At 38.7% G+C, this 129,971-nt stretch overlaps 4 protein-coding genes across 8 annotated transcripts; 3 read left to right on the plus strand and 1 right to left on the minus strand.

Annotated features, from left to right (window-relative positions):
* The first annotated feature begins 7,820 nt into the window (after positions 1–7,820).
* On the plus strand, positions 7,821–23,754 carry SIEL (ARM repeat superfamily protein). Its single transcript, XM_089157182.1, is given in 11 exon segments — positions 7,821–8,311; positions 8,313–8,843; positions 9,721–9,801; positions 11,060–11,293; positions 12,010–12,201; positions 12,592–12,732; positions 13,326–13,415; positions 17,570–17,861; positions 17,964–18,117; positions 22,262–22,919; positions 22,921–23,754. Coding segments are annotated over 11 exon segments (2,796 nt in total). The 5' UTR covers positions 7,821–8,146; the 3' UTR covers positions 23,179–23,754.
* Positions 23,755–26,762: 3,008 nt separating this feature from the next.
* On the plus strand, positions 26,763–50,861 carry LOC149016064 (serine/threonine-protein kinase MPS1-like). The gene is given in 7 exon segments (XM_089157206.1): positions 26,763–27,167; positions 27,323–27,697; positions 27,805–28,856; positions 32,092–32,292; positions 49,781–49,942; positions 50,027–50,239; positions 50,241–50,861. Coding segments are annotated over 7 exon segments (2,529 nt in total). The 5' UTR covers positions 26,763–26,989; the 3' UTR covers positions 50,589–50,861.
* A 10,772-nt stretch (positions 50,862–61,633) lies between these two features.
* LOC149016065 (Pentatricopeptide repeat (PPR) superfamily protein) lies at positions 61,634–75,554 on the minus strand. Of its 5 annotated transcripts, XM_089157186.1 has the most exons (5): positions 72,566–75,554; positions 72,349–72,454; positions 68,874–69,037; positions 68,522–68,691; positions 66,712–68,412 (listed from the first exon to the last, which is right to left on the minus strand). In XM_089157186.1, exon 1 carries the CDS (start codon positions 75,424–75,426, stop codon positions 72,985–72,987), a length of 2,442 nt encoding a protein of 813 aa, XP_089013312.1. In that variant the 5' UTR covers positions 75,427–75,554; the 3' UTR covers positions 66,712–68,412; positions 68,522–68,691; positions 68,874–69,037; positions 72,349–72,454; positions 72,566–72,984. The 5 variants fall into 5 exon arrangements, with proteins under 5 accessions (XP_089013313.1, XP_089013311.1, XP_089013312.1 ...); XM_089157187.1 differs by lacking the exons at positions 66,712–68,412; positions 68,522–68,691; positions 68,874–69,037 and adding exons at positions 61,634–62,780; positions 62,894–63,091; XM_089157184.1 differs by having other exon boundaries at positions 66,712–68,691.
* A 7,204-nt stretch (positions 75,555–82,758) lies between these two features.
* Positions 82,759–109,109, plus strand: LOC149016066 (biotin--protein ligase 2-like). The gene is made up of 10 exons (XM_089157189.1): positions 82,759–82,889; positions 82,983–83,241; positions 83,336–83,397; positions 83,495–83,643; positions 98,179–98,299; positions 98,479–98,634; positions 105,756–105,801; positions 106,629–106,698; positions 106,772–106,848; positions 108,371–109,109. The coding sequence occupies exons 1-10, from the start codon at positions 82,802–82,804 to the stop codon at positions 108,411–108,413; spliced, it is 1,071 nt and encodes a 356-aa protein (XP_089013315.1). The 5' UTR covers positions 82,759–82,801; the 3' UTR covers positions 108,414–109,109.
* The last annotated feature ends 20,862 nt before the right edge of the window (positions 109,110–129,971 follow it).

Raw genomic sequence — 129,971 nt, forward strand, 5'->3', positions numbered from 1 at the left:
CAAGCATTTGTTAACACAATCGGCCAATACAAACCAAATAAATTGCCTAAGTTAACAAATGAAAAACAATAATGCAGTCTTGTATAAAATTCTAGCAAAAAATATAACCAGTGATCAATTAAACAATTAATTAATCAGAAGTAATCTCATAACTAAGTTATCAATTACAGAATCACATGTTTATAGAAGCATTAGAACCGAATACAAGAGGGACATTCTGTAATCAGCAATGACAATAGCATCATACTAAATCATGCACATATATATAAACAAATCTGTAAACGGTAATAGCAGCAGCTTCATACAGAATTATGCATATATATGATTATGTAAACAGCAATAGCAGAAGCAGAAGTATAAGTCTATAACCAAATCAACTCAATAATCTAACTTAATTACTATATGAGGTCATATGAATTTCTAGCAATAATTATAAACAATGATTAATTAAGCATTAACCATATCAGAATTGCTTCTCATACAAAGGTTAACCTATTACAATTAAAAAAAACAAGTCATTCATAAGAGCCGAATATACACAGACATGGTATAAGGCAGAAGCATATATACATGATCTAAAACCTAAATTGCAACAACCTACATACCATATGAGATCAAAGCAATCAAATTAGATGTAAAGCATTTAAAAAACCCTCTCAATTCCATCTAATCACCTCTCACAAGGCTCTGATGCCAATCTGTGATCGCTAACCGAGGCTTAGACTATGCATTTACCCTAATTAAGCAAGAAGAAGAACACAAGAGTTTGATTACGGAGTTTGGTTCTTTCAAACCTACGTCTCCGGGACTCTAGATAGAATCCGATCCACTATAATCAAAGATAATTACAGAAATCAGGGGATATATGAAAGGTACAGAAGTCACCGTATATGGCAACCATTTGGGCTCAAATCACCATCAAGTATCGCTCTTCATGTGAGGAATGAAAGCCCTCTAGAATCACATCAAAGAGCAGACCACAGAAGGAGATTCATACAACTAGCAACCTAGCCAGTCTTCACCGAATAGCCTCAAGAAAGCCATCGAGTGTTCCCCTTCCTTTGCTGAGCATCTTACCTTAAAAGTGATACATGGATCATCCAAGAACAAAGCTCAAAGATGAAGATCAAGGAAGAACATCGCCATAGCCAGAATCGCTAGAGCTCAAAACCCCAAACCCAGAAAACCTCCAAATTCGTGTTTGCATACGAATGAGAGTGAACCAGCCCAATGATATGATATACAAACAAGTGAACCAACCGGTTCAGCCAAAACCAAGTAATACAAGTGATATACTCAGATTACCCCTTACACTTATGCATATTTTGGGTAGTTTTTGCTTTTATTAGTCTTGCATTCAGAGGGTATTGGGGATTTTCTTTAGAGTTTTTGTCATTGAAAATGGTTGTTTACCAATCATTTGTCTCCTAACTCATGCCTAAAGTGATTATGGGTTGAGATTGTTCAGAAAAACTGTATCAACCTGATTTTATGAGAAACCCCAACAAAACAATATCAGGCACTCCATGCTATTTCTTTTCCCTTAATGGGTTTGCTTAATAAAACTGATGGTAGAAACCCCATATTACTCTTTCTACTATGTTTTTCCGCCTATGTTTTTCCGCCTTGTGCGTGAGTGTCGTTATTCCTCCTTGTGAGTGTAGTTTTTCCTCCCTGTGAGCTACGGTGGTCTCTTGCTCTCCGATTCCGACTGTTCCTGTTTTCTCCGGCAACCTCCTTGTTCTTCCCTCTCAGTAACATGGCATCAGAAAGAGGAAGAGGCATGGACAGGGGAAGGGGCTATTCTCACCAAAATACCCACAAGGATGGCAATCAAACACAATTTTCTGCTGATTTCCTCTCGGATGATGAAGGTTTCGATGTGGATGAACAAATTGAAGAAAACACAACTGTTAACGATATAGTTAATAGTGCATTAACGCTAGTCGGTCAGGTAATACCTGGTAAGCCTTACCATAAACAAGCAATATATGAGGCGTTACCTGCAGCTTGGAACACTGTTTTTCCGGTGGAGATCGTTCTGATGCATGACGATAGATTTGTGTTCCATTTTGGCCATGAGCAAGATCGATTCAACGTGATAGAGGAATTGCCTTGGTCGGTATCTGGGAACCTACTTATGCTGGAACATTGGTGTGACGATGAACTGTGGGAATTCACCAAAGTCGACTTCTGGTTTCAATTCCATGGAATCCCTCTCGACTTGATGTCGCTCGATTTTGGTTTCCAACTTGCAAAGCAATTGGGTTTTCCAGGGAAGGGTATGATAATACAAGGCTTTCAAATGGGAAAGTGTGTCCACTACTTCAAGTGCAGAATCACCATTGATAGAAGGAAGGCACTAAAACAATCGCTGCTGGCTCGCCGGAAAATTGGGGCAAAAGTGGAGATTATCATTAAAATGGAGAAACTACCTATTTACTTGCTACGATGCGGCTTGTTAGGGCATGATGACTCTTGTTGTCCAAGCATATTCAGTGCCTCAGGGAGCAGGGAAGGAAGATTTCGGCTAAACGCTCAATTCAGGGGTTTCACACCTGATAAACGGCTGCAGGAAGAAGCTCCATATCTCTATTTTGAAGCATCGGACTACTAGCGGTGAAAATACCCGATGCAGGAACAACGACCCACTCCCACAGCTGATAATCCGATCGACGGCAAGGGAGGACGTCCACATGGCGAGGTTCTGACAACTCTCTGATTCCTGTCTCCAGGGTTTTTGCACACTTCTCAGGCGTGTTGCAAACTGATACTCCAGGACCACCAAATCACAATTGTCGCTCTCCATCCCTGACCAGCATAGCAAAGATACTGCCACCCACAACTCAGGCCAGAGAGGACCACATACTGTCACCATCTACACAGCCGTTGGAATACCCTAATTTAACGATACCCCCCCTCGCAAGCCTTAACCTAACTCATCTCCTAACCCAAGTACATCATCAACACACCTTTCCCAATATACCCCTTAGTAACCTTGACATCCAGAATCTTCTATCATCCCTTTTACCCACAATAGCCTCGATCACTCTAACCCACTCACAAGACAATATTTCCCCAAGCCATCATGTAACCCCACCTGAAAGCCCATTAAGCCCTCCTACAAATCCAGCCCAACTAAGGATCTTTCAAAACCCAAACCCACTTACCTCTTCACCTATATGGAGCCCGACTTCCTCACCTCACCCCAACACCCCTTTGTACCCAAACCCAATACCACCTTCACTAACCCCCACTCAAACTCTTGAACCACCTCCTTCTTCAACCGAAGACTCAATGATGCACACTGCTTCTCAGATACAACAAGGGATGCCAACAACAAAAAAACGGAGAAATCGCGATGCAGATTTGGGTGCACAAGAGGAAGGTTTCAATATGGAAGATGAGCCTTTTTTACCTTTTACTCCCGTGGAGGCTGGAGAGAATCAGCCCCACGGGGAGCAATGATTCTTCTAAGCTGGAATTGTAGAGGTCTTGCAAGTCCCTCTACAATCCGCATGCTAAGTAATCTTGCAAAGAAAAGAAGGCCAGATATAATATTCCTCACGGAAACAATGGTCAAAAAGGAAAAAGCTGAAAGGGTGGCTAGGAAATTGAAAATGGAAAATTGCTTCGCACTGGATTCAGTTGGCAAAAGAGGAGGCCTGGCAGTATTGTGGAAGAACCCATTTACTCTGGAAATCAAATCAGCTTCACAAAGGATTATTGATGGTGTTCTCACTGTTAGCCAATCTCAAAAATTTGATCTATCTTTTGTATATGGCAACCCTGATCGGAGATATAGAAAAGAGGTCTGGGAGTCCTTAATTGAGCTTGGACAGCAAGAAAGAGAACATTGGCTATGTATGGGTGATTTCAATTCAATACTTGCACGGCATGAGAAGAGTGAAGGTGTATGTAAAGGCTCCAAAGATATTCAACTCTTTCAAGAGACAATCATGAGATGCAGCCTAAATGACCTGGGAGCATATGGATCTGGCTTTACTTGGAGTAATAAGCGCCTAGGTAAAGCGAATGTTTGGCTTAGACTGGACAGAGCCTTTGCTTCAACAGGATGGATGCTCAAATTTCCAGAAACAACAATTTTTGTTGAAGCTGCAATATCATCAGACCATGCTCCATTACTTCTAGATACTAATGGTCGGCCATCCCAAGGTCCTCATCCATTCAGATTTGAAGCAATGTGGCTAAGAGAAAGAAGCTGTGCAGAGATCATCAAGAAAGCTTGGAATAAGCAGCATGAGAGCTTGGCAGACCCACCACCTTCTTTATTGCTTCAAAAGCTGTCATGGTGTGAAGAGGATCTTAAGAAATGGAACAAGGAACATTTTGGGAATATCCAATCAACAATAACAAAGCTGATGAAGGAGATGACAACATTACAGGGGCAGCAGGTTAATGAATTTTCTCAAATAAGAAAGAATTTTTTACATAAGGAATTGGAACATCTCTTAAAATGTGAGGAAATCTTTTGGAGACAAAAGTCTAGAGTTCAATGGCTGAAAGAGGGTGACAGAATACAAGGTTTCTTTCATGCACATACCATATCCAGGAGAAGAAGAAACAGAGTTTTAAAAATAAAAGATGAAGCTGGTAGATGGCATGCATCGGAAGAAGACATTTATGACCAATTCTCTGCTTACTATCAGGCTCTCTTCACATCAGAGGAGATAGTAGATGAGGACTTACAGCTTGCTCTGGACAATACTCCTTCAATTGTCTCCCAGGCACAAAATCAAATGTTGCTAGCTCCACCTCTACTGGAAGAAGTCAAGAATGCTTTATTTGCCATGGCTCCACTAAAGAGTCCAGGTGTGGATGGCTTCCCTCCTTTGTTTTTTCAAAATTTTTGGGAACTAACCCATGTGGAATTATACAACTTTGTAGCATAATTTATTGACACAGGTTCACTACCAGAGAATGCTAATGATACCTTGATCTATCTAATCCCAAAGAAAGATAATCCGGAGATGGTGGAAGACTTCAGACCTATAAGCTTGTGTGGGGTAGTAGTCAAAGTAGCAACTAAGGTGATAGCCTCATGCCTTCACTCCATTCTCCCATACCTGGTTCCACTAAACCAATCGGCCTTTGTGCAAGAGAGGAGCATTTCAGATAATATATACAAGGCACATGAAGCTTTTCACTACATTAGAAGAAAGAAGAAGGGAAAGAAAGCATTATTAGCATTGAAGTTGGATATGAAAAGGGTGTACGATAGGTTAGAGTGGAGGTTTGTCTCAGCTACTCTTACAAAGTTGGGCTTTGGAACTAAATTTGTAGACTTGATTATGAACACCTTATCATCAGTCAAATATTCGGTGTTGGTGAACGGAGCTGAAAGATTTTCTTTCATACCTAAAAGGGGTATCAGGCAAGGCGACCCTCTGTCACCAGCCCTATTTGTCATATGTTCACAAAGTCTCTCAAACCTATTGGCTTCCAAGGAGGCGCAAGGTGACTTAAATGGGTTGAAGGTGAGGAGGCATTCCCAACCATTGACACATCTCATGTTTGCTGATGATTGTATCATGTTCTCGGAGGCCAGATTAGCAAGTGTATATGCTTTGAAGGAAGCTATAGAACTATATTGTCGAGCTTCAGGACAGGCGATAAATTACAAGAAGTCTACTCTTTGTTTCAGCCCGAATGTAGCCCCAATAATTAAGAGATGGTTTTCAAAGATCCTCAAAGTGAAGTATGGAGAAGGACCAACTAAGTACCTTGGCTTACCAACTGATTTTGGAGTCTCTAAGGTTGAAATGTTCCACTCTTTGAATGATAGAACCAGCTCTAAATACAAAGCATGGGCGGCACAGCTGCTCAATCATACAGGAAAAGAAATTCTATTAAAGTCGGTGGCCCTTCCATCTTCCAACTATGTGCAATCCCACTTTCTTCTCCCCAAAACGACTCACACAACAATGAAGTCAAAAGCAGCTACCTTCTTTTGGGGAGGGAATGAGGCAAAAAAGACAATACATTGGATGTCTTGGAAGAGGTTGACTAGACCAAAAACTCAAGGTGGTTTGAACTTTAGAGATCCCATCTTGCATAATAGGGCCCTCCTATGTAAGCAGGCTTGGAGATTATTTTCGCAGCCAAAGTTAGAGTGGTCAAGATTCATGAAGAACATATACTTTCCCCCACAAAACCTTTATGGAGGCAACTCTGGGAAAATCTCCATCATGGGCTTGGAGGAGCATCTTAGAAGGCAAGGAAGTGCTGCAACAAGGATTAGTTTGGAAGATCGGTAAAGGAGATAAAATTCAGGTTTGGGAAGATCCATGGATTCCTTCATTACCCGACTTCAAGCTGATCTCTCCCCCTCCTCAACAGTGTCAAATTAAGTGGGTGCAAGATTTGATTATTGTGGACGAAAGGAAATGGAACGAGGCCCTCATCAGAGCATGGTTCTCAGACAAAGAACAAGAAGCCATTTTCAAAATCAAACTTTCTCTATTCCCTACTGAAGATGAACTAGTATGGGGTGGCAGCAAATCAAGTAAATTTTCTGTGAAGGATGCTTATCGAATCCAAGTCCAAGCATTGGAAAGGAAAGAGAGGGATCTTCCTTCATCATCAACTCTACATAAATGGGAGGAAATACCTTCAGATGTTTGGACAGCAATATGGCAATGCAAAACATACCCTAAAATCAAAAGTTTTTTGTGGAGGGTGTGTAATGACGGTGTTGCTTCAACAATGGAGTTACAAAGAAGAGGGGCGAAAGTGGATCCAATTTGTGGTGGATGTAGTAAGGAGGAAGAAACTATTTCACATATTCTTCTCCATTGCCTGATAGCACACTGTGGTATGGTTTGGAGGACCCCTATCATGGCAAGGGGAGCAAAGCAACTGTTTATCCTTAGCTGATTGGATATCTTCTTGGAGGCAATTCGACAGCTTAGGACGGAACCAAGCCAAAGAAATGCGCAGCTTATGCTCATTTATGGTATGGAGTTTATGGAATGCTAGGAATGATAGGGTACATGGGAAGACATTATGGACACCACAAGAAATTATAAAGAAGGCATTGGAAGCTCACCGAGAATTTTGGCGTATAGATACCTATGTTGAATTAGAAAGTGATCTACAACAAGGAGAAGAACAAGATGAGGAAGATCATCGATGGATTCCCCCAAACCCACCTTTCCTCAAAGTGAATGTGGATGCCTCGCTGAAACATAAAGCAAAAAAAGGAGGTGCTGGGGTTATAATTCGAGATCCATCAGGTAATCCTATGCTTGTTGCCTCTATCCCCTTTGTACCTAATTCGGTATTGGAAGGAGAAGCATATGCCTTTCGAGCTGAGTTATTATATGCAATGGGCGAAGGGTATGAACATCTTGAGGTGGAAACTGACAATCAGCAACTTGTTAACATTCTCAAGGGGAAAGCTCATGCACACTGCGAGGTCCAACCCATTGTTGATGACATCAACTATCTAGCTTCTAAGTTGCTAAGCTTTGTTCCCTCTTATATTCCTAGAAATTCCAATACTATTGCGGATTTTCTAGCACGGAAGGCCCTCTTGGTTACTGAACCAACGGAATGGCTGTGTTCCACTGAGTGGTTATTAGAGCTTTGCTCGGCCACCCCTTATCAATGAAGTGCTTTATTACCCAAAAAAAAAAAAAAAAAAAAAAAAAAGGGTTTGCTTAATCATTAGATTGAGTTAGTGCAAGTATTTTGGGAGATGTAATAAGTTTAAAATTTTATTTTCATATTATTCAGTTTTGTCGTGTAAATAGGTTAAACAATAGTCATGCTGATTTTTTCGCAAAGGGCTAGAAAATTTATCTTCAGCCGAGTTTGGTAGTTGTCTTGTCCCTACCTCGTTTCCTTCTTCATGCAGGTTTTCCAACCTCCAGTTTGAGGTTGGAGACCCAAATTCTTTGCAGTGGGAAGAGCAGAAACCGAGTCACCAGAGGGGAATTTGGGGTTCACTTGAGGAGCTTGGACTTGAGATGAAAATTATGAAGAACTGCAACCCTTTCAGAGCTGCTGGAGCAACAATTTGACATATAATTTCTGGACTAACTTATCGACAGCGGCCAACCAAACCTCGGCAAACGTAGACATTTCAAGTTTGCTACGAAAACAAAAATCAATGGTCGCCTAGATGGGGATCGAAGAACAAGTCTGGCGCAGATGTGAACAACAACTTACTCTCACTACAACTGGGTCTACAAACGGACGATGCGTCTCTCTTCAATCACTAGCTTCTGCAAGGGCTCTCATCGTTAATCCCTCAACATCCGAGGCGACAATTTCTCATATGCTTGAGAAAATTAGTCCAATCTCTGCAACTCAACCGTGACCACTTCCTGCTTCCCCACATATCTAAACTCCTCTCAGATATTGCCCTTCATCACCAGCATCTCTCACATACCATTGCTGAAATCATCCATTCTTACACGGTGGTGGGAAAAAATGCTTCGAAACTTACTACCCGACTCCTCTCTGCGCTTTTTACAATTGCAGAACCAAACGGAAACTTGTCATTGTTATCCACTAAATTGGAGCTTGGAGAGGGCATTGCTCGGTCGTTCTTTTTCAGTCCTTCTGTTACTGTTAGGTTGTGGTTTCTCTTTAATGTCGACAGGTTTCGCATTCATCCACATCTCCTGGTTGCTTTGTTGCTTGGCTTTATGAAGGACCCCTACCCATTTGTGAGGGGAGCTGCATTGTGTGTATTAGCCAGTCTAAGCGAGTACACAGATGTTGAGGGACATGGCTTGATTGCAGAATGCTATGACATTGCAGTTGAGCTTTTACTAGACAAGGATGAGTGCGTTAAGTTGGCTGCCGTTCGTGCGGTGAGACCAATTTGCTTCTTTTCCTTTTATTTTGTTACCTTGTAATACTTATTACATGGTTTTTTCTTTTATGTTTATTTTTTGTCAATTCGCAAGTTGGCTTAAAGTTCTATACATGCTTGTGTCACTTTTTGCTCTCTGCTTGAATTTTAAATTTTTATGGAACTTGCTGATTTTTCTTAAAATTTGAGTTTTTGTGACCTTGTCGCTTTCTGCTCTCTGCTTTCTGTTGTAGTGTTGTGACTATTTAACCAACTCATCAATGAAATTCATAGAATTGTGAAGAATGTATTCAAGAGTACACTAACTTGATGCTTTGAATGAAAACAAGAAAAACAAAAGTTGCATTTTCCTGAGTCTGAAAGCAACAAATGGCAGAGGACAAATGAAACAGCTGACACCTTTGGAACTTATCAAACTTATTCCTGAACCATAGCTATCAGAGTACGTTTGTGATCATTCATTAATCATACATGCTAGGTTGGAAAATCAATCTTCCGCGTTCATATTATATCTTGGTATAATCTAGAGATTTCTGGAGATGAGTACCATCATGATCATGTTAATGGTAACATTGCTAATTTGCAAGTATGTTGGAAGAGCAGCCTTGTTTCCCAATATTGCAGGTGAACTATCATGATTTGTATGGTGTAGGAAGGCTCTAGTGCATTTAATTTTGCCTTACTAAATGTGTTATTTGGTTGATTTTGTTTACACCAGTTCCTTTTTACTGGTTATATGTGGAGCTTATCTTTGGGGTGGCATTTGTCAAATTTGGACTCCACCTCCTTTGTTGTTGCCTGAATGTCTTTGACAGTAATTGTTGTCTATGTTGTGTACCCTATAACTATCTCAAATTTCTTCACTGTGATTCCAGGTCAGTAAGTTGGGGGAAATTGTATTTGCAGCTGGCTGTGATGTGGATAGCACACATTGGTTTAATATCGTGTTTGTCCAGGTATTTATATGGATAAAACAACCTTTATGTAACACTTCAAGAGTTTCTTTTGATGTCTCTTTGTTCTTCTCTGTTAGCTTTTAGCCATGGTCTTCTTGAAATGTCACTTATTTTTCTGAATCAAGAATGCTCAAGTTTTGAAATTCTGGAAAAGTCACGATTTTCATTGTGGAATAATGGAATCTCTTGCTTTTATTGGACACCGGAACCAATAGTATTTTTTATGCAAGCAACTTTTCCATTACTGTTGGAATTCTTGGAGTTATACCCACGCGGCCACGCATAAAAGCAATTATGGAGACATACTAGGATACATGGGGCTAAAAGTTGTTACCTGAGCCATGTTGAGTAACTTCTTCCTTGATACTTAAAGAAGTTGCTGCATGCATGTGTGTCAAAATGGTTGAATCCAGATTGGTATGAGAAGGAAAATAGTACTTTATAAATGTTAACTGAGATGGGAGCATGTTTTCTGATGTAGAATTAGAAATGGATAGAGCATATCAGAGACATCTTATTAAAGCTCTTTTTTCTTTTCTTTCTTCTTCTTCTTCTTCTTCTTCTTCTTCTTCTTCTTCTTCTTCTTCTTCTTCTTCTTCTTCTTTTTTTTTTTTTTTTTTTTGGTAGTTTGACAAAGTAACTATTGTTGAGGACAAAATGTTTTCTTCATAATCAACCTAAAGTACGACAAGAATATTTGAATGCATAATATTGACTCTGCCTTTGTTTTTGAGTCCTTCCCTCTCTACTTGCTGATTAATTGCTTGATTAGCTTCTTCAGCAATTCCTTAGTATCCCTTGATTCTTGAATCCTAACGTAGCATGCTTGCTAAAGAATAAGGAAATTCTTGTTGCTAGCCTTCTTTTTTTTTTCTTTTGTTTTTAAACCATTGACCATGTTCTGAAACTTAGTGAATCTGGTACTTTGTAATCTCATGCAAAGTCTCTTTACTGTAGTCATGCCTATTGGAAACAAATAGATGTTGAATCATTGGCTTCAGATTCCAGAGGTAGTCTTTTTTTTTTTTTTTTGGGGGGGGGTGTTCTGGGAAGACAAAGGAAGCAGGAAAAAAAGTAATGAAGAAGACACTACAAGAAACATGTTCTGTCATTGCACTCTACTTACGTGTCATGCGTGTGGTGAAATATCCTCTATAATCCAGCTGCATTTTTCTTTGAAAGGAGTCCTTTCTTGGATAAACTATGAGTCTGTTGTATGTATTGCATTACTTATGTCCTTTGTAATGCTTGCTTGCAGCTTTGCACAATGGTAAGAGACATGAGTATGGAGGTTAGAAATGAAGCTTTCATTGCTCTTGGGAAAATGAGGTTTGCATCTGAAGATTTACTGCTACAGACGCTGTCAAAAAAAATTCTTGAAGCTGCAAAAGTTAAGAAAATTGTTGGTCGGCATAGCACAAAAGAATATGAACTACCAGTAGCAGGTGCTGCTGGTGCATTTGTACATGGGCTTGAGGATGAATTCTTGAAGGTGAGAAGATGAAATGTAACTTTTGTCAACTGCATTTTGTCATTTTACCCCATCCTTATTCTTCATTGCTATTGTAGTTGAGATAGGAATATCTGGTCTCAGATTATCTTACAGCACTGCTAGAAAAGTTTGTATTGGATGTGCTTGTGGTGGACACATTAGATGGGTAACTGATTTTTTATGGCTTATGATTTCTGTCAAAAAATTATGCAGTATTATGCAATATCTGGTTATATCTCAAGTTTACAAATCGCATAATGACCTCAATTTCATGCTCCTTTTTCCATTTTATATTTATAAGTTTTTCTCAGCTCAAATGAATAGCCATGAGATGCGACTATCAACACTAAATTTGGTGTGCTTTTATCAATTTCCCTGTAGAATTGCATAAATGAAGCTTTACTTGAATAAAAATCCAAACCTAGTACATGATCTTGTTCTTCTCAATTCAGTCTACCTTCTGAATTTTAGTTAGATTGTCTGGACTGTTGTGTGAGTACTTTTTTGGTCCAGCATATTGGTGTAGAAGGCTAGGAAATGTCCCAAGGATGTTGTGCACTTGGTGTATGGCATGTCACTGGTGGTTGTCTATTGTGGTAATTCAAGTGACTGGGTGCATTTGTTTTTCCTCTTTGGTATCAGTTTCATTTTTTTTAAGTTGGTACACAATTTCTTATATGTCATACAATAACTTTTTCGTTGTGCATATGTTGAAGGTGCGGAACTCAGCCTGCAAATCTTTGGGAATGCTTACTGTTTTCTCTGGTCAATTTGCCAGTAATGCCTTGACTTTGCTGATGGACATTCTCAATGATGATTCACCAGTTGTTCGGTTGCAAACTTTGGAAACAATTCACCATATGGCAAAGTCAGATAATCTGCGGGTGCAAGAAGCTCACATTCATATGGTATTCTCTTGTCATTGCCAACGTCCTGTTGTGCTAACCAAAACAGTCCATGAATTCTGAAACCTTTGTAGTTGTCACAGAATGTAGGCAATTCAAGGCTTTTTAGAGTTTATTTTATTTTTACTTTTATTTTTTCCTCCCTCCTCTTTTTTTTGGGGGGGTGGGTGGGGGTGGGTTGAAACCAAGGGGACAAGGCATCAGCAAAGTGCCTTGACACCTAGGTGATGTTTTGCAACTGTCAAACATCGACGGCAGCAAGCTGGATACTTCTGATTTGATCACATAATCTGATAGAAGTTTGTAGAACCATCTATATTTTCCTTTTACTTGAAAGAATTTTTTTTTCTCAGTATACTGACTCTGAATTTTGTACTTTTCTGGTATTTGCAGTTGATTGATTGTCTGATGGATACCAGTTCCTCAGTCAGATATCAAGTTAGAAAGATCTTTCAGTTAATAAAGTTGCCTAATCTGGAGATGTTTGCATCATTAATTCACGGCCTATTATCCAATTTGGAAAAATACCCCCAGGTGTGATGATCTGTTGCTTATTCTATGCCATCTCTTCTTGTAGCTTGCTACCATCTTGGCTAATGGTTTCATTCTTGGTTCTTTAGCTTGTCTCATTTTCATTTCGTGTCTTCATTGTGGCCATTGCAAATTTTGGTACAGAAAGTCACACCATTAGATACTCTCCTTTATGATTTGGTGTTTTCATTGAAAAGTATGGGGAAAATTTTGGCATATATTTAATATATAACTATATTTTCAAATTTGTTAGTTTTGAATTGAATTGTAGATCAGATATGGAAAAAATGGAAAATCAAATATAATGATATGGAAATTTTGAAAAAGCTAAGAATGGCACAACTGAGGTATAAAATATGTGAATCATCCTGAACTTTGAAAAATATGTGGTTTGCTATGTACTTTTAGAAATTGTAAAGAATATAGCATAAATTAGGAATTCTCTACCTATGGTCAGGACAAACTGTTCATCTGCTAGCTTTTTTATTTTTCTGATCAATTAAAGTTTTGCCTAATTATAAGTGAACAAATGTTACTTCTCCTACTAGTTCTGATAATACATGATCTCCTCCCGCCCCCTGATTTTTCTTTTCCAGGATGAAGATGATATCTGGTCTGTTTTATGTAATACCGGTGGAATTCATGGAAATTTTGCTGTCAGCTTTTTGAAGGATGTCGCTCATGAGGTTGTAATCTCCTCTCTTCAATCTTAATCTCCTGATCAATTGTGAAATGAAGCAGTTTTCTGTCCAGGAGTATGAGATTCCTGTTTGTGTATATATATTCTTCTTAATACAAGGGAGCATATATGTATTTTCTTATGGGAGAATATAGACAGACTCACAGGAGTGCTGGTGTAGCTACATTCCTGGGTAGGGTTCTTTTTGCCTTTGTTTATTATTAGGAGCAAAACTTCACTTGAGGATCTCATACAAGCACCAATCAGGAAATGGTATATATTCTGCTAAGGGTATTCTGGCATCTGCATGGCCATGGTTCTCAAGGCGCTGGATGTTGAAAAGTGTTTGAGTTCCTGCTTAAGAGCTTGATACTGGCTAAGCTGCATAAATCATGTTAGAGCATGGAGTAGAAGGAGGAAGAAGAATAAGAAGACAAAGAGAAACTGTTTAGAGCAGCAGTTTCGTGAGATTAAGACTACTTCCTCACGGTTTCAATATACATTAGAGGGGTTACAATATATCAAAAAGGAAGTATCATAATCTACTTAAATCATTACATATGAAATAGAAACTAAATAATAGCAATATCAGAAACAACCTACTGTAGATACTTTTAAGGACACGATAGTAAATACTTAATACCCATAATGTGTACATGACTATATGTACACCCTCTAACAGCTAAAAGTGGTAGACAAAACTATATTTATTAGTGATCTTCTAATATGTAAGGCTGTAGAATTTCATTAGAAAAACAAGTAATAATTAAGAAACAACTAAAATGAGAGCCAAGATGCTGAATTATAAACATACACTGGTACTAATCTAAAAAAAATTCAGTGAAAGAAGACCGTAACATTGTCATAATTCATAACATGAAGACGTGCAAAACAAAATTTTAAATATATAAGGGGAAAAAGGCTGTTAAGAATGTGTTTATTTATTTTACTAACATTCAAGATGTCAAATGAGGGAGGCTACAAATAACATTTAATGAAAGAAAATGTTAACTAAACCAAAATGCTAAATTTAAGTAAACATTAGAGCTTAAAGTCTTAAAACAGTCAATACTTAAATGCTAACACTGAAGGAAAGTTCAACTTCAACAACCAATGGTAAAACAAAAGACTTCCATGGAATCCAAAAACACATCCAATGTGCAACTTCAACAACCAGCAAGTTGTTGAAATCTTGGATGAATCCTGATTTATGCCAGTATGACATAACAGGCCTTTATTTATAATAGTAGAATGTAAGGATAAGTACAATGACATCCAATGTGGACTAAAAAACATAAATAATAAAGTCACTCTTAACAGACCAAACTACGCATCTTACTTAACTCTTGACTTACAACACTCCCCCTCAAGTTGGTGCATAGATATCTATCATGCCCAACTTGTTGACAATACTACTGAATAAACTTGAAAATTAAAACTCTTTGTGAACGCATTTGCACGCTGATTTTCAAATGTGACAAAAAAAAATGCCTATCAATTTCTACATGTTTGGTCTTGTCATGCTGTTCTGGATTATGGGCTATGCTGATGGCCAATTTGTTATCAGAATACATCCTTATAGGTTCTTCTAGGTCTGGCCCAAGTTCTTGAAGAGGGCCCTTTTAACCATAACACTTGACAAATGCCTTGAGCTAAAGCTCTAAACTCTGCTTCAGCACTTGACCAAGCCACTACAACCTGTTTTTTGCTCTTCCATGACGCAAAGTTACCCCCACATAAGCACAATAGCCAGAGGTAAATCTTCATCTGTGTATGCTTCAACTCTTAGTTGTCCTTGAGAAGAAATTGGGATACCTTTCCCTAGAGATGCCTTCATATACCTCAAGATGCGGTATACTGCATGTCTGCATCAAGATGTGAAGAGTGCGGATCACGTATATACTGACTGATAAGGCTGACTGCAAAAGTTATATTCGGCCTAGTTTGTGACAAATAAATCAACTTCCCAACTAGTTTTTGGTAGCTGGTTTTGTCAACTAGTTCTAGTGTCGATTAGGTCCAAGGTGTACTTTCTCTCATAGAGACACCATTAGCAGAGTAAGCCAACTCTAACCCGAGAAATTACCTAAGTTTGCCCATGTCTTCTATCTCAAACTCTATCCCCAAGAAGGTGTTCAAGGCTATAGTTTCCTCCTCACTACTTGCTGTGATGACAATATCGTCCACATACACGAGAAGTACTATGGTATGAGATCCATCCCGCTTGATAAATAGGGTATGGTCTGCATTACTTTGCATGTAGCCATAAGAAACCATTACCTTGTGAATCTTCCAAACCAAGCCCTAGGGGACTGCTTTAGATCATATAAGGCTCTTCTTAATCTGCACATTTCCCATGGGTCTCTGGACTAGAATAGTCAAGGGGCACATCCATATAGACTTCTTCTTGAAGTTCGTGTAGGAAAGCATTCTTCACATCTAAAATAATTGTTGAAGAGTCCATCCTTGATTTACAGCACATGAGAGAACAACCCAAACAATATTCATCTTTGCAGCAACAGCAAACGTCTCTTGGTAATCAATGCTATAAGTTTGAGTAAAGCCCTTGGCTACCAGTCTTGCTTTTATACCTCTCAATGGTTCTATCTGTTTTGTGTTTTATTACAAACATCCATTTGCACCCAACAGTTTTCTTCCCTGTAGGCAAAGATGCCAAATCCCATGCATTATTTTTTCCCAGGGCTTGCATTTCCTCACCCATAGCTTTCTTCTAGTCTAAGTGAGACACTACCTTCTATCATGAGTTAGGGATAGAGGTGGAAGACAAAGAGGAAATAAAGCTTTGAAATTTTGGGGATAGGGACTGATATGATTCACAGTTGGAAATAGGGTGCTTGGTGTAAGTTTGTGGATATTTTCTTAATGCAATAGGCAAATCAAGATCAAAAACAGACTCATCAGGAGGAGTGGTTGTTTCAGGACTAGGATCCGGTGCTTCCAATTGCCGTGGCTCATAGGGGCAAATTTTGGAATCTTGCTTGAATACTGGAAGTGATCTTTAATGCTCTAGTGTATTCCTCTTCTGATATGCAGTAGACAATCTGATGTTTTATCACTTACCTTTAAAACCATGCCAAGAACACTCTTACCACTCCAAAGTACAATTTATGGTGTGCTTTTGTGCCACTTCCTGAAAGCATTTGAATCCGTATTTAATGTTGAAAACTGAAGTTGTCTATTGATTTGAGGGCTGCAATTATTTTTAGATGGCTGAAACACTTATGAAAGGTGTTAGGTAGGGTCACTGATAAAGCTTGTGGACTTCATGCTTTCAGGCCTGGGATCAAAGCCATCCTATCCCCACACCCCCAACCTTACCTGTTGGAGAAAAAGTGGTGGGAAATTGGGATTAGGTGGAGCAACTATACAGAGAAACGTCTCTGTTGTCAAACAACTTTGAAATCATTTCCACCTTAGATTGGTCTGATTGTAGGAATGCCCTTTAAATTTTCCCTGTATGACATTCTATTCCCCTCCCTCCTGTTTTTATTATACTTTATTCCAATATTTGTTGTTCACAATTTTAAATTGACCCTCATCTTTGCTAAATTGGTTTGCCTACTCCACTCAGCTTGGCAGAATTTTTGAGTTTAAAATCACTGATTGAATGAGAGTTCATCTTGTGGTGGTGAATGCTCATTTAAATTTTTCTTTGGATGCATGTGAAAACTTTCATATTTTAATGGTTGATGACTCCTTTCTTTCTCAAATGCATCTCTATGAGTTTCTATGTTTCTATGTGGAGTGTTTTTTTTTTTTTTAATTTAATATAAGAAAACGGGAAGAATCACTCCCACAACTTTCACACCAGCAGTTAGTGAAGAGCAGCTCTTTTTATTTCTTAGACAAGTGATGCAAGCAATATAATTTATGTTGTCTGAATTCTAGACACTACAAAAATGGTACCTTGACTTGGAAGTATAAATGTGAAATACAACTGTTTTGCACAAGATTGATTTTCCCCAGTGAATTATCATGTTCTACTAGTTATGAATTACTGAATCTTGCAGGAACATGTCATCTGACACCACTTGAAAGTGGTATAGAATCACTGACATACTCAATTTCGTTTATATATACAGGGACCTTAGGCCAGATTGAGAATGACTGTCTTTATCTATTCTTTCTTATTTGCTTCAGATAGAACCTTCTTGTGAAGGGGATTTCAGATTCGACAGAGCAAGAGTGACTGCATTTCTGGTGTTAGCCGTCTCAGCACAACTTTCACACGAACAGTATAGTGGCACCATCCATCCAAGAATATTTCGTTATGCGATTCCCTTGATCGGGAGGATATCTCACATATTGGATGATGAATCAGATCAGGAAGCTCTTTTCAGTTACTTGTCACATTGCAGTGGATCGTTTAATTTTTCTGCTACGGAATCCAGACCTAGAGAGGACGAGCTCATAGAGCCTGGGGTCAAAGAAGGTATTCAAATGTTGGAGTAATCATAGGAATTAGTTTTCAAAGGATGCCTCTATGGCAAGTCCGCAATGGATGTGCTGAAATTTAGCTTTTTCTGAAACTCAGGGTGCGTGACAACTTTATTTGACAAACATCAACAGAAGCTGACCAATAAACGTGAGGAAGCAACAGAATACATTAAAGCGATTCTAAAAACAGTTGCAGAAAGCTGGCCATTGGTACATGCAGGATGCGCCAGTGAAGTATTAAAGACATTGAGGTATTACCGTACTGTGTTTCTCATTTATCTGTTACATTGTCTGTTGTTTGTTTTACTTGGAAGCATTCCGTCTGCAGAAAACCTTTAGAAATAAGTCAATCGCTCAAGTTATGGAGGTAAAAGATTTCGAGGAAATTCGGTAGCCTGGGTTCAGAATTTCACTTTTAGGTTTCACCAAAACCTTGCATATGTTGGCTTCTGGATACATGATCATATCTGTGGTCAAATGATCATATTTTGGCCCAAAACTTCAGGGAGATTATCTCAAAACATATTGGAACCTCTAGAACTATTTCTCTAGCTCTATGTTGGTACCACATACAATTCCTTGAAGTTAGGTATTGTACATTCATTCCAAAATTTTTAGAGTTCTTTACTTGGTGCCCCCTTAAATTGGGGTGAAACTCTTGACTGCCCCCTTATGTAGGGAATATTACTGACTGCCCCTATTTCATAATTTGAAAAATTACTCGTTACCCTCTGTTTGCCTTTCTGTTAAATTTAAATCCGAAATGACTATTTTGCCTTTCATCATGTATAATAGTGCTACTCTGAAATGATCATTTTGCCCTTGTTATGTAAAATGCCTTGAATGCCCCTCCCCATCACTCTCACTCAGACTCATCTCCAACCGATTCACCTCAGCAAATCCCTTTCCCCTTCTCTCTACCTCTGCATCCTCTATTTATCTTCCTGAAGATGTTGCTGCTCTTTTGCTCCACACCTCCAGACATTTTTCTATGGCCCTTCTCCTTTTCTTAATTAGTTTTTGTCAATGGTGAGGAAGTATGAGGAGCCAGTAGGTCAGGTTTGGCGTAGCAACAACAACTACTGGCAGCACTAGTTCTTGTTTGTCTCTTCCAATCGAAGAAAAGATGGTCTGATGCAGAATGGGCTTTCATCTGCGGACTCTGCGTTGTCCTCTTTTTCTGTTTGATATCATAAAGGGACTTAAGAATTGCCAATTACCTCCGATTGCCATGTCTGTGGTGCTCGAATGAATAAGGGGGGGGGGGGTTGTGCTTTCCCTGTTTTTCTCTTGCTCATTTACCCACTCGATCTGGGTAGAAGTTCTTCAGTTGAACTGCCGTTCCTGTTAGCCTAAAAATTCCTGGAAGGATGAGTCATGGAGCATTTTCACAGAAGTGGTGTTGCAGTCCTCGTGAGGTAGGTCCCCTTTTTGAGCATGTTTTATCACATCTGGACTCAGAGAAATAGGCGCATCTTTAAGGGATGCAGTTCTACCCCAGCTGCAGTTCTTGCTCGTGTAATTGCAGGTGTGAAACGGCATTTTTATGGGCTGAAAAAAACCCTTCCAGACGACGCCTTCAGGGTTAGGGTTCGTAGATTGCAAAATATACAAAAGGATCTTCCATCAAGAAGGTATGGCTTCTTTTCCTCATGGTGTGAGAAAATATGGTCTGAAGACTTGGAATCTTTTCTAAACATTGCAGAGCCAGGTCCTCTACTTCCTTATCACCAGAGCTGTGCTTAGCAAGAACCGTAGTTCCTTTGGAAACACAGGTGTATCAAATTTGGATTATAAGACATCGATTGATTGAGAAGGTAAAGGGTTAGGGAGCAGTTGTCATTGAAGGATACTGACGGTGGAGAAGTTGCAGAGGGAAAGAGAAGGGGAAGGATTTGCAGAGGTGGAATGGGTTGGAGATGAAGTCTGAGTGAGAGTGAAGGGAGGGGCATTCGAGGCATTTTACGTAACAAGGACAAAATGGTCATTTCAGGGTAGGGCCATTAAAGACATTTTATAATGATGAGGGCAAAAATAGTCATTTCAGGTTTACATTTAACTGAAAGGCTAAAAGAGGGTAACGGATAATTTCAAAATGTGAAATGGGGGCAGTCAGTAATATTCCCCACATAAGTGGGCAGTCAAGAGTTTCACCCCAATTTAAAAGGTGGGGGGGCGCCAAGTAAAAAACTTAATTTTTTATTTCTTGATGGTTGGTTGTTTTCAAATATAAATGTGTTTTGTTCAGGAGTTTGATCTATTGAATATGTGTTAATTTTTTTGGGAAGAGTGGTAGTATTTTTTAATTTTGGTTTTAAAAATTAGTTTCCATATTATGTATTTTGAAATAAGTAGTATTTATACATGATAGATGACATTGAGAGGGTTGGGATTGGTGAAGTTCAGGAGTTTGGTCTAAGAATATGTATTGTTAATTTGTTTTTTGGGAAGAGTGATAGTATTTTTTTAATTTTGGTTTTAAAAATTAGTTTCCATATTATGTATTTTGAAAAAGTAGTATTTATACATGATAGATGACATTGAGAGGGGTTGGGATTGGTGAATACCAAAATTAGAATCACCTTCCATAAAGTTCCAAAATCAAAAGGACTGATGATCACCAAACTTGATGAAATACCTTAACACAATGCTAATATGGACATACTAAAGATTGCCAAAAAAAAGAAGAAAAAAGAACGGCATGGGAGAAGACACTCAGACGTTAGGATCAATGACAAAAACAAATTACAAAGTTACCAATATTTGATTATCAACAATATAAACAAAATTGGGTATGAAAAAAAGATATAACAGTTGAAATCAGGAAGAAAACACAAGTCTGTTGCTGATACAATACAATATTATCTAAAATGCACTGTAGAAGATGATTTTTCATCCAAAACAGGATAGTCGCAACAAAAGGTTTAATTTGATTGGCAAGAGATCACCAGGTATGCACTCCAGAACAATTGCAACTCAACTGCTTTCTTCGAAGGATATTTGGTCTCCTAGCACAAATTAATGTTTCTGTTACCTTAATCAATTGAATTGTGTCAATTAGGCTTCAGAAAATATAGGATTGCAACCATGTTTCTCAGTGAACAAACTTCACATAGACCTGCCTATTAAAAGCTAATGAATGGAATACTTGGAAAACAAAAATTAAGAAAAACTTTAATTAAAAAATAGATTTTTAAAAACCAAAATACAAACAACACAAAGTGCTTTGGACCATGGGATACCAAGGCATTAGGATTAAATTTTCTGTTCTTAATTATTTATTTATATTAGTTGAAAATTATTAAATAATTCACTATAATTATAAAAAAAACTGAAAATTTCCAATTATTTTGTTTGATACCTAAAAGCAGTGGAATATTTGTACAAATATGTATGCAATTATTGGTGTGGTTTATTATGATGATGTTTATATTTTTAATTAAACTTGGTTAATAATTAAATAATTATCAAAATAGTTCAATTTGATTGTATGAAACATTTAAAGTACATTTATTTCAATTTGCAACTCTTAGTATGTGTCGGAGTGGACATAAGTGTCTCTCAAGTGGTAGGAATGAGTATTTTCATTGTTTTTTCCCCAATGCAAAATACCTCTTCCATTGTGTCATTTGTTGTGCTTTAAATAGGGTGTACGCCAAAACTCAAGTAGAAATCCGTCAAAATATGGCTGAATCTGGCCATCGAATTTTCCTGGAAAAAGTACCAGGTTTCAGGCGAGATGGCTGAATTTTTACCACCATCTTGGTTTTGTGGCTAGTTGAACCTTGCCTTTAATATTGAGACCTAAGGTGTGGATGTGAGATGTGGTCCTTAAACTTTGCAATCTTGGACTGGATGGTATGCTAGTGTAGCATACCAGTCATTCCTTGAACATGGTAGTTCTGGTGGGGTGACAATATATATCCAATTGTATGAGGTGCCTATTCACTATTACAAATATTTTGCCTCTCTTCTCTCCATCCCTCAGCCTCCCAAGTCCCCACCCAGCAGAAAGGAAAATAGAAAAATAAAAAACCAAACCTCCCCCCCCCCCCCCCCCCCAAACCTTTAAAAACACAGACGGAGAAGGGTACATTGGGCCATGGTGGTAGGAATGATGTCATTCCCCTGCTGAGGATAACGTTTTCCTGGGAGTTACTATAGTTATTCTTGAAATTCTGTAGTAGTCCTTTTTTTTTTTTTTAATTTTAATTTCATCCTTTTCCATTAATATGATGAATGCTGTTGGTTAGTAATGGTATACTAGAGGTTGGTCATGATTTATCATCAAATCCTCTGCTTGTACACGGTGTCCTGATTAGTTTGGTAACTGCATATGAGGCTTGCTTTGGTTAGTGACATGATGCACCATCTGATTCTCTTACTCACATGCAGGGCATGCAAGGAAGAGATAATAGCAATTTCCATAGATTCACCTGATTTTGTGGGAATGGTGGCCTTTTCGCTTCAACATATTCAGGTAATCAAACTGCTAGTGAAGTCATGTGAGCATTTCTTTCCATCAACAGATCTTCGATTTTGTAGAATGGAGATGTTGAATCTGTTATTGGGAAAGCTGGATGCTAGTCTTAGAGAGTTGAGGTACAGGTTCTTAGGATTGACTAAAAAAGAAGAGTTGCATGTGTTAGAACTGGTGCTATTTAGTTGTGCAATGAGATTGTCCAAGGCTGAAATATGCTGTCACCAAACTACTTTGAACAGAATGAGCGGTTTAATCGAGCATGTGGAACTTCTTTGTAGGGAAGGTTCTACCGAACCTTCTGAATTTGTTAAAGAAGTAAAGAAATCATTTTCTCAAGCAAGCACCCCTAGTGAGGAATCTTCATCTGATACATTTCTATTCAAGAGGTCACTACAGTTATTCTCCCTTGAGCAGTTTGAGATTCACAGAAGATTCAAGCACGTAAAGGCAGAAGTTCAAGCCCCTCATAATGACTCTGAAAACCCTCTTACTTTCATTCCAGGTCTTCCTGTGGGAGTAATATTCCAGATTTCTTTGTATAATATCACAATGGAAGACAGGTTGTGGTTGAAAAATGTCTGTTGGTGAGGACATTCAGTATGTATTCCTAGATGTTACACAGTTTGAAGGCTGTGATGAGGTCAGAACAAGCACATTAACCATACCCTTTTACAGAACTCCAAAAGTGATTTCTTTCGTATTGAGGGTATGTATTGGTAAGGAATGTTTATGTGATGTTGTTGACTTCATGATGGATCAGCCAGGGCCAAAACATGAGCTTACATTTCTTTGCAAGGAAAAAGAAGTATATCTGCTCAACGGTGGTTAAGGGGTATTTAGGTGGGAAATTTGAAATGTGGATTGCAAGGGGCTGGCCTTGGCCCAATGGTTGGTCGACCCAGTTGTAGCCTAAGGTAATGGTATCAAAACAACCTTGACAAAAGGGTAAGGCTGCATCGGAAAATTGCCCCCAAGACTCTGCTTGTGTGGAAGCCCTTGGCTCTGGGTTCGCATTTGAGATGTGGAGTGCACCTGCATTGGTAATGGAGCTCTTGCATCAATAGGAAGCTGAGACTACTGCTTGTTAATTGCAGCTGATATAGGATAAATTCTTGCTTCTTTACTTTGGGAATATTGGTGGACTATAAATATGGGGATTTTTGAAGAGCAAATCTCGAACCTGTAGTGCCACTGGTGATGAGAAAGCTATAAACTTAGCGATGTTGATATGCTATTGTGCATATTGTCATAATTTAGGGGGAGGCTTAACTATTGCAATGTGGATGCAACAAGATACATTCTAAAGAGAAATAGGTGTTTGTGTACATAAAAATTTAAGGATTTATTAGAAACAGGATGTCTGAGGAAACTGAGTGTTCTATGTTCCTGCTAGGATTTCCCAAAATGATGGCGGATTAGGGGTAATTTCAATCAAAATTTGTGGGTTTGAGTTCTCCACCACTGCAACAATTGGAGTCCCCTCAGCATCTCTTATAATTATCCCTAATCCGCCATCTCCAGCATCACAGTTCATCTTCATAACATTCCCTAACGGGGGCGTCCAGGTCCTTCGGAAACCGTTGGCCTCAACACTAGAAGAAGATGCCTGATTAGAATTTAAAAATCCCATCGCTTGGCGATGTGCTGATTTGAAGACTCTACTGGAGAAACCTATTTTTGATTGAAGATCCTCCCATTTCTTGCTAACCATAAGCTCCAACATAAAAATAGGCATTGCGTGAGAATTCCAGACTTGTCCCTCTTTGTGATTCCTGGTAGTGTAATCACAGACTGTAGAAGAGATTTTAGATCCATGCTTTGACTAGGATCAATACCAACTGAGGAGGTTGTTCTTGAACCATATTACTCTTGATCCACATTCACATTTCTTTCTTCAAATTCTCTCCAGTTGGTTAACCCTCTGCACGTACCTTCCAAGCAAAATGTTTGATCTTCGGTAGTGTTTTAGCATTCCAGATGGTCTTCCAAATGAATTGATTGCACTAGATCCCAAGAGTGGACTCTAGAAGAAGAAGAAGGCTGTCTACGACTTCTTTCCTCATCCTAGTTCATGATCAGGTGGTAGGCCGTTTTGACTGAGAACCTCCCGTTGCGTGCACCTCGCCACGAGTTTGGTTCACTACTGTCCTTTTGACGGAACAGCATACACTATTATGGGTTCGACTTCAATAAATGCGCAGCACTAAGCTGCTTATGGCCACGATCTCCACGAGTGGTCGGGTTCAAAACCACTCATTTTGCATATTTTTTCTGTTTGTTACAGGTAAGTATAGTTGAAAAAAAAAAATACAAGCGGGTGGCCAAGATTTCACCCTCGTTCATCCATTCCATCTTCAACGTACTTAGTTTAGTATTGCACATTAATTGTGTTGCACTGAAGCTCCATCCCACTATTATAACCTTTGATTCATTTATTATTTCTTAGAACTAGTCGGACTTCGATTTTGCGTTTTTTTTTTTTTTTTTTTTTTTTGAACCCAGGGCGAGAATTACATAATATAATAATAATAAAAAAGACTATATTTAGTTAATTTCTTAAAAAAGGACGGCCAAGCTATTTTGCATAGTTACTCATTCAAGAGTGGTTGCCTTTGCCAACAGTGGATTAGTAGAGCGGTTAAAAGCCGAACTTCCACGGGAGGTCTTGGGTTTGCACCGACAACTATATTAGTAATATTCTCCCCACCCTATATATAGACTCTTCAGATTCGAAAAAAAGAGTGGTTGCCTTTCCAGGTTTACAAAGGATGTGGACCTTGTATACCTATGGATCCAAAATAAACAATTTAAATTTATTCAAGCTCCATCAGGTTGCAATAAAATATAAAATTTAAATGTTCGTGTTTTTCAGTCACCTCGTGCTGCCCTATGCCAAACTATAACATAAAGGGCATATCTGATGTACGATTCTTAGGAGCCACCCCTTCCATTTTTTTTTAAAATTTTCTCCTTCAATCTTCAAATTTTTAAAAATTTTCCTTTGACCCCTTGCTGTGTGAAGTATTAGCACTGCCCTCTCATCCTCTAATTTTTTTTTATATTTCTCCCTTTCTTTTTCCGACATTTTGAAAATTTCCTTCTAGCCTTTTTTCTATTTATGAAATATTAGTCCCTACCTCCTCCTGATGTTGGCACAAACAAAATTGAACCCTCCACAAGGGATAGGCCTTGTCTTTCCTATATTTGGTGGTGTTTAAGTTTGTAATGAAAAGCTATTATAATACACTTTACTAAGAGCTTGTACGATAGTATCACACTTTGTTCCTCCAAGTTACAGTATGCAATACTATTCCAACAACAAGAAAAAAAAACTTTTTTCTTTTTAATTCTAGACTAAAAAATGTAAACACCATTAAGGGTTGTACTATCAACTAGCATTTCTTAGTGAAGAGATCACAAATTCGATGATTCCTATAATATATGTAAAAGTCTCACCCTTAATATAAAGCTGTCAATTCCCAAAAATCTTAATGTTTAAGGTTTCAAATAAACTAGAAGTGAAGAAAAATTGCATAGTATGACAACCTTAGAAGATTAAATAATTACAAGAAACGAACATAATAAACATAGGCCATTCGTGAAATAAGCTAGGAAAAATTGGGATTTTACATGCCCCCCACCCAATAAACGGAAATAGTATTATCTTTTGGCTTCTTAATTCTAAAAGAACAAAATGGATATCAAATAATCATAACAACAATATCTTTTTTTTTTTTTGACGGTACAAAGGTGTTATTATGTAACAATATCTTTTAACACAATAGAAATGAATGGGCAATAGTAATTTCATAAGAAGCACGATTTCTTTAGTAGTTAAACTAAAATACAAGGGGACAATAGTAATTATCCTTGTTTTTTTTTCATGTTAGGGCTTGCAAAGGAGAAGATGAAGAAGGTTTTCAAAGTTATTTTTTTCATGATGGGGTGCGATTTCGATTTCGTGAAATCAATCCCTTAAATATGTATGCTTTATTTTAGTAATTCTAAATGAAAACTACCTATTGTGGTGTTTTAAAATCACCTCATTTATACTAAAATATAGAATCAAATGATTCCATGAAATTGTATGGTTATAAATCATTTCTAAACCAAATGGCTTTTAAAAATTTGAATCATGATTCCCTAAAAGCTGATTCCACGTAATTGCGTAACCAAACACAACCTAATATAAGTTTCTATTTAATCAAAAATAATTTTGAATTTTGAGTTCCCTCGTGGCTTAGTGGCAAATCCTGCTTTATATATTTTTCTTATTTTTGAGTTATATGCAAAAGCTATGACGACGGTGTAGTCTAAGTCCTCATAAGCTGGCCTGGGATAACCTTAATTTAAAATAAATAAATAAATAATAATCCAAAATTAAATGACAAACGGCGCCAATGAGCTATTCAAACTTGTGTACTCTTTCTGTGCTGCCTGAGTATGTCAAAGCCCTTTCCGGCTTTCCGTCTCTGACGTCCTCTGTGTACTGATCCTGTTCACAGTCCATACCTCACTGAATCAATTCTATTTCTCATGAATCAGAAACCAAGACTTCCATATCTGAAACTCCAAATCTTTTCAGTCTTTCTTTGCTTCTCTTCCCACTCTCAGTTCCGAGATGCCATCTAGATACTGCCATGGATAGGGAGGCTAATCCTCCTGCGCCACCTACAACTTCGCATTCCCTTTCCCGTCTCTCTCACGCCTTCTCTTCGTCGTCAACATCAACATCTTCATCATCTACATCCTCATCATCTTCAACCCCAGATTTTGTTCAGCATGTACGAGCCGCTCTCAAGCGTCACAGGCCTTTTGGTAAATCTCCTGCTCTTGGATTTCAAAATTTTCATTTAAGTCTAAGCATATGTAGTTGTTGAACTTGGAATTTAGGGTTTCATTTCTTTTAGTTCGTAGCTCGTAAAAAGTTAAAAAGGTAATTTAGGGTTCTTCTTATTTATGTTGATTTTCAGGTACAATGCAGCCTGAAAGGCTACGACCGAGGCGTGTACTGGTATCCCAGAGAGAACCAGAAAAGGGGAATGAGATGTTTCAAGATGCGGTGTCATCTAAACAGACTAATGCAACGCAGGATTTGATTGCTGAGTGGGAAAATAAGGTAGCTGTTGCTGTACAAGTTCCTGATGATTCATCAACTACGCTTCCTTCCATTTCGGCAACTGTCACACAAGCCCATGACCCAGAAATGGAACCACATGGTGTTAAGGGACATCAAGAAAAACTTGATCTTGATGGCCTCAGTGATAATGGAGTATCTCAATGCCTCCCTGCGGTTGTTGGTCCAAAGAAAGTTCAAGTTCCCTTAGGCAGCAATATGGATCCCCAGAGTGAGTAACCTATACTTGGAAATAGGAATTAGTTACAGTTACAATAATTATTATCTTAAGCAGCTTTTGCTGCTACATGTCTTGTACCCATGGTTCTGTTTATGCAGGGGCCGATGAACTGATGGCCACTGAAGTAGACAACTTGTCATCTCATTTGAGTTCTCTTGCATTAACAGAAATGGAGTGGATTGGAAGCAGTCAGGTTGAGACATCTACTGCTAATGATCACCACTTGAAGCAGCAAAAAGTTTTAGATACCAGCTTGAGGTCTGATGGTGGAATTTCTTCATTGCTGGCAAAAAGAAGTGCATTGCACCAGGACCAGCAGCATCGATTAATGGCATTTACTGCAAAGGACATCGGCCAACCCATGATTCAATCCTCTCTTGTGTCAACATGTGCAACCACAACACCAGTCCATTCATCATCTGCGCCGATACCGAGTTCAACAACCCACACCTCTTGTCTTCGAGATAGCAGTTCTCATGTAGAAATGGAATCTTGTGAAGATCTTAAGGGAAATCCTCAACCGACAGCTCAGGGGGATGCTGTGAAGCCTTGTTCTACATTTCAGCAGAAAAGTGAGATATTAGTAGACCAGAAAGATGTTCCGAAACAAGCATCTGCATTTGCTTGTGATCCTGCATTTAGAGTAAATGATCGTGGCCTGTTGAATGTTCAACAAAGCAGTTTTGCTAAGGAATGTGAGCTGCCACATGATGCACAAGTTGACCATGGAAAGGATTCTCAGTATGATGATAATCCTAAGAAGGAAAAAGGGATTTTGGGTGATGATCGTCATGTAATTTATCAGGCTCCATCATTAGGAAACTCATGTTTAAATGAGAAATTGGAACCTTCCAAATCAGAAAAAACAGAAAAGGCTTCAAGTGGAAAAGGGACATCTGTTCGTAAAAGGAATGAGGCAGATTTGTTCTTTAGAGTTAATGGGAAACTCTACCAAAAGCTTGGCAAGATTGGAAGTGGAGGAAGTAGTGAGGTCTACAAAGTCATTTCAGCTGATTGTACAATCTATGCCCTTAAGAGGATCAAGCTTAAAGGTCGTGATTATTCTACTGCATTTGGGTTTTGCCAGGAGATTGAGTATCTAAACAAGCTGAAGGGAAAAAGCAACATCATTCAACTTATTGACTACGAGGTATCAAACTGTGTAATCACATACATTGTATTTCCATGATTTGAATATTTTTATTTATCTCATGCTAAAGATGCCCCTGGTCTAATGCTTTTCAATGCTGTTATGTCTTTACTTCTAATTTTGGCAAAGGTGACTTGACATTTTTCAATCCAAGTAGTATGGCAATGTCACTATTATCAGATTGTAAATGTCATAAAATACATGCATCAATAGTTTTCTATTCCATTAGTATTAGAATTAGGAATTAGATAGTAGAATTCAAATTGAATTCTAAATAAATTAAAAAAAAGAAGTTATGAAAAAAAGAAAAAAAACTTAACTTTCACTCTTAACTAGAGTTTAAATGACTTTTATCTGAATGAACATGGATGGTGGAACTTGATGCAATAATGAGGTTGCTTCATTGTGATCACGTGGTCACATTTTTATTTCACTAGAATTAGCCTCCCCACAAAGTGGGTTTAAGGCTGTGTACGGTATGATCCTCCCCAGTCCCACAAAGGCCGGAGCTTCCACAGTGAGTATACCTTGTATCTATATGATCATAGAATCACCTAAAAGTGAGCTCGGAGAGAGGGGAGAGATATTTTTTTATGAATTCAACACTAGTTGAAGGATAAAATGTGAAAGTCATTACTTAGATATTGAAACAAATGTAGGCCATAGCACAATTAGTTTGACGTAATTCGTAAATCATAATTATTACGTTGTAAAATTGGAGGACAAGGCACAATCCTTAAAAGATGGGCTTTTAGATGAATCACCAAGCATCATTGTTTGGTTTGCATTTTCCTAACTTTTTGTTTCATTTTGGTGAAACAACAAAAAATATTACAATTAATTACATCTTTTTGTAATTTCGACCAAAACTTGCCTATTTCGCCAGTTTTGTCTTGGAGAAGGGGAATTCACCTCCTTCGCTTGGATTTTTGCCACATCAGTTCCTCACACTGGTGGAAATTGGAATACACTGCTGGTTTGCCACATCTCCTCAGATTGAAGAATGCCTCTGTATGTCTTATCTGATGCTGCAATGTCTTCAAAGTTTTTTCCAAGTTGGCTGAATTGATGTAAACAATTTAAGGAAAATAGGCTTACTTTTGTGGAGTGGTCTGTCTGGAAACAATCCTTGGGTTGCTTGGTTAATGTAACCCTAGGTTGAACGGGATCAAATAACGGCCAGTTTTTGGATGATCTCAATTAGAATCAGCTCAGTTGGAAACTAGAGGTTCCTAGTAGGAATAGGACTGAATGGTAGAAGGCTAATTTCAAGAAGATGGTCTGCTCAGATTGCAACCCGATTCAAACGGTTTTGTTTGGATGATAAAGTCCAAAGGGGATAAAGATCCAATGGTCGGATTGGGCTGGGTAGTATAATGCACCTTGTGTATTTCCTTCAAGAAGTTGCATGTTTGCAAAACAGCAGCTTGTTTGAACCTGAAACTTAGGGTTTATGTTGGTTAGATGGGGCAGCAAGGTAGGTTATGATTTGGAGGTATTGTGGGATGAATTTGGGAGGGTTCCAATGGTGTACATGGATTGTAGGTACATCCTTATGAATGAGGATCTCCAAAAACAAAAGTAAAAGTTCAATGGTAAAGATGGATGGGGGTATGGGGATGTGATCTCCTTTCCAAGACATCAGCTTTTAGTGGCAGATCTCTAAGGACGGGTTCCATAGTCAATTTATGACATTAGGATTCCTGAACACCAATCTTGGGTTTTGATCCACTAGTACAACACAAGATTGACCTCTCCAGAAGAGAAAGCTGTCCACGAAAGGAATAACTGGGTTCAAAAACTATAATTCTAGGATTGTATCTTTGTTCTTCGCTTGAGGGGGTGAAAATAATGTTCTTACAAAGTTGACTTGAAAAAGGAAATGGTATAACAAACTATACTAAAACTTGAAATAGAAACTAACAAAAATCCGAACGTAGTTAGAATTCCTACTAGACTTGGGAAATGAACTAGGACTTGGTAACTAATTAAACAACAACAAGCCTTGTCCCAACTAAATGGGTTGGCTACATGGATTCTTTCCTTTAGCTTTGATTGAGGCCATGCTAGATACAAGCCTAAGCTATGCATATCCTTTCTTTTCAATTCTCTTGAGGTTATCTTAGGTCTACCCCTAGCTCTTCTAATTCCTTCAATCTGAATTATTTCACAACAGGGGCATTTATAGGCTTCCATTGAACATGACCGTGCCACCTCAAACGACTTTCTCATAGCTTATCACTTAGCGAAGCTACTCTTATATAATCATTCCTTATCTTATCCTTCCTAATTTTGCCACTCATCCATCTTGGCATCCTCATTTTTGCTACACTTCATCCACCCTTTTTTATTCTTTGGGAAATATCATCCTCTATATCACCTTTTTTATTTATGATTGAACCAAGGTACCTAAAACAATTGCTTTGAGGAATCTCCCTATCATCTTATCGTCTGCCCGATCACTACCGAAGTTACAAACTAGATATTATGTCTTCGTTCTACTTAGTTTAAAGCCTTTTGATTCCAAAGTTGCTCTCAATGATTCTAACATGGTATTAATCCCTACTTAAGTCTCACCTATCAGCACAATATCATCAGCAAAATGCATACACCAAGGAACCTCGTCTTGAATGTCTTTTGTTAATTAAAATCATATTTAAAATGTAGGAGACTTGTTTGACCTTCACATAAAGTGGAACAGCTAATTCTAGTTGTCATTGGAATTTTAAGTGGTCACATGACCTCTATAGAAATTAGTCAATTACCAAGTTATTAAACTTAAATTCACATATCACCTTGGTAACCTACCAAGTAAACCCTTGGAATAAAGGATCCAACTTCTATATGACCCAATCCCAGGCTTGTGCAACTAATTAGATGCCCATATAGGTGTTGGATCTGCATAATTGGGTGTACTGTACATATATATTGGGAGTATGGTCAAATGAGTTTCTTTTATTGTAAGCCTGTTTGATGTGCCTATATTATGGCAGGAGATAGGACTACATGGTTTATATTAATGGTTACCCTCATATCTATCTATCCTGTATATATTTGGATGCTTTCCTTTCATTTATGCAGATCTTTAGTCAGTTAGGGTTACTTTCATACTGAGCTATTGGTTGGAAGAATTTTTAGCTTAGCTTGAGTGTTTTATATCAGTTTGTAACAGATTTCCTTGGCCCCGCAGACAATCTTTGTCCAAATACATCTAAATCCTCATTTTCCTTTCTAGGTGACAGATAAAAGATTGCTTGAGGAAGTCATGAATGGTTCAATGAATATAAAAGATGGCAGAATCAAGGATGATGGGTACATTTACATGGTTCTTGAATATGGAGAAATTGATTTGGCTCATATGCTGTCACAGAAGTGGAAAGAGATGGATAGTTCCAATTGGTTCATGGATGAGAATTGGCTCCGTTTCTATTGGCAGGTAACCTGTCAGCACCATTTTTCAATTTGTGGTTATTACTGTGAGAGAAGTTGTGAGAATTCTCTCTTCTCTCTCTCTCTCTCTCTCTCTATATATATATATATATATATATATGTATGTATCTTCCTTCTACAAGAAGTTACTCAGAATGCTGGCAAGATATCTATGGGCTGGCTGCTTGCTTTTTTGAGACGAGCGTTCTGTGCCTTATTTGTTCCTAATCTGCCTGATAAATACTGAAAAATTCTCATGTTCCTTTCGGGGACTCCTGACAATGAATTACCTCATTTTCCCTGGTTGATTTATTTTTTCTGCCCTAGGTATCCATTTGAAAGAGCAATCCAAATTCCAAATTGGAAGCAAGGGAAGAGTCTGCCTTAGAATATGTGAAAATCTATAATATCCTTCCTCTTCAACTCATTTGCAAAATGCCCTTCAACTTGAAACTCAAGGTTGAATATTTCAGCTCTGAATGAATCTTTTCCCAATGGATGAAAAGAAAGCATTACCTCATTGTAATATGATGATTATAATCTGACCATACCCTGTGTTCCTGATGCTCCTGGTTAACATGTTGGCAACAATCATTTCAAGTTGAGAAACATTTTAGGGGAGGCCTTCAAATCTGATAAACTATTTTCTCATGTGAAAGTGATACAAAATAATATGGATCTCTGAACAACAGCAGAAGAACATCTGATGAGGCATCATAGTAGCTGCCTAACAAGCTACCTTAATGGTGATCTTGTCAATAACCACCTTAGCATCAGATGCATGTCCAGAATCAGGCTTTTATGCTGCTGCTGACCGACTACACCATATAATGGCAATAAGGACTGCCTTCAAAATGAATTCTATCTTCTTTCCTTAATGGTAAGATGCCAGAACAGAATTAGGTGATTTACATCCTTGGGAAAAGTCTCATTCTTTTTGAATTGCCTGCAGAAAATGGATCCAGATTCTGGAAGCCAAGGGGTAAAATTGGTTATGGATGCCCGTCCTTTGTACATGAAAGTCACTAGTGTAGCCTCAATTGAATGAGGGCTAGTTCTTTGGTTCTTCCATGATCTTTTAAGAGAACCAACTCAAATGGGGCCAAGAAACGGTTTCTTGAAATTTTGGTAATGGGCCATGGGGATTGTTTTTGGATATGGGTTGTAATGAGATGAAAAAATGGTAAAAGGATGTTCTGGGTCTATGTGAAAACTCCCATTTATCACATATGGGGTGGTTAGATTTGGTTTCAGGGGAAAAGAGTTAGGTTTGAACAAAGTCAAGAAAATAGGGTAATTGGGGGAGGGTGGGTGGGGGAATACTAGAGATTTTGATAGCATAGGGGTACCTAATGACGATGGAGTGGAATGAAACTTGAATCGAGTCTTGCTTTTGGAGGGAAAAGAAGGGAATGGAACTTGAGGTTGAGGATTTCAAACAGAATAAAAAGGTGATAGGTTAGGGAATGGATTGTTGGTTGCCAGATGTTTGGTGGGGGCCTTAAAGATGCTTGGATCAAGTGGAGATGGATATTTAAAAGTCAATCCTTCAGCCACAAGAAGGAACCAGGCTTGAGTTCATCATGGGCCTCAATGTTTCTTCAATCCTGGATCTACCAAATTTAATAAAACATTGTTGTTGCAGCAAAACACACAAAGGGACTTGAAACTGAGAATAACTTTATTGAAAAAAATTTCAAAGGGTAGCCTTCCATCGAACTGACTAGGCTATAACAAAAATCCTAGATTTCTAGTGGCAATAGGACTCTTAACAAACAAAGAAAGGAGTTATATTTGGACTAGAGTTCCTAACTAACTGAACATTATTAAACCAATTATACTAATTAACTAATCTATTTTCGTACTTGGTCTAGATTCTCAATTTCAGGCCCATGACCACATAAACATGTGGAATGAAGGCCTAACACCCATATCTTTCAAACCCCGGGTTGATTCCAGAGGAAAATAATCCAACCAGTGTTGGATATGTGTCAGACATGTCAGGAAGAAGGAACCATGCTACCCTATCTCCCCTACAGCAGATCACAAGTTTGTTCCTTCTTGTGGGTTATCTCCTGCCCTTGTATGCTGGGTTTTTATTTATTTATTTTGCTTTAAGATGTTAGGGTGGGGGTGTTGCTTGTTGGGCTTCTCTAATAGGATTTTAGGAGCCAACTCCTAGTAAGCAGACTCATTGGCACCTCTGGAACATGCACTTGATGGGGCCTGGGCATTTCAATAAGGCTTAAATTGAAAAGGGCATCTATGGTTGTTTCATCAAAATAGTCAACTTAAAAATAACCCTAAAGAAAGATCTGGAGTAGCATCTACAATCTGAATTTTGGGATCCTGATTCTTCTTTCCTGGCAGGCCTTATAGTGGTAAAACACCCTAATGTCTATCATCAAGACTCCCAAAATTCTGAATCTCTAAATTCTATTCTAGGACTTGTTTGAGGGTTTAAACTATTGGAGTGTTAGGGAATATTTCAGGGTGGTTTGATGCAAAATCATCACCAAATTGGGCTTCTTTCCTTGGAAATATGGTTCAGGATTGGGTCATACATGTCTTGGCCATTGGTTCTATGGGTTTACTTTGTAACTGGCCAATTCGATGGGCGTAAAATATGGTTGAAAGTAGGAAACTAGATTTATTTCATTAGTTTGGTTGGAGTCCTGTTTTGAGTCTGTTTTCTTTATTTTTTTCATTTTCCTAGTCAGTCTAGATTACCTAATAGCTCAAGTAATTAGCTAAGCCTTTCCATTTTAGTATATGAGCCTATTTTTGGAGTCAGTTTTTTTTATTTGTTCCTAGTTTGCGTTTAAAACTATGTCAGCTAGCTGGCTATAATAGATGTAATTGTTTAGTTGAGTCATGAATTGAATTTTGAGTTTTGTTTTCTTGGTGGCTTGTTGTCAATGAATATAACATCCTCCCCCCACCGGGCGGGCCCTTTTCTCTTGCTCTCTTATGCACTTTCTTCTCCTTAATGTTACTTGAATTTCTAACAAGATCAATTCTTCTTATCATCAATTTAACCTACTGTTCTGTTATGAAATTGTAAGTTGAACCATCCCTATACCCAATTCTTCTTTTGAACTTCTAAATTCGTTTTTCTTTCGCTTTTTATTTTCGTACTGTCCAGAAAACTCAAATTTCCTTCTTAGATCTACACATATCTAACCATTAGAATGATCCCAAACTTTAGGGTTGATCCCCACATATCATTAACTAAACTCTTTCCTATTGTGAGTCATAAGTTGAGTCTAGTTGGGAGTTTGGTCTATTAGAGAAGTCTTTATTGCATAGGTGAGCTGACTCTTACCAGTGTATCTTGGTGGTAAACCTCCTCGTCCCTCACTGTCACCTACTGCTGGTGGTGGTGGTCTCTCCCTAGGATCAGCTGAATCCTAATCACGAGGTCCAACATTCTCATTGTCATCATGCCCTCCGTCACCTCCAGCATCATTATCATCATCGTGTGGGGATGCCCGAGTTGATGCGTCATTCTCGGTCTCCGACCACACAATCAAATCTTCACTGGGGGTGGATACACTGGGGTATGGCAGGAAGGGACGAGTGGGTGCTGCATGTGCACTCCCCTCATAGGCCAAGAAGTCATCCACATCAACCCCCATCTGCTTTGCAATGTGTCTGTTGGGATGACCTCTCTCCTCATCCATCACCAATTGTCCTCTTTCCATATCCAATCAAATAGTGGGTCCTCATCATCCTCCTCCAGCTCAAAGATCCCGGCCAACTCGATCATGTTATTCTTTCTGTCCATCTCTTGTCTAATATGATCCTCCTTTATTCTCATATTATAGTGCACGCCAACATGGTCTTCTAGACATTTCACACCCAATCGGTTATGCCTCTTTGAGTGGATGAGGTTGAAGGCTCTCTAATTCCGCTCACACTTACAGGTATAACATGTTTGTTAGAGCACTCTACATGCAATCATCGTTAGGTGGGTTGAGTCATGACCATATTGCAACCAACATTCAGCTGCAAAAAACATAGGCTTGAAGTCAATACTTAAGCAAGTAACTAAAAGGTAGAATATAAATAATTAAATACATAATGGCTTAACTTACCCCCAAAGCTGGAATCCCGTCCTGATATGGCCACAAAGCGACCGAAACTCCTAGTAGCATCCCTGAATGCCTTAATTTAAAATGAAGTAAAAACAATATCTAAGTTAATACTTTAACTTATTATGAAACTACGAATTGTGAATTATCTCCATCTCACCTCCATAATGATGATTGCTTTTTTGGATGGATCCGGTTCCATCATCTCCACTACAGTTTAGATGACATCTATCGAGTTTTGCCTCATCCCAGGCATGTCTTTATAGTGGTACTTGGGATTTAGATAGTATGTTGTGCAACGAAAAACAAGAATAAGAGGGAATAGCTTGATAATAAAATGGAAGTTAAGTCCACCAATAGACTTAATAACTCACTATCCGTATGTAGTGGATGGTTCAACTACTTCTCCCATCTGTTGCGGATGATATTGAGGACTCTTTGGTTGCCGAATGGGTGGATCTGAGCAACCTACTTCTGCATCAAGTCCACTATAGCCCATATGTGTGGTAGAGTAGGTCTTCTCTACTAATCTAACATTCTCAACACATGCACCACAAGCTCAAGCATCACAACAATCTTCACATTATTCTAGAAGGTATCACTCAGTATGGTATTTTGGGCTCTCCACACTATTGTGGTTGAAGAAACCTCGCAATTAAACCACTCCTTCGATGCAAACATGGTCCTAAGGTCAACCTTCTTCCTCTTAAAGCTCTGTTCGCCTCTTTCATGATCTTTTCTATGGGGAACCACTACAAGCGGTTTAAACTTCGACCATTGTTTCTTTCTTTATACTGTGAAGGGGAGCAAAGCCCCTTTTTTGCTCCCTTTATTGATAGATCACTGGCAGTGCAATCCAATTGGTTGCAAATCCGGTAATTCCTAGCCTCACCAACTCACCTTGACAACGGTGCCTCATCATTTTTAGTGCAAAGGAATGGTTATAGATGAAAGTGCTCACATGTTTTGCTTCCTCCACCACTTTCTTCACAAGAGGCACTTGCATGTCTTTTAGCATGAGGTTAATGCAATAAGTAGCACATGGAGTCCAAAAAAGTTTATATTTGTCCAAGTAAGCATTTCCAAATTAGTAATGAACATCTAGTATGTATGCATATATTTAAAAATTAAAATTAGTACTAGAAGACTAGAAGTAAAAGCATGTTTTGATACCTTGGGTTCTCTTCCATCTTTATCGTAGCTCTCTTATATTTAGAGCCATTATCTGTCACAATCTAGACCATATTTTCCACTCCAACCTCCTTCACCACTTGCTTCAATAATTTGTAAATGTATTTTGCATCCTTCTTCTCACTGGATGCATCCACTAACTTGAGGAACACTATCCTCCCATCACAGTTCAATAAGAAATTGATGATAGATTGTCTAATGGGACCAGTCCAACCATCACACATAACTGTCACTCCCTAGTGAGCCCACATAGACTGCATTCCTTCAATATAATCATTCAAATCCTGTTTATGCCTAGGTAGGTTCACATTATAGATCTCATGTGCAGTGGGCCCTATATGCCCCTCCTAGCCCAACTTGTTTCCTTAATCATATCCTTGTAGTGGGGCCCCTGGGTTGCATGTGCTAGAATGCTATGGTACAATGCCCATTTAGAAAAAGCCATCCCCACTTTCTCCTTCACGCTTCCCCACAAATGCTTCAACTTTTTTTGCTAATACCCAGTCTTTCTAAATAGGGTCGAATCTGTACAAAGAATATCAACATCTGGATTTGTAGCATGTGTTGATGAAGCTCGCCCCGTTGGGGCTTGTGGCGTACGAATCTCCTCTCTCACACTCTTAAGTCCTCCTCATAGGGCCTCCCAAGCTACTTCCCATTTACCTCTTGGCTTCCTAGAGAAACCACAACTCATAGCCATCTGCTACCTCCGCATATGATCCATCTTCACCTACACCCTACTCATCATTATCCCCTTCTCATCTATGTAGACTCTTAAATCAGGCTCACATCCATACTCTCCTAGCTCCTCTAGATCAAGTCCTGTTCTTGTAGGTCTGGGAGGTCATCTAGGCATGCATCCTCGAACTTCTCCCTCTGTATTCTCTTCTCTTTCCTCTTTGCTTTCCAATAGCCAAGTATGAGGCAATTGCCTTCTTGATCTCTGCAGGCACCTTGGGGCATCTTGTTACATTCCTACTTTCCTTAGCTAGATGCACCTTCAATCTAGCAGCCTCACCTCCTCCTATCTGTTTCTTGCAATAATTGCACTCACTCTTCTTCCTATCAGCTGTCACTAGCCTTCTCTATTGCCAAGCTATGTCCGATATCCTTAAAGAGAGTGCCTAATACAAGAATTACTCACTAAGTATCTTAAAAAGCATTGCATAAAGCTCAAAAAATTACATTCATGCTTTCATAAATAATCTCCTATTTTTAAATATATAACAGAAATTAAATAGTATTCTTTTAATGTTTAAATAATTAATAAAAAGATTTTAATATATTTTAAATGATTACAATTAATAATTAACAACAAAAAAATCTGATTCAACATCACAACATAGATCAAGTGATGGTGTCTCTCATTCATCAATTTAAAGCTCATACATGAGTATATACATGTGTATTTTAGGAATATAACTGTTTTAGAAAATAATTTTAAAACACATAAAAATAAAAAAAGTAGCAACATCCAAAAATTAATTTTAAATCCACACAATCATAGATCAACTCTCTAGACTAAACATACATTAATTTGAATACAACTGAGTTGGTTTGAGGCATAAACAAAACAAAAACAAAAAATGGGAAAGTTAGTTAACTCACATTGTTAGATTCTCAAAAACTCAACAATGGAGGAGCAAGAGTGGAGTAGGAATGCAAAGGAGTTGCTAAAACGAGGTGAAATGAGGAGACAAACCAAAAAAAAAAAAAAAACTCAAGAAAAACCAAGAAATGGCTCGAAATGATTTCTGGTAAAACTTGTAGAAAGTGTCGGAATTTCGCATATTCCGTTGAAAACATGCATTTTATAAATCTGCATGTATCATTTTCAGCCGAAACAAGGATTTTGTGTCATTTTGCCCGAAATCCCCACATGTTTCGGTCAAAATATGGTACTAGGATGAAATTTTTTGCATTTCGTCTTCTTTTTTGGATTTTGCAGAGAATTATCGGTTGAAATTATGACGGAGTCCTAGTCTAGTTAAGAGTTCCAGTTGGAATCTAATTGAAAAAGATTCCTTTTGGATAATTACCTATGTATTTTGCAAGTTTATTTAGAAGACTCCTATGATTGGTATTTGTTGGTTGAGTTCTAATAGGAGTTCAACTCTATTAGAGTTTGTGTTCATGTAAATTTCTATTTCTTGTTATCAAAGTAAGGGTATTTATGTAATAGTGTTTTTTCCACTTTATTATAAATATAGGGCTTGAGATCACATTGATCAATAAGCCATTCTACCACAATAGGCTTTCTCAACATGGCATCAAAGCCTTGAGACAATTAGGGAAGAACAAGAACAGACGGAAAAAAGAGAGAAAGAAGAAGAGAAGAAGAACCACCGCCGCAACAGGCTATCGCAAACTTGTCGCTGCTGCATCGCAAACTTACAGCTGCTACACCACCATCGACCTGAGATTAACTGCAGCCACTATCGCCTTGACCTGCAACACCCATCACAGCCTTGAAACCTAACCTGCAGCCACCATCGACCTGAGATTAACTGCAGCCACTGTTGCCTTGACCTGCAACACCCATCACAGCAGTGAGTTACTTTTTGAACCATCGATCATAGTATCTTGTTCCTTCCTCTGATTTTTTTCCTCTTTGTCTAAAACTCTTTGTCTGAAATGAGAAGCTTCTTAAAAACTATTTCAATCCTTGAATTAACATCCCAACTTTATTCGAACCATATTTAGGTTTTTTCCCTCCTTACATGTGATTCTATTACCAAAAAACAAAAAAGAAAAAAATACTGATGTTTCAGGGGTTTTGTTGGTAAATTTGCATATTTTCAGGTTCTTATTTGTATATTTGCATAGTTTCAGAGATTTATTTGTAAATTTGCCTAGTTTCATGGGCTTGTTTGTAAATTTACATAGTTTTAGGGACTCATTTGTAAATTTGCATAGTTTTATGGACCTATGTGTAAATGTGCATTGTTTCAAGGACTTATTTGCAAATTCAGTTTTTCTAGGGGCTTATTTGTAATTTCCCATATTAAAAAAATAAAAAAATAAAAAAAGAAGAAGAAGAAGAAAGAAAGAAAGAAAGAAAGAAAAGAAAAGAAGAAAAAGAAAGAAACATGGGGTTCCTTATATGCACATTTTGAATCGTGGTTTGGCTATTGCATTCTGTGACGTTTCAACTATTTTTGAAAGGGTGAAAATTGAAGAACTGCAAGACAATTTTTTCAATATGACAACTACCAATGGTACTACTGCTTCCACTGGCTCCAAACCTTACCTCACTTTTCATCCTCTTTCGGTAAGATTTGATGGAACAAATTATTTGATATGGTATCGATCTGCTTACATGACTATTGCTGGAAGATGACTTGTTGGACACATTACGGGCTCCACTATCAAACGTACTACCACAGGTGTTTCACAGGATAAATGGATCATGAATGACTCTCTTATTATGTCATTCCTTTTGAATTCCATGAATCCAAATATTGCCCGTGGATACCTATTATTTTATACTGCATCCCAAATCTGGAAGGCTACTACTGAAACATATGGGCAGGTTGGGGAATGATGCACAGGTTTATGAATTACAAAAGAAGCTTCATGAAACTACCTAAAAGGATCTGACTATGGCCCAATATTATGCTAAGTTGCGATCTCTTTAGCAATAGTTGGATTATTATGGGCATTATCACCCCACTAATCCAGATGATGTGACTACTGACTACTTATAGGAAGCACGTTGATAAGATTCGGGTATATCACTTCTTGGCAAGCTTGAATGTGGAGTATGATTAGATCAAAGTGCAAGTATTAATTCATTCTTCCTTTCCTACACTAGAATGGTCTTATGCCCTTGTTCAATGAGAGGAAAGCCGTCGATTAGCCATGCTTCATGCTCCTATTATGGAGTCAGCCTTACAGTCTGTTAGCACTAAATCTGATTCGGCTTAAGAGATTGTCAAGTGTGAGCACTGTCACAAAACATATCATCTTAAGGCCAATTGTTGGAAGCTCCATGGGAATCCTGCTAATTTTGAGCAAAAAAGAGCACAAAGAAGGGGAAAACCGAAAGCTAATCTTTCTGAGACAGTTTCCACAACACCCTCTGTCGACATTGGTTTTTCACAGGAGTTAGCTACTCTGCGGCGCATTCTACAGTCTTCTACTGCTGGTACAACCTCTACTATTGCTTCCTCCACTACCCATACCAACTCATACCTTGCTACTTTAGGTAAACTTTTATAGACTATCGTGTCTCTTCAGTTTCTGCTCCTTGGATCATTGATACAGGAGCCACAAATCATATGACAGGTTAATCATTTTTTTGTTACATTATGCTCCAATTTTCGGAAAAGATAAACTTTGAATTGCTAATGGCTCCTATTCTTCTATTGTTGGAAAAGGGACCATTCAACATTCTCCATCACTTTCTTTGTCTATAGTTTTACGCGTTCCCTCTTTCTCTACTAACTTTCTCTCTACCAATAGTCTTACACATGACTTGAATTGTAAAGTGATTTTTTCCCCATCTTACTGTGTCTTCCAGGATCTAGTAACGGGGAAGGAGATTGGACGTGGTAAATAGACTATATACTTTATTTGTTGGAGCCAATTGGAGGATTTACTTCTGCTCTGACTGCATCTTTTAATCAGGTCCATTCGGTAATATCAGACCTTCAATAGTGGCACCGTAGGCTAGGTCACCCCCCTATAAGGACTCTTAAGAAAGTATTTCCCAATTTAGTTTCTTGTAAAAAGGATGAATTTTTTTGTGAAGCTTGGCATTTTTGTGAAGCAGATTCGTTTTACTTATTTACCTTCTCTTCATAATAGAAAATCTATTATTTTTGGACTAATTCATACTAATGTGTGGGGTCCTTGCCAACGTGTGTCTATTACTGGCCATAGGTATTTTGTTACTTTTATTGATTGTCACTCTTGTTCTACATGGATTTTTCTTTTAAAACATAAAAAAATGAGGTTTTTTTATGTTTTCGTGATTTTTATAATATGATTAAGATTCGTTTCAATGCCATTGTGAAGATCCTTCGCACTAACAATGGCATAGAGTATATTGATGGTGAATTTCAGAGATATCTCTCTAACTCTGGCATAATACACCAGACCAATTGTGTTGATACAACTGCCCAAAATGGGGTTGCTGAAAGGAAGAATCGGCATCTTTTAGAGATATTCCGTTCCCTTATGATTGCTATGAATGTCTCTGACTAATACTAGAGTGATGCTATATTCATTGCCTCTTACTTTATAAATAAGATGCCCAGTAGGATACTTGGTTTTAAATGTCCTAATAAGCTTCTCAAGGGAACCTCTTATTTTATTACCCCCTTAAAGGTTTTTGAATGTGTTTGTTATGCCAGAATCACAAACCATCAAAGTAAGCTGGCTCCCCACGGCCTACGGTGCATTTTTCTAAGGTATTTAGCTACTCAGAAAGGGTACAAATGTTATCATCCTTCTTCTAAGAAAACCATGTCTCTATGGATGTCATTTTTAATGAGTCTTGCCCTTACTATACACCTATCCAATGGGAGATTCCTATAGGAGAGGTGCTCTTTCCAACTTTAGACCTCTCTATCAATACCACCACAACACAACTTAGGAGTTCAAGAAGTGTTTCCTGTCCAGGGGGAGACTTCAACCAGTATACTTGAGGACTCGAATTCTCCCCCTCCGTTTCCCGAACCATGTGAAGAACCTGGTCAGAGGGAGACCACTCCTGTGAGGCACACTATTGAGGTCTTTCACAACAAGATTGACCAAAATAAGGGGGTGCAAACTTATTAGATGAAGAATTACAACTAGCTAAAGCAGGTGGAGAAATGTGACACATTACCACTTCAATCTCCTGCTCCAGAATCAGATTCTCCTGTTCCCCTTGAGGTATCTTCTTTCGATCTTCCTATTCCTGTTAGAAAAGGAGTCAGATCTTGTACTCAACATCACATAGCTAAATATGTCTCTTATGACTCTTTGTCTGACTCTTGTCGTGCTTTTATATCCTCTATCATCTATATCTGTTCCTAAAAGTTGGTAGGAAAAACAATCAGTGGGCTGCAAATGGGTGTTTGTGGTTAAGCAAAATATGGATGGATCAATCAACAAGTTGAAGGCTAGACTAGTTGCAAAGGGGTTTACCTAGACTTATGGGGTTGATTATCAAGAGACTTTTGCCCCTGTTGCGAAACTAAACACTGTTAGAGTTCTGTTGTCTGTAACTGTGAACAAATACTGAAACTTGTACCAACTAGATGTAAAGAATGCCTTCTTACATGGGAAGTTAGAGAAAGAAGTCTATATGAAAATCCCACATGGTTTCTCCGATGACAATACTATAGGGAAAGTTTGTCGGTTGAAGAGGTCAATTTATGGGTTAAAATAGTCTCCTAGATGCTGGTTTGGACGTCTCCTGAAGGCAATGACTTCTATTGGGTACAATCAAAGTAATGTTGATCATACATTATTTGTCAAAAAGTCAGGTACTAACATCACACGTCTTATTGTTTATGTGGACGATATTGTCATCGCGGGAATGATGGTGAAGAAATTCAAAGGTTGAAGGACTTTCTTGGCAGAGAGTTCAAAATTAAAGATCTAGGAAAGTTACAATACTTTTTTAGGGATTGAGGTGGCTCGATCAAAGAAGGGTATATTCCTATCTTGAAGAAAATATGTCCTAGATTTATTATTAAAAGTGGGAATGTTGGGGTGTAAAGCAGTTGATACCTCTATTGAAGCTGGAGCTAAACTTAAAGAAAAAGAGGGAGAACCAGTGGACAAAGGAAGATACCAAAGGCCGATAGGGAAGCTTATTTACTTATCCCACACCAGGCTAGACATCGCTTATGCCATGGGGATAGTGAGCCAATTCATGCATGATCCATATTTAGTTCATATGAATGCTGTTAGCAAAATACTACAATATTTGAAGGAAACTCCTGGAAAAGGAATACTTTTGTCACCCACTGATAATCTAATAGTTGAAGCATACACTGATGCAGACTAGGCGGGATCTCCAGACAGGAAGTCAATTTCAGGTTACTGTATCTTTATTGGAGGTAATCTAGTTATTTGGAGAAGTAAGAAACAGAATGTGGTAGCTTTATCCAGTACCGAAGCTGAATATAGAGCTATGGTTTGTGGAGTTTGTGAGCTACTATGGTTGAAAGACTTGCTATAAGATATTGAAGTCCAAGTTCCAAACCATATGATGCTATATTGTGACAACAAGGCTGCTATTAGTATTGCTAATAATCTTGTGCAACATGATCAAACTAAGCACATTGAAATTGATAGGTTTTTTGTCAAAGGAAAGCTAGAACAAGAGCTTATTTGCATGCCTTTTGTGAGGTCCAAAGATCAAGTGGCAGATGTTTTCACTAAGGGTTTTAAAAAAGGAGATTTCCTTCTTATTGTAGGCAAGTTGGGATGACTAATATCTATGCCTCAACTTGAGGGGGAGTGTTGGATTCTACTAGGAGTTCAATTAGAGTTTGTGTTCATGTAAATTTCTATTTTTTGTTACCCAAGTAAGGGTATTTATGTAATAGTGTTCTTTCCACTTATTATAAATAGGGGCTTGAGATCACATTGATCAATAAGCCATTCTACCGCAATCGGCTTTCTCAACAGTATTGAGTTGTAAAGGGAATTTTAATCCTAATTGGATTCTCTAGTTAGAGTCCATGTCTAATTAATTAGTTAGAGTCCAAGTTGAGCCCAAATAAATGTTAAGTTGTAAGGCTATAAATAGCCCCTCTAATAAGAGTTAAGTTGGAGTTATTGAATAAATCAGAGGCTTGGGCCATTGGGGAGGAACCCTTGTAGCCTGGGATGAAGAGTAATTCTTTGGGCAATTCAGCAAATTCCAGCAAATCTAGCATCCTTCTTAATCTCACAGCAGCAGCCCCTCTCTCCAAGTAAGTACAGCCCTTCCCCCTCAATCACAACCTATCCCAGCCCCCCCAAACCTCCGCAGCCCTCCCCCCCCCCGGCGACGGCCCCCCCCCCCCCTATTCATCTCCTCCTTGCGCCTTTTTCTTCCGGAAGAAACCAACCCCCCCTTCCTCCCCCCCCCCCCCCCCTCCCCCTTCTTTTTCTTCTTTTCTCGCGGGAAAAAGAAGAAGAAAAAAAAAAAAAAAAAAGAAAGAAGGAGAAGAAGAAAAAGAAAGGAAAGACCAAGAAGAAGAAGATTCAAGATTTCATCCAAGACTCAGTGACTCACCCAATTTTCCCAACCGCAAGCTTCCTCTTTCTTTTCCCTTAACTGTAGACTTCCCAATCCTTTCCCACCCTTTCTGTAATTGATAAATCCCTAATACATCTCACCTAGAAATTTTTCTCCGCTCGAATTATCCGTTACTTATCCAAATCATCCCAAAACCATACCCATATTAACCCTAATTCATCCTTCCCTTTTCATATCAATCCCAATGTACCCCATCCATTTTCTTACAAACCTTAGTTTATCCAATCCCTTGCCATTCCCTTCCTAGAACCATGATACACAATATATTATCCTTTTCTTCACCAAAACCATCCCATAGGGTATCCCATAGTTATAATTATCACAAACATACACAAACCCAAACCATTCAGCTTTGTTAAACCACCATTACTCAAGATTCTTCTCCAAACCATCCCATAAATAAACTTAACCGCATTGAGAGCTCAATTATTTGCTGGTTCTTATTAACCTAGAAGGTCTAACCTAGACCCCGGGTTACATTACTTTGATTCATCTTTTCTATTCCATCCTCAATGAGATGATTAGAAGTGTTCAAGTAGTGAAAGAGACGTACTTCAATAAGAACACAATTATAGTAGGAATCCTGGCAATCTGAAGCTAACTAAAACACATGCTAAATATCCTAATCAAATTCAAAATCTAATTTACATAATTATCCTAATAAATAAATGAGAAAATCTTACATTCTTTTTAAAACTCCGAAAAACAAACTCCTACTTTATCTAACTACAAGCTGGACTTGGGGCCTGCTGAATAGGAAGAATAATCTCCTAGGTTACTGTTCATGCTACTGTAGTGTGACGGGTAGCTGGTTGTGCTGCATTAGAAATCATCAACACTTCAAAGTCAGGGATGTACAACCAGTTTTTGCATCTTATTCAGATTTACCATAATGGACCTCTAAATTTATTTTTTAAACCTGTAACTGAAAATGGCAAAGAAAGAAGAGGGCTTTCTGACATCAGGTTTGTGTTCAATTTGTTTTTTTTTGGTAGTTATTGGTGCATTTAATTTTTTTAATACCATTCCTGTATGAAAAAGCTGATTTTATTACTGAACACTGACATAAGCCAAAACAATGTTGAGAATATGTATTCTAAATCGAGGATAGATATCAGAGTCAAAGAAACATTGAAACCTGATAAAGGAATCTTTTTGTCAATGGAATTTCTGAACAAAACTATATAAATAGTACATTGTAGTGACACATTGGAATCTGTAAGCACTTACCAGTTATTATATATAAAGTGTGTGACATAAATAGACGTGATAGTTTTCTCTCAGCAAGTATGATAGAACTCATAATTCATTGTGAGGTTAAAATTTGTGTACTGCATGTAGTTTCGGGAAAAAAAATACCGGAGACGGCACACTAGGATTCCATGGGGGTGTTGTACAGAATTTAGCTGCAGTTACATTTTGTTCATTTTGAAGTGACGTACTTTATGTAAGATTTTAGTGTAGTTGAGTGAAGAACTGTAGCCAAGTGTAAGACTATTTAATTGACCCGATCAGCCTAGTGACAGATCTTCATTGACTGTGGAAAGAATGTGTCATGTCAATAAAAAATTAATCAGTTATTGAGCAAGAGATCACTGTTTGGTTGTGTAGCCTCTGCACCAGTGGTGGGCCATTGGAGCATATGCAGGGGCATTTTTTTCAGAAGGGAGGGGCAGGAATTACGCATGCTCTTTGTGTTTGGGCAGAGGAGCCACATGGCCAAGAAGCATTCCTTTTTCCTACAGTTATGTTATCTGTTTTAGTTGCCAGTAGGTCTACATAGTATATCAACTAAGTTTTCTCTAGCATTTTACAGAGAAGGACTAGAAAGAGTATTATTTCTGTCTGTTTAGGTCCTTAGGGGAAAGCAAGTGACAGCAATCCATAAACTTTTAAAGTTAACAGTTATTAATTTTAATAGTTTTGGACATCCCAGGATACCAATGTCTTTGGTTCATTATCTTCAGAAACTAAAATCTTTTAATTCTCCTTTTTTCAGGTGGTGGTTGTTGTTGCTGCTGTTGTGTGTTTTTGTGTGCGTAAAGAATCTTAAAATTCTTACCTCCATTACTGGGAGACATGTGAAGGACACGTAGTTCTTCATCAATCCAGGCTTCTTGTGTCCCCCTCCCCCCTTTTTTGAAATATGGAATTGTGATAACAGGGGTTACTTCTAAAACATCTTATATACTTCATCAACTTCCTTATTGTAGGATGTGATTAGGGCATTTTAATTGAATTTTTATTTAGGCCTATTGATATATCTGAAGGAGGCCTCAGCATTTGCAGAATTGAAGATTTCAATATTGCGGGGCTTCTCAAGCTCATCTAGAGAATTTCCTCCAAGGAAAGCTCCATTTGGGTTGACTGGGTTTATTCGTACCTCTTAATGAATAACTCCTTCTGGTCTGCTTCTCCCCCTTCCAACTCCTCTTGCACTTTGAAGAAACTCCTTTCCCTTCACCCCCTTGCCCTCTCTACTATGTCTTTCTCAATCGCCAATGGATCCAACATTTCCTTCAGTTTGATCCCTGGCATCCTCTTGGGATTCTCTATCATGTCCTTGGTGCCAGAGCAGTCTAGTCCTTTGGCATCCCCAAACTCTGCCCTGTCTCTCACTTCCTTAGTGACGGATCTTGGACCCCCCCCCCTCCACCTTCCATCAGGAGCTTAACCTTGTTGGTTCCTTCTCCCCCCATCCCCACTTCTCCTCCCCCTTGTGACCAACTCCTCTGGCTCCCCTCAGAAAACTTCCTTTTCTCCACTGCTGCTTGGAACCATATCCGTAGCCCATCCCCTCAGTCCCTTGGTCCAAGCTTGCTTGGTTCAAGGGAAACATCTCCCATCAAGCCTTTACTGTTTGGAAAGCCCTCTTCCTCTGCCTTCGCACCCGATCCCTTCTTATCCACCGCTTTTTCTTGGTCAGCCCCTCATGTATCTTCTGTTATGAGGTTGAGACCACCCCGCACCTTTTTTTTTGTCTGTCCCTTCTCTTGTCCTATTTGGATATGTGCCCATTCCTCTATTTGTCCTAGATCTAGGTGCCCTCAGCCCCTGGACATTGATTGCTGATGGTTTGCTTCTCCATTTGGAGGCTCTTCATCGCCAACACCATAGAGAACTTCTAGGAGCCTGCCTCTCGCACATTTGGATGGAGTGTAACTTTCGTAGATGGACCACCAAACCCTGTTCCTCAGATCAGATTTGGAAAGCCATATGTAATGATGTCAGCTCTAGGATTTCCTTTTTGCCTCACAAATCTCTCGTGGACTCCCCAAGGAACAGGCTCATTGTTGTTACCCAGGGTCTAGATAGCTCTTTGTTAGTTTCTTTGAGGCCTTCTTAGCCTGGTTCCCTTTTTCTTCCCCCCTTGTACTTTCTTCTTCCCTTCGGGATGTTTATATTATATTCATTTATTCATCCAAAAAAAAAAAAAAAGAGTGATATTGTTGGGAAAATGAAAGATATTCTCTCAGGCTCTCAGCATCCCACTGGTATATGTGCAGTGATAAATTTCTTTTATCTTATTAGGGTTGGATCTTTGGGAAAGTGTTATCCAGCATCCTGCTTATTTCTAAGCTTGTGAAAAGAGATGGAGATCATATATGTTTCTTTTGATGGATGGATAATAAATGTGTTGACAGTTGTGTCTGTGTTCTTTAATTTCAGCGTGGTTCAGTGAGCCTTGGCAGTAGTGGTTGCTGTATGATCTACCTGTGGAAGACAACATTTTGAAGAATTGTGTTTCTGTACTGTTATGAATAATAGCTTGCTAAACTTTAGGAATTTGCATTCATGTGTGCAACAGACCAAGTATAACTTTTGTCAGTTTAAAGTATAACATCACATTAGCATATCTATCTGTACATGATGTTTGATTGACATATCTAATCTTTTGCAAGCCCTGCAAATGGGCAAAATGCGGTTCTCTTTCTGGAAAATATTGACATGTTCACATCCTTCAGCAAATACTTCAAGCAGTAAATACAATACATGAAGAACGCATTGTACACTCAGACTTGAAACCAGCTAACTTCCTTCTTGTTAAAGGTTCACTTAAATTGATTGACTTTGGAATTGCTAAAGCCATAATGAGTGATACGACCAACATCCAACGAGATTCACAGGTGATAATCTTTATATTTCCTGTCCCCATAAACACTTTTTTGAGACTTTTCTTGTCTGTCAATTAATTAGATTCGCAACTGTAGGTGGGTACACTGAGTTACATGTCTCCAGAAGCATTCATGTGTAATGAGGATGATGCAAATGGAAACACAATCAAGTGTGGTCGACCATCAGATATCTGGTCCCTTGGATGCATTCTTTATCAAATGGTATATGGGAAGACTCCATTTGCAGAATACAAGACATTCTGGGCTAAGTTCAAAGTCATAACTGATCCAAATCACGAGATTGTTTATTGGGCCAGTTTCAAATCCTTTGCTGCTTGACCTAATGAAGAAGTGTCTTGCATGGGATCGCAATGAAAGGTGGCGGATACCCCAACTACTTCAACACCCCTTCCTTGTGCCTCCTGTACCATCGCAGCTATCACCGTCATCGTCTCAAAACTGTAAACTGCTTCAGCTAATGGCTGAAGGGTATGGAAATGATCACAAAATGTCTACTCTATTTTCTCAGCTTCAACAAATCCTAACAGACCCAGGTTCTCTATTGACATCTCAAGATCAACATTGTGAGTTGCTCTCAAAAATTTCAAGGCTTTGCAATCAACTGCAGCAACACATAGCAAGCCTTGGAAAGGAGTAAGATTTAAAACTACAGTGATAATCTGCTAATGTGATGTAATCTCTTTGCAAAAGGGAAAAGGTTATTGTTTTGTGAAGACCATTCCCTATTTTACCCCTTGTAGTTATTGGTGCCATTTCATGTTGTGGTTTAACGAATAATGTAAAGAGTTTACACTGGGTTTGCCAAAGAATGAAAGAGTAACTAGTATCTGTATTGCATTTATTAAGTTCCATTTTGCTTGTGTAGTTTTTTGTTGAGGAGGAATGCTCTTGTTTGTGTCCACCTTAGTTTCATCCATGCTGTCATGTAATGCTTCAGTACTGCATCTTTCATTCTAATGGTCATTTTTTTTTTTTTTTATTTTTTTTTTTTATTTATTATTTTTTTTTTTTTTGAGAAAATGAGACTTTATATTAATAGAAATAAATAGAATACAAACAATAATACAGGATTAGGTTCTAAAGAACCTACGACCTTGTTGCTCTTCTACAACATATTGAGAGAACTGAGCAAGCAAAGAGAGAGGATCCAACAAAATTTCTTGGTCCGACGTTGCCAATCCGGCTAAAAAATCCGCGCACCTATTAGTCTCCCTAACACCATGCACCAAAATATACTCCTGAAACAAGGATTTCAAGTGAAGAATATCCTCAACAATGTGTAGTATCCCCCAATGTGGGCGGTAAGTACCCAGTAAAGTCCTAATTGCCACTTCGGAGTCTGAATGCACCAAAACCTTATTGCAGCCGTATTGCTGTGCAAATTGCAAGCCACACCGAATTGCAAGCATCTCAGCATGAAAATCACCCACATTAGCACAGCCACCAGAACAAGCAAAAATAACATCACCTTTGCAATTTCGAGCCATAGCATCATACCCTCCAATATGTCCCCGGAGAGAACCATCACAGTTGATTAGGACCCAACCCCATGGCGGTGGTAACCAATAATGAACAAAACTCTTAACCTGAGCAAAAGAAACCGAAATACCCCAACTAGAGAAGAATTGTCTATGTCTCGGGCAATCCTCCACCGCTAGCTTTGCAAATTGAAACCGTAATCGGGTCATCTTAGCCACTAAGTAAAAGATGTCAAGGTCACTCTGAGAGCCCTTCTGAAAGGTACGATTATTCCTTTCCTGCCACAAAAAGTAAATCATGGTTACAAAGCTGAATCGTCTCACATCATTCAAGCTATCGGATCCCCTGAAATGCTCAATGCACCATTGCAAGGCTTCTGCCCACAAGAGAGGACTTGGATCCTTGAGCCCATGAAGGATCATGAGACGGCTCCAAACACCAAACGAGAAAGGACAGGAGAAGAAGATATGAGCATGCGATTCTTCTACCGATTGGCATAATGAGCAAGTTGGGTCAATATTCTTACCCCATGAGATTAATCGGTCCTTGGTAGGAAGGCGCTCAAGGCAGGCTAGCCAAGCAACAAAAGCGAATCGTTTTGGATTTTTAGAAGACCAAATCACATTATACCAAGCCACTTCTTCACTTGCTTGACGAAGCATACTATAAGCCGAACTAATAGTGAAATCACCTGAAGAACTGGCTGTCCACACTAGCTTGTCCCCCTCCAAACGACGAAATATGGGCGTCTTAGAAATTTCAAGCCACTTGTCACGAATCACAGGATCATTTACCTCTCCATTCCACATTTCATGATCACCTATCAAGTCTTAAACGCGAGAATGAGGCTCCCTGCCAACCGCAGTAGACACCAACAACCCAGGGCTATATAGTGGACCCGATTCCAACCATGGATCAAACCAAGTTGATATGGTGGATCCGTCATGCACTAAGTATCGAATCTTATGAATAATCAGTGATCTAACCTTCAATATGGCCCGAAGAGAGAAAGAACATCGACTCGGCAGAGGAAGGGACCAAATAGTGTTCTTCTTCAACCATCTATGTCGAACAAAGGTTTGCCACAGAGATGGCAAATTCATGCATATGAGCCAAATTTGCTTCGCCAAGGCTGCCAAATTCCAATTGGAAATATCCTTGATGCCCAAGCCACCTTCCTTAAAAGGTCTGCAGATCTTTTGCCAAGAAACTTTTATTGACCCACTTTCTCTAGCACCCCACCATAAGAAGCGAGCCATGGATCATTCCAAGGAATGTACCACCGTCTGAGGTAACTTAAAACACTGCACCCAATACCCAATAATGCCGTAAAGGACAGATTTAATCAACGTCAACCGCCCCGCATAAGATAAAGATTTTGCCCTCCAAGCATTCGGCCTACCCTCCACCTTGGCAAGAAGAGATGCAAAGTCCACTGGAGTAGGATGCTTCGAAGTAAGAGGAATACCAAGATAACGAACAGGCAAGACACCAATTGGAAACCTAAGTGATTGTTGAAAGACTTTCTGAATTGGTTGGGGAGTATTGGAGAAAAAGATTGTTGATTTATCCCTGTTCACTGAAAGACCCGATCTTGCTGAGAAGTCGCTCAAGACCCTGTCAAGACATGTCATATTTGCAACAGAGGATCTACCAAATATAAATAAATCATCAGCAAAGCATATACTAGTAATTTTTGGCTTCTCACAAAACTGATGATACTTGAATTCACCCGAGCAAGCAGCCACAGATAGAGAGTCAGTAAACACTTGAAGCACCAAATTAAACAAAGTTGGGGAAAGAGGGCATCCTTGCTGAAGACCCCTGTTCACTGTAAAGCAGGGGGATTGAGCACCATTTAAAAACACCACATATTGAGGATTTGTTACCAACTGAACCACCCAATTTATGAAAATAGGAGGAAATTGCAACATAAATAGGAGGAATTGCAAACGAAGAAGCAATGTGAAAAGAAAACTCCACTGCACAGAGTCATAAGCCTTTCGGAGATCCACTTTTGCAGCGAAATTAGGCATGCCCGAATGAAGGTGATATCCCTGAAGGAGCTCTTGGCACACCAAAATATTGTCTGTGATATGCCTACCTTCTGTAAAAGCAGTCTGGTTTTCCCCAACCAACCTGGGAATCACTGACTTGAGTCTGTTAGATATGAGCTTGGCTATAAATTTGTATAGTAATGAACTCACCGCAATGGGTCGGTAATCACTGAAAGAATTTTGGATCTCCCCTTTGGGAATCAAGGTAAGTTTAGAAAGCCTTACTTGATTAGGGAGAAAAGGCCTATGAAAAAAATCAAGAATGGCATGATAGAGATCATCACCAATAATAGGCCATGCTTTCTTGAAAAAATAAGCGCCAAAACCATCTGGTGCCGGGGAACTATGATTGTCTGCATCGAAGACCACCTTTTGAACTTCTTCTCGAGTAAAAGGCCGAATAAGATTGCTTTGTTCTATAAAATCAAGGTGCCGGTCAATGGGTAAAGTTAAATCAGTAAAAACTACCTGAAGAGTCCCCATGCCTTGTTCTTCAAAGTAACCAGCAGCTTCATTCCTGATCTCCACCTCATCTGTCAACCAATCACCTCTTCGATTTTGAATTGAATTAATGCGGTTTCTGGCCCGGCGAGCTTTGACACAATTGTGAAAGAAAGCAGAGTTATCATCAGCCTCTTGTAACCACTTTGCCTTAGCCTGCTGCTTCAATTCAGACTCACGAACATGCATGAGATGTTGGAGGTGGGTCGAGGCTGTATGAGACCGGAGGGAAAGGCCATCATTATCCACAACACCATCTAACTGAATTTGCAAAGCTTCAACCTCCTTCTCCAAAACTGCAATTTGAGAATCAAGATTATGGTAGTGTCTCCGATGCCAAGACTTGAAAACTTCTTTGACAGCTTTTAACTTCTGAATGAGAACCCATATTGGCTTGCCTTGAATATTCTGCTTCCAAACGTTTTCAACTAACATGAGAAAATCCTCATGATCCGCCCAATGATTCCAAAATAGAACTGACGACCACGCCTATTGCCAGCTTCGCCCAAAGAAACTACGATGGAACAATGATCTGAAACCTCCCGGGGATGGAAGTGAGCAAAAGAAACCATAAATGATTAACATCTCTCTCTCAGAAGCTTCATTAGAGCCATAAATGATTGAGGCTTCAAAAGTACAATCCGACCCCTTCTTGGTGACTCTAACATGAATAACTTGACTAGAGGTGAATATAGGTAAAACATCAATAATAGAGTCATCCCAAAACACCCAAATAGGACAGCCTTCTTTATTTTGTAAATTATGTAAAACCCTCCACCTATCTCCAAAAGTACCTAAAGCAGCATCATGGTTAACCGCCTTGACTCGAGTTTCCAAAAGCCCAAAAAAAGTGAGCTGATGCTTTGTAGCCCACTCACATACAGAAACCCTCTTAGCCACATTGTTTAAGCCACGGGTATTCCAAGCACCAAGCTTCATCATCATAAAATTTAGAATAAGAGAAGAAAGAAAATTACTTAGTCCCTCCGAACTGGGCTTCTATCCCTGAACCGAGATGGAGCACCCACAGGTTGTCTATGCTCCACACCATCATCCACCACTGGGTCTTGCTTCTCTTGAAAATCATCATCAAAGTGCAAAAGTTGGAACCGGTTCGCATTTATCTTACCAGCCGAGCTCTTTTGTTTAATAGAAGACTTACCCCGAATCGCATTGACATCCAATTGAATGGGCTGTCTAGACCCGTCACTCACACCTGGGTTAGTAATTGGTAACTGCATGCATGATGTCATCATAGCCGTTGAAGGTGGAATGGACCCCAAATTGTCAATTGGTAAATTTTCAAAAATAGGATTCAAACCCATAAATACCCGATAATCTATAATTGCCTTTGCTGTAGAATCTATAATTCATTTGATTGCCTTTATAATGGGACCACAAATAACTTAATCAATGGATACCTAGGTCTCTGCAATTTGATATCTGTTGTCCACCAACAATTCTCCAACACACCATCTTCCAATAGATTTTTGAAATTTCTCTTACTGTTATTTTTCTCTCATGAAAATCTTATTTCACCACTTTTGATCGATTCAGAGAAACCAAACCTTGAAAGACCCTCGATTCTACTTGAGCACAAAATGTCTGTACTCAACATTTTCATTTTTGTTCAAGGATATACATGCCAAAAAGGAAAATTTATTGCTACATGCAGTTGTATCACTGGTTCATACGATGTATGTTTCTCATGAATCAAACACTTGAACATCAAATTAGTACTGCCGCAGGTTCTAGAATTTGTACCTCCACTTCAATACTAGGTTTTGTTCTGCATGGTATCACATTTTTAATCGTTCGTTGGACAATATTTTCTTCCCTAATCTTTTCCAGTCTCATCGATCAATTTATATAAATATGATAAATCCTTGATTGCCTGTAGGTAGGGGTGTAAACGGACCGGATTCGGATCGGATAGTGGTGATACCATATCTGCATTTTATTATATTCGGACGGATTCGGATAATATCCTATCAGTTTTCGGACGGATTCAGTCGGATTCGGATGATAATCGGATATTTATTTTCTTAAGTAGATTCTTCTAAATGGGCATGAATACAGATCGAATACAAGTTTTTGACTACCTGTTTACGTTTTTACCATTTTATTTATGAGGCTAAGTTTGAAATTTAAGAATTTAACAACTTTGGTAGCTATTTTAGTAGAAAATCTAGAAAAATAGTCACATAACATATCATAGGTAAAAAAATTATAAAAATAAGAAAAATAAGTCTAAATAAGTAACTTAATCGGATAATTTTATTGGACAGATAATAATCAGTAAGAAAGGCGCAAAATGGCTATATATTTAATGGTGCCTTCTTTCAATAAGTGAAATATTTCAAGTTATCCCCCTTAACGGTTAAGCATTTTGACCGTTAAGGTAGAGCTACAAAATGACTATTATACCCCCGTACTGTGTAAAGACCATACTACCCCTCATTTAAGTGACCCAACCCTAGAGTGAAGGGATTCAACCTTCACCCATCATCTTCTCATACCTTGCTGGAAACCCCACATCATGGGCAACCACCACCCCTCCCTTGCCAACAACAACCAACCCACCTTGCCCTACCAGGATCAAACCATTTTGTCTCTATCAGAACCAATCCTCCAAACCTCAACGTTGGTGGAATCAATGCTCCTCATTACCATCCCAGAGCCACAAAGGTTGCTATAGTTTTAAGGAAAGGTCTATTTTGGTTCGTCGATTCTGCCAATTGGATTTATGCTAAGGTGATTGAGAAAGGGGAGGTAATGGTGTTTCCAAGGGGTCTGTTGCATTTCCAGATGAACGTTGAAGATTCATCGGCGACAATTTTTGGCAGCTTCACAGCCATAACCCTGGGTTGCAGAGGATTCTGGCGGCGGTTTTTGGGTATGGGATACAAGAAGAGCTCTTGAAGAAGGCTTTTGGATTGAGTAGAGAGGTGATTGAAGAGATGAGGAGAATGTTAGATTTCTTTTATTTAAATACATAAAATTAAGATTTTAACTTCTCATAATTATGATATGGCCCAAACTATTATTAGTAATTACAACTTAGTTCAAGGTAACTTGCCTTGATAATTGTTTGACGATTACCTAGAGGTGTCTGATGGGAACACCATTTCTACAAGGCTCATTCGAACTTGTATTCAGGAGAAAAAAAAAACATAGTAGTTTTTTGGGAACTCTAGTCCCTATTTTTTAGCAAGAAAATTTTTGTCTCTCCATCATTCGGTTGCTAAAGAAAAATTGGAAGAATTGAATTTGTTCAACGTTGAAGACGAGGATCTTCTTGGAGAAGAACTTGCAAACAACTTCTAGAAACAAATCTCCATAGCTGGAAGTAAGTACATTATTTTTGTCTTCCGTATGATTGAACAAAGAACATGATTAGTTTGGTTTTGTAGTTCAATATTAAATAGATTGTATACTCTGTTATGTTGTAGTTCTTACAAAGAAAATTCAAACCAGCGGAGTAGAGTCATTATAGACAAAGCAATTTCATCAATATTATTTTAGAATTTGTTTTTAAAGTAAATAAATTGACCATTTTTGTCATATTTTATCCTAAATTACTAAATAAAGTTTCTAGCACATTAGATTTAATTACCTTTGTTTGATTTCTGATCTACAGGTTCATCAAAGCTGTCTTTCTCACTGAAATCAAAAACCTAGGAGATCGGAGAAGGTGTTGAAGTCGGACCATAGGTCTTGTGTCATGAACTTTCGGCCACATTTGCAACGATAAAATCAGAAATGATTGCTCCTCCAGACATCTGTTTTTGTTCTAACTCTTTCTTGATTTGGTTCTTTATATTCATGAACTGAGAGAGAGGGGAGAGGGCCCGAGGGGGAGTGGTCGCCGGTAGCGGAAGGGCAATGGTGAGGTTTCCGGCGAGATGAAGGAAGCTAGGGAGTATAATAGTCCTTTTAGCTGAGAGGTAATTTAGTCATTTTAACCAAGGGCATAAAAGACATTTGCACCCCCAACTTAACGGTCAATGGGGGAATAACTTGGAATATTTCCCCCGTTGCTGAGGTAGCACAAAGCATAACAGTGTACCAGGATTTTGGTAGATGGACAAGGAAGGCAAACGTTGTTGAGGTAGCAGAAGACTTATAAAACAATAACAGGGAGTTGTCTCTAAACTTATCACCTGTAATAATCTTGCCAATCAATTTGACTAATCATGAGGACTCTTGGTCTTCGTTAATTTCTCCAAATGGAGATTTTTCAGTCAAACTGGCCTTTAAGGAATTAGTTAAACAAAGATTAGGGATCCATCAGTACCAATTCACGATGTGGTGGAACCACATGTGGAAGCTTTTCATACACCCAAAATTCAAAGTCTTCTTTTGGCGTGTATTAAATGTAGGGGTACCAGTTAGTGCCAAACTTGCTCGGTGGTCAAACATTAACGCACAATGCGTAACATGTGGCAAATTAGAAGAAACAATATGGCACATTTTCATTTTATGCGATTGGGGAAAAAGAATTCATGCGGTAGGACCACTGGGGCTACGTACGGAAAATTGGCATAACTCATCCCTTCTATGCCAATGTCAAGAGTTGCTTATATGATTGAATAAAAATACGGCTCAGTGGTTCATGTCGGTGTTCATAATCACTTGCTATTTTATATGGAAAGAAAGGAATCTTAGGGTGTTTATGCAAAAAACACCCGATCCCCGGACAGTGCTATCTAGCACAAACTACTGGATCAAAGGATTGAACTTACAAATGAATGGAGATGACACATCTCTGAGCCCCCAATCAAATAACATTAATAATGTAATAAATGAACCAGATATAAATTGGTGTAATATGTTCGCACATTCTAATAAAAATATTTTGTTTTGTGCAGGGGTACATCACCAGCACCTAGGAGTAGTCGGTTGGAGCAGGGGGATGTGCAGCGACGGACACTTACAGTCGGTCAATTTTGGGAACAAGAAGTAAAAGGGAATCCTAGAGACAATGCTTGATGTCATTCGAATAGGAATGAACAAAGCGACGGCAGATGGGATAAGGATAAATGAAGTCTGAACACAAACGTTCATTTTGTCACACAAATTTTACCAAGCCCGACAGGGAAAAATGGCCTCTCAAGGAACTCCCCAAGTTAATGAACCTGGCTACTATATCAAAACAGGTGCTTTTTTTGGATTTCCACAACCCAATGCTTCAATTGTATTTTGAATATTATGCAAAAACAAGAATCTTACAGATGGATGACGAATGTAAACCCCCACCTTGACCACCTTGTTGTGTCCGGCCTCCTTCCCCCGCGTCTGCCGGTTTCTCCGCTGCTCTTTCTTGGTTTCTTCCCGTGCCTTGCTGTGCCCCTTGTTGGTTTGTCCCTCTTCCTTGGCCCCTCTTCGCCCCCTCCCCCTCCTTTGCTGTTTCTTGCTCTTTTGTCTCCTCTCCCTCTTTTCTGCCTCCCCCTCCCCCCTCCTCTCTCTCTCTCCTGGGTTTTCTTGCTCTTCCTCTTCTTTCGTTTCTCTCTCTCTTCTTCTCCTCTCTTTGTTTTCTTCCTTTTGGTTGGCTGGTCCTCCTCTTCCTCTCCTGTTCTCTGTCTCCTGGTTTGGCTGCTTCTTCCTGTCTTCGCTTTGGGTTCTGTCCCTGTTTTCTCTTTTTCCTTCTTTCTTCTCTTTGGTCTTCTTTCTTGTCTGTTGTGTTTTTGTTTTTCTTTCTTGTCCTTCCTGTTTTTTTCTCTTCTCCTTCTTGTGTTCTTCTGTCTGTGTCTTTGGTGTTTTTTTCCTTTTTGTTTTGCTTCTGCCTTTTCCTGGCCTTCTTTTTCTGTTTTCTTCCCTGTCCTCCTCCTTGTTCTTTCTTTGTTTTCTTTTCTTCTCGTCCTGTTTGTTTTTTTGGTCTTTTGTTTCCTTTTGGTCTTGTCCTTGTTTGTTGTTTTTGGGTCCTTTGTTGTCTCTGTGTCTCCCCTTGTTGTCCCTTTTGCCCCTTCGGTTTTTCTCCTCTTTTCTGCTTCTCTTGTTTGTCCCTCCCTCCCTCCCTGTCCTCCTGTCTTTTCGGTGTTTTGGTTCTTTTCGGTCTTTCCTTTGTTGTTTCTTGTTTGGCCTTCTTCTGTTTGCCGTCTTCTTGTTTCTTTGGTTCTTTGCGTTTGTGTGGTTTTTCCTTTTCTGTGCTGTCTGTTTCTTTTTGTTCTTTTGTTTCTTTGTTTTTCTGTTTCTCTGTTGCTCTTTGTTCGTCTTCTTTTCTTTGTTGTTCTGTTGTTTCTTCCTGTTTCGTGTTGTTTCTGTTTCTTTCCTTTGGGTTCCTTTGTGTGTTGTTGTGCTGTGTTGCTTGTTGGTTTGGGGGGTTCCTTTCGCCTTCTCCTTGGCTCTCGGGTTTTGGGTGTTTCCGGTGCCCTCCCCTTCCCTTTGGTGCTTTGGTTGTCTGTGTGTTTGGCTGGTGTCTTTTGTCGCCCTTCGGGGTTTGGCCCGCCCGTGTGCTGGGTTCTGGCCTCGCCGTCCCCCGTGGGGCGTCCTTGTGGGCCTTTGTTGGTGGGTTCTTGGTTGCTTGGCTCCGGCGCTTGCCGTCCCCCGTGGGGCGTGGGCTTCCCGTTTCCTTGTGTCCTGGGTTGTGGTCCGTGTCCGTTGGTCGGTCCTGGTCCCTCTGTGTGGGTCCGGGGTCTGCGGTGGTTCTGTCCTTGTGTCCGTGGCTTGCTTTGGCTGGTTTCCCCTGCCCTCTCCTGGTTGTGGGGTGTGTTGCTTCCCCCGCCGGTTTGTCGGGTGGGCCCTTCCTCCTGCTCGCCGGTGTGTCCGTGGGTCCGTTCTTTGGTTGGGTGTGGTGGCTTTCCTGGTCGGTGCTTGCTTGCTGTCGCCTGGCCCTCTTGGTTGTTCTTCTTCTTGTTTGTCTCTTCTTTGCTTTTGTTGTTCGTCCCCTTTTGTTTTTGGTTTTCGTTTCTTTGCTCTTCCTTTTTGTCTGTTGTTGCTTCCCGTCTCGTCTTGCGGTCCCTTGGCGCGGCGGGCTTCTCCGGGGTGTTCGGTTCCCTTCTCGGTCCCCGGTGGTTTGCTCCGCGTGCTTGTCCGCCTTGGTGGGCGTCCTTGTGCTTTTTGGTCTCCCTCGGTGTCGTCTCGTGGGTTTTGTTCCCTGCTCGGGTTGTTTTTCTGTTTTTCTTTCGGCTCTTTTCCCTGGTGTGTGGGTTTTGCTTCCTTTCTTTCCTTTGCCTCGTTTTCTTTTTCCGTTTCGTTTTGTTCTTCTTTCATTTTGGATCTTGTTTTCTTCCGCCTCTTGTTTGGTTGTTCTGTTTGTTTTGTTTTGTGGGGGTTGTCCTCGTCCGTCTTGGGTGTGGTCCCTCTCGGTTGCCGGTGGTCCGTGGGGGCGTGTTGTAATAGCACAATATGTAGTATTTGTAAGTGCTTTCAGCACTAACTTCGTTTAATCTAAGTTTATTCTCATAAAAATAAAAATAAAAACTTGGAATATTTTAACTTGACCAGTGGGAGTGGGAGATGCTATACGATAAAAATCACTTAAGAGGCACTCACTAATTTTGCCCCCATTTAAGGGACGCCATGCAAAAACAGTCAAATGTCTTTCATCATCATCTTTTAAGTACAGAAGTGTAGATTTTCTGCCTTTGTAAACGAGAATTAGAAAACCATGGGACCCTCTAGAGATTTGTCCAGTCTTCAACTGAATGCTCCATTTGTCTGTATCTGCCCACCGTAAGAAGCAAAGTCCATGCCACAGATGTCTCTTAAGTCTTTTTCTCTTAACGCTTCATCAATCCTAAAGAATCGAATAATATTCTGAATATGTTGGATGATCTGGGAGTCTCAATCAGCTCCTTTCCCTTTGTCTTCCCTATCTGTGGATGGGATAAAAACCACCAGGGCTTCGCTGAGATCCTCCCTCAATCTGTGGTCGATAAGATAGAGATCTTCTCAGCCCCTCTGTATTTCAATCTTGCATATTCACTTCATGTTGTGATGTATGAATCGCCAGGGCAATCTGCAACCTCACCTTGCACTTCCATTCTTGGTCATTAACATTAACATCCAGCATCAAGTGTAAGACTTCCATTTTTTTCAGAACTTCTGAAACTGAGGTTTATCCAAACCAGTTAGGCACACCTCGACTAATCCTTAGGGGATACATTTATGTAAGGAGAGAGTGGAAGAGAGGGATAATTATTCCATACATACAACATGGCTTCGCCCCAAGTTCCAAGTGTTGGGAATTGAACTATTACAAGATCTAATCTCCCATGTTTCTCAATAGCTCAATGGTAGAATGATCGGCAGTTAATCAACTATAGGCTCGAACCTACCTAGGGAGACATCTCTTGCAAGCTCCGTGTAACCAAGCTGTCTTCTCCCAAATAATATTTACTAGAGAAGATCCAAAAGAGTTACCCATCATTTGAACTGATTTACTAAACATTTTGTCATGAGTTCAAGCTTACAAATAACCTCTGAGAAATAAGGGTAGGACTGCATATGTCTAACAATCGTCTCGACGCAGGTACAAAGTATTCTTTCTTTTTCAACCTCAGAAAATCTTCATAACAGTACATATGAAAGAGACATAGTATACAGGTTAGAATCAGAGCCTTTTCCCAACCCCATTTTAGCCTTTTAGGTTTTTCTGCTTGTAGAATGCCAGGCTAGGTGATGAAGTGACTTTCCAGTTATCAGAAATTTTGACCAGCTTGCCATCATCACACATCTCTTGGGAAGAAAAGATCAATCATATCTCCCATCAATTATTGAATACCCACTCCTGTGAAGAGGGCTACCTGTTCTCTTCCAAGCTAGCACACCCTTTCCACTTCTTGTTTGGCCTTCAATAGTTGCGGATTATATCACATAAATTCACCAAAAGCAGAGTTGGGTCCGTGTAGAAGATCTAATGAGATAAATTTAGAACTTGAAAGTAGGAGAAGAAGATCGGCACCAGATCATTACAGTTCCTAGATTGCTGGAGCCTTCTTGTCTGCTGCTTCAGTGACATATTGATAAGAGAAGGGTTCCTTGAGTTTCTTCAAGAGTCCTCCACAAAAGGGAATAGAGACCTCCAACTCCATCTGGAAGAGTGTTTGCATAAGATCTCTTCTTGCTGCTTAGTGTCTAATAATTCACATCATGAGGTGCTCTGTATTCAATAAACATATTGTCAGCCACAACAAATTAGATATATGAACTATTAATATGCATAACAGTAAGAACTTCTCTTTTACCAGTAATGAAAACATAAGGGAAAGATACGAGTCAAAAGATGGCATGATCCACTCTTGCATACTCACAAACCTGCTAACAATCCCAACCTGCTTTGTACACAGATGCATTAGATCGGTACATCTGAATGCTCCCACAGCCTACCCCTATTTTCTTAAAAAGGAGAGGAGAAAGAAAAAAAGAATAGTGTATGTGTAACAGTAGTAGACATATCATCTTCCCCAACCATTAGGGAATGAAACCTGTCTTGACAAAATTATTTTTCCCTGAATACATACTTAGCCAAAATAAAAAATAGCCTATGTGCTGATTATTTACATGCGACAGTATAACTTCATCTGCACGTTTACAGACTTCAACCAGCCACTGGTATGCCTGAACTGCCTGAACTTTAACGGTAACCTCATCCTGCCTCAGCTTTCAGAACCACCATTCAGAATCTAAAAGCTTTAGCAAGCTCCAACCCAATATAGCATGCCTTAACATGCTACTTCTCAAGCCGATCAACACTGATGCAGTGTGCTCTGCAAACAAAAAGGCAAGGGCTATAAAAAAGGAGATCCACTATAGTGCAACTTTGCGGCTGTTCCATCCTTCACAGCGCCAACATCAAAACTTGACAAGGCTCTTGCTACATATTTCACAATTCTTTCCTTAATTTCGATGTATCAATCATACTATACATTTTTACACCTGCTCTGTTTATACACGATTCTGACTGCCTTCCTCAACTGCACAATTTCCACCCAAAACCACTTCTTCTCCCTCCCCTCCTGGTAAAAATAAAAAACCTTTATTTTAATCCTTGATCTACATTGGCAGCAGTTCTAAGTCAGTAAGATAGTAGTCATTTTCCCCTAGGTGTTATACTATATGTGTGCAATACAAGACATGCATTACACAACACCATTATTACACTAGGCCAATAGACTTTTAGTGTGAAATGGTCTTGGCAACAAGTACTAGAAGTTCATTGGCTAGTTAATCATGAGAATTTCTGCTCATTCAAATAGCAAATCATGAGCATTTACTATTTCAAAAATCCACTTCATGGATTTGAGAATTGAAAACTCATGTTACTATCACCAGAACTGAAAGAGCTTATGGACAACCTATACCTGGATTGTTGACCGTTGAAACATGGAGTTTCAATTTCAAAGCAGAGCAGAGTAAAAAGTAAAATCTAGTCTAGAGAGCCTCTTTGACCATAGAATACAAAACATTATATTGTTTGCTACAAGAAGGGAGAGCAAGAATTATTTAGTAAATGGACAAATCTGGCTGAGTAGATGGTGAGTGCAATGCTGCACTGCTATTTTTGGCAAGTCTGATCTCTTGAAGTGGAAGAATGACACCAATATTGACGTTTAGAAATAAGGGCAGAATGAGGAAGAATTTCCCATCGAGAATTAGCGCCTTTTTGAGATACGATAGGAAGAGTGACACCAATATTGATTGTTAGAAATAAGGGCAGAATAGGGAAAAATTCCGCATCGGGAATTAGTGCCTTTTTTCCTCTGTTTCATGTTTACAAATTTACATGATATCAGAGCAGGGTCACTAGACCCACAATCCAACGTCACTGACTCTCTTTCCATCCCTGCTTGTACTCGCATTGAAGGAAGCCTCTATTAACTGATTTTGTACAAGCGTCAAAGTATTCGGATGATGGGTACAGCACCCTCTTACTGTTTTTCTGATTTTCTGAAAACTAGTTCATGAACAAAAGTAAGAACTAGGTCTCTACGTTTGAAGACAGATTCTGTCCCAAAGGTATGAGCTCTTGATCTGTTTGATTCAATGTATGTTTGTAAGTTATTTTTACTGGACTACTGTTGCCACTGGATTACCTTTTTCTGCTGAAGAATTTTTCTGTTTTTTTGGGATGGAAGCTGTACGTGTTTTTTCAGACACTGTTGGGTCAAGTTTCTGAAGATAATTCTGCTTGACCTTTCTTTTGGGTTTGGGAAAATATTTTTCTGTTCTCTGTTTTCTGTTTTGGGGAATTCTCAGTTTTCTCTTCGAGGGAAGCAGCTGTGAGATTAATTCCGTCTGAAGATAATTGTGATGGTACTTCTTTTGGGGCTCAGGAAGATATTTGTTTTCTGTTTGAGGGCACAGCTGTGAAATTAATCCTGCTGCTTGGGTTTGATTCTCCTTTGTTAGTCGCAGATTATGCTGCTTTAAGGGTCAAGGTGATCTACTTTTGGGGCTACTTTGTCAATCTGGTTGATGACTAACTTTTGGGTTATTTTGCTGATTTCTTTGGAGAAACTTCAATAAGACTATAAGAGTACTATGACTGGGATTATCTCCTCATCCTCATATCATTTGACTGCAAAGAAGTTAAGAGGGTGCCTCTATGGAGGGCTATTGTTGAAGTAGTTCTCACTGGATGCAGGCAGCTAGCCCATTTGAATAAATCAGACCCTAAAAATGATGACAATTGGGGGCTTGCTGATGCACATATCCTAGGACAGAAGTTTAATTCCATAAATTACTATATTGTGAACCTTGTAGCTCACTTGCACACGGTAAAGGGTATATGAGAGAACCTGAAGATGTTATATTCTAGTCAAGATAACCTATCCAGAATTTATGAGTTTTCACAAGAGTTCTATTGGGTTGATAGAAAGGATAAATCTCTAGTCTAGTACTTTGATGACTTTAAAAGAATGTAAGAATAATTAAACTCTATTCTACATTTCCTCTAATGTGAGAATGATGCAACAACAAAGAGAACAACTTGCTGTAGTGAGCTTCTTGGGAGGCCTTGGAAAGGATTTGACTCCAATCAGCACAGATCCTTGGTGGTGATCAAGTTCCTACTCTAGCTGACACCTCTAAGAGTTCTCGTGTAGCAAGAGAGAACCTCACAATACCAAACCAGTATATAATTAGCCTTGCAACATTTACTCGTGGTACTTTAGGAGGACAGAGTACAAGACAAAGTCATGTAGGCAATTCTGGTAAAGCATGGTTCACAAGCCTCTTGAAACAAATCAAGGCAGTTCAAAACTTGCCACCATTGAGGACGTCTTGGACACGGCCAACGCTTTTTCCGGAAACTTCATGGCGACCTTCCACAAGTTGCTAACGCGACCACCACTTCAGGCTTTGCCACTAATACTAAATCACAACTTGAGGATACGACTATGAGAACATTTGACAAAGATTATGTTCCTTTCAAATTATTATCCATCCATAAAATCACTTCCATTTACAACTATTATGTCACTTTCTCCTCTAATTTTTGTCTTTTTCAGGATCTTGGGACGAAGAAGACGATTCGTCTAAGTCTAAGGGGGACTGTATTTTTGTTGTAATTTCAAGAGATTATTGCTCAAAAGGTATGTTTCATTCATAGGCCCCAATGGGTAATTATAGTTACAATTTGAGTAAATCCCACTCTAAGTAGGAAGAGAAAAACAAGTAAAAACTAATCCTACACTTATTAGGAATCCAATCTAACACCAAATAAGAAACCAAAAAAAAATATATATATATATATATATAACTAAAAGAAGAGTCTTATTCCAATTAGATAAACTCAATCATACTTCCAACAGTCCCCTTCAAGTTGAGGCATAGATATTTATAAACTTGCCAATAATACTACTGAACACCTTAGTGCTTAAGCCTTTTATGAGCACATCAAGCCGTTGCTCGTCTGAAGTAACAAAGGTGACATGGATCACCCTGGCCTCAACCTTCTTTTTCATTAAATGTTTGTCAATCTCTACATACTTAGTCCTATCATGCTGTATTGGGTTGTAAGCTATGTTGATTACTAACTTACTATCTTAGTAGAACTGTTTAGGAACCTCTCAATTTGTCCCAACCTCCTGAAGCAGTCCTTTCAGCCATATCACCTCACAAATGCCCTGAGCAATCGCCTTACATTCGGCCTCCGCACTGGACCTTGCAACCACAGCCTGTTTCTTGCTCTCCAAGTCATAAGATTACCTCTCTCATACACACAATACCAAGAGGTAGACCTCCTATCATCTAGACATCTAGCCCATTTTGCATCTGTATATGCCTCAATCTTTTTTTTTTTTTTTTTTTGGATGAATAAATAATATAAATTATGAAAAAGGAGAACAAAGTGGCCTCTAAGAGGAATACTGAAGAGAAGAGCTAAGGCGCCCCAGGAGTCAACAATAAGTCTGTTCCTTGGGGTATCATCAATCAGGGGGAGAGGAGAAGTTACAAGTCTAGAAGAAACATCAAAGAAGATGGCATTCTAAATCATATCTTTAGAGCGGGATTTGGAAGTCCATCTTCGAAGATTGCGCTCCCACCGAAGATGATGGACAATGGCACAAAAAACAAACTTACCAACCCGATCACATATGGTAGAACCTGAAAAGTTTCTCAGAATCCAAGACTAGTCACTAGCAAAACCAAAAGAGTATCTTGAGCGGGGCCAAATGAAAGATAGGGTTTTTTCCCAAATAGATTTGGAAAAGGGGCAAGAAAAGAAGAGGTGGTCAAAGTCCTCCAAACCATTCCAACAAAGGATACAACTTGTGTCTATAAGTTGAAATTAAAATCCCTTTTCCTGAAGTGGCCTTCAAGTACCTCAAAATCCAATACACTACATCCAAATGTGAGGATTAGGGATCATGCATATAGTGGCGAACAAAACTAACTGCAAATGTGATGTCAGACCTCATGTGAGATAAATAAATCAACTTTCCAACCAACTTTTTGATACATTGTCTTGTGACTCTTGCAACCGGTTTCCTTAGCCTTCAAGTGTAGGTTAGGTTCAATAGGAGTCTCAGCAGCCTTACATCCAAGCATCCCAATTTCCTCGAGAAGACCCAATATATCCTTCCTCTAAATAGAGATTCACCACTCGCAGAATATGCCAACTACAGCCCTAGGAAATATTTGAGCTTTTCCATAACTTCGATCTCAAATTTAGTTCCCAAAAAAGTTTTCAATGCTGAAATCTCATCTTTGCTATTGCCAGTGATCACAATATCGTCCACATATACTAAATGTACAGTAACGTAGGAACCATCTCTTTTGATGAACAAAGTGTGGTCTACATTGCCTTGTCGAACCTTCCCAACCACGCACTTGGAGATTGCTTCAGCCTATATAAAGCCTTCTTCAACTTGCACACTTTCCCATACGTCTCAACAGTAGAATACACCTCCTCTTGGAGTTCTCCATACAAAAAAGCATTCTTCACATCTAATTGTTGTAAACTCCACCCTTTATTAACTTCACATAAAAAAATAGTCCGAATTGTATTCATCTTGGCAACAAAGGCAAATATCTCCTGATAGTCAATGCCATAAGTTTGATTAAAGCCTTTGGCCACCAATCTTACCTTATACCTCTCAATAGTCCCATCTGCTTTATACTTGATCATGAACACCCATTGCACGCAACAATTTGCTTTCTTGTAGGCAAAGTCACCAATTCTCACTTTTCGTTTTTCTCCAAAGCTCGCATTTCCTCATTTATAGCTTCCTTCCAGTTTGAGTGAGATAATGCCTCCTGCCAAGTGTTAGGAATGGAAGTAGAGGACAAAGAGGAAATCAAACTTTGAAACTTTAAGGATAGGGACTGATATGAAATATAATTGAAAATAGGATGTTTGGTACAAGTTCACTGCTACTTTCTTAATGCAATTGGTAAGTCCAAAGTAAGATCAGAAGAAGGGTCACAAACAGACTCACCTAAAGGAACGGATTTTTTAGGACTAGGAACCAAAGCTTACAATTGGCTTGGTTCAGAATGGGTTGCTTCTTTCTTTGATTGGTCTTCAAAGGTCTAGGCTCCCCCTGCACATCATCCACCAGTTGTTCTTGTCCAGTCCTCCCATCTTCCAAAGGAGGATCCTCTGCAACAATCTCAGAGGAATCAACTTTAGAACCTCTTCACTAAGATTCTCCCCCTAAAGAAGTGTAGCAGAAAAATAAGGAACTTGTTCTTGGAACACAACATCCATAGAGACAAAAAAAAACAATGAGAACCAAGATGATAACACTTATACGTCTTCTATATAGGAGGATAATCCAAAAAAATGCACTTTAACCCACAAGGATCCAACTTTAAATGAAAATGATGATTTCGAACAAAAGGCAACTCAAACAAAAACATGGGTGGCACTATAAAGGTTGTTGTCCCTAACAGAATCTCATGGGGACAGAATTGGTCAAAGACCCAGGAAAACATTTGATTAATTAGATATGTTGCAGTAAGAACCACATCACCCCAAAATTAAGGAGGTACATGCATAATAAATATAAAGGAACGTGTTACCTTAAGTAGATGTCTATTATTTTATTTGGCAACCCCATTTTGAGGTAGAGCGTCGACGCAACTGGTCTGATGTATGATGCCATGATCAGCTAGGTAAAAAGGGAATGTTCCACCCGAGTACTCAATCCCTTTATCTATACGAAGGATTTTGACTATCACCCCAAACTGAGTCCTAACTATATTATGAAAATTCTAGAAACACGAGAAAACGTCACTTTTTTTGTGAAGTAAGTAAACCCGGGTGGTTCAAGTGCAACAGTCAATAAAGGTAACAAAACAATCTATAACCAGATAAAGATACAATTCCAAAAAGGAACTGTACTACAATGATCCGAAATAGGGTAAACATGCCTAGTTTGTGGCCACAATACAGGCCTTATAATAAAAATCGTTTAAATTACATCTTTTAATCAAATCAAGAAATAGTTTAAACAAAATACGTGAAGGGACATGGCCAAGATGCTAATGCCACTACAATAAAGTAAAAGGTGCAAAAGAGGTGGAACTAGAGGCCATAGAAAGAGCTGATGGAGACCCATCCAACAAGTAAAGCCCCCTTTTTTGACTACCACTGCCACTCCTACGCCTCGTTTTCAAGTCCTAAAACACACAATAAAAATGGGGGGAAAAGTTTATTTTGCAGTTCATATCAGAAGTAAAGCTACTAATATATAAAAGATTAGCCGAAAACTTAGGAACACACAAAACATTAGATAGGGTAAGGGAAGGTGAACAGATAATAGATTCCTTCCCAGAGATAGGGTAAAGAGACCCACCAGCCTTTTTAAACATCCTGAACAAAAGGAATAGACGAATAAATATGAAACAAAAAAATGAGCCTGTAATATGGTCGGTTGCCCCAAAGTCGATTATCCGGGAGGGATAAGTCAAATTGACATTGTGACAGCCGAAAACACCTGCAGGAAATTGTGGAGTAGCAGAGGGGGAACAATTGAAAAAGCTACACTCACATTAAAAGTCGGCATTGGAGAAGATGCGTTAGATCTGGACATCAACTGGCGAAGGTGTTGGAGCTCATTTAAATAAGCGGTGTTGGAATACTCAGGGTGTTAGAACTAACTTGGTTTGCAAATGTTTGATTGCCCCTATCTCCATTCCTACCTCCTCCATGGGAATTTAATGGATGTCCATGCAATTTCCAACACTTGTAATTTGTATGGTGCTCTTTTCCACAATACTCACACTTTACTAAAGGTTGAGAATCATCATAACTAGATTTACTATTGCCAGAACCAGCCACTAATGTAGATTTATCATATGTTTTGAGTATGTACCATAACCGTCCTCAGTATCAACCATGGCATAGGCTTGCTCTAGAGAAGGAAAAGGCTCTCGAGAAAGAATGTGCTCGAATCTGATCATACTCAATATTCAACCCTGCCAAAAAATCATACACTCAAAGCTTGTCTTCCCACTTCTGATAGGCAGCCATATCCACAGCATAGGATGGAGTAAAACAGCCGTAGAAGTCAAAGGTCTAATAATAGTCTCGAAGAGTGTTGTAGTAGTCAGACAAGGTAAGCTTCTTTTGTTGTAAGTTTGTAACTGGTGAACCTTCTTTAGGATCTCAAAGCACTATGTATCGTTACCAATTTTAGGATATGTTTCCTTGGCAACTTTCCAAATCATAGCATCATCAAGGACTAGGGGAATAAACTTTTAGTAGGAAAAAAACTCACTAACAAAAAGGAGTGTATACATATATTATAGAAGAATAGTAAGTGTTACTGCAGGTTAGAAGAGGGGTGGTCTGACCATGGTTTGGGGTTTGGTCTGGGTGTCCCCCCCACCCCCCCTTTTGAGTGACCATGATTTTGTGTTTTCTCTTTGTATTAAGCATATAGAGGTAGTCAGTGTGCCTTAGGACCTAGCTCAAATATAGCTTCTACCCTTTAAACCAATAGATCCATTATAAGTATATAATCTCTTTGTTTTAAGCATATTGATGTAGTTGGGAGTGCCTTGAGACCTAGCTCAAGAATAGTTTCTAACTTCTTTTCTTTTGACCAAAAAACTCGTTATAATATCATAGTCGTTACAATGTAGAGGCAATCCAAGGCATTTTAAGGCAACTGAAGTACTAAGGAGGTATCGAGGTGAATATGGCAATTAAGCGTGCATGCCCCTAGCCCCTTCTTGTCTAACATAAATACACCATACTTGGGGGGTTGATTTTTTTCTTTTTTGTGTAACTTTCTCAGAATTTTATTTTTGAACTATTTTTATAGGATTCAAATGGGAGACATTTTTTATCTATGAATAATATCTTAACTAAATGAAATATAAAACAACCACAAGCCTTTTCCCAACTAAATGGGGTCACCTTAAGTAAATGAAATATCACATATGAAAATAGTTTATCATATGATATTTGGCATACATAAATGCCAAATTTTGGTTCAATAGTAATTAAACTCGTGCAAGGCGCCTTACAATAAAGTGGCAACTGCCTGGACCCCTAACCGGTGCCTTGCCTTGACAACTATGATAAATGTAGAGCATTATTTCATTCCACTGACCACCTTTTCACCAATACGAAAAAAACAAAAGGTCAATACACTTTCAGATTACGAAGTAATGGAACAACGGAACATTGTGGGAGGTGAACTGTCCCCTCCCCCCCCCCCCCCCCAAACACACAATACAATGTTATTTGGTTATACATGTCCAATAAATGCACTTTCACTTTAGTAGCATTCAAGATATTCTACAGAAAGTAAGAAGGAATGAAAGATTCGGCCCTTAACCGGATGCAAAAATTGGGATATAATTATAGCATCTTACTAGTCATAGTACTAACTTGAAATAATAAAACCCATGGCCATAGAAATCTTGTGCATGAAATGTTATACAAGAAAGAATACATACCTAATGGGATATGAGTTCCATATCCTCTCTTTCACAAACAAATAACCAGATGAAATGGCTGAATTTAGTACAAAACCCTGAACTCTTGCTTGTTCAGATAAATAACCTACATAGTCCAAGGTATCAGGTCCAGAGACTAAAGAAACCAGAGAGTAAGTTCCATATATAAAACAGTAAAAAATTATGAAAAGTATCAGAATTAAAGTTTGACACATACATATCCTGGAAAATGAGGAGCAAACCCACTGACCAGCAGTCTAATACAGTAGCATCCACAGTTTACAGTATCCTTCCATATCTGCTGATAAGTATTACATGTATGAGTACTGCTACGACTCAATCCTCAAAGATTTGGTATTAGTATATGCAAGAAACCGCATCCTTTGTACATAATCAAAAGTGTATTTTGCATCTCCCATTTGAGATGTTACTAAATTCACTCTTCCAGGATGTTATAGAGATGCTTCAAACCTAGCACTATCATGCCCCCTCCTTAAAACTATGCTAATCAGGCTCAAAATCTGTACAAACATATCTTGGAAAGGCAAATCAAGGACCACACGTGCTATTATAAGAGAGTGAGGAGCACACCAACTGAACTGCTTTTCTCATGTCCAAGAATAGGCCCTTCAAAGATCATTTCTTTCTTATTCGATCTGATAAGCGACTTTCTTCCTCCCTAGAAATATGTGGATCAATGTTGTGAAGGTTGTGAACAAACATGACGGCCTCATCTCGTCTACCATGCTTACAGTACCAATCAACAATGCAATTATAAGTGTTGTGGTTTGGGCTACAACCATGTTTGACCATGTATTTGACAACATCAATTGCTTCAACAAACAGGGAGTGGGCTGCATAACTTGCAATGAAGGTATTGTAGGTAATGACATCAGGAGCAAGTTTAGAATTCTTCAGTTCTGCTAAAATCCGAGAGGCATCCTTCATCCGGCACTTCCTTGCATATGAAAAGATAACAGTGTTGTAAGAAATAAGATCTGGCCTCAACCCTGATGCCTGGATTTCCCGGAGGATTTCTTCTGATCTCTCAGAGTCTGCAGATCGACTATGCATATAAATCAAGCTATTGTAGGTTGCCAGGCTAGGTGTAAACCCCCTCTCTTTCATGAAGTTAAAGATTTCATTTGCTTTCTCAACCATCTGCCGACGACCGTAAATGGAAATCATGGCATTCAGCGTGATTATATCAGGAGAAAATCCATTTCTTCTCAGTTCCAGGAAAGCTTGTTCTGTTTCCTTCAGAAGGTCACTCTTGCTATTAACCAGTACAAGGGTCTTCAAGAGCAGAGCATGAGGCTCAATTATACCAGAATATATATCTTTAGCTAGAGAACCCATTCGCTCAATCTCCTTCCCATTTGCATATGCATGCAACAAAGAACTGTATGAATTCTCATTTGGCTTACACCGACCTCCATCCCTCATTTCAGCAACTATCTTCTCTGCTTGTACCCATAGCCCCCCACGAGCCAGGGCAGCCAAGACAGCATTGTAAGTAGAAAGATCTGGACTAACACCAGCATCTAGCATCCTGTGGTAAACAGCCATGGCCTGGTCATATGACCCGCAGCGACTGTAGGCACCGATCAGGGTATTGAAAGTGTCCCTCTCAGGTACAAATCCTGCTTTCTTCATTTCCTTGAACACCCCAGACACCAGAGAGTCCATCCCGTTCTGCCCAAACACGGCCAGCAGAGAATTCCAAGTAACAATATCAGGGCTAAACTGGCTGTTCTTCAGTTCTTGAAAGACTTTCATCATCTCATCAAACTTCCCACGATTCCCATGCATCTTGATAAGGGCATTAAAGGTGCACATATTAGGCTTGCAACCAGCGTTTCTCATCTCCTCAAAAACCTTCATAGCAGCCTCATCCTTCCCAGCCTTCTCAAATCCTGACAACAAAGTGGTGTAAGTAAAAACATCAGGTCTGAATCCCTTCTCCAACATCTGGGTCTTGAGCTCCATTGCTTCCTCCAAAAGCCCATTTCTAGCATAAGCAGAGAGCAAAGAATTATAAGTCACTATACTTGGAGTAAACCCGTTAGTTTCCATCTCCTGCAACACTTTCATAGCATCCTTAGGGCGCTTGGATTTGCCATAAACATCTAACAGTGCATTATAAGTAACTTTATCCGGAGCAAAACCAGATGATTTCATCTCCTCAAAAATCATAGCAGCTTCTTCATACAAAGAACCACGGCGACAGCAGCTTATAAGAGTATTATAAGTGTATGAATCAGGGAAAATACCCTGCTTCTTCATACCTTCAACAACCTCAAAAATCTTTCTCTGTGGCATACCCATCTTACCATACACATTAAGAATCACATTGTAGGTAATCAAGGTAGGCCTGCAACCTTCTTCCTCCATTTTCTTGAAAACCGAAACTGCCTCACGGTACCTTCCATTTCTCGCACAAGCAGTAATGAGAGACGTGTAAGCATAAACATCAATAGAGTAGCCATCAGTGTGGAGACTGTGAAGCAGAGAAGTGGCAGCAGAAACCCGGCCGTCTTTGCCAAGAATCCCGAGAAGAACAGGGACGACAGGTTCTTTCAAGAAGGAATCAAAATCCGGGTGGTTTCGCATCCATTTGAAGACATTTAATGCTAGCTCAGTCTTCTTTTGAAAACCCAGAGCTTTAATTATACCCAAGAGGTCAGTTGATAGGGAATCTAAGTCGATATGGGTCAGAGAACAGAGGATTTTGTCGACATCAATGTCAGTGGCTCTGCAACTAAGGAGTGTTTCGAGTGTTTTCTGACCTTGTGGAGAGAGACCATGATGAACCCAGGGCTTTCCTCTGTTTATGTCACCAGCTTTGCCGAGACGAGTTCTTCGTCTTAGGAAGTTAGGAGGTTGGTTGTTTTTAGGACTTTCAAGAGGATTCGGGGCGCGTTGGATAAGAAGCTCCTGCATAAGAGATGTTAAAGAAGAAGAAGAAGAAGAAGAAGAAGAAGAAGGACTGTTGGGTGGCTGAGACTGTTCTGAAAAGATAGGTTTTGATGGAGGAGGACCTGGTAACAGTATAGGTAGAGCGAGTTTCTCAGTCATGGTGCCAATATCAGAAATACCAGAGGAAGCTGTTGGCAATCAAATTAGATTTCGGGGTTCAGTGGTGAGGAGATATAGAAAGGTTCATGGAAATATCCTGCGCCGTATTTCTGCTCTCTTGGATGGCGTTCGATATTCCAATGGTGGTAGTAATAAATTGAATAATTGGGGGTTTGATAAATTGAAGAACAAATTGCACTAAGACCCAAAATAAAGGCCTTAATGCTGTTACACCCTATTTTATATTTAAAAAATACGAAGATCTCAAAATTAAATTTTCATTGGATGTACTTGTCCAATTTATCACAATCTTGATACTATTTATTATAGGGATATTTTTAGAATTGAAACAAAATAAACATTTATTTAATTGTTTTTAATGATAAAATTGGACAAATATATTCAATAAAAATTCAATTTTGGGTCTTTGTGTTTTATAAACATAAAGTAGGATATCAGTGCTTTAAGGCATCAATTTTGGGGTGTCGGTGCAATTTGCTCTAAATTGAATAGTTCAAAGGTGGCATTGATATTTGGGAAATTCCCAGCCCCACCTGCTTAAGTATCCCTAAAATTACTACCACCTTTTGATGTATTTAATTTATTAGTTAGACCCTATTACCAGTTGATCTTCAATTAATTTTTATTTATAGGGTCTGAAGATAGAATGCAAAAATAGAAGAAAGACAGACTATGAAATAAATTTAATATGGTGAGTTAAGGTTTTACTAAAATTTATAGCATTTCAACTTTTGTATAAATTACTAGCATTGTGGAGAAAGTTGTGGGAGTAATTATTCTCACTCTTTGTCATGCTCATGAACCCTTTTCTAGTACTCAAACTAAGCTATAGCTAGTTCGATGAGAATCCGATCTAACAGGTAACTTTTCTCCTCCGCAATGAAGTGTTTATGCTCTTCTGAGTGTCTCTGAAATCCTTTTCCTCTGGCAATGTCACCTTCTCCCCACAACCCAGCCTCTCCTTCCAACCATCCTCAACTATCCAACTTCCATTCCCCTCTGAATCCAAAAAACACCCTACTCTCTGTGAACCATGGTTTCCTCTTCACATCCACCTGTACTGCTAGACCCACCAACCCGTCAACCACCCAAAATACACTAATTGGTAGAATTCTAGAAGGAAAAAGGTATCATTCTCAAGCGGTCTCAAAAGGGCTCATTAAAGGGTGGAATACCACCAGACTAGTGGACGTTATCCCTTTCTTAGAGCATACATATCTCTTTTATTTTCATTCTCACATGGACTTGAAGAACGTTTTGGATGAGAGTCCATGGACTGTTGTTGGCAACCTCATCATCTCAGAATGATGGAATTCAGAGAAACAATGGAGTTTCAACTCAGTAGACCTATGGGTTTAAATACATGGAGCTCCAACAGAACTAATCACTTCTAAAATTGCTATGAAGTTGGGTAAGATGCTTAGCTCCCCACAGAAGGTGATGGTTATCAATGGTTTTCAATTTGGCAAGCAACTGAGGTACATGCAAGTTCAAATATCTATGGATATTGGGGAACAACTAAACTCCATACTCCATATCTAGAGGAAAGAAGGCAAACCAATCATAGTTAATTTAAGGTATGAACGCCTCCCTATCTACTATATTTTGTGGCTTCATTGGGCATGATGATAGTAGAAGTGATAGACTCTTTGAAGCTGCTACTGCTCATTGCACTGTTTGTGGTCCCTCATGAAATGTGTGAGGGTTTTTCCTATGATCTGGATGGAGCTCATATCCGAGGAAACCCACCCCTCTCTCGATTCATTGAATAGGCAGCACCCTCAATTCTGGACCACCGTACCGGAGAAGACAATACTAACCATCACTCTCTCTCACTTCATACCCTATCACGTACCAACCCTCTTGCACAAGGTATGACCACACCCAATCACACACAACCCACCCTGCCCCTATGGTGTCGCAGACTGCAATGGTCCCATCCACTGGCACCTCCCTCATCCCCAAAACCGACCACCAAATCATCAACCCCTAGTTTGTCTCCTAACACGTGGCATCCATGGTTACACCTTTTACTGTCTATCAACCTCAAGCCAATCCTTATACAATTCCCTACCCCTTTCCTTACCCTTTCTACTACCCAAACTTTACAAAACTGCCATTTTACGAACCAAACATCCCCTTTCCACCTTGTTTTGTACGCAACACCAGTTGCCACCTCATTACTTGTAGAAAGTAACACTCCTCTTCACACAACTTTTTCAGGCCCCTCCTACTAGCCACCACAACTTTTTAAGCGCCCATAACCTAGCTCAGCCCTAACAACTATTCTACCCCAACTATCGGGCTTTTCCATCAATAACCAACAATAGACTTCAAATACCATTGCAAACCATAACCCAACTCCTACTCTATCTCACTCTATTTCCCTATTACCACAACCCCCACAACTATGGAAATACCTAATACCTCAGTTGTCCATAAACCCGGGCCAATACCAACTCACCCACAATCACCTCCACGGAGAGCCCATAAGAAAAGGGCACTCTCTGTAACTATTGATCCTATTTTGGCCTTTCCTCGTCAATTGATAATCCTAGTTCACCCCCATTATCCTCCCCAATGGGAACAATGACCAACCCCAACATTTTTTAAGGGTGGAGCTCATGGAGCACCATCAACCCCATCTTCATGGGCACCAACAAAACTCTTGAGCTCAAATATTCAGGGCATGAGAAATCAAACCACAAAGCGTTTCTTGAAGAAGTTAAATCGGTTGGAGAATCCGGACCTTGTTTTCCTAATGGAAACAAAGAATAATTCAGATAAAGTACACTTGATGGGGAAAAGCCTAGGTTTTGAAGCCTTATACCACTTTCACCCTTAAACAAACTGGTGGCCTATCTCTTTTCTGGAAACCACGTCATCGGCATTTAACAATTTTGGCTGTTTATCTAAGAGTGATTGATACACAAATTTCTATCCTTAGTGAACCTCCCTTTTTTGTCACTTTCATCTATGGTGATCCGATGAAGGCCAATAGATACCTAGTATGGGAAAGATTGGAATTTCTAAGTATTAATAGAGATATCCCGTGGATCTATATGGGGGATTTCAATGCGCACCTCAATTGGAAAGAGAAAACTGGGGGTGTAACTTCAAAATCACATGACTGCCAATGCTTTAAAGAAATGATGAATAGTTGTGGTTTTCTTGACTTGGGTTTCAATGTATCTCCTTTTACGTGGTGCAATAAAAGAAAAGGGAAGGATATTATAAGAGTTCGTCTAGATAGAGTTTTCTGTAATCACCAGTGGAGACTTGAGTACCTTGAGGCATGTGTTTTTGTTAAAATGACCCTGGGATTAGACCACACCCCCATACTCCTAGACTTTGAAGGAGGCTGCACAAAGGGTTTAAGTTCGTTCAAATTTGAAGGAGCTTTGGTTACGCTATCTAGACGCAAAAGGTCTTACACATAAAATATGGGAGAAAAATTACCAGGGTACAACAATTGATCAATTGCAACAAAAGATGATGGCCACCTAGGTCAATTTAAAATATTGAACAAAGAAGTCTTCAGTCAAAGTGCAAGATAATATTAAAAATCTACCAGCTGCATTGGAGAAATTATAGGCACAAACTGGACCAACCTATTCACAAGATAGGGTTAGTAGTATGCAAAACATGCTAGCAGAAGAGCTCACATGAGAGGAACTTATATGGATACAAAAGTCCAAAATCTCCTAGTTAAAAGAAGGTGATAGTAATACCATCTTTTTTATGCTACCACCCTCCAACGTAGGTAGTCCTACAAGATACTCAAGTTGAAAGATGAACATGGGGTATGGACCACAAATAAATAGAGAATAACTGAGATCCTTACACATCACTTCTCCACTACCTTCATGTCTGAACCTATTGACCAACTTGCCCTTAATCAAGTGCTACATGCTACATAACCCATAATCACTCCATAAATGAACAACTCTCTATTGGCATTGCCTTCATTGGAGGAAATCAAAACCACTTTATTTTTTATGGATTGGACCTAATGGACTACCACCACTATTCTTCAAAAGCTATGGGATTGTATCCATCTAGACTTATTTCAGTTTATTAATGACTATTTCACTTCGGGATATATGGATCCTAACTTGAATGTTTCTTATTCTTTCTTTTCCCCGGCCCCCTCCCTGTTTTGTGTTTCCGCTAGTCTTAGGGGTTGGCCTTGTCTTATTCCCAATTTTGACCCCACTCCCTCGAGATGATATTTACCCCGACCGACGGTACTTCTGAATTCAACAATGAGTTCAATTAGTTTTTTTTTTTTTTTTTTTTTGTGGTTGTGGCCCCACTTTGGATCTTAGAGGTGTTGGATCACATCAAGGTTGCCTAAAAAATCATGTCCTGCAGACTACAACAAATCCTCCTGAAGCTAATCAACCCAGTTCAATCAACTTTTATTCCTTCAAGACTCATATTAGACAATATCTTCATGGCACATGAACTCTTTCTCTCGCATTAATAAGAGGAAGAAAAAGACTCATGGGACTCAAGTTGGATAAGAAGAAAGCGTATGACATGTTAGACCCCCTTTCCCCCACCCTGTTCATCCTATATGCATAGGATTGAGTGCCATTTTCAGGAGGGAAGAAGAAGTAGGGAGAATTTGTGGCATGAGAGTTACGAATAGAGCTCCTCTAATCTCTCATTTACTATTTGCAGATGATGCCTTACTCTTTTCTAAGGTTAATTTGGCAAACATATATAATTTGAAGGATGCACTTCATCTTTATTGTAAGAGTAGTGGACAAGGTATAAATATGGAAAAAATCAAGCATTATCTTTAGCCCAAATACCCCAGCCAAGTTTAAAAGGTGGCTCTCAAGAATTTTGAAAGTTTCATACAATAAAGAACCATCTAAATATCTTGGACTACCACCATAAATTGGGGGCTCCAAAGTCAAGACTTTTACTTAATTAAAAGAAAGAATACAATCTAAGATGGAGAGTTGGAAATACTAGGAAAGACATTATGCTAAAGTCTATTGCCTTTGCCCTACCTCAATTTGTTAGTTCTCATTTTAAGATTCTTAAGGCTACTGATTATGATATCAAAAGAAGCTCAGCCAACTTTTATTGGGGAACCGAAGGAGGTAAATCAAAGATACACTGGGTGTCTTGGGAGAGACTATGTTTATCTAAAGAAGAAGGTGGCTTGGTTTTTAGGGATCCATGGTGACAAAATTTGGCCTTACTCACCAAAGTAGCATATGGACTGTGGACACAACCTAACTCACTATGGGCACAGTTTACTAAAGCTATCTACTTCCTATATGTACAATCTCTCAATGCAAATGTGGAACAACAACCTTCTTGGGTTTGAAGGAGTATCATGGAAGGTAAAGAAATTCTTAGAAACACTTGATATGGAAGGTGGAGAAAGGTGATTGCATCCGTATTTGGGAAGATATGGGTAGACACCCTACCGGGAGGTACTTTACGATACCCCAAGCCAACAACTTGCATCTTATATTGGGTTTCGAAGCTTATAGATCACAAAAATAGAAGCTGGAGAGAAGACCTACTTGCCACTTTCTTTCACCCCTCGGATGCCATAGGTATTAGGAATATCAAATTGAGCATTTTCCCTCACCAAAGACAAATAGATATGGGGAGCGTCTAAGATAGGTGAATTTTCAGTAAAATCAACTTATCATGCATTATCAAATGAATATCAAATGAGATTGCAAAGCCAACATACCACCCCTTCCATACCATGCTGATATCTGGTACCAAAGTCAGTATGGAAAAGCATTTGACAGATTAAGACTCTACCTAAAATCCAACACTTTATTTGGAGAGTTTGCGTAGAGGGCTTACCTATTGTTGTTGGTTTAGCTCAAAGGAAAATACTAGTAGATATACATTGCTGCTGTGGTTGTCAGAAGAATGAGGATGCAACACATCTTTTGCAAGACTGTTCTTTCGCAAGAACAATGTGGTTCTCTAGTGATTTCCACTATATCCTTCCAATAGGATCAGAACTAACCTGTGCAAAGTGGCTGGAAAGCTTACCCAAAGTCACCCCCAAAGGCAAAGAGGAGGGTAGGAAATTCACGAGCCATGTTTCCTTTCTTTGCTGGTACTTGTGGCTTGCCATAAACAATAACATTTTCAGACCTTAATTGATGTAGCTTCATGTGCCAATGAAGCCCCACGAGGAGTTCTGGTCATCAACAAGACTGGCTGCCCATCAGAGGGACACATTGTCTACAGTTCCATCCTTAACACATGCCCACTAGGAGAAGCCCGACCCAGGTTGGCATAAATTACCTACGATATGACTTTCAGCAAAGTGGATCGGAATCTGGGCTTGGGCTTTCTTATAAGAAATCACTTGGGTCAACCCCTTGTTGCTGTATCAGAATCTGCCAGAGGCGTATCTGTCCTATAAGGAGAGGCCTTGGTGATTCACTCCTCCTTGCTCTATGGGATAAGTGAAGATTTGGAGAGAGTTATTGTTGAACCTGGTTGTAGTGAGGTGCTAACCTATATACAACAGCCTAGTAAAATTAGACCAACTATGGTGGACTCTATTGTTGTTGATATTTTGCATCTTCAGCAAGTTTTTTCTCAATATAATTTTTTTTACATTCCTAGGAAAATCAATAATGAAGCTGATTTCCTAGCCAAGAAGGCCCAGTCACTTGTGGGCGTGACTGTTTGGCCCATCTCTACTCCTTGGTTATTGGATATATGTTCCCCAACCTCAACTTTGCCCCCTTCCCTATAATATGACTTTCATACAAAAAAGCCAAAAAAGAAAAAAAGAAAAAAGGACTAAGGTACATCTGCCATTTGGTTTTTCTGACTGGTTACCTTTTTTCCTATCAATTTGCTATTTTGGGTCAGAAATTGGTTGTGTTTGGTGGATGGAAGGGGTTTGGTGATGAAAATATGGGATTTTTCCATATAGCGACATTTTTGTTTTAAAGAAAAAATTAAATTGCTTGCATTAGCATTTCACCATGATCTATACTTGCAGGGATCTGACTGATAAATTGGATACCTCTCTGGGGGGCATTAATTTCAAGAGTACCTTAGCTGTGGTGTTGAAAATTTCCCATTAAGGGTTGGGATGTAAAATTTTAAAATAGAAATGAAAGCAAAATGATTAGATGACGTTGAGAAGTATAATATAATCTAGAGGGAATTGCACAGGCACAGAAAAATGCAGGACTCAAAGCACTTACATTCCACTTTATGTTTAAAAAATACATGGACCCCAAAATTAAAATTGAATTTTTATTAAATATATTTAACAAATTTACGAATGAAAACAGTTAAAACACTGTTTATTTTCAAAAACCCCGAACTGGTTTCTAATCTGATGTCAAGTTTGCTTCGTTTTCTGGTTTCGATCTCATCAAAGCCCATCTTCCCCTTTCAGATCAGCAGACGCTCAGTCTCAGTTTTGGGTTCGTCCACAAACAACTACGGTTCATGTTTAGTGTAAAATTGTTTTTCGTGTAGTAATTGTTATTCTCTGTTGTGAAATTTCCCTTTCTCAGCCATGGAGAACTCGTCATCTTCTCTATTAATTTTAAGTGGAAAGTCACCTGGGGAGATTGAAGTCGCTCATTCTTTGAAGAACAAAAGGAGTTTGAAGCTTCCTGATAACAGTGACCTTCAGCTTCTTCTGCAATCGGAGATGAAAGAAGAAGAGTCATTTCGATTTAAAGACTACATGAACTCCCTTTGTACTGATAGTTTTGGTAGATTTCTTATTTGGTCTCCGCGGTTGACCTCGACTCACGATGTCGTTTCTCAGTAAGTGTTTTAATATATCTTGCTCTTTTTTGTAATTTATTAATTTCAAGTTGTATTTGGGATTGGATTCTTGATTCGTTTTAGTGATGGGCAGCAATTTCTGTGAGCTTCCTATCGGTACCGTCTGTGTTGCTGATGTTCAGTTCAAAGGGAGAGGTTTGAACTCTGATGTTCGATAAGAATTCATATTGTTGCTCCCAAAATTTTAAGATTTGTTTTGTTTGTAAATGCAATTATGCTTGTCGCTTTTCAGGTCGTTCGAAGAATGTGTGGGAGTCTCCAAAGGGTTGTCTTATGTTCTCGTTTACCTTACAAATGGAAGATGGGCGTGTCGTGCCTCTTTTACAATATGTGGTGACTCTTGCAATGACAGAGGCGATTAATGCCATTTGTGACAGAAATGTATGTGGTTCTGTTCGCTTATGATGGGTATAATTAATGCATAAATGAATTCTAAGAATTTATGTTTGAAATTTGTGATCTGCAAGCAGCCTCCCTGCAAAACCAGGGGTGAGGCTGTGTAAGTTAATTCGCCCCAGACAAAAGATTTGTCAAAATTTTGGTATTTCAGGGGAAGTTAGAGCATCCGATACATAAAAACAATGGTAAGTCTTTGTTTCCAGTGAACAGAGTTGCTGAAAACAACAATATTCAACTTCAACCCCCCTATGACTTTCAATTTTTAACTTAAAGAAAAAGGAAAAATAAAAATAAAAATCAAAGAAGAAACTATAAGATTCAGATTTTAAATATAGGAGCTTCACCAAGCCTAGTTAATCTTCAATATCCATTAGATTTCAGCAGTAGACTACACTTCCATATATAGACTAACAGTCACTTTTACCTTCTATTCCTATCAATCACCAAACACAAATGTAAACCTCTCTAGTTTCCAAGTTTGGGACCTTGGGTCCAAATTCAAAGGCTTGTTCACAAAATATGGAAAACCAAATTTCTAACATATTATGGACCGAATAGAGCTCAAATTTTCATCCATAATAAGAAAATAGACAAAAAAAAAAAAAAAAGCTTAAAAAATTATGGACTACTAGAAAATAGAGATTTAAATGCCGTGCACTTAAAAGAGTATCTCTGATATCAACCCATTATAGCAGTGCTTGCTTTTACAACAAATAAAAAACATGCTGTCTCAGCATGAGGCTTCTCCAGTTGCAGTCTGGGGAGGGTCACAATATACTCACCATTACCTTCATTTTGCTGAGAGGCTGGTTCTTGACTTGAACCACTGACTAATTAGTCATGATGGAGCAACCTTACTGTTGTGTGCAGCTCTAGACTCTGCTTTTACAACAACCAAAATTAAATAGTACAAAGCCCGTATAACACCTGGAGGTGTTGAAATCAGGCTTATCCAGTCTAGTAGAGGTGGACTGTTGACATCATATTCTTGATCATGAAGAATTTTAGAAGTTGGATAGTGGAAAAAAGTAGTTGAGAACAGAGGCTTAGGGAATGATTTGACTAGTCAGTAATAATAGAAGTCGGGTTTAGTTAAAATAGAGTTACAGCATAATACCATGAAATTAAGCTGTATACAGCTAAGCTATGACTCAACATTTCTGTCTCTTAACAACTGGGATGGTTTTCTCAATGCTCTCCTCTATGTTGGTGCAAAGATATTGTATTCTCAACATGGAAAAATGAGTATGAAATACCTTAAAGTTTAAATCCTTGAAAGTATATCAGCTAATTGATCAATGAAACAGACAAATGAAATACATATTATCCCTTGTTCAAGCTTGTCCTTGTTGAAGTGTTGGTTGATCTCGATGGTCTTTGTTCTATCATTTGGAGCTAGTTAGTGACCAATACTGGTGGCAAGCTTATTGTCACAGTTGAGGTGCATAAAGTCTTTGGAGGTCCTTGTCACATGAGCTCACAAATCGAGAAAATGGCCCTTCCCTGGAGCAGATTCCAAATGTCTCAATATGTGGTGTATAACCCCAAGATGTGATGTCTGGGCATCATGGAGGATCCAGCCAACAATGCAGAAAATATAGTCAATTTCAGAATGAGTATGAGACAAGTAGATTAAATGGCCAACAAATCTATGGTACTAACAGGTTTACCCAAGGTGGTTAAGCTTAATGCGAGAATCTGCAGGCTTGCACCTAACCCTACCCATCTCGTTGAGAAGATCCAAGAAATATGTTTGTTGGATAATATAAATAATGGTCTTGGATCTTGCAACGTCGATCTGAGGAAGTACTGGCCATGTTTGGAAGTACTGGAGAGATCCTGGATCTGTGGTCTCAAACTCCTTTATTAATAGTCCCTACCGAAGAAAAAAAAGGGCTCGTTTTCTGATAGTGATGAATGGAGATCTCAACATTCCTTTTTCTGGTCATCCTATATTATCGGCATATATAATGTGGCCAGTAGTCTGATTACCAACCTTGTCATGGACCAGGTAGAATCAGCGTTTGTAATTTCCAAACATGGCCAGCAGTAGATTTAGATGCAAAACTAAGGAGTATCCGTATGTAGACATCTTCTTTGAGGTCCCTGTTGAGAAATTCATTCTTGACATCTATTAGTTGAAGGTTCCTCGCTTCCACCCAAGATTGGTAGCACCATGGCGACCTAACAAACTTTTATCTTTCTTACATTTGCAAAATATTCTTGATAATCAATCCCATAGGTTTGGATGAAGCCCTTGGCAATTAAGCATGCCTGTTATATCAACTATTATTCTATTAGAAGTTAGATTTAGAGGTCTAAGGTATGGGAAAATTGAAAAGCAAGTAAGGCACCTGCTAAACCCTGGGGAATCCACCCTTAGAGCTTGAAGAATCCATCCAAATTGACCAATAAATCCACACTGAAAGAGAGCAGCTGCAGCCATTGTATATTTGTATCCAATTCTCAAAAACATACATAGAACAGAAGCTCCTTATGTATTATAAAGCCTGTAGATGCAATAAAACAAAACTACATTTGCAGAAGACAAAAATAAAACTAAGGGTGGCAATCAAAATATAAACTAGGTTGCAGCTGCTATTGACTAAGAGAATCTTGTAGAAGAGCTGCAGAAAGCTACTGGAAGGCCCATCTGGTTAGGGCTTCTATTCTCCTTTCTCTTGGCTGGCATCAGAACTATAATGTGTTCCTAGAGTATGCATTTCTATTGTCTCTTGTATCTTTTTCTTTGGAGGTAATCCACATGGGCTTTTTTTTTCTTCTTTTTCTCTTTTCTTTTCTTTCCTCGAGAAAGAAATATAGCCTAGATAGGGAAGAGGGCTTACTAGGCTATGGTGCTGAATTGTCATTTAATATGTTGATTTGAATTTGGAATAGCTCTACTGCTGTGGTTTGTGTCATTAACTTCTAGTGATTGCAATAACTTGCACTAGACACTAGGATGTAGTAGCTTATCTAGACATCTTTCTTTATTCTACTTTCTATTTGTCGATTGAGCTTGTTTCTTGTTGGACAATGTTTTGCTTTCATGATTGTTTATTGTAATGCCCTTGGAGGACGCCACATGGAAGGGGGAGAGAGGGTTACTATATCCAACTACTGATTGTTGGGTTATAAATAGGAGGGGAGGAGAGTGTTCGAAGGGTAATGTTGGAAGAACAGAGAAAGGAGGATCTCAACTACTCTTATTTGAGGATCCAAGTTTCCTTTTCTATTTAATTTCCTATGCTAGATGTAATCGTTGGACTTGCTTATAAATAAAGGTATTGGTTAGAGGAGGCTTACATGATGAGTAAGGCCTCTAGCCTTTCTTTACTTTTCATCTTCTCCGTCATGATTTTATTTTTCCTCTTATTTCTCTTTAATCTACATGGTATCAGAGCAACAAGTGCTCTAGATTACCTTCGTTTGGGAGCCATTAAAATTCACAAACATACCTGCAACCCTTGGAGACTTATTATTGTAGATTGAGGGTCTTCTAGGCCTCAATTACAAGGGCGGTGACACCTAAAGCTATGACTTTTGCTCTTTGAAGAATTGATGGAGCAAGAAGCATATACAGCTTTGATTGTTGATGGAGGAGTGGCTGCACAACATCGGGTCCTATTTCTGAGAGGTAAACCCTAGATTTTTGCTGGTTACAAAAGTTTTCTTGAGGATTTGAATGACTTTTGTTGGAAGCATCATTGATGTTAGTTGGAGTGTCGATTGATTGCTCACAGTGGTGTGACTAACCTACTAAAATCCTTGACCTGAAGCCATGCACAATCAAAGGTGGAGTTTGAATCTCCCTGTTGTCCTATGTAACTTCTTTCTGAGAATCGATTTAGGTTTTGTTGTTTTGATCTTATTTAATTTAGTTGGTTTGAGCTTATTTAGATTAAGTTATTGGGTCGGTTTTGTTGTAGAAGTTGGTTTGAACTTCTGGGTCAAGTTAATTCCAAGTTTTAATTTCTAGTTTGGTTATGCTATTTTGAATTGTATTCAGTGGTTTTATTTTTTCCAAATTTTGGTTCAATTTTTGGAGAGATTATATTGAAGTTGGTTATTAACATATTTTGAGTTGAAATTTCTGTGATGGCTGAAGCTATAAGACTGAAAATAAAGATATCATGACTGAAATTGTATCCTCTTTCTCCCATCGACTTAATGAACATAAACTTGAAGGAGTTAGTAATTTCCATTAGTGGAGAAAAATGGTTAGAGTAGTGATTATTAGGAGAGGACAACGGGACCACTTCCACTTGATCTAAGAACCTGATACTATAGACCCTAATTGAGAGATGGTGGATCCTTGTATTTTAGGACAAATGTTGAATTCTTTGGAGAGACAAATTCTAGACCTTGTTACTCATATTGATATTATTAAGAAACTATGGGAATATCTAAATGTTTTATATTCTGGTTAGTGCAACCTTTCTATGTATATGAGCTATCCTAGAAGTTCTATTGAGTTGATAGGAAGGGTTGGCTTTTGACCCTGTATTTTGCAGATGAGGATGTACGAAGAGTTGAATTCTATACTTCGCATCACTTCTAATGTTACTAAGATGCGAAATCAGCATGAGCAACTCGCTGTGATGAGTTTTCTGGGACTTGGGAAAGAATTGATTCAATACGATCTCAAATCCTTAGTGGTGACAAAGTGCCCACCTTATCTGACACCCTCTCTAGGGTTCTTCGAGACCTCAAAGAGAACTCCGATGATACTGCATCTAGTGATACATCTTCACTTACCACAATCACTAATAACCATGGATCCAGTTCTGGGAACACTCGTGGTGGCAGGGCTACTATTGAGGGGGGGGGGACTACCACTTCTCAGGAGTCTATAAGTACACCAGTTAGTACCTATCACCATTGTGGTTGGCCAGGTCACATTCAGGGATTTTGTTGGAAATTGCACCTCATACCCCTCAGGTTGCCAACACTGTTACTGAAACCACATCTACTCCCCCAGTTTGAAGATAAAATTGTGAAGATGTCTGTAGAAGACTTTATTCGCTTTACCTAGTTTAAGGCAGCCAACCATTTGCAGCTACTTTTGTACAGGCAGGTAATGTAACAACTTACCTCTCATGTGCTTTAGGCCGTAGATCATTAATTCTTATGCCACTGATCACATGACTAGCACCCTAGGTATCTTTTCTTCTTTTCGTTCATCCACTACTATGGTCACCCTTGCGAATGGTTCCCGCGCCACAGTCAAAGGCACTGGAACTATTCATCTTACCCCATCCCTAACCTTATCCTTTGTCCTTTATTTACCAAAATTTTCATTTAATTTATTGTTTGTTCATAAGCTTACCATTGAATATAATTTTTTTGTCACCTTTTTTCCTAGCTTTTGTTTATTCCAAGATCTTACGACAAAGAAGACGCTTGGTAAGGGTCGTGAGTCTGGGGGCTGTATCTATTTAACATGTCTGTTGTCTTTTTGAGTGTCTCTCTACAACATCATATTCATTGCAGGCTCAGTTATCCCTCTTTCCAAATTTTATATTTACTAGATAATTGTTTTCAACATGTTTTTTACTTACAGAGTGAGTTGTGTCAGTTTACGAAGCTTCACCCTGTGAGTTATCTTCTGAGGTTGTTAACTGGTCTTCGCACCCTTGATGTCTAGGGTTTGTGTCCTACAGTCTCTACTTTGGCTTTTAGATATTTTTTTACTTTCATGGATGACTTTTCAAGAGTTACCTAGTTTTATTTAATGAAAAGCTGTTCTGAATGATTTCCTATTTTTTGCAATTTTAATGCTGAAGTTCATATGATGTTTGGCATTCTGGTTAAGATTCTTCATAGTGATAATGCAAAGGAATAATTTTCGAACCCTTTCACCTCCTTTATGAATTTTAATGGCATCTCATCAGTCCTTTGCTGCCTGCACCCCACAATAAAATGGTGTTGCAGAGAGGAAGAATCATCATCTTATGAAACCTCCTTTATGAGTTCTAATGGCATTCTTCATTAGTCCTCTATTGCCTACACCCAAAATTGTGTTGTAAAGAGGAAGAATCGTCATCTTATGGGAGTGGCACGTTCTTTGTTCCATAAGATGACAATTCTTCCTCTTTGCAACACCATTTTATTGTGGGGTGTAAGTAGCAAAGGACTGATGAAGGATGTCATTAGAATTCATAAAGTAGGTGAAAGATTTCAAAAATTATTCCTTTGCATTATCAAACTCCACCAGTGTTTTGCTGCCGGTCCCAAGCCCGGGTAAAGGAGGAGGGTTGGTGCGTCAGGTCGGCAGCCGGCATCGGAAAAAATCTAGCCAAACCTTTTTTCATGGATTCGACCTTATATGATAAAAGCTATGCTAGGGCGTTCCCCGACAAAAGAAGTGACGCGCTACACTATGGCCCGGGTGTAGTGATAAGTGGGCAAGGGTTAGCTAGGGCGTCCCCTGTAAGCGACGCGTCGCATCGGCGCCCGGATGCGGTGATAAGTAGGCAAGGGTTCCCGCGCCGTGGACGAGTGCGGGTAAAGAAGCTAGTCCATAAGCGTAGGATTAGATTGGCATCTTGGAACATAGGATTTTTAACTGGTAAGAGCTTAGAATTGATTGATGTTATGAGGAGAAGAAGGATTAATGTAGCTTGCATCCAAGAGACTAGATGGAGGGGTAAAAAAGCCAAAGAGTTGGATGACTTTAAACTTTGGTATACTGGGGATAAAACAAATAAAAATGGAGTGGGTATAATAGTGGATAAAGATTTAAAAAATGATGTGGTGGATGTTAAAAGAGTGGGTGATAGGATTATTGCTATCAAGCTGGTAATGGAGAAAGAATGCATAAATATAATTTGTGCATATGCACCTCAAGTAGGATTAGATGAAAGTCTAAAGCTAGAATTTTGGGAAAGTATGGATGGATTAATGCAAGGAATTCGTCAAGGAGAAAAGATTATCATAGGAGGTGATTTAAATGGACATATTGGAAAAGATCAAAGAGGATATGAGAGTGTTCATGGAGGATATGGTTTTGGAGAAAGGAATGAGGAGGGGATTTCAATTTTGGATTTTGCTACTGCTTTTGATCTATCTATATTAAATACTTACTTCAAAAAGAGAGATGAACATTTAATTACTTTCAAAAGTGGACAGCATAGAACCCAAATAGATTTCTTCTTAACTAGAAGGACTGATAGATTGTTGTGCAAGGATTGCAAGGTGATACCGGGGAAAAGCTTAACTGCACAACATAGACTTGTGGTCTTGGATATGTGCTTAGTCCCAAGAACACATAAAAGGTCCAAGGTAAACTATCCCAGAATAAGATGGTGGAATTTGAAAGGAGAGTACTCTAAATCCTTCATTAATGAAGTAGTCAAACAAGGAAAATGGGATTTTAAAGGGGATACCAATGCAATGTGGAATGAGATGGCTATGTGTATTAAGAAGGTGGCTAAAGATGTTCTAGGTGAATCAAAAGGAAAGACTCATTCTTATAGAGAGACGTGGTGGTGGGATAATGAGGTTCAAGTTGCCATTAGGAATAAAAAAGCTAGTTTTAAGGCATGGCAAAGAACTAAAGATGTTGAGGATCTTCATAGGTATAGGTTGGATAGAAATGAAGCTAAGAAAATTGCAGGAAAAGCAAGGGAAAGGAAATATGAAGAGTTGTATAATAAATTGGGCACAAAGGAAGGGGAAAAATCTATTTATAAGATAGCTAAGATGAGGGATAGGAAGAGTAGAGATCTTGACCATGTTAGATGTATTAAAAATGGAGATGGTAAAGTATTAGTTTGTGAGGAGGATATTAAGAAAAGATGGGAAACCTATTTCTCTAGTTTACTAAATGAGCATTCTTCAAGCACTTATGTTTTGGACGATTACACATTTCACCAAGGCACCAAGGTCCGAACTTATATACGTAAAATTTCGATGTCCGAAGTAAAAGAAGCTTTAAGGAGGATGAAACTCGGCAAGACACAAGGTCCTGATGAAATCCCAATTGAAGTATGGAAGAGCTTAGGAACCCATGGACTAGTTTGGTTGACTAAGTTGTTTAATAAGATTATGAGCACGGGGAAAATGCCAGATGATTGGAGGAGAAGTGTTGTGGTTCCAATTTACAAAAATAAAGGAGATATTCAAAGTTGTAATAACTATAGGGGCATTAAATTGATGAGCCATACGATGAAATAATGGGAGAGAATAATTGAAACCCGTTTGAGACACTTAACTACGATTCCGGAGAACCAATTTGGGTTTATGCCAGGAAGATCTACAACGGAGGCTATTTACTTAATTAGGAGACTTATGGAAAGGTATAGAGAATGTAGGAAAGATCTTCATATGGTATTTATTGACCTAGAAAAAGCTTATGATAGAGTCCCTAGAGCGTTAATTTGGCAAGTACTAGAGAAAAGAAGTGTTGCAAGTAAATATATAGATATAGTTAAGGATATGTATGATGGTTCGGTGACTAGTGTTAGAACAGTGGGGGGACAAAGTAATGAATTCCCGATAACAGTTCGGCTACATCAAGGGTCAACTTTAAGCCCATATCTATTTGCACTGGTAATGGATGAATTAACCAAAGACATTCAAGATGAGGTCCCCTGGTGTATGCTTTTTGCGGATGATATTGTGTTGATTGATGAGACCCAAGTGGGGATTAATACCAAATTAGAATCATGGAGATTAGCTTTGGAATCAAAAGGCTTTAAACTTAGTAGATCGAAGACGAATATTTAGTTTGTAACTTTAGTCATGATCGGCCGATGATGAGGTGGTGATACTTGACGATAAAGAGATTTCTCGAGTGATTGTTTTAGGTACCTAGGTTCAATCATAAGTAAAAGAGGTGATTTGGAAGATGAGGTTTCCCAAAGAATTAAAATAGGGTGGATGAAGTGGAGAGGTGCGTCAGGGGTCTTATGTGATCGGCGTATTCCATTAAAGCTTAAAGGAAAATTTTATAGGACCGTTGTTCGACCAGCTATGATGTACGGTGCAGAGTGTTGGGCTGTTAAAAAGAATCATATAGATAAACTCAGTGTAGCAGAAATGAGGATGCTAAGATGGATGAGTGGCAAAACTAGGATGGATAAGATAAGAAACGATCATATTAGAGTTGGGCTGGGAGTTGCTCCCATAAGTGATAAGCTTAGAGAAAGTCGTTTGAGGTGGCACGACCACGTTCAACAGAGACCTATAAATGCTCCTGTACGGAGAAGTGATATAATCCATATTGAAGGAACTAGAAGAGCTAGGGGTAGACCTAAGATAACCTTAGGAGAAGTGGTGAGAAAGGATATGTATAGCTTAGGCCTTGTATCTAGCATGGCCTCGAATAGAACTGATTGGAGGGCAAGAATCCATGTAGCCGACCCCATTTAGTTGGGACAAGGCTTATTGTTGTTGTTGTTGTTGTTGTTGTATTCCTTTGCATTATCAAGACAAATATTCTTAACCATAATGCCATACTGGGTATGAATTTTTTCAATGAAACTACAAAAATATATGAAATGATTCAATACGGTGTTTTGTTAAATAAAGCTAGCTAACTCTTGAAAAGTCATCCACAAAAGTAACAAAATATCTAAAACTTAGAGTAGACACTATAGGATATAAGCTCATATGGTGTAGCTTCCCAAGCTGGCACGACTTACTATTACTAAGAGATATTGATGAAAACAAGTATATAGTAATTTTAAACTTTGCAAAGAGGGATGACAAAGCCAATAATGAATCTTATCCTGTAGAGAGATGCTTGAACAAGCAACAAACATATCAAACAGATGCAGTTGCTCAAACTCACGACCATGGTGGGAGATCTCGCGAGATCTCGCCGAGATCTCACAAGATATCTCGCAATTTTGAGATAGCGAGACGAGAGGAGAGGCGAGATCTGCGAGATGGGAGATCTTGCCACATCTCGCCGAGATCTCGCCATATCTCGGCGATATCTCGCCTCTCTCGCTGCAACCATAAAAACTTGCCAAAAACTTGATTTTTGGCCGGAACTTGTTGGGGATTCAACTTCTAAACATCTTTAAGACATCTACAACATCAAATTATCATCATTCAAGCTTGTTTCAACTAGATTTTCAACAAAGGTAAGATTTTCCCCCAAATTTGAATTTTTTTCAAATAGAATGTTCTACAATGGGTGTGTAAGTCTAATGTAAATATATGTTGATCCACAAGCTTTGATCTACACTTTCATGGAAACCAATTTAATGTGACATTTAAACCGATATGTGACATACTACAGTGATGAGTTGACTTGGGAGTCATATGTGGCCACCGTTCAGAATCAGTTGATGCAGAATGCTGAGTGATTTTCTTGCTGTCTTGTAGTCTTGTAATCTTATTACTCACATACTCTTGTGATTGTGAACTTATGGATTATGATTAATGACTTACTAGAAGTCTAAAACTTCTTATGGTTGTAAAACTTTGAAGACATTTAAGTTCTTTGATAGTTTGATGTGTAATGTATTTGATACTATATAGTTGATAACATGAATTACTTGATATCTCTACATTACATGTTGTCTAACCTTGCATTTCACAGCACTTTGATTTTACACATAGGGTCGACTTAGAAGACATACTTAGGGTTATTTTCTCACAAATCTAAGGTCACCAATGTGTTTAAAAGGCCCTAAATAGGCTAAATACCAAATTTCAGCCCAACCGGGGCCCTAAAACCCACCGAGATGGGCCACCGAGATTACGCCAAAATTTTGGTAGATCTCGATCAAGATCTCACGACCCTTACCAAGTGTCTTCTTCGTTGTAATTTGTAAGAACTTGAAAGAGAGAAAAGCCAGGAAAAAAGGTGACACAACAATCATATTCGTTGGTGAGCTTATAAACAAACAATAAAGTATATGGAAATTCTAGTAAATAAAGGATATAGAATAAGGTTAGGGATGGGGTAAGATGAATAGCTCCTAAGCCTTTAATTGTGGGGCGGGAATCATTCGAAAGGGTGACCATAGAAGTAGATAAATAAAAAGAAGAAAAAATATCTGGAGTGCAGTCATGTGATCAATGGCATAAGAATTAATGATCTAGGGGGCCTAAAAACAGATGAGAGGTAGGCTGTTGCATTACCTATTTATACAAATGTAGCTGCAGATTGTTGGGATTGGGTTGCCTAAAACTTGGCAAAGCGAATAAAGTCTTCTGTAGACATCTTCATGGTTTTATCTTTAGACTAGGAGTGTAGGTGTGGTCTTAGTAGCAGTGTTGGCAACTTGAGGGGGTTTGCTGTGCAATTTCCAACAAAATATGTTTATCTGACCTGGCTGACCATAATGGTAATAGGTCCTAATTGGTGTATATGTAGACTCCTGAGAGGTGATGAGTTTTTTTCCCTTCCTAGTAGTAAGCTTGCGACCACGAGTATTTCCAAAACTAGATCCACGGTTATTAGCAAGGTGCGAGATGTCGCCTTTCGCTGGTTTTTGAAACCAGCGAATCTACGCCGACTTATCCGATAATTTTCATCCAAAAACCAGAATAAAAAAGTAAAAAATCCCTCATTAATTGCTCTACCACGTGTGTGGTTAACAAGGCTTAATGTCATGTCTGCTTTTTTTTAATTTTAATTTTAAAAACAAGTCATTCTTTCATTTCTTCTCGCAAGGTGTTCTCTGTGTCGAAGGCTAGAAGCCATCATCATGGATGACGACTGTCGACCACCATCTCTGGCAACTGTGAAGTAGCGGTTTCTTTGCTGTTCAAGTCTGTCTGCTCAATCACTCTATGAGCTCTCCTCAGTCTCTCCTCTCACTTCTTTTCTTTCTGAAACGCTAAAATGATACTGCTAAAGTTTATTGTCTGTTTTAATCTTCTCTCCAGCACTGTTTTTTCTGCAGAGATGGTTAGGGTTTCAGTTTGATTCGAGGAACGAAAATGAGAGATACCGGCGACGTTCTGGGGTGATTTTCGCTGCATTTCGCTAGTTCGCTAGAATATTGCCAGCAATCGCTGATTTTTCGGCAATTTTTGGAAAATCTTGTTTTTGCCAACCTTTTCAGTTTGCTGTCCACCAAAATGAATTTCGGCGAAAAGTTGTTCCATGGTTATTAGTGAATGTGGCAGAAGTGTCACTAGGAGTAGTATCATGGAATTCTCTTTGGAGACTCAAAGAACCCTAGAGAAGGTGTCCGATAGGTTGGGCACTTTCTCACCACCGATAACTTGGGATTTTACTGAATCAATCTCTTTCCCAAGTCCCTCTAAAAAACTCGTCATAACCAGTTGCTAACGCTGGTTCGGCATCTTAGTAACATTGGAAGTGATGGGAAATATTAAGTTCAACTCTTCATACTTCGTCTTAAAATCTACAAAATATTGTGTCGAAGGCCAGCCCTTCCTATCAACTCGGTGAACTTTTTGGATAGCTCGTATATACGGAAAAGGTTGTTCTGATTATAGTATAAAACATTTAGATATTCTCATAGTCCTTTGATAGATCATTATGGATAACAAGGTCCACAATATGTTTCTCTTTTGAATTCAACATTTGTCTTAAAATATGGGCATCCACCGTCTCCTAATTAGGGTTTGTAGTATTAGATTTTTTTGGTCAAGTTGTCCTTTTCTCCTCTCCAATGAATTACCACTCTTAACAATTTTCCTCCGCTGATGGAAATTACTGACCCCTTCAAGTTTATGTTTAGTAAACAAAGAGGAGGAAGAGGATAACACCTCAGTCATGGTATTTTTAATTTCAGTCTTAGCTTTAGCCATCACAATTTTTTCAGAAAAATAATCCAACTCAAATATGTCAAAACAACTCCAATAAAATCTGCCCTTGGAAGTTGGAATTAGGAATTGAACCAAAAGTTGAACCAGAAGTTAAACCATCCAATTAGATCCAAAAATTGCAGAACCAAACCAGAGTATAGAACCAGTAATTAAATCATACTTAAATCACACTTGAACCTAAACTTCAAACCAGCCCAGCCGAACCGAACCGAACCAAACTTGAATCATTTAAATAATAAAAAACAGAGCAGAGTCAATTTGCTCCTTTAGGTTATGTAAAGTAGCAAAACAACTTCAAACTACAATTCCGAACATGCACAACTTCTAGGTGAAGGGTCTAACAGGACAATCAATGCCAATCAGGGAATTCTATGGATTAGTCGATGCTTCAAACAACAGATCATTCAATCTTCAAGGAATCTTTCACTATAGTGCTGAAAAAAGTTCTTATCTCGCAAAACAGAAGCTGTGCAACCATCTTTCAATAAAAAATGAAGCTTGAGAGCTTCTTTACTCCATTGATTCTTCAACACATGAAGAGATGTAGTGTTAGGTGCAGCCGCCCTCGCTGACGAGATCTAAAAAGTTCCTCAACTTGCAACAATGAATCTCCAAGTGTTGCAGGTGTGTTTGTGAACCCTAATAGCTTTGAATCGAAGGTAATCTAGAGCTCCTGCTGCTCTGATGCCATGTGAGTTAGAGATATAGACAAGGAGGAAAAACCAAAACAGCAAGAGGAAGAAGAAGTTTAGAGGAAAGATTAGGAGGCCTTACCCATCGTGTAAGCCTCCTAAGCCAATGTCTTTATTTATAGAATAGTCCAGCGATTACATCTAGCATATGAAATTTAAGAGAAAAAAACCATATCCTAGATAACTAAGGAAACTTGGATTCTCGAATCAAAGCACCAGCGCCAACTCGAGATCCTCCCTAACTTTCCAATAATACCCTTTAAACCCTAATCTATGATATATTGGCAATATCTAGTAGTGTGCTCCATCTTTCCTATAAGCCTAATAGGCTGTCAATATGAATAGTCAGACATGGACTATACTGCGATGAACAGTATTTTTCATAAATGGTAACTTTGTCTGCTTCTTCTCCATGGTTTGATCTATGCAGTTGACAATTACTCTTATTACCCTGTAGGTGTTGTAAATGTCAGTTTGCTTAGTTGAGATCTCTCACGTAGTTTAAAAGCTGCAGGCTTTATTATTAATCCCAAAAAGAAAGGTTCTCAGCTGGTTGGTTTTTTGTTCAAGTTTATTTAAGAATGTTTATCAGCTGGATCTATTCTTAAGGAACCATACCATTGAGGTTTCACATCTTGTATGTCAAATAAGATTTTGAAGCCAATCTTCGAGTGTTTCCCAGTCATCCAACTCTTTGCTGATACTCTAGCTGAGAAAGGTGTGTTGAAGAGATCGTAGATGCCTGTGTTTATCTTCTCCTGATGCCCATACTTTGTCCACTTCCTTGCAAGGGTTCTTTGCTTGGGGTCCCCTTACTTCTGATCAATTTGAATTTGTTCCTCGGCTATCCCAATTAAGTTTCCAATGCTTTCTCATGGGCTTTTGAGTGGTAGAGTTTCAAGACTCTGTGCTTAATGACCTTAGCTTTTCTCTATTTCTATAACCTGATGTGCTTTACTTACCTCAAGGGCTTTTGAATCTCGTGTTTGAAAATTGTTATTCATGTTCCAGTATTTGAAACTTAGTTGATTGATATCACTCGTTTGCAATTTTATATTTTCAGGGGTTGCCGCATCTTGGTGTTAAAATAAAGTGGCCCAATGATTTGTACTTAAATGGCATGAAAGTTGGAGGCGTGCTATGCACTTCAACATATAGATCAAAGAAATTTAATGTTAGTACTGGTAAAAGGTCTTTAACCTTGCTTGGCACTACATGCAGTTCCTTTGTACAGACATATTTTTAATATATTTAGGTTTGAGTTCATAACTGAACTTTGCTTTTGTGTGCCATTCATTGGATTCATTTCTCTAATAAAATGACTCTATTGTTGGCTTGGTACTCATACAAGACATGTTTGCAGGAATAGGTTTAAATGTGGATAACGTGGAACCAACCATCTGTTTAAATGCAGCACTTCGAAAATTAAGCTCAAATGCTTATCAACTAAGGAGGGAGGATATTCTTGTGGAATTTTTCAAGAAATTTGAATATCTTTTTGGTATTTTTATGAATGAAGGTGAAACAAATATCTTCCAGCATTTGTCTCATAATTCTAATGTGGGTGATTTGCATCTATGAACATCTATGAACATCTATGAACATCACTAGAAAACTAAAAAACAAGGGGATTCTTTGTCTTTCCTAGTATTATTCAATTCTGTGCCGCATGTGGCAGCAATTGAATTTTTATGGTGATCCTAGAAAGGCTTAGGATTTGGATGAGACTTTGGGGAGATTTAGGGTTTCTAATAAAGAAGATGATGGTTAGGATTTCTAGGGTTTAGGGGGAGAGGGAGGGCTGAATTGAAGGTCGAATGTAAGGTAGATCTTTGGGGGAAGGGAGTCTAAATCCCAAAGGGGTTTGATAAGAACCCACGAATAGAATGCAAAACTAATATTATTTAATTGATAGAATAACGAAGAACAATAATAAACTGGTTACAATGGTGCCAGTCACCCCCATAGCACTTGCTGCTCCTCAGCCTACGGCTGCCCAAACATTCACATAAAAAATCCTTAACTACTACTCACATCTTACCCCTATTTATAATCCCTAATCAACCAAAATCTCCCCCAAATCTCTCTCATTCTGTGGTGAATATTCTGCAACATTCTGCCTGTCCTCAAATCTCTCTCATTCAGTAGTAAATATTCTGCAATATTCTGCAAATCATTCACAATATTCTGCCTGTCCCCAAATCCCTCTTATTCAGTAGTAAATATTATGCAATATTTTGCAATATTTTGCATTATTTTGCAATATTTTGCAATATTTTGCAATATGTTGCATTGTTTTGCAATATTTTGCAATATTCTGCAAATCATTCTCTATTCAGTAACCTCCTTCTCAGGACCAGATCTGATTGCTTTCTATTCAGCAACCTCCTTCTCAGGACCATATCTGATTGCCTTCCCTAGCTGTTGTTCGCCAAATCCAGCTTTCTTCTTGTGCTTGCAAGATACACACGAGATATGAGGGGCCTATCAATACTCTCCTCCAACAGTCTCACCTTGTCCTCAAGGTGAAAATCAGGAAAGAATTTACTCGGCAATCGCACCCACGTCGCACCAGAATTTTGCTAGAATTCAAGCTGTTTCATCTTCGACGTTGCCGACGAGTCCCCTTCCATTGCTACCACTATCAGCCATGGTGGGTTCGCCGGAGTTCTTGCTTCCCAATCCACCTTACTTTCTATCCGGAAAAGCCTTTGTGGCCCCCTCCTATGTTTCTTCTCTTCTCTCTCTTTAGTGGAAAACTCAAATAAATCTTCCATGCCATTGTTTCGATTATCGGCGCAAGCCTGAACAAGTTTGAAATTGATCATGGCTTCATCTGCAATTTTTGCCTTCGTCGATCCACTTCCTCTTTCCTGTCATTGCATAACGTGGTTGTCTTCACTAACGCTGATCGCTATTTCAGGATTGTGCGAACTCAAAATTCATTTTGATTCTCTACTATAAAATCTATTTTAATGGCTTCTTGGAAACTCACCCAAGTAAATTCCGACCAAATCTATCATACACCCAATCTAGCACATCTCCTTCCAAATGTTGGAGAACCACACTCAACCTTCTCTCCTCCTCAATTTGGTGTTCCCAACAGAATAACAACACTTCAAGAAGCCATTCTTGCACATTGCCTTCGCCGGAAAACATGGATAATCCAGTGTCCATCTATTCCCGCAGATTGTCACTACTCTGATACCAATTTGATAAGAACCCACGAATAGAATGCAAGACTAATATTATTTAATTGATAGAATAACGAAGAACAATGATAAACTGGTTACAATTGTGCCAGTCACCCCCACAGCATATTGCTGCTCCTCAGCCTATGGCTGCCCAAACATTCACATAAAAAATCCTTAACTACTACTCACATCTTACCCTTATTTATAATCCCTAATCAACCAAAATCTCCCCCAAATCCCTCTCATTCAGTGGTAAATATTCTGCAACATTCTGCCTGTCCTCAAATCTCTCTCATTTAGTAGTAAATATTCTGCAAATCTTTCACAATACTCTGCCTGTCCCCAAATCCCTCTTTTTCAGTAATAAATATTCTGCAATATTTTGTAATATTCTGCAAATCATTTTCTATTCAGCAACCTCCTTCTCAGGACCAGATTTGATTGCTTTTTCTATTCAACAACTTCCTTCTTAGGACCATATCTGATTGCCTTCCCTAGCTGTTGTTCGCCAAATCCAGCTTTCTTCTTGTGCTTGCAAGATACACATGAGATATGAGGGGCCTATCAGGGTTGAGTAATGGTCAAGGGAACCTAGGGGTTTTAAGTTAGGGAAAATTATGTTTCAAGAATTCTGGAATTTCCAGAAACTGCTGCTAGCTGAATGAAGAAGAAGAAAAAGAAGAGAGAGGGCTGTGTTTGCTAACCTAAGGTTGGGAAAGGGATGAGGTGAGAGAAAATAGGGTTGGGGAGGAATGGGGTTTCTGCCACAGGGTACGGGAAGGGGGAAGGTGACTTGCAATGGGGAGTGGGGCTGCAACTACAGAATTAGGATTTGGGATAGGGAAGGGTTGCGGATGGGAGGAAGAAGACGAAAGGGGCTTAGTGATGTAACCAGCCAGAGACAGCCAAGGAAGGGCTGAAAAAGGACCAAGCCCGCTAGCAGTTTGTGGCAGGCTCCAGGGGGCTGAACCAACATAGGGCTATTTTGGTCATTATCCACTCCTGGTTCGAGCCCCTTTTTGTTGGAATAATTCCAGCTACTTTTGTGGAGTCCTTTCCTACTTTTCTTTTGTTAGTTAGAGTCCCTGTTTATGAGTTATTTAGGAGTTTTTGTTTGATAGAAGTTCTTTAATTAATTAATGGTGGTACCTAAGTTGCCAAATAGGAATCCTAATTAGAAATTAGTTGGGTTTTCTTTGAGAGTTCAAGTAGGAATTCTTAGTGTTATCTATAAATACAAGTCTAAGGTTGTAATTCAATTTAGTTTTTGATGAATGAAATTATGAGAATTGCTGCCAGGAAGTATGCCAATGTGCTTGAGAGCTAAGAAGCCTTGTGGCAACTAGTGAAGTTATTCCCCTCTCCAAGATTCTGAACAGCAACCTGCGATCACAAGTAACTCTCGTTCCAGCCTTTGAATCCCTTTCCCCCAAACCCTGCCTTGACCTGAGAACCCCTGAAACCCCATTGCAGCCCTTTTCCCCTATCCTCCCCTTCTCCCTCTAACATGTGATCCTTTCCCCTGCCTTGCAATAGCCTAGGAATCCCCAAAAGATTCCCTTCTTGATTCTGTGCTGAATTTGCAAGAAAGAAAAAGAACCGAAAAGAAAATAGAAGAAAGAAAGAAAAGATCAGAAAAGAATAGAGTATAAAAGAAAGCAAGCATGAAAGAAAGAATGAGAAAGAAGATCTAATCAGATTCTAGAAGCCTCAAGCCACCCCAAAGCCCTTCTTGGTCTAGTCGCAAGAACCTAACCCCCTTCCCACCTGTGCCGCAAGCCTTCTTGCCCCCCTCTTGCTTTACCTAGAACCCCACCTACCTATCTCCAGCTACCTAACAAACCCCAAATCTTTCCACTTTTTTCTTGGGTAATTTTAGGCATCCCTAAAACCCAAATTTATCCAAATCTATCCCATCTTTCTGATTGTTAAATCCCTAACCCATCCCAAACTCATTCCATTCTTCCCTATGGCTACCCAAATTTGAAATGGATTCCATATGGAGTGGTTTCTTGTTGCTGGTTCTAGTTAAAGAGAATACTTGAAGGTCTAACCCAAACTCTGGGTTACATAACTAGGCTTGGGGTTGAGCTTCAGTAATTACTTGGTTTAGGGCTTGCAAACTTCACAAATTCTGCAGAGATTTCATTCTAAAGCACAGGTTTCCCTCTAGGGAATCCACAATCCAACTCCTTGCTCCTTCAATTCTTAATTTCATTGAATAAAAATAATCTGAATTTTACATGATATGGTGGTTTATTTATAGCCTTTAGAAGGAACTCACACTAGGTCTCAACTTTTGAAGGCAAATCAAACTAAGGCCCCTACTTGGACTAAGGACTCTTTCATATCTTACTCTAGAAGGATTTAAATTGAAAACTAAAAGTAGATATGGAATCCTTGCAAGAAGTAGATTGCAACTAGGGGACTCCCTTACCACTTAGGAATCCCAACCTAGCTAGGACTCTTTAATAACTTATCAAATAAGGTCTTAAATTCAAAATTAAAAGTAGATCTAGGGTCCCACAAACATACTAGACCTAGTAAAACCCTAAGTCGACTCAACTGAAACACTGCAAAATTACCAAGATACCGTTGAGTCTAAAGGAGGGCCATAGGGTATGGGGGTATTACCCTAGGCCCTATTTTGGCCACAGACTCTAGTTCACTTTAGTTCCTCTCTCTCTTTTTGAGAAGCACGTTCATTAGGGAATGACAGCTTGCAACAAAGTCTAGGATAGATAAAAATCCTCTTGAATCCTTTTCCAAGGCCCGTGCTCTATGAATCAACAGATATATAACGATACATATTATTGCACCCATGGAATCCTTTATGCCTTTACCAACATATATCAATATTTATCGACCGTATTGTATAGTATTGGCTCATATTGGCTTGAATGTATTCATCATCATCATCATCATCATGCTTTGTCCACTAAATGGGGTCAGCTACATGGATTCTCGCCTTCCAATCAATTCTGTTTAAGGCATGCTGGATACAAGGCCTAAGTATACATATCCATTCTCACTTCTCTAAAGTTTATCTTAGGGTTACCCCCAACTCTTTTAATTCTTTCAATCTGGATTATATCACTTCTTTGTACAAGGGCATTCACAGGCCTTTGTTGAATGTGGTTGTGCCCATGGTACATTGTGTCGGTGATATATCGCCGATATAGGTTGATTTATCACCGTGTCACTGGGGGGCGACACGACTCCCCCCAGTGACACGATGTATACTATAGTCGATGATATATCGCCCTGTGTCGGCAATATATCGCTACATTCGCCATATATAACAGTATTTTATTCATTTTTCCCTCAATACTTTTTTTGCCGATTTTTTGTTCGATTTTACCCCCGTGTCCGTCGGCAACAATATGTGAAGCATGAGCCATACTCAACATAATTGTATAATGAATTGTAAACTTTAGTACATCTCTTTACTAGTTGTGTATTTGTGTTCTCTTTGCATATTTACATTAGTTTATATGAATTTTCCAAACTTCCAATTTTGCCCGCATATAGCCGGACATGTGCCAATTAGAAACTTTAGATTAGGTGATGTTTTAGGTCAAAATAACACTCCCAATGTGTTTATTGGCCTCAAATTAGGCTACACATCAAATTTCAGGTCAAAATGACCCCAAATACCCTTCGAAACAGGGGGTCGATTTTTCATCAAACCCCCTGAAAAAATCTGGCGATATGTAGCCCATGTCGCCCGTGTCGCTAGGGACCGACACGGCGACACCCAACGACATGTCGGTCCATGGCACCTCAAATGATTTTCTCATAACTTAATCACTTATTGGAGCTACTCCCAGACAACTCTAATATGATCATTCCTTATCTTGTCCTTCCTAGTTTTGCCACTCGTCCATCTTAACGTCCTCATTTCTGCTACACAGAATTTCTCTATATGATTCTTTTTAATAGCCTAACACTCTACAATATACATCATAATTGGTCGAATGACGGTCCTATAGAATTTTCCTTTTTGAGCTTTAAAGGAATATGTCGATTGCACTAGACCCCAGACGCACCTTTCCACTTCATCCACCTTTTTAATTCTTTGGGAAACATCATCCTCTATATCACCTCTTTTATTTATGAATGAACCAAGGTACCTAAAGCTTTGAAGAATCTCCTTATCACCAAGTTCCACCACCTCGTTGTCCATCCGATCATGTCCAAAGTTATGAACTAGATATTTTCTCTTTATTCTACTTAGTTAAAGCCTTTTGATTCCAAAGCTACTCTCCATTATTCTAACTTGGTATTAATACCTATTTGAGTCTCATCTCAACCCAATATCATCAACAAAAAATATATATCAAGGAACCTCATCTTGAATGTCTTTGGTTAATTTCATCCATTATAAGTGCAAAATAAATATGGGCTTATAGCTGATCCTTGAGGAATTCCCAGCTATATTCCCAACTATAGTTGGGAATTCCTTACATAGAACCATCATACATATCCTTAACTATGTGCATATAGTTACTTGCAACACTTCTTTTCTCTAGTACTTGGCTCTAGGAACTCTATCATAAGTTTTTTTTAGGTCAATAAATACCATATGAACGTCTTTCCTACTCTCTCTATACCTTTCGATAAGTCTCCTAATAAGGTAAACCGTTTCCGTTGTAGATCTTCCTAGCACAAAGCCAAATTGGTTCTCTCGCAATTGGCTTGAATGTATTGACACGCATAAATGCACCCACAGAACCGTTTACTGAATGCATCGATTTTATCAGCGTGTAACAGGCAATGCATTTCAATACACTCAAAGACAGTCCTCTTTTTCCTAAAAAAGATATTGGTATGTATGGTATCAGTTAGTGATTGATTTCAATATGTATCAACCAATTCAATGCAATAACATACTTCTGGGCACTTAATATCTTGACCGGGGTCAGCTACATGCTTCCTTGGCTTCTAATCAGCAACATGGATCCTTGGCTTCTTCAGTTGCATTTGAGTTCATAATTGATACAAAAAGGCATATGCTTAGGTTATGCATCTCTTTGCTTACCACTTTTCTGGAAGTAATTTTACGTCTGCCCTGGCTCTTTTTGATCCTTCAATCTGAATCAAATCACTCTATTAGATCATCCAACATCTTCATTAAACATCGCCATGCCACCTCAAACAACTTTTTCCAAATGAATAAAAGTTAAAGAACGATACGAGGAACTTTCTTATATGCTCTACATCCTCTCCATTAGTCTTCTAAGCAAATAAATAGCTTCATGTTAATCTCCCAAGCAGAAAGCCAGGTCGGTTATCCAATATATTATTTTCTTGGGTAACCAATTTGTTTATGGTTAGTTTCATGATGTTCACATGATCTTTTTTCCCCTCCCCTCCCCTGTCTTGTAATTCTAGTTTCTTTCTCCACAACCTTGAACGTAAATCCTTTTATTTTTATCTCCTGTAGGATTTCAAGCTCTTGAGGAACTGTACTATAAGACATGGTTACATAGGTAAGAAGTAATTTTCTTTATTGTCTTTTTTTTTTAAAGGTTTTTTTTTTTGGGGGGGGGGGGGGGGGTTGTTAAGATGTGCAGAGTTCTATGATTCTTATTCTAGTCTTTGAATGAACCTTGAGATGCTTGGTTCCTAACAATTGTGTTATGCTCTGAGGAGTTAAATCTTTTATTTAATGGGCATTAGGTTTGTAAGAAATATGTTCTGAGAATTGGTACCCTAAGGCCAAGGCAAGTCATATGTTAGTGATCTTCACTGTGTAGAAGGTAAACATGATTGGCACTTGAAATGTGGTAGTATAATGATTGACTACATACAACATTGAAACTAACAGCACATTGGGGTATTTACTTATTTTTTTGAATGTGTGGACATGAAATACAGGCAAACTTGGCTCAGTTTACTTTGTTATTAATGGTTGAAGCGAAAACAGGATGGATCATTCATATTCCTTAGTATAATTTGCTTTCAAAGTTTAAAGCCTTTCCATGGATACTTAAATACTCAAGAATTCCGTTCTGGTTTTATGTATTTAAGAATGAGGGTTTGGCTACATGACATAGGATCTGTACCAATGCTTGCAAAGTTGAACCAGACTTCAAACTGAAAGAGGCTGATTTCGAATTTTCTTCATTCTGGTTGTGGTTTTCAAATGAAAATCAGGAACCTGACTGAAAGCTGATCATAGAAAATAAGGGGGGGGGTGTTGAAGGTGTTCCACTTTTTTGTACTTCAACAGCTCATTTGGGTCATTTCATAGACTATCTTCTGTCGCTTAATCTTTTGTTTTAAGTTTTTTATTGTCTTCTACTTTTTCATGCAGTGGGCAAAGAGTTGTCATACAAGAAAAGGGAGACGATCAAAAAGTGGAAGATATTGTAGTTACTATTCAGGTGCAGAGTAGAGAAAGCACTGCAGTTTGTTAAACTGGTGACATTTTAAGTAACTTCTCCTTTCTAAATGCAGGGATTAACGACCTCAGGATATTTGTTGGGCTTTGGAGAAGACAACCAAATGTATGAGCTTCATCCTGATGGTAATAGGTAATGTTTGTACCTGCAGCAATCTTTTCCCTCTTTTCTTGTGTATGAATTGTGAATGTTTGGCAGCCACTCCTGAATTATATAAAATCTGGATTCTGGCATGAAAATGATAAATGCAGTACATATGAATCTTTATAATGTTGCAATGCCCACTGTGGAAAGAAAATGTTGATGCTAAAGTTTGATTTCTTTCTTCAATTAATATTATGAATATTATTGACGGAACATGCTTATCCAAGTAGATTAAGAATGTTTTGGCCTAAAGTTAAAAAACAAGCCTTTTCCAACTAAATGGGGTCGACTACATGGATTCTTGCCTTCCAATTAGCTCCATTTGTGGCTATACTACATACAAGGCTTAAACGATGTATATCCTTTCTCACCACTTCTCCTAAAGTTATCTTAGGTCTGCCCCTAGTTCTTCTAATTCCTTTGATCTGAATTAAATCGTTTCTTCATGTTGGAGCATTTAAAGGCCTCCTTTGAAGATGGCCGTGCCACCTCAGTCGACTTTCTCAGAGCTTATCATTTAAGAAGATTATATATCATATCTAGTGTGGCCTCAAATAGAGTTGATTAAAAGGCAAGAGTCCACGTAGCTGACCCCATTAGTTGGGGGACAAGGATTGTTGTTGTTGTAACTTGTAAGGCGTCTTGTTTATCATTAGTGAGGTAGTGATGGTGATGCTACAGATGAGACAGGTTTCATGGAAAAGCATTTCCAGTCATGTTCTCATGGATTGGCATTAAATAGTTCAGATAATCTGCTCCTTGCTGGGAATTAAGATCAGTAGCAGTATTCGGAGTTGTCTTACAAATATTTTTATTAGATCAAGTAGATCCTTTGTTCCTAAACAATTTAGATTCCAATACCAGTCCATAGATCTTTCATTCAACATGTGCGCAGTCACTAGATCAGGCACTGTATTGGAGAATTAACATCAGTTTCAGATGTGGTTGTTTCAGCTTTTCACCTTGTTTGTTTGTTTGTTTTGTTTTGTTTTATTCTTTCTTCCCCCTGGGTTGGGGGGGGGAGAGGGGAATTAAAGTATCATTGATATGCAGCGAATGGATGGGCCTTTGCTTCTAAGTACTTTAGGATTCAGGGATAGCCAAATTAGGTTTTGTGTATTTGATATTTTTAATCTTCGAGATTCATCTAGCCTATTAGTCTAATGTCCCTATTTTGTCTTTTAATCTTTTTGGTTCTTTTCTTTTTTTTTTTTTTTGGTCGGTGGGGGGGGGGTTGTGGCTGGTTTAAGCATGTATTTCCTTTTGTTCTGCCTTAAATCCTGTTATACTGCTGTTTCAATAGCCTTTCAGGTGACTCCAAATATTTTCTCCTCCTATAAGTGCAAGATTTTTCAGGATTGATCTTAAGGTGGTGCAGTTTTATGTCCATTAAAGTTTTATATTTTCTAGTTTCTATCTCAACCGTAAGTCTCTAGTACTGTTAAGAATATGAATATAAATACCTTAATTACCTTTATTAGCACTGATATTAATTTTAATATGAATGCAGCTTTGATTTTTTCAAAGGGCTGATCAGGAGGAAACTGAACTGAAAAGTACGCCTGTTTTGAAGCTGCCATCTTAAAAGGAAATAACCAATTCCTGACCATGTCCATGAACAAGGATGCTTTTATGCATTTAGTTACTTTTCTTTATCTTTGGATCCTTCTCTTAATCAATATTAAGGGACCGAGATTTGATAACTAACAGTGTTTGTACAGATATTCTCATACAGTCATTACAAGTAGAAGAAAGATGAAATTCCTCTGTTCCCTTCTCTTAATAAAAAGTAAATAAAGCCTTGATCTTGCCTAATATGGTCTCTTTCATTGCCAGCTTGAAAGGATTTGAATGATGGGAGTTCATGATTAATTTGATCCACTAGATAACAGGAGCATTCATATAGTTTATGAAGTGTCGGTTCAGCCATTATTATCTGTCTGAGGTCCATGTGTGCTAGCAACCAGGTTAATGGGTTGATGAATGGTTGAGAAGCATTTCAGGAATATATCTGAATTTGAAATCAAGGCTGTGTTTGGTGTGGTCTCTTAAAATTCATTGTTATTCTAGAATGGAATAAATATCCAACACAGCTTAAACGTTTTGATCTTGCCTCACCTTAGGTGGTGGAGTTGCCATTTTTTCTGGTTCTAATCTATCCACCGACCTTCATATGTGTAGCTTCAGAGAGAAAAGTTCCCACATGCACAGGTTTCCTCATTCAAAAGGTCCAAATGCCCAAATAATTGGTGGTGACCACTTATCATTTGGGGGAGACCACCTACCATTTAGGGTCGATGTGTTTGTGTAGAGTGAGAGAGAGAGAGAGAGAGATTTACCCATAGTTCATAGATGAAGAATTTTGGAAGATTGAAAAGTGAATCATGTTCTCAAGGCTGCAGAAGGTGAAGTGTGAGTAAGACCATGAGGTCTAACTTTCCAGCTGAGAAAGTAGCTTCTCTGTGTCATCTATGGGACCCAGATCCCATATGTCTCTTCTGCAAATAATCATAGAACAGGGCTTTTGTGCTTTACATCCAAATAATCATTGAACAGAACAGGGCTTTTGTGCTTTACATCCAACTCTTCATTTGAATCTTTCTACCATATAACTCCAAGTTTAGGGTCAAACCTCTCTTTCTCCATGCGTACTAAACCTCCACCAACCATCATTTCCCAGCTTTTTGTTCCTTGACCTGTGTTTCTTCTCAGCCTTGTTAATCTCAAAAGCTGTGGACATGACACATCTCCAAGTCCTGAGAACCATTTTGCTATTTTCTGTTTGAAAAGTTTAACTAAATGGGCCTATGTTGATGATTGAAATCCAGCCTATTTAGCAACATATTGCAAAGGTTTGTATTATTAAAACATGCATTCATTGCTTCTTTTTAAGAATAATAAAAAACAAAGCTAGGGCTGGCATGCTCTGTAAGGAAACCTGGCCCTTGGTAAATAGGGGCCTAGCTGTTAGAGTTCAAGTTTCAATATTTTAAAATTGTTAAAATTCTTTCTATTCCTTGATTTAGACTGAGTTTGGTTCTGGCATCACTATACATTTACGAGTGTATTTATCGAAGGTGACCTCTCTCTCGTAAATATGTGGTGGAGAAAGGATCGCGATAGTGTTTTCTTTTACGATCGAAAATAAAGGGTTCCAACTCATCTAGATAATGCATATGTCCCCATTATTAATGACCTCATAAATATGAATAGCCCTAAATGGATGAGAATACAAATTAAGAAACAATTTGAACCCTTGAGCAATCCCACCAAAATCATCATTGCATGGATATAGAAAAGGAGATTGAGATGGGCACCAGTGACAGTCAGCACACCTGCCCTTGTCCAACAAAGTACTTGCTAAGCCCTACCCTATTTGGGTTTTCTTTGACAATGCCTTATTTTGTTGAACATCAAGTGTCAGTACCTCATGGATTTAATTCCCACTTAACCAACACCAGTGGACAATTTTCAACTCTGAAACTCAAACCAAACCCTACCCTTTCTTGGTGTAATCACATGCCTCAAGCATGGATTGTGGGTCACCTTGCCCCACAATCTCTGTGAGTGTGGGTGTGTGTGTGTGTTTGTGAGAGAGAGAGAGAGAGAAGAGACCTTGAAAATTAGCAGAGAGCCCACGTGATTATGAGAAAGCTTTATTGCTATCTATCTCATGAGTCCACCAAATGGGCCATTGAGACTAGTTTCTCTTCTCCTACAGTTCTCCCTTATTCCTTACCACACCTCCTTCCCTCCCTTTCTCATCTTTCAAACAGCTAGCTTACCATTTTTGACCTATTAAAGGTTCCATCAAATCAATCCCTCTCTTGGCCGGGTGGGCCAAAAATGGGTTTGGGTTAGACTCTCGGTCGAACCAATCATGGTTCAAGATCAAACCATCAAATCAATCCCTCTCTAGGGATTGCAAGAATGGCCGCGTGGGCCAAAATGGGTTTGGGTTAGACTCTCGGTCGAACCAATCATGGTTCAAGATCAAATTGAGTAGGTAATATAGGTTGGATCAATGAATGGGACCAAACTCTGTTTGTCTTGATTACATACTTAGATTTGAATTATTTTGTATAAGACAGTTGGGTTTCATAGATAATGTCAACAAAATGCCAAACATTGGAAAGGTAGTTAGAGGAACATGTTAGGGCTTCAGAGCTGGTAAGAGATGGGCCTCATTATTTTTGTCCAGCCTTGTCTTTCCTATTTCAAATCCAAATCAAAACACAATACACTTGATGAACTCACTTATTGAATATGATAATAAACCCTTGGGGGCCAAGGCTGAGGAGTTGGGTCACGGGTAGAGGATTGTTCATCACCACAAACTTAATAAGGATTCTATCCCAGATCTACCTTGTTAATATTCAGATTTAAATCTTCTTCTTAAATGTATAATGAAAAGGTGTAAGGGAAGCACAATGTCCTACCCACGCAGACAGAAGATCTAAACTCAGGGGCGAAAAGACTGATGGGATGCATGAGAAACTTATGACTCATACATGAGATGGATTCAAGTCATGCATGAGACACAGGTCCCACACCACAGATGTGGGGCCAACACCTCCTAGTTGGCCCCACTCGCTTCCTTGGGAGTTGCTGATTCCAACTCTTAAATGGAATCCAGACTTGTTCACCTTATTCCAAGTAGGTAGCAGATCAAATTCAATAAATATATTGGTCCTTTGCATACCATTATCTTTTATACTCTTTTTTTTTTTTTGAGATAATAATTTCTTACTTTAACTTTTCTGACCTATCATGGACTTTGACCACCAACCTTTGTGAAACATATGATGTGTGTAACATGAAACACACATGATGCATGGTCATGTATGGCGTGCGATTATATTTTAAAGACTTTATTTATTTATTTTGTTCACTTAAGTTGGTCCCGAACTTTTGTTTGCCCACTTAAGTGATCAATATTTCATTTTGTCGAAATTTGGTAAATTTGAAACATTACAAAAAAAACTCAACATTAATGCAAAATGAGGCAACTTATGTGCAAAGAAATTTTTATTTGTTGTGATGTTGGTATCTTTCGTGTAATCTTCAAATCGCCTCTTTGAAATGTAACGATTACAATATTTTCTATTCTTGTAATCATATTAAAACGTCATGTATAGCCATTTCTGTCCGATCGAAAATAAGATTGTATTAAAAGGTCATAGAGTGGTTTTGTTTTTTTTCAATAGAATAAATATAATGAAGAGCCAAGTTAGGGTAGGTGGGGTTTGTTTGGCTCATCTCCATGCATTTAAAATATTAAAAAATTTGAAATTGTTTGGTTATTGCTTTGGTTGCCTTGGAGAGATTTGGGGGACACCCAAATCAGTGCCCCTGTATATTACATCAAACCCAATGATTAGGTCTAGAAAGCAATAAGATTAAGTAAATTTAAAATTGTTAACTAAGAGATCGAAAAATTTAGGCTTTTAAGAGAAGAAATTTTGAAAGTGGGGCATTGATCTCAAGAAAGTTATTTCCAAGAAGATATGATAGCCAATCTTAATAGATCTAGATATTAATTAGTTGCTTAAGATTTAAGATTTTCTTGAATGGGGATTGAGATTTTCTTTTGAAATTCTACTTTCTTTTAATCCAAAAGGTAGTGTTAGTGGATTACAAAATTTGGATTTATGTGGCTCTTAGATTTCAATCTTTGTTTTTTAAAAACAAATTTAATAAATAATTACAGCATTGTTTTAAGAAAACTAAACCCTTTTATAATAAATTTTAGTTATAAAGTTGAGATTGAACAAAAGTTATTCTTATGCAAAATTCTCAAAATTGATTCCGGTACAAGAATCCAAGCTGCACTTGAACATATTTTGGGTAATATGAATCAATGGAACTCATTTGAAGAACATTTCAAATAACATTATTCTGTTTTAACCGACTTGACATTGCATTGCTTTGATACTATTGAAAATGTCAAGTTTAAGTAATTTAAAGTAAAGATATATATGATTCAACAAATTGAAATCAAATGATCAAATCTTAGGATTCTATTTTATTCTTGAGTTAAAGATGGTTTTCTTTCATATTTTAGGTTGAGGTTTACTTTCTAGGGTTTCCATTTTCTTGTTCTCCAATGATGCATCATTAATGAACTATTTCTTGGAGGAAATCTTGTTTTTTTTTTTTAAAACAAATATAAATGGATTCTCATAGAGGTATAGCTTATTGTGAAAGCTCAATAGGTTAGATGTACGCACCGCCTTGGCTCCACTGACAAACACGTAGTACGTAACATTTTTATATGAAGCAAGATATCTTATCACAAATTGACATAGAAGGAGCGTCGGTCTCATTTGTTAGACTCATGCACTAAAATGTGGGACCTATGCACCGATTGTGTGTGAGCTACTCTTGAAAGGTAGACTTTCTCTAAGAATAGTCGTATGATATTCAACATGCAATTATACCATATGTTTCTTTTTTTCTTTACTTCTTTGAAATGACTTGGGTCCTTTACTTAGCCACCAGAGGCCTATCCTCTATTAGTGGCGATGGAGTTGAGTTTACACCTTTTCTTCTCTTTGCCGGCCCCACCTTTTTCGGCCACCACACAATCAGTGAGGATTCTATCTCTAGCTCTGCTAAAAATTGATAAGACGGAATCTCATCCTAATTATGTGGTGGAATAGAAGAAGAATAATGAATGTACAACAATATCCTTAAAAGGGGAGCAGTAGAATCAGATTCGTGAGTAATCTAGATTTGGGAATATGATATTAGAGTGAAACACCCCCAAGATGTAAGAATATTTCTATCCAAGATCGTAACACAAGAGTCATACGAAATGATGCTTAAATAGATACTTGATCTATCGTTTCTCTCCCTAGCTAGGTTGTATAGCTTGTATGTGGAAGCATTCTTCCTTAGATTTGAATTTATGAATTTATTATTGAAGTCCAGCCACCGACATGTAGACGAAGAAACCAAAACCCAAAGAGTGTGAACGTGGAAGGTTAGGAATCTTGTATTTTTCTTTCTCTTTCCATAGATATTTGACTTAATTGCAATTGCTGTGCACACGTACGTACGTACGTACGTAGCTTATAATAAATAAAAGGCCATGCATGGCTGGCCTGCCATGTATGGGGGTCACTGTGTGTTTTGCACGACGTTGGAGCAACAACGTGCAACCAAACTGCAGACGTGGAGACCCTAAACGCAAACAGAAGAAAAGAGGATTAATTCAACTTATTATTTATTAACAAATTAACCCAAAAACTACTCAATTTGATTTGCTTCTATCCACCGTATTGGATTTTGAATATGCACAAAACCATTACCAAATTTTTTATTTTTAGTGCAAGTGAGCTTTTTTATATATATATAAAGGGTGGAGATATTACATATATCATCGGCAAGGCTTAAACCAACGACCTCTCACGAAGAGATGCTAGTCTTACCAATTGAACAACCTTCAAATTTGATGATTTTTTTTTTAGGTATTTTTAAGGTTCTAGGGCGCTTTTATATATAAGAGGTGTGGATATTACATATGCCATCAGAAAGAGTCAAATTCATGACCTCTTCACTAAGAGGTGTTGGCCTTACTAATCGAACTAGGCGTAGAATAAATAGAAAGAAAAGAGGAGAGATGAGAGAATAAATAGGGATTGAAGGTTTCTGTAAAGTTTACAAGCATCAGGAGCATGAGATCACAGTATGAGCTGGAACTTCTAGGCTCGTTACTATAGTTATTGTCCTTAAAACATAATTCGCCCCCATGAAAAGTGCTATGAGGTACCAGTGAATCGTCTCCTAGGATACAAAGAAGCTCAACTAAAAGTTGTTTTCCCCTAAGTTTTGCAAAGCACAAACAAAACCCAAGAACGAAGAAAATTTTGGATTTTTCTTATCGATTGCCCTCGAGAAGTGAGAGGGTATTTATAGGCATTTAAGTATGTGTACTGAAAAGTTCATGTAGGTACGTGTACTAAAAAGTTCATGACTCTATTCATATGGGTGCACCTCTCTGTAGAGAGCCAAATACCTACGTTTATATCTGATCTGTCGGATTATTCAGCCTCACGGTCTGACGGTCCAAATTGAACCATTGAATAGATATGCATATGGATCTACTTTCATTGCCCTTGATCTGCCGTTGACCACAATACACGGTTTAAATTTAATCTCACTCGATGCAAGCGTGCTAAGTGCTAAACAACCCACACCGTGAATGCGCAAGCGCATTCTACATTCAGATATGAACTGTTGAATTGTGCTATCGCGCAATCTAACAGTCCAAATTGAACCATTGAATAGATATGTGTATGGAAATACTTCTATTGCCCTTCATCCGATGTTGATCAAAATACACGGTTCAGATCTGATCTCGCTCGAAGCGATGCAAGCATGCACTAAAAACGCTTAAACAACCCACACAGCGTGTGGGTGAGCACACTCGGACGGTATTCTGTCCTTGCTCGTACACTGCACACGCGTTGGCGTGTCTTATTATTATAAATCAAAGTTCATAGGCAGTACTTAGTACTTATTAATTTACTTGGATTCTGACTTCTCGGTTTCAGACGTAGGACTAAATAAAAAACACTTTTCTAAAATAATAAATAAAATATACAAATCCAATAAAATGAAATGTTTATTATTTTATTATATAAAAAATAATACAATAGTTTATGATTAGGAATGATATTTTGAATCTCTAATTATGGAGAAGATTTTTTTTTCAAATTTTTTTAGCCCACATTTGTAGAAAAAGAAGAGAATAAATAGGGATTGAATAGTTAATTTATATATATATATATATATATATATATATATATATATATATATATATATATATATATTTTCAGGATATGCAATGATCATTTATATCTACTATTTTATATTAAAACTATTCTCAATTTTCAAGGACCAAATAGAGATATTTTACGTGGGAAGATTAAAAAAAATTCAAAATTTTCAAGAAATGGGGAGTGGGACCATGGAACCCTCCGGCCCCAACTTAGGTCCTCCATCTGAATCCAACAATCCTGCCTTGGCATCTGATGTTATTTTTAAGTATTCAGACCTGCCCATTTGAAACGTTGATTAAAGTATGCCATTTTGAGGATTTTCTTTGAAATGTCGAAATTTTCTTGGTTTTCCTATTTTGCTTTGATTAGCAAGAAAATCTATTTTCCCGCTAAGCTGGATTCGAAAAGTAGTGTAAGTTACTTCCCACTTAGGGGGGTTTCCTTTATATTTATTATTTCTTGGCCTGTGTTCGTCAAAATCTGCTTTCCAAAGTTTTGCATGCGCATTAATCCGGTGGACTCAAGATTCTTTTGTTTTTCTTGTTGTTGTTGTGCTGTTGCGTTGTTTTTTCAGCGTGTATTTTTATCATCCACATGATCTCGAGTAATTCAAATCTTGAAGGTAAGCGGAGGGACAGAGGTTAGGACCACTTTCAAAACTGGGACCATACGTTGGGTGGGTTAAATTACTTTTACAACGACACAAAACCGAATAAAAGAGGTGTTGTTAGTTCATAAGGTTGAACTAGAATAATACATCACACGTGTGAAGTTACACAAAACATTAGGTGGGAAGTTTAAAGCTAAGGACATGATTATATTTGATTGATATGCAAATATGGAAGCCTGAATGGGTTTACAGTCAAAATCACTAATGACTTTACAAAAGATATTGCATGCGCATGTCATTAAGTGGACTCAAGATTTTTTTTGTTTTTTCTTCTTGTTGTTGTTGTTGCTCTGTGTGTGTGTTTTTATGATCTTAGGTGATCATACAAGTGAGTGATTCAAATACAATAGAAGGAATAAGAGAGGAGGGACAGAGGTTAGGATCATTTCAAATATAAATCTTAGGTGATCATACAAGTTTGGGGTTAACCCAACCCAAACCTCGTATATACAACTGACTCAAACCGAATAAAAGAGGTGTTGTCAGTTCATGAAGGTTGAACCAGAATAATACATCACACGGTTGAAATTACACAGAAACATAAAGTAGAAATTACAGATTAGCCCACACTCATCATTTTTGTCATCATCAAATCAACCACAACAACTAGCGCTCATAGGTTTAGGGATGAGAAGGGGGCCAAGGGTCCGGAGGGCTATATTGGTGATTTTGCTTACCCAAAACCCTTCTTGGTCTTACTACGTCTATAAAAAAGGCTATCACTATCGTATCAAAAGCACATCCATGGACATTAGATAAGAATAGGTCATTAAAATCACGGTTGAAAAATCTAGAAGTATATAAAAATTCATGGCAAGTGAGTACATGTGAAGCATTAAGAAAGAATCCATCAAAGGTGAATTCTCTTTGTGTACCCAAATAAAAAGATGAATTCTCTTGTGAATGGTCCACATTCATGTACTAATGAGTGGTTCGATTGACAAAGGCTAACATCTCATAAATAAACAACTTAACAAATCTACTTAACGGAACTTTTTCCCCCAATACGTTTGAACTTCCACTCGAGAATTAACCGAGATACCCGTAAAATGTCCCAAACACCCTAAAATGGATTTTATGAAAATATATAAACTTTAAACCATGGAAAGGGAAGAGAAGGAAAAGGAAGGGAGATGAAGTTCTCATTACCAAAAGCTAGAAGCCATGGAAAGGAAAGGGAGACTAAGTTCTCATTACATTGACTGGGGCCCATCAGAGATATCAAAGATCATTTTGGGTTCTAAGATATGATAATGATGAAAATCACAACTAAATGATGAAGGTTCAAAGTCAAACCATCATTGCATCATTCTAGATGTTTGAAAATGACAAAGAAGACAGTTGGCGCCATTTAATTACTTTAGCTCCACTAATTAATTAAAACACTAATTTAAATTAAGTCTAATCTCAATTCTCAACTAATGAAATATATTTATTTAAATATGCCATGGCATGATAAAGGTGAATGATGTGGCTTTTAATAGAAATTCTCATATTTTTTTCAACTTGATATATCCAAGGTTGATCTTTACAGTGATGCATGTGTTAACTTTTGACCAAGTGCTAACTCATTATTTCAATTATATTTGGTTTCATATCTCAGTTGTTCAATATTCAATTCATAATACAAATTACTGTTTCTAATTTCTTTTAATTTATAAAATATTTGTATTTTTTATTAATATCTTCTAAAATATGCATTTCCATATGCCAGGGGTTCTTTCTCACTCGAGATGGAAAGGAAAACCCTTTGATCGGATTACAATCAAACACTTAAAATATGGAAGTCTTAAGAGTGTAAAACAATAAATTGATATTTACAAGTAAACCCTGTTTTTTCATTCTTAGTCATTGGATTTACCTTTGCATATGTGGTGCAATCACAGATGACACATGGTGGCAAACAAAGATGCAATTTTTTTTTGCCTGAAGTGGGAGCTTGTATTGATATAGAATACTATACAAAGAAATAACAGAGATTACAACTGATATATAAGTACCATCTTCCATTAGAATCGTCCTGCACTAAGTTGCAGAGAGCATTAGTAATGAAGGCTTGCATCAGAGAAATCTCATTGGATCAGTCAGAAAACAGAAATCTGGAACGACAAATGTCAAAGGGCTTTCGACGAGTTATAGGCAAAGTTATCGCATCCTCCACTGCTTGTTCGTCCAACTCCTAAAAAAGAGCTATTCCTCTACTTGACAATGTCATCCATAGCTGTTAGTGCAGTAATCAAGAATAAGATATCATTCAAAACCCAATCTATTAAGTCATATATTGATTGATGCTGAGACTAGGTACCTAGTAGTGGACAGACAAGCTCTTGCTTTGGTAAGAGCTACTCGGAGACTTCGATCATATTTTCAATCTCATCCCGTTGTAGTTCTGATGAATTTTCCCCTAAAAAATATTTTTACAAGTCAGGTCGACTTGTCACTTGGGCTATTGAGATCAGTGAACATCAAATTGAGTTCCGACCCCGGCCGAGCATTAAAGGTCAAGCTCTGGCGGACTTTATTGTTGAGACTCAACATTCACATGACAAGCAGGTGGAAGGCAATATGCAAGGTAGTGGCATGGTGCAATATGCAAGGCAATAGTGCGGGACTACTTCTACAAAGCCTAGGATGATTCAAATAAAACATGCACTCCAATTCAAGCTTAGGGCTTCTAATAATGAAGCCAAGTATGAAGCATTACTTGTCGACCTTAGATTAGTGTTGGTGCAACCTAGAGGGGGGGTGATTAGGTTGCAACTAGTGGATTGTCCCAATTTTTCGGTTTGTGCGGAAATACAAAGTAAATTGAAAATTCAAATGAAATTAAACAATACAATCAACCACAAGACAAGTATTTTATAGTGGTTTGACTTTGCAAGTCTACGTCCACTCCTCTCTTGGCCTCAAGAGAGTATTCCACTAGTGATTCTCTTTCAATACAATGGGTAGAGATCAAACCCTTTACAATCTTTGTTACGGGGCAAGAGCACCCTTTACAATCTTTGTTTATCTTAGGGCAAGAGCACCCTCTTCAATCTTTGTTCACGGGCAAGAGCACCCAACCAATCGTTGTTCATGGGCAAGAGTACCCAAAACCAATTCTAATCTACCTAGACTAGAATTGAAAACAGTTACAAGAGAAGGATGTTACCTTAACAAGAGGTGTGACACTTTACCTCTTGTGTGTGTGTGATGCAATAAGAGTTGTATGCTCAAGATATGAAATGCATGCACCACCAAAGCCTTCAATCACCTCAAGCTTGACTTCCACAAGCTTACTTTAACACCTTGGTATGTTCTTCAAGGTTGGAGAGAAGGTGAAAGGCAAAGCACAAGGCTTTCTTGCAATTTGAGAGCTTTAGGATCACTTGGGGAGTGGGTGATCAAGTGTGAGTGTTGTTGCTCTCAAATGAGGTGAATTGGGTTTATATAGAGCACCTTTGAGTGCCAAAACCCAATCCCCAACGGATAGAAAACGGACACATTTTTGTCCTGTTTTTCAGCCTGCATGAACGTCCGTCTGGGTCGACGGTCATCCGTCTCAAAAGTATCCGTTGCAAACAGCTGTAGAGGATATTCTCTTTAAACTAGCCGTTACGACGGACATCCGTCTGGCGTCGGCTCGACGGACATCCGTCTGGCCTCGGGGATCGGTCATCCGTCTGCCTCGGGACCGGCTCGGGACGGCACCGTCCGCGACGGAAATCCGTCTGGCCTTCTGTTGTTTTCTGAGAAACAGAGTTATCAGTACAGACGGACGTCCGTCTGCTCAGACGGATATCCGTCTGGGCTCTGTTTTTCTAAACAACTTTGGGCTGGGATATGGCTTGGATTTTTGGATCGTTTTGACAATCCTAAGTGTTGTACACCTTACTAACATGTCCTAGGTCACTCTAGTAACATGGATTACATATTATGGATGCATTTACATGTGTGTGTATGCAAAGGTGTCCTAAGCCCTGATTTAGCCTAAGTCTTGTTCTTTGACTTGGTCTTCGACTTGATTTTGTGCAACGGTCTTCATGTCCATCTTCATGTCTATCTTGGCATGATCTTGGCTTTGACTTGCATATGGCTTTGACATGGAGTTGGTCCACTTGTTCTCATCTTGAACTAAAACATCATAACTCAATATAGCCATTAGTAATTCATGCTTATTATCATCAAAACCAATAGAGGCTGATGTGGCAAATGCTGACATGGCATTTCCCAACAATTAGCAATAGCGTTCGGAATCCAAAATTTAAAGATCAGAAGCAATTCACAATTGATTGTGAACCAAGTCAATGGAGTGTATGAGGCAAAAGAAAAGTGAATGGGTATATATCTTAGTATGGTCGACCAATATAAACAACACTTTATATTTCTACTAATCAGGCAAGTGTTCAGAACAGAGAATAACTAGGCAGATGCATTATCTCGTCCGGCCACAGTAGAGTTAGAGATTACGAAGCCAGTAGTCTATCTGGAAGAATAAAAAAGCTTGAGCATATAAATGTGGTCGACCATATGCAAATACAGGTTGAGCATGGTTGGATGGAACCGATCATTCGCTTTCTAGAGCATGATCAGCTTCCTAAGATAAAAAGGAAGCTCGAGCAATTCAACAACTGGTTGCTCGGTATACTGTCAGAGAAGGCCGGCTATACAGAAGTCTACAACTTGACCACTACTTTGGTGTTTAGGTTCTCCAGAAACCAGTAAGGTCCTAAGGGAGATACATGAAGGAATGTGCGGAGCACACATAGGTGCTCCGAGCATTTCCAGATAAAGCTCTGAGACATGGATATTTTTGGCCGACCATGCAAAAAGATGTTAAAATTTATGTTTAGTGATGTGACAAGTGTCAAACCCATGCCATTGTACCTCACAACCCAACTGTACCATTAACATGGGTCCTATCACCTATTCCTTTTGTGAGATGGGGTATAGACTTGGTAGGAAAACTACCAAAAGCTTTAAAATGAAGAAAGTATCTAGTGGTCGCAATGGATTATTTCACAAAATGAGTGGAAGCAGAACATCTAGCATCAATAAGTACAGACCAGATGAAGCACTTCATCATACACAATATAATATATGGGTATAAAGTCCCCAAGATAATCGTGTCTTACCACAAAAAGTAGTTTGAGAACCCAACCTATGAAAGATTCTACAAAGACAAAGGAATCGAGCACATTCTGTCTTTGGTAACTTACCCTTAGAGCAATTGACAAGTTGAAGTCATCAATCACACTATGCTTGATGGATTGAAGAAGGGCTTTACCAACTAAAAGGAAGGTGGGGTCAATGAACTCCCAAGCATTCTCTGGTCATACTGAACAACTGTTAGGACGACCACAGGAGAGTCTTCGTTCAGACTTGCCTATGGAGTGAAGGCACGAGTACCGGTCAAAGTACAGGTCGACACTCTCAAAGAAAACGAATTCGACGAAGAAGCCAACATTCAAGGCATGAAGGCCAACATAGACCTGATTGACGAAGTCAAAGACGAAGCGTAATATCGCCTAGAAAAAATACCAAAGGAGGATTGCTACTTACTACAAAGGTAGAGTAAAAATGAGGCAACATCTTCCTAGGGACCTAGTTCTTCGATGAACAACGGCTTCAGAGGTAAACTAACTCTGAACTGGGAAGGACCGTACATAGTCATCTACCAAGCCGCGTTTAGAGTCTATCATCTACGTGTTCAGAAATAGGACAAGAAATTCCTCGATCATGGAATTCGAAGCAATCTTAGAAAATACTATCAGTAGTATGTTTCAATTTCTATTCCTTTCTTAAAGCAATTTTCAATTCATTACTTGGGTTTTAACCTTAATTTTGTTTTGATGATTAGCAACATAAACAATAAATGCAAACCTTTTTGCCTGTTGAGCAATCAAAACTTTTGCTTCTTAAGCAAGTTAATACTCTTGCTTCTCAAGCAACTCATTACTTTTTGAGCACAATATAAAATTCAAGTTAACATGCTCGGGGGGAAGCATAGTAGACTTTTACCACAGGAACATGGTAACTTGAATCTTAAAAGCATGCAAAATAGAGTATTGATCAACCAATAAAGTGGTCGACTATGGTAACTTGAAGCATGCAACATAGTGGTTGAATAATGGAAAAATAAACAACCAAGAAGAATGTTATGAGCGATCAGAGAGACATCTATAAGAGGATAATCATATCTATTAGATAAAGGATTTTCATCTACGATAGATTGACCAAGACGGATCAACCATAAAAATTAAAGTTACAAATATCTAATAGTCATTCTTTGTTGGCAGCCTTCTCATCCTCCTCTTCGTTGGTCGAACATTCCTCTCCCGAACCACTATCATCAGTTTCTTCCTCAGAAGAATCATCTTTCTTGGCAAGTTGAGAACTGCTCGATGAACCGACCTCAGGGGCCAACTCCTAATTGGAATCTAAAAAATCCTTACATCAACCCCTTGTGGCTTGGGAAATCTAGGAAGATCATTACATCACTTTGGTCAAGGAATCTTGAGGTTGTCATAAATTCCTAGGTCGATCAAATGCTTGAACTTTTCCAAATCCAAGTCTTTGATATGATGATAAAAAATGTTTGCCTCCGAGGATACTAGTATCTAGGTGTAGCGACCCTAGCTATAAATTGCCTACACTTCAATGTTTTGATCCACCTCTTGATTACCTCATGTCGTAGCTCATTTGGAAGATCCTTGAAAGTGCCTAGAGCTTTTTCTTCAACTAACATGGTTAGACAAGCAACGTCCCTATCAAAAGTCCGAAGCTTCTCGAGCAAGCCAGAAACTTTTTTCTCCTTGTCGGCAAGGGTCTTCTCCTACCTGACTAGGGAGCCTTGAACCTCCTCTAGTTGTGTTCTGAGAGAGTCTTTCCCAAGCGCGGCTGCTTTGTTTTGACCTATAAGGGCTGTAACCTCTTTGACCAATTCTGCTTTCCGAGCAATCCATGCGTCCTTGCTAGAATGCAAAATAGACAGTTTCGCCTCTTGGTCATTTATACGCTACTCCAACTGTTGAAGAGAGAAAAGATTCCCCCGAGCGGCATATATACTTTTGCCCATGATTGAATAAAGGTAAAAGCCATCCTATGATAAAACGAACATTAGAGAAATGATATTGACAAACAATACAGAAAACCAAATCAAACACAAAAGCAGTTTAGATATACCTCATAGTTATGTTGTGAGTTCATAGACAACCCATCCCACGGAAGTATTGTGCTCGGTGAGCAAAAGAACGCCATCCAACCAATCATTGGAGATCCTTAAGCCATCCTGATCGTTGAATATGGATAACTCATAGTTTGTTGATCAATCAGGTCGAAGAATAGACCCCTTAAGAAGGCCAGAACTTAAAGATGAAGGATCTTTTGGAGCAAACGTAGTGCTCGGAATTGCTGCACCTGGAGTAGCTGCATTACTTGGGAGATCGTTGGCAAGTGACTCCTAAACGGGGGACTTGCTCTGTGAAATCCGCCGGTTTTCTAACCCTTTAACACATTGATTCTAGGACCACGAACCCGGAGTACAAATAAGTGACAACTTTGAAACATACGGGTTGAGCTCGAGCGTTCGAAAATCGAACCTATGGAGGTGGATGATCTTGATGAAGACCCGATCACTCTAAGGAATTTCAAAAGAAGAGAGAATATCAAATGAGAAGGCATAAAAAGGAGATTTTGGCATGTCTATAAACCAATGCTAGAGGATTCAAACTTCGAGGTAACCTATACCAATGATCAGCCTTTGAGATGACCTTTCTACCCTCTGAAGCCCATCGCAATCGGCCTTCTCATGAAGGAGATATAGGACCGGTTGGTCGGAGGAGGTTGATTAACTAGATCAACTGCCCCTGCTCAATTTCGGGTTTTAAATCCTATTTTATGTTTCTCTAACCCTCCAAACGCATTCTTTATGCAAAAAGGAGGCTGAGAACACAGGAGAGAAAGGGAGCTCCCTCTCTTCGTTGGGCAAGAGGCCTGTTTCCCCCTGAGAGCAGAAGCACGAGAACTTTGACTTTTGTCAAGCTTGGTCAGATGCCATGCTTCCTCATCCTCAAAGTCTTTCTAAATAGAGGCAGCCTCAAATTGCTCTTCACCGAGCAAAACTACACCCGCAACAATCGAACATAAAGAGTTAGAAAAAGTTATAAAAAATACCATCTGGAATTTCAGGAAGAAGATGGAAGCTCACCAGGAAGAAACCCTAAAAAATGTAGGATGCTCAGGTATTCCAGAGAAAATCCATTTACTACTCGAAAATTTTGATCTTCAGTGGGGATCTGCAAGATTCGGTCCTTGGTCACTTGCTTAGACTCGCTCAAATCTAGAAAATTATTAGACCCCTCCAAGGGACCTCTAGACTAGGTGATCGGAAAGCCAGGAATGAAGGGAGGTCGAACAAAAATATACCTAGGCCTCCACCCTTTGGTGTTGGTCGGAAGGGTTCCCTCTCTAACAAAGTTACCATCCCATCCTAACTAGGAGGAGGTTCGTTTAGAAACATAGAATCGTAGGTCTTGTTTTTTTTCTTAGCTATGAAAAAGTGTAGGAACAAGTTAAGGGTAGGGGTAATGCCGACCTCATCCTATTGGCAAAAACCCCCGAAGTAGATAATGTTTGCCAATTGTTCGGTGCCAACATCCCTGGACACATACTAAAATGGTTAAGGACTTCCACAGAGACAGGGTGCACGGGAAACTTGAATCCACTTTTAAGAGCATCTTCATAAATGGTAAATTCACCCTGATGAGGTTTGTGAGCACGCTTGTGCTCGAAAGGGACACGGAGAAGGTATTAGTAAGGCACAACATAATGAGCTCGGAGAAGCTCCAAATCCTCCTCCATTATCTCCGAAGGGTAAATTTTGGACCAAAGATACTGGCGTTGAAATCTATGTGGTCAGATGTGCATGGTTTCCTTCGTTTGGCCTTAAGTTCCTCAGGTAAAAGACTATCAATCCACTTCTTTCTTTCAGCCTTAAAGGGAGCTCAGGTACTCATGGGTTTCTTTTCAATACAACTAACCACAGGTGGTTGAGAACTCTGGACTTGGTTGGACTCTTCAGAGATATTAGCACCAGAATGTCAACTAGGGCCAGATGAGGAGGGCTCGATATTTCAAGCATCCTCACTCGAGCAATATAGGGCATCACTCTGCTCGCTCACTCTACCACTAGTGGTAGTAGAATCTGGGGGCTCTACATGCCTAGATTACCTAGGAGGTTTTGAGGCTATTGATTTCACTCCTATATCTCTATCTACTGAGGTTATTTGAAAGGTCAAACAAGGTTTTCAAAGAAAACGAAGAAACATTCGAGACCATCACCAAAATGTATTTTAGGAAGACAAAAATAAAGAAATAGAGAGAAAGGGAAGAAGAAACTTATTGTTTTCACTATTTTCACTTCACAAAATGAAGAGGAGAAGCTTGGAGGCAAGTCACAAAAGACAGAGAAGAAGTCAAAATCATCTATGTTTCAGGATATCTCAGGCACGAAATAGAAGAAATGAAATAAGAAGAAGAGGCAACATGGGTATTTATATCTCTTATTTAAATTCCAATCCGTGGAATTAGAAAGGAGATAATCTAAAGGCCCAAATGACATTTTTCGAATTTTGAGAAGATGCCCATTAAACAACCAGGAAGAGAGAATATTGCAATGGTTCAGATCTCATCTCATTAACTTGAAAGAGGTTCTTATCTAATGGCAGAGAAAAAGTAATAATTAACGCCCCAGATTCAGGATCATTGGTATTCTTTGCGATGCTTAATGAAGGGGTTAGATGAGCAACATTTGGACAAATGAGATTAAGGAGATGGAAAGATGTGTGGCACAAAGGTCATTCATAATTAAAGATTCAAGCACTGAACGACCGAGGGTTGAAACCCTGAATTGCTTGATCAGATTAAAGTTGTTCGGGAAACTATTAGTCCCTGGGTCCAAGCATACCTGACGCTGGGACCAAGTGACTAAGGGGCTAATGATATGAATGAACTTGACTAGACCGGACAAATTCGGTTTGACATGGTTTTATACGGTTTGACCAAGATTGGTTGGACCACAAATGAATTTAATGTTCATAGCTTGTGTGATAAGAAATAAATCGAGCTTGACGGTCTTCCGAAGATTCAAGAGTAGATTCATAGTCGAACATGGAACCTCCAGATTAAAAGATCAAGTAAACTGGGATTTCGAAAGAGTAGGAATAGGGAGTCAAGTTCGGACTCAACAAGCACAACATTAATATTCTCACAACGGATGACACTCTTATGACAAGTAATAGAGTACAAGTCGGACGCCATCATTACACATCTAAGGAAACCTTTTTATGAATACTATATAAACCTACTAGGGCTTCACAAATAGGTATGCATTCTTTAGTTACTGCTAGTATCTTAAGACCTGCAACTAGTGTTATTTTCTTTTAAAGCTATGTGCTTCCACTGACTTGATTGTATTTTTTTTTTGGTAGGGGGCGTTGCTTAGCCAACCTGGTCAAGCATGTATTTTGCAGGTTGGCTCTCTTGTATGTCGTACATGTTTTTGGAGCAACACTAATACACTTAATGTAACAACCCCATAATTCTAAGCCGGATCCGTATTGCAGGTCCGAGTACCCGAAGTTCCAGTAAGAAGAAGCTGTGGACTATTCAAATTGAAGCCCATGATCCATACCCTGAGCCCATGGATCTGGATTCTACTGATGAAGAATCTGTCATACTAGGAACCCGAAGGGGATCCAATGTAAACCCTGATGGACTGGAAGGTGGATCTCTAGCCTAAGACTAGTCAAGTTTGAAGATGTCCAAGATCAAGGTAAGGACCCCCCCCCCACGTGTTGGTTTAGTTAGATTGGTATAGAGGATCAACCAGTTGAGCAAAGCACCCAAGTATTGAAAAGTACTAGGGGGTGGTTGCTTAAAGTGGTTGGTTTACCCAACCAACCGCCCCAAGTGACCAGCTAGATCTAATTGTGAGTTTTAAACACTGTTTTGCCCCGACCCTCTATAAACAAGCATCCACAACCTAATTATGTATTATATTATTCGTGGAGGCTACTGTGGATGGTTAGGAGGTAAAGTACATGTGTTTGGTGGTGAAAGCGCTCAAATCATGGAGAATGTTTGATTCTTGCTCGGTCTTTTGAATTTTTTGGAGGTTAGTTAATCACATACTCTTCCTACTTGTCCCTCTCTGTTAATTGTGTGCTTTTCTTTCTTCTAAGATTCTATAGATAGTGAGTTGAGATGGGTAGGATCTTTCCATTAATGATCGCAACTAGATCACGCCTGAAGATGGATTTCTATATCTGAAAGGGTTGGTTTAGTTGAAAGAGATGAAGTGGATTCTAAATCTTTCTCTTCTATATTTTTAAAATGAGATGAACTCTTTGGAATATTAAGGAGGAAATTCGGATTTGATCATCCCAAAATCAGATCGAGGATGGGTGATCAAAAGTTGGAATTTCGGACTTGAGATTCGGCCGGAAGGGGATGGTCGATCAGGGCGGTTGATTGACCCAACCAACCACCATGAGTGACCGGCTAGGTCACAGTGTCCCTATCAGCTTGATCTTTGCTCTGTCTTGACTTTTGATTTTAATGAATCTTCTTAACCCTAATCTAGGAGATCTCTAAGGTTTACTGGATTTGTTACTTGTGAAGTTTAATTGTACTTTCAGTAGCTTTTTCACTACGACAAGTAAGGTTACATTTCCTTATATATGAATTGACATGTAATGTGATGAACTGTTTATAATTTTGAATGCATAAATGGCCTTACAACATGTTGTTACAGTAGTTTCAAATGATTTCTTGATAATAATACACATGTGAATGATGATTAGATGTACTCAAACTTACTATGTGATACTGAATGACTTATTATATGATATTGAATGATGAGTTGTTGCAACTGTGATTGAGGGATCCAGGCGGTTCGCCATTTTGATAAGTCAATGAAAGAAGGTTTCATGACTCCTTTCATCAAGAAATTAGAAGGGAAGAGTGTCAGTCTTGAGAAAAAACAAAATAACCCTAAAACTTTGATTTTCTTTTGCTTTCGCTAAGATAACATTTTGGACATGTCTATTTTATTCATTCCTTGGATTATATTATTTCTTTATTAGATTTTGGACACTTGTATATTATTTTATTTAATTATTAAATTATTTTTTCTCTTAATTTATTATTATATGTATTTATTATCAGTGATGATTAAACCGTGGATCTCGTGCTTATGGATCTCATCCACAAATTGTCAGGTGAGACCGACACCGACAAATGAGGTGTGATACTAAACTCCAAGAAAGAAAAACAACCACAAATTATCTGGTCCGGAGAATGAGCTTTGCCCATTTAGGGCTGCCACTCTAGGCTGACAATTCAGAGAAGACCACAAAATGCAAGTGGCAGTTGGTTGATTACTTAAAAAGGCAAATAAGCTACTATAGTGATAAAAAAGGAAAAAAAAAAAAAAGATATAAATTACATCATCATGACAAAAACATAACTTCATCAATCTAATTTTCATTTTTTCTTTTGGTGTATATCATCTAATCTTAGTAATGAAGAAATCGTCTTCCTTGATTGAAGATATAAACAAAAAGATAAAACTTATTATTACCAATTCTAATTCAAACTGTTTTCAGATATTATTTAAATTTCAAAATTTCCTATAAAAAATATATTATATATCATGCTTATATGCTGTCCACATTATGTATCACATGGGATATCGTTTTCTAATAATATTTTTTTTCTTCAAAAGATCGGTATAATTAACTTAACCTAAACAAAGTTATATAAACTTAGTTTTAGGGTTATCATTGATATTGACACATGTATATAAGTAATTTCACGTTGTACACAAAGAGAGAGTGATGCTTCAAATTAAGTTGAGTTATGTTCAATTAAATTATATTTATTTTTCATCTTTAATCGTTGGAAGGTGCACATAAAGAACTTCATCATCGGTTATGTGTTTTACAACCATGTTGCATGCCATGATGGCATGACTAAGTTTTCAGTCAAATTATATTTAGCTCTTCTCTTATTTGCTCTATTAAAAATCCTTTTAACTAGAAATGAAAATAAAATTTATTTAGTAACCATTATCAATAAATTATGAAATGAAAAATATGTTTGATTAATGAATAGCTACAAATAATTTTATAATATTTTTTGAATGGAATATAGGCTAGTTAAGGAATGTAATACAGCGTGTGCGATGCGGGTTGAACACCGGTTTATAAACCGGGATTGGCAAAAAAAAAAAAAAAAAAAAGGAATGTAATAGAGAATAGGGCGGGGTGGGGGGCGGGGGGGGGGGGGGGGGGTCCCGGGGGGGCACAAAGCTAAAGTTTTCAACCACACAAAACAGTGGGGCTCACGGTAAAAAACACTTTTTGAAAAAAAACAAAAAAAGTTTAAAATTTCATCCGTGGGCCCCACTGTTTTGTGTGGTCGGGAACCCGTCAGGGAGCACTTTTTGCTACCCCGACGGGGTGAGGATCCGGATTCTAGGTAGGGAGGGATATGTTTTCAAACATCCTAGAGTGAATGACATTCTTATCCCTTGGACCTACACCCACTACCAACCACAGCCATAGCCTGACTTGGTGAACATGTGTGTGCCTGAATCCTTGTGTAGTCTA

Source organism: Hakea prostrata, chromosome 5, assembly GCF_041222555.1.
Source record: "Hakea prostrata isolate BN-2017 chromosome 5, UWA_Hpros_2, whole genome shotgun sequence".
Classification (NCBI taxonomy): Eukaryota; Viridiplantae; Streptophyta; class Magnoliopsida; order Proteales; family Proteaceae; genus Hakea; species Hakea prostrata.

Excerpts from the sequence above, each read along its gene's own strand:
- LOC149016065 (XM_089157187.1), bottom strand. The coding sequence starts at position 75,426 with ATGACTGAGAAACTCGCTCTACCTATACTGTTACCAGGTCCTCCTCCA.
- LOC149016066 (XM_089157189.1), top strand. The coding sequence starts at position 82,802 with ATGTCAAGTTTGCTTCGTTTTCTGGTTTCGATCTCATCAAAGCCCATC. Across the intron at positions 105,802-106,628 it reads TATAAGACATGGTTACATAG|TGGGCAAAGAGTTGTCATAC; the intron begins GTAAGAAGTAAT and ends TTTTTCATGCAG. Across the intron at positions 106,699-106,771 it reads ATATTGTAGTTACTATTCAG|GGATTAACGACCTCAGGATA; the intron begins GTGCAGAGTAGA and ends TTCTAAATGCAG.